General features: G+C 38.7%; 1 protein-coding gene and 1 pseudogene across 1 annotated transcript; one reads left to right on the top strand and one right to left on the bottom strand.

Moving 5' to 3' along the window:
• Window positions 1-45,600: 45,600 nt before the first annotated feature.
• PHF3 (PHD finger protein 3) lies at window positions 45,601-122,520 on the top strand. Its single transcript, XM_068983370.1, has 15 exons — window positions 45,601-45,844; window positions 89,391-89,552; window positions 93,286-95,038; window positions 101,164-101,473; window positions 103,582-103,765; window positions 106,728-106,875; window positions 106,958-107,114; window positions 108,298-108,414; window positions 110,350-110,481; window positions 111,066-111,201; window positions 113,594-113,789; window positions 114,902-115,049; window positions 117,175-117,264; window positions 119,284-119,479; window positions 119,692-122,520. Exons 1-15 carry the CDS (start codon window positions 45,601-45,603, stop codon window positions 121,803-121,805), a joined length of 6,087 nt encoding a protein of 2,028 aa, XP_068839471.1. The 3' UTR covers window positions 121,806-122,520.
• LOC138088689 (HAUS augmin-like complex subunit 3) lies at window positions 72,089-89,238 on the bottom strand (annotated as a pseudogene).
• Window positions 122,521-144,179: the final 21,659 nt, after the last annotated feature.

Genomic DNA, 144,179 nt, shown 5'->3' with positions numbered 1-144,179 from the left:
TGTATGCAGGTCAAAAAGCTACTGTTAGATCTGGACATGAAACAATGGACTGGTTAAAAATTGGAAAAGGAATACACCAAGGCTGTCTCTGTTACCCTGCTTATTTAACTTTTATGCAGAGCACATCATGTGAAATGCTGCACTGGATGAAGCAGAAGCTGCAATCAAGATTGTGGGGAGAAATAACTTCAGATATGCAGATGGCACCATACTTACAGCAGAAAGTGGAGAGGAAAAAAAGAGTCTCTTGATGAAGGCGAAAGAGGAGAGTGAAAAAGCCGACTTAAAACCCAACATTCAAAAACACTAAGATCCCACTTCATGGCAAATAGATGGGGAAACAATGGAAACAGTGTCAGACTTTATTTTCTTGGGCTCCAAAATCACGGCAGATGGTGTCTGCAGCCATGAAATTAAAATAAAATTAAAAGTTCCTTGGAAGACAAGCTATGACCAACCTAGACAGCATATTAAAAAGCAATGACATCACTTTGCCAACAAAGAACAAAAGTCTGTGTAGTCAGAACTATGGTTTTTCCAGTAGTCAGGTATGGATGTGAGAGTTGGACCATAAACAAAGCTGAGCACTGAAGAATTGATGCTTTTGAACTGTGGTGTTGGAGAAGACTCTTGAGAGTCCCTTGGACTGAAAGGAGATCAAACCAGTCAATCCTAAATAAAATCAACCCTGAATACTCATTGGAAGGACTGATGCTGAAGCTGAAGCTCCAGTACTTTGGCCACCTGATGCAAAGAGCCTACCCATTGGAAAACACCTTGTAGCTGGGATAGAGGGAAGGTAGGTGGAGTAGGGGATGACAGAAGACAGATGGTTGGAGGATATCACTGACTGAATGGACATGATCTTGAGCAAGCTCCTAGAGATGGTGAGGTACAGGAAGCCTGGCGTGCTGCAGTCCATGGTGTCATAAAGAGTCAGGTGTGACTTCTTGAATGAGCAACAACAACAACAAAACGGAGTGCCTGAAGAACTATGGAAAGTGGTCCATAATATCGTACACGAAGCAGTGAACAAGACCATCCCAAAGAAAAAGAGATGCAAGAGGGCAAAGTGGTTGTCTGGGGAGGCTTTATAAGTAGCTGAGGCAATAAGGGAAGCAAAAGGCAAAGGAGAAAGGGAAAGGTACACCCAACTAAATGCAGAGTTATAGAGAATAGCAAGGAGAGACAAGAAACGCTTTTCAATGAACAATGCAAAGAAATAGAGGAAAACAAAAGAAAGCGTAAGACTATCGATTTCTTCACGAAAATTGTAAATATTGAAAGAATATTTCATTCATAGATGGGCACAATGAAGGACACAAATAATAAAGACCAAATAGAAGCAGAAAAGATCAAAAAGAGATGGAAAGGATACACAGAAGAACTGTGCAAAAAGAATTTTTATGACTCTGATAACCACGATGGTGTAGTTTCTCACTCAGAGCCACACATTCTGGAGTGTGAAGTCAAGCAGGCCTAGGGAAGCACTGTTGCCAATAAAGCTAGTAGAGGTGATGGAATTCCAGCACAGCTATTTAAAATCCCAAAGGATGATGCTATTAAAGTGCTGCACTCAGTATGTCAGCAAATTTGGAAAACCCAGCAGTGGTCACAGGACTGCTGCTGCTGCTGCTGCTAAGTTGCGTCAGTCGTGTCCGACTCTGTGCGACCCCATAGACAGAAGCCCTCCAGGCTCCTCTGTCCCTGGGATTCTCCAGGCAAGAATACTGGAGTGGGTTGCCATTTCCTTCTCCAATGCATGAAAGTGAAAAGTGAAAGTGAAGTTGCTCGGTCGTGTCTGACTCTTAGTGACCCCATGGACTGTAGTAGCCTACCAGGCTCCTCCATCCATGGGATTTCCCAGGCAAGAGTACTGGAGTGGGGTGCCATTGCCTTCTCCGGGCACAGGACTAGAAAGCATCAATCTTCATTCCAGTTCCCAAGAAGGGCAGTGCTAAAGCATGTTCAAACCACTGGACAATTACATTCATCTCCAATGTTAGTAAGATTTCGCTCAAAATTTGTCAAGCTAGGCTTCAGCATTATGTGAACTGAGAACTTTCAGATGGTGAAGCTGGGTTTAGAAAAGGCAGAGGAACCAAAGATCAAATTGCTAACATTTGCTAGATCATAGAGAAAGCAAGGAAATTCCAGAAAAATATCTCTCTCTGTTTCATTGACTACGCTAAAGCCTTTTACTGTGTGGATCATAAGAAACTGTAGAAAACTCTCACCTAGATGGGAACACCAGATCATCTTATCTGTCTCCTGAGAAACCTGTATGTGGGTTAAGGAGCAAACGTTAGAACCCTGTATGTAACAACAGCCTGGTTCATGATTAAGAAAGGAGTATGACAAAGCTGTTTATTGTCACCTTGTTTATTTAACTTATATGCAAGGTACATTATGTGAAATGCCAGGTTGGATAAGTTATAAGCTGAAATCAAGATTGCTGGGAGAAACATCAATAACCTCAGATATGTGGATGGTACCACATACCACCCAATGTGGAAGCAGTGACAGATTTCCTCTTCATGGGCTCTAAAATCATTGCAGATGGTGACTGCAGCCATAAAATTAGAAGACAATTGCTTCTTGGCAGGAAAGCTATGACAAACCTAGACAGTATATTAAAAAGAAAAGACATCACTTTGGCCACAAAGGTCTGTATCGTCAAGGCTATGGTCTTTCCAGCAGTCATGTATCTATGTGAAAGCTGAGCAATAAAGAAGGCAGAGCACCAAAGAATTGGTGCTTTCAAACTGTGTTACTGGAGAAGACTTTTGAGAGTCCCTTGGAAAGCAAGGAGATAAAATCCGTCAATCTTAAAGGAGATTAACTTTGAATACTCATTGGAAAGACTGATGCTGAAGCTGGAGCTCCAATACTTTGGCCACCTAATGTGAAGAGCTGACTCATTGGAAAAGTCCCTGGTGTTGGGAGAGATTGAAGGCAGAAAGAGAAGAGAATGACAGAGTTTGAGACAGTTGGGTGGCATCACCGATTCAATGGACATGAATTTGGGAAAACTCCAGGAGATGGTGAGGGATGGTGAAAGATAAAAACCATATGATAATTTCAATAGATGTGGGAAAACTTTTGAAAAAGTTCAGCACCCATTTATGATTTAAAAAAACACAACTCTTCAAAAAGTAGGCATTGAAGGAAACTACCTCAACATGCGACAGGCCATATTTGATAAACCCACAGCAAACATTATTCTCAATGGTGAAAAACGGAAAGTGTTCCCTCTAAAATCAGGAACAAGACAAGCGTGCCCACTCTCACCACTATTATTCAGCATAGTTTTGGAAGTCCTAGCTATGGCAATCAGAGAAAAAATAAATAAATAAAAAGAATACAGATTGGAGTAGAAGAAGTAAAACTCACTGTTTGCAGATGACATGGTACTATACATAGAAAACCCCAAAGATACTACCAGAAAATTACTAGAGCTATACAAAATCAATACACAGAAATCACTTGCATTCCTATACACTAGCAATGAAAAATAAGAAAGAGAAATTGAGGAATAAACCCCACTTACCATTACAACAAAAAGAATACAATATGTAGGAATAAACCTGGATAAGGAGACAAAAGACATGTATACAGAAAACCAGGAGACACTGATAAAAGAAATCAAAGATGACATAAGGAGATAGAGAGATATTCCATGTTCCTGGCTTGGAAGAATCAATATTATGAAAATGACTATATGGCCAAGTGGAGTCTCCAGATTCAATGTGATCCTGTTCAAAAAACCAATGGCATTTCTCACAGAACAAGGAAAAAAAAAAAACAAAAAAACCCTCACCATTCAAATGGAAACACATAAGACCCCAAATAGCCAAAACAATCTTGAGAAAGAAGAATGGAGGTGAAGGAAACAACCTTCTGGACTTCAGACTATACTACAAAGCTATAGTCATCAAGAGAGTATGGTACTGGCATAAAAACAAAAATATAGACCAATGGAACAAGGTAGAAAGACCAGAGATGAAGCCATGCATCTATGGCAATGATAAGCTCTTCAATAAGTGGGGCTGAGAAAAAACTGGACAGCTATGTGTCAAAAGGTGAAATTAGAACACTTTCTAACACCATACATTAAGGGTGGGGAGGGCAGTGGGAGGGGGATTCAAGATGGGGGGGATACATGTATACCTGTGGCCAATTCAAGTTGATGTATGGCAAAAACCATCACAATATTGTAATTATCCTTCAATTAAAAATAAATTTTAAAAAAGAAAGAGAGAGAGAGAAAGAATCCACCTGCCAATGTGGGGGTTCAATCCCTGGTCCAGGAAGATTCTACATGCTATGGAGCAAATAAGTCTATACACCACAACTATTCAGTCTGTGCTCTAGAGCCCATGCTCCACAATAAGAGAAGCCATCGCAATGAGAAGCCCATGCACCACAACAAAGAATGGACCCTGATCTCCTCAACTAGAGAAAGCCCACATAGCAACAAAGACACAGCACAGCCAAGCAAACATATAAATACATTCATTTTTTAATAAAAGCAGTCACAGACTGAAAAAAGATTCTTACAGAGCATAGAATTTATAGAACATTAGTGTCCAGGATATGAAGAGAGTTCCTACAAATCAGTAGTAATGAAAAACAAAATGCCCCAGTATGAATTGGTTGATGTATTTAAACAGTTATATATCACATGCGCAGATATACCATTATATCCACTACTGTGGGCAAAATCCCTTAGAAGAAATGGAGCAGCCCTCAGAGTTCACAAGAGTCTGAAATGAAGTACTTCAGTGCAGTCTCATAAATGACAGAATGATCTTGGTTTATTTCCAAGGCAAACCATTCACCACCTCAGTAAACCAAGTCTATGATCTAACCACTAATGTCAAAGAAGCTGAAGTTGAATGATTCTATGAAGACCTACAAGACTTTCTAGAACTACCACCAAAAAATACGTCCTTTTCATCATAGGGAACTGGAATGCAAAGTAGAAAGTTGAGAGATATCTGGAGTAACAGGCAAGTTTGGCCTTGGAGTACAAAATCAAGCAGAGAAAAGGCTAACAGAGTTTTGCCAAGAGAACTCACTGGTCATGGCAAAAACCCTTTTTCAACAACACAAGAGACAACTTTACACATGGACATTGCCAGATGGTTAATACTGAAATCAGATTGATTGTATCTTTGCAGTCAAAGATGGAAAAGCTCTATACAGTCAGCAAAAACAAGACTAGGAGCTGACTGTGGCTCAAATCATGACCTCCTTATTGCAAAATTTAGACTTAAACTGAAGAAAGTAGGGAAAACCACTAGGCCATTCAGGTATGACCTAAATAAAATCCCTTACGATTATATAGTGAAAGTGACAAGTAGATTCAAGGGATTAGATCTGACAGAGTGAAGAACTATGGACAGAAGTTCATAACATTATACAGAAAAGACAGTGAAAGTAAAAGCTGCTCAGTCATATCTGACTCTTTGCGACCCTATGGACTATACAGTTCATGGAATTCTCTGGGCCAGAATACTGGAATGGGCAGTCTTTCCCTTCTCCAGGGGATCTTCCCGACCCAGGTCTCCCAGATTGCAGGTGAATTCTTTACCAGCTGAGCCACAAGGGAAGCCCAAGAATATTGGAGTGGGTAGCTTATTCTTTTTCCAGGGGATCTTCCCAACCCAGGAATCAAATTGGGGTCTCCTGTATTGCAGCTGAATTCTTTACCAACTGAGTGAGCTACAAGGGAAGCCCAAAGCAGTGATCAAAACCATCCCCCAAAAAAGGAAATGCAAAAAGGCAAAAGGAGGAGGAGGCCTTACAAATAGCTGAGAAAAGAAGAGAAGCAAAAAACAAAAGAGAAAAGAAAAGATATACCCATTTGAATGCAGAGTTCCAAAGAATAGCAAGCAGAGATAAGAAAGCCTTTCTAAGTGAACAATGAAAAGAAATAGAGGAAAACAATAGAATGGAAAAGACTAGAGATCTTTTCAAGAAAATCAAAGATACCAAGGGAACATTTCATGCAAAGATGGGCACGATAAAGGACAGAAATGGTATGGATCTAACAGAAGCAAAAGATATTAAGAAGAGGTGTGTAGAATACACAGAACTATATAAAAAAGATCTTAATGACCTGGATAACCATGATGATGTGATCACTCATCTATAGTCAGACATCCTGGAATGTGAAGTCAAGTGGGCCTTAGGAAGCATCACTACAAACAAAGCTAGTGGAGATGATGGAATTGCAGCTGACCTACTTCAAATCCTTAAAGATGATGTTGTTAAAGTGCTGCACTCAATATGTCAGCAAATTTGGAAAACTCAGCAGTGGCCACAGGACTGGAAAAGGTCAGTTTCATTACACTCCCAAAAAAGGGCAATGCCAAAGAATGTTCAAACTACTGCACAACTGCACTCATTTCACATGTTAATAAGGTCATGCTCAAAATCCTTCAAGCTAGGGTTTGACAGTATGTGAACTGAGAACTTCCAGATGTACAAGCTGGATTTAGAAAAGGCAGAGGAACCAGGGATCAAATTGACAACATTTATTGGATCATAGAGAAAGGAAGGGAATTCTGGAAAAATATCTACTTCTGCTTCATTGCAGAAGCCTGGCATGCTTCAGTCTAGGAGGTCCCAAAGAGCAGGACACAACTCAGAGACTGAACAGTAACACTATGAGCCAAATATTGTGCCAGGTGCTAGAGATAAAGGTTTGAGCAGCATATGCTTACTGCTATTTTGAAGCCTGGAATCTGGGACAGAGGAAGAACATTAACCAATTAATGTACACTTGCTTCCAGAGTTAGGACAAAGCTGAGGGGTGCCCCAAAGAATATAATGGGAGACCTGTGGTGTAGAGAGCTAGGGACCATGCCCTATCAGAAGTGATTTTTGAGTTGAAGCCAGAAAAACAGATAGTTTTATGAGTACATTTATATGAAAGATCCAGCATGGGCGAAACTAGAAAGACCGATAGTATACTAGTGAAAGTGACTACTGGTTGCTTAGGGATGGTGGATGGGGGACTGGGGTTGGTAATGACTAAGAGATATGAGATTTCTTTTTTAAATGATTAAAATTTCTAAAATTGACTCTGGTGATGGTGTGAAACTCTGTGATTGTACTAAAAATCATTCAATTGTATACTTAAATAGACAAATTGTATGATATATAAATTATGTTTCAACAAAGCTGTAAAAAGTTCTGCTAAAAATTTTGCTTAGAAAGAGCCTCCAAAATAGTGGGCAAAATAACTAAACAGACATTTCACTAAAGAAGACGTACAGGTGGCTAACAAACACATGAAAAGTGCTCAGCATCACTCATTATTAGAGAAATGCAAATCAAAACCACAATGAGGTATCATCTCACCCCAATCAGAATGGCTGTCATCAAAAAGTCTACAACAATAATGCTGGAGAGGGTGTGGAGAAAAGGGAACCCTCTTACACTGTTGGTGGGAATGCAAACTTGTATAGCCACTGTGGAGAATAGTGTGGAGATTCCTTTAAAAACTGGAAATAGGACTGCCACATGACCCAGCAATCCCACTGCTGGGCACACATCCTGAGGAAACCAGAATCTAAGGACACACATGTAGCCCAGTGTGCACTACAGCAATATTTACAGTAGCTAGGACTTGGATGTCGGAGAAGGCAATGGCACCCCACTGCAGTACTCTTGCCTGGAAAATTCCATGGACAGAGGAGCCTGGTAGGCTGTAGTCCATGGGGTCGCTAAGAGTCGGACACGACTGAGCAACTTCACTTTCACTTTTCACTTTCATGCATTGGAGGAGGAAATGGCAACCCACTCCAGTGTTCTTGCCTGGAGAATTCCAGGGATGGGGGAGCCTGATGGGCTGCCGTCTATGGGGTCGCACAGAGTCGGACATGACTGAAGCGACTTAGCAGCAGCAGCAGCAGGACATGGATGCAACCTAGATGTTCATCAGCAGACGAATGGATAAGGAAGTTGTGGGTACATATACACGATGGAATACTACTCAGCTATAAAATGGAATGCATTTGAGTCAGTTCTAATGAGGTGGATAAAACTGAAGCCTATTATACAGAGTGAAATAAGTCACAAAGAGAAACACAAATACTATTAATGCATATATATGGAATTTTGAAAGGTGGTAATGATGATCCTAAATGCAGGGCAGCAAAAGAGACACAGGTGTAAAGAACAGACTTATGGACTCTGTGGGAGAGGATGAGGGTGGGATGATTCGACAGAAGAGCACTGAAACATGTATATTACCATATGTAAAATAGATGACCAGTTCAAGTCTGACGTATGAAGCAGGGCACCCAAGGCTGATGCTCTGGGACAACTCAGAGGGATGGGGTGGGGAGGGAGGTGAGAGGGGTTCAGGATGGGGTGACACTGTGTATCCGTGGCTGATACATGTTGATATATGGCAAAAGCCATCACAATATTATAAACCAATTGTCCTCCAATTAAAATTAATTAATTAATTTTTAAAGGTCCTCCAATGCTTCCAACTGTGCTTGTAATAGACTCCAATGAGCCCACCAGGCTCTTGCCAATCTCTCAGCTTTCAGTCTGGCACCCTTATGCTCCAGTCACACTAGATTTTTTCTGTTTCTAGTACATCCCAGATTTGTCACCACCAAAGAGTTTTGGATTTAGTGTTTCTTCCCTGGAACTTCACATCTCCACAACCTCTTTAGTTATTAGTGAATAACCAGACAGCCTCGTCCCCTTACTTCCCAGGTGCTCTAGGCCAGTGAAATCTTCTTCCCTGGCCTCCCTTCCTACCCTTCCAATAAGTACTCTGACTTCCAATTTGGGATTAGCAACACTTTCTAAATATTCCTATTGTTAAGACCACCCGAGAGAGCTTTTATTGTAGGGCCTGGGTCCTCCTGGCAAATGCTGCATTTGCCTGAGGCTTTCTCTCTGTAGATGCTAACTTGCACACAGGATCCTGTAACTTTTTCTTCAGCAATAGTTTGAATTTAAACTCAGATAATAAACAAGTTCTTAGCTTTTAGTGATATAATTAGGGAGAGTTATGAATGGGCAACCTAGCCCAGGAATGCTAGGACTCGTACCTTTGAGAAAAGTCATGACTACAAAAGTCCCATGAAAAGAAGCCCCTTAACCCCCATCCTGGAGCAGACTTGTCCATGGACAGGCCTTTGGCTGTTGCTCGAACTTGTTGAATTTCTTCATGGTGTTCCTTCTCCATCTTGGGACTGGATGGCATAGACTCACTGTGTCTCATGAAGCTGCAAGCTGCAGGAGTGACAACTGCCTGTACTTTGTAGTCTGCCTAGCATGTACGGTGTCAGGGTGGGCTGCAACCCTCTTGGTGCCTTTTGCCTTCCCACATAAGACTTCCTTTTATTATAATTATTAATAGATCTGGTGAATCTGGCTCTCTGTGTCCTCAAAGTACAAATAACAGCTCTCACAACTGGAAGATCAGTCTTGAAGCAGTGGAAAGTTTATTTACCTGCCTTTCGGCAGGTGCCCTTCATCTCCTTGACTTCGCTGACTTCTGACTACTCCCTGAGGACCTTATTTGTTTTTTAACCCTCTCAAGTGGAGGCTACATGTTTCTCACACCGCTCTTACATTGGGCTAGGTTTTACGTTTCTCTATGGAAGCTACTTTTCCACTATTTCTTTCTCTCCGTTTGGGGGAAAAAATTAAAAACTGCTCCTTTGACATTCATGCTCCTTAGGTGTACAGGTATCCATGTCTTTGTCACAGTCATCTGCCTTTTCCTAGTCCTCCCACTTCCATGATGACTATCGCTTCTAGCTCAGCCTTCTGCACCCTGTTCCTACCATCATGCTCCAGGGATGACTTATTTAATATGATGAACCTCAGGTCCTTGACATTAACCTCCACTTTACCTTAACTACACATTCTTGAAATCATATGTGAGAACTTGACATCACCTGAGATTACAGAGTCTCCAATTGTCCTGATTTCAAACACCTTATGGTTGAGTCACCAGCCGGGCCTTCACCACACTTGCTTTACTGTCCACAGTCCTATAATTTTATCATTCAGATATCAACCTATTGGACCACACCCTTTTCTTGGTTTCCATCATCTCCTTCCTGTCTTTACTTTCTGCGTTACCAGGTTATTATTATTATTACTTCCTAAAAAGTATCTTTGATTCATTTCTTCTCTTCTTCCACTACACTTGTCTGGCAAAATCAACTCTAATTGAATCGAATTACCCACATCGTCAGTGCCTATGCCTATGCTTTGTTTATTGGGTTGGCCAAAATATTCACTTGGGTGTTTCCATAACATCTTATGAAAAAACCCGAACAGCTTTGGTGGCCCACCCAGTATCAACACAGACCTTAAACAGGCGCCCAGCATTACCCAGAACGTCTTCCGCATTTCCCTTGGTAAGTTTGCTTTCCATTCCTAGACACGAGTTTCACAGCTTCTCCTTCTTTTCCCATGTGCCAACATGCAACCTCTGTTTCCACTTCGTGTTTAGGAAAGAACTGCCTCCATCATCTCACAGCAGCAAATCAATAGCTTTAATGACAGCTTTAGCCATTTTTCCCTGCTGATAAAAAGGTGAGAGTATCCTAACATCTATGTAAGGCCAGCCTACAGTGGCTTATCGTTAGCGCTCTAACAGACTAACTGAACCCTCACACACATGCTACTCCGCTTTGAGCAGGTCTCTGTTCCTCCTGTCATTACTCCATTTATATGTCTCCTTTAACAAAACTTCTGAGAACAGCTGCTATACATGCTGCCTCTGTTTTTTTTTTTTTTCTTATCAATATCCACTGTGGTTTCTTCTATTTCCACAGAGGAAGCTTTAGCTGCAAATCAGCTTGTCTCTCAGTATCAAGCTTGATACTATTCCTCTGTTTCTTATGTGACAAAACTATCACAAATTGCATATCTTTTGTCAAACACTATGAATCAAAAACTGTTCTCAAAACCCTAAAATAAACTACAGAAAGAAAATTCCAACAAAGTCAACCACACCTTTTGCAGAGCATAATTATGAGAAAAGCACCAGAACCCACAGTACTTCAGAGACTGTTTAGTGTGACTTGTGCTGCAGCACGTTGACTGAGGGTTTACGGTCTCGTCTGTCCAGGGTTAACTGTCAGTGCCTTACTCTAAGTCCAAGGGCACTTTTAAAATATATCAGAACCAAGTACCATTATAGAAAATTAATGCTGACCGAGGCCAGGGCGGCTGGGGTGGGAGGTGGGCAGGACAGTGCTGCCTACTCCTCCTGCCCATTCCTGGAATGCTGCTGGGGTTGAGCTGGGGCTCTGGCCTCAGTGATGATCAACTGCCCCATTGCAGAAACTGCAAGCATTATTTTGGACTGCTACCTGCTACTGAATGCCAAGAGGGTGAAACTTAAGGTCTTCATTCAGAAGAAGTAAGGCAAGAAAAACCCAAGGCTCACGTGCTCCTGAGCTGCTGTGAATGGCCTCAGTGTTCCTTACCACTGTTTTGTGTAGGATGTCACTGAGATCTCTGAAATGGAGCCTCCTGCTGCCGTCACTCCTGAGTTTCCCAGATGTGGTACCTCACTCTGCCCTACTGCAATGTGATAAAACAGGTGAACTGGACATACTTCTATGAGTAAGAGCCCATTTACAGATAAGACTGCTGCTTCACACTTTGAGAGTATTCAGACTGCTCTCATTAAAACCCATTTCTTGTCATCCTGGTGACCTCACACCCCTCAGATGTGAAGGCTAGGAAGGCCATTAGACTTATGAGGTTCTTACATTTTTCTTTTTAGGCCAACAGACTGAAAGGAAGACAAAGTGTTAGCATTATTCTTAGAGGATGAGCACTTCCTTTATGTGGACATAATAAGACAAGGTAAAGCTCCAGTACTTTGGCCACCTGATGTGAAGAGCTGACTCAATGGAAAACACCCTGATACTGAGGGCAGGAGGAGAAGGGAGTGACAGAGGATGAGATGGTTGGATGGCATCACCAACTCAATGGACATGAGTTTGAGCAAACTCCAAGAGATAGTGAAGGACAAGGAAGACTGACGTTGCACTTGACCTGTGGTTTATTTTAACAGCAATCAAGTTAAGCCTTTTGAAGACGATAGTCAGTGAAATTAAATATCTTATTAAGGAATGGGATGTTTTTGTTAATAAAACTAATAGGACCAAACAGTTTGGATATGTTATTCTATAGACTAGAGCTTCTAAAATGGATTTCACTGAGTTATAAGCTCATTTGTCTATAACAACAAAACAATGTGGAGTATTATTCATTGAGTAATCTAGGCAGTTCAAAATTTTGTATATATCTTACGTGATTACGAGTTTAAAAAAATATTTAGTTCTGTTTAGAAAAAAATGAAGTTACACCAAGCAAAATTTCATCTGCTATTGGTCATTTGGAAGGTATTTCAAGATGCTGCAGTACTAAAGAATTAACAATTATTATTTAGTATTACTTAAAATTTTGCACTTCATGGGTGTTTGAATGTTTTGGTTGTTTCAATACTGTATAAATAGTATAAAATTTTTCCAGTTACAAAAAGAATTAGTGTTGAGGGAAGGAAGGAGGGGCAAATGGGGTAGTGGATTAAAAGGTACATATTATGTATAAAATAAATAAACTACAAGGATATATGGTACAACACAAGTAACATGGTCAATTTTTGCAATAACTATAAATGGAATATAACCTTGTAAATTGTAGATCACTATTTCATATGGCTGAAACTTACTTGATAATGTACATCCGCTATACCTCAACAAAGGCAAAAAAAAGAACCTGGGAAAAACTATTGGTATATGGAACAAAATTAACTAAATAAGCCAGGCAATGTGCTTACTACTAGGGATGTAGAAATGAAATGACACTCCAGTTTCCTAAGAGCTCAAATTCTCAATGGGAAAGACAGCAGACTAATAAGACAACAGACTGGTTCCAAATAGGAAAAGAGAGTACGTCAAGGCTGTGTATTGTCACCCTGCTTATTTAACTTATATGCAGAGTACATCATGAGAAATGCTGGGCTGGATGAAGCCCAAGCTGGAATCAAGATTGCTGGGAGAAGTATCAATAACCTCTTTGCAAGGATATATTCTTCATATCTCTTGTTTATATACCTAGGAGTGGAATTACTGGGTCATATGGTAACACTGTGTTTAACAGTTTAAGAACTGCACATTGTGTTCCAAAGCAGCTATGCCGTTTTGCAGTCCCACCAGCAGTGCCCAAGTATTCTGATTTTCCACATCGTCATCAATAATTGTTATCATCTATTTTTTTAATTATAGAAATCCTAGTGTATGTAAAGTAGTATCTCACTGTCAGTTTTTTATTTTTAAATTATAATACTAGCTTCAGGTCAACAGCAATGACTCAAGATTTTTGCAGATTATACTCCATTAAAAGTTATCACAAGATAATTGCTCTATTCTCCTGTGATGTACAATATCCTGGTTTCTTGTCTATTTTATGCATAGTAGTTAGTATCTCTTAATCTTCTCCCTCTAATTTATCCCTCCCCATCCCCCCTCCATTTTGATTACCACTAGTTTATTTTCTGTGTCAGTAAGTCTGTTTCTGTTTTGTATACATTTGTTTGCATTATTGTTTAGATTCTATGTATAGGTGATATCATACAATATTTGTCTTTCTCTGACTGATTTATTTCACTACGCATAATATTCTCTAGGTCCATCTTCAGTGTGGTTTTGATTTACATTTCCCTAAAGACTAATGTTGAGCATTTTTTGGTATGTTTATTGGCTATTTGTATATTTCCTTGAGAAGTGCATTAATAGATCCTTTGCCCCCTTTGAATTGGGTTATTCATCTTTTATTGTTCAGTTGTAAAAGTTCTTTGTATATTTTGGATGCAAGGCTATCACCAGTTATATGATTTGCAAATATTTTATCCAATTATGAGTGGTCTTTTCACTTTCTTGATAGTGTCTCTTGAAGTACAACAGTTTTAAATTTTGATGAAATCTAAGTTACCTATTTTTCTTGCTGATGTTGCTCGTGCTTAGGTGTTATGCTTAGGAAACTATCACCAAATACAGAATCATGAAGATTTACCTTCATGATTTCTTCTAAGAGTTTTATAATTTTTGCCCTTCACTTAGTCCATTTTTAAAAACTTTTAATTTTGTTTTGGGGTATAGCTGATTAACAATGTTGTGGTAGTTTCAGGTAAACAGTGAAGGGACTCAGCCATACATATATATCTATTCATTCTCTCCCAAACTCCTCTCCCATCCAGACTGCCACATAACATTGAGCAGAGTTCCATGTGCTATATAATAGGTCTTGTTGGTTGTCCATTTTAAATATAACTGTGTGTATGTCCATCCCAAACTCCCTAACTATCCCTTCCCCCATCCTTTCCCCCTAGCAACCATAAATTCCTTCTCTAAGTCTGTGGGTCTGTTTCTGTTTTGCAAGTTTTGTAAGTAACTTCATTTGTTTTATTTCTTTTTAGACTCAACATATAAGGGATGTCATACAATATTTCTCTGTCTGACTTACTTCAAGCAGTATGACACTCTCTAGGTCCAACCATGTTGCTATAAAGGGCATTATTTCACTCTTTTTAATGGCTAGTAATATTCCATTGTGTATGCATATACCACATTTTCTTTATCCATTCCTCTGTTGATGGACGTTTAAGTTGCTTCCATGTCTTGCTATTGTAAACAGTGCTGCAATGAACACTGTTGAGTGTGTGTATATATGTGTATATATATATATATATATATTTATATAGTTTTGGATCATGTTTTTCTCTGGATGGATGGGCTTCCCCTGTGGCTTAGCTGGTAAAGAATCCTCCTGAAATGGCAATGCAGGAGACCTGGGTTCAATCCCTGGGTTTGGAAGATCCCCTGTAGGCGGGAAAGGCTACCCACTCCAGTATTCTGGCCTGGAGAATTCCATGGACTGTATAGTCCATGGGGTCGCAAAGAGTCAGACACCACTGAGTGACTTTCACTTTCTCTGGATAAAGTGAAATCCCAGGGTAGGATTGTAGGATCATATGGTAACTCTATTTTTAGTTTTTAAAGAAACCTCCATACTATTCTCTATATGCAAATAACTATCATTGTGTCTTTCCCCATATCTTTGTATTCTTTCTTTTCTGCCCATTTTATATTGGGCAATATTGAATAACGGTGGTTGTAGTAGGAGCCTTACTCAACCCTGGCCTGAGTGAGGATGTTTCTAATGCTTTATCATTAAGTGTTGTGGATTTAGACAATCATCACTGAACTAAATCTTAAAAGGATGCAAGAGAGGCGGTCCTAAGATGGTGGAGGAATAGGACGGGGAAACCACTTTCTCCCTCACAAATTCATCAAAAGAACATTTCAACACTGAGCAAACTCCACAAAACAACTTCTGAATGCTGGCAGAGGACATCAGGCACCCAGAAAAGCAGATCATTGTCTTCAAAAACAGGTAGGAAAAAATATAAAAGACGAAAAAAGAGACAAAGGAGGTGGGGAGGGAGCTCCGACCCAGGAAGGGAATCCCGTCCCGGGAAGGGAAACTTAAGAAGAGAGGTTTCCAAACACCAGGAAACACTCTCCCTGCTGAGTCTGTGGCGAGCCTTGGAAGCACAGAGGGCAACATAACAGGAAGGAAAAATAAATAAATGATTAAAACCAACAGATTACAAGCCCAACAGTAACTCCCCCAGCGGAAAAGCAGCACAGACGCCTGCATCCGCCACTAGCAAGTCAGGGCAGGGCAGGGAGGCACGGGAGGCGTGGGCTGTAGTGCTTTTTAAGAATCGGGCAGGACCGCCCCGCGCATAACCAAAATGAACTAACTTGGGCTAGCAAACCAGACTGTGGGATAGCTACCACGCGAAAAACTCGAACATAAGGCACCGCCAGGACCATGCACAGAACAAAGGACGGAACGGAAATAGCTGGCTGCAGACCATCCCGCCCCCCCACCCCCCACCCCCGACCCCGGGACAGGCAGCCAGAGCCGTAAGGGCTGGAAGGGGGCAATCGCAGCCCTGGAGAGACTTTACCTGCCAAATTGCAAGCAGGCTTCTTTTCTAAGACTTCTGGGGGTTCTGGACAGTCACCATCTGCCTCACAAGGGGCTCCAGTGGTACACCCAGAAAACTGAGCAGCAGAGATGGGAAAGGCGGTAAGTCGCAGCAACCGTGCTCGCCAAACACCTGAGCTACTCGGACCTGGGAAGGGCACAAAACACAGTCCCAGCCAAATCTGTGCCTCTGAGGGCTACCTGAGTGCTGAACCTGAGCGGCTTAGACAGGGGAGGTGCACGCAGCCTAGGGCCGACCTCAGACGGTTCCCGGTGGAGCAACGTAGAGCCTGAGTGGTTTGTGTGCCACTAGCAGGGGCAGGCCCAGCGGGGCTGAGACACTGCGTGCACACGACAGTGTTATCTGTTTTCAGCATCCCTCCCTCCCCACAGTGCGACTGAACAAGCGAGCCCGAAAAAAAAAGTGTCCACCATTGCTCCCCCTGTGTCAGGACGGAAATCAGACACTGAAGAGACCAGCAAACAGAAGAAGTTAAACAGAGAGAATCGCCTTGGAAGTGACCCCACACTGCCCACAACACCAGAAAAAGGGCCAGATATATCTTTACTATTTTTACGATCATTCTTTTTTTTTCTTTTTTTTTTTTTTGTTGTTTTTTGTTGATGTTGTTGTGTGGTTGTTTTCTCTTCTTTTTTTTCTGACTTTTTAAAATTGTTAAGTCCTCTATTTCTCCTTTAATTTTTATTTCTATAACCTATAATTACTTTTCAAAAAAAAAAAAGACCCTATTTTTTAAAGCAAATGCCATATATAGTCTATGTGTGGATGTTGTTGTTTTTTAATAACTCTTGTGGCTTTTATTTCTTTTTTCTTCTTCTTCTTTTCTTTAATATTGTATTTTTGAAAATCCAACCTCTACTCTAAATTTTTAATCTTTGCTTTTTGGTTTTTGTTGTCAATTTTGTACATTTAAAAACCCAAACTTCACTACCCAATTTTACCTGGAAGCGAGATTACTACCTTGACCACTCTCTCCTCCTTTGGACTCTCCTTTTTCTCCACCAGGTGGCCTCTGTCTCTTCTCTCCCCCTTCTCTTCTCTACCCAACTCTGGGGATCTCTGTGTGTTCCAGACAGTGGAGAACACCTAAGGAACTGGTTACTGGCTAGATCTGTCTCTCTCCTTTTCATTTCCCTCTTTTATCCTCCTGGCCACCTCTGTCTACTTCCTCCCTCTCCTCTTCCCTGTATAACTCTGTGAATACCTCTGAGCAGTCCAGACTGTGGAGTGCACATAAGGAAGTGATTACTGGCTAGCTTGCTCTCACCTCTTTTGATTCCACCTCATCTCATTCCAGTCACCTCTAACTACCCCCTCCCTCTTCTCTTCTCCATGTAACTCAGTGAACCTCTCTGGGTGTTCCTCAATGTGGAGAAACTTTTCATCTTTAACCTAGATGTTTTATCATTGGTGCTGTATAGATGGAGAAGTCTTGAGGTTACTGTAAAAATAAAACTGAAGACCAGAAGCAGGAGGCTTAAGTCCAAATCCTGAGAACATCAGAGAACTCCTGAATCCAGGGAACATTAATCAATAGGAGCTCATCAAACACCTCCATACCTACACTGAAACCAAGCACCACCCAAGGGCCAACAAGTTCCAGAGCAAGACATACCATGCAAATTCTCCAGCAACACAGGAACACACCCCTGAGCTTCAATATACAGGCAGCTCAAAGTTACTCCAAACCATTGATGTCTCATAACCCATTACTGGTCACTCCATTGCACTCCAGACAGAAGAAATCCAGCTCCATCCACTAGAACTCCAACACAAGCCTCCCTAACCAGGAAACCTTGACAAGCCACGGATACAACCCCACCCACAGTGAGGAAGCTCCATAATAAAGAGAACTCCACAAATTCCCAGAATATAGAAAGGCCACCCCAAACGCAGCAATATAACCAAGATGAAAAGACAGAGGAATACTCAGCAGGTAAAGGAACAGGATAAATGCCCACCAAACCAAACAAAAGAGGAAGAGCTAGGGAATCTACCTGAGAAAGAATTCTGAATTTTGATAGTGAAAATGATCCAAAATCTTGAAATAAAAATGGAATCACAGATAAATAGCCTGGAGACAAGGATTGAGAAGATGCAAGAAAGGTTTAACAAGGACCTAGAAGAAATAAAAAAGAGTCAATATATAATGAATAACGCAATAAACGAGATCAGAAACACTCTGGAGGCAACAAATAGAATAACGGAGGCAGAAGATAGGATTAGTGAAATAGAAGATAGAATGGTAGAAATAAATGAATCAGAGAGGAAAAAAGAAAAACGAATTAAAAGAAATGAGGACTATCTCAGAGACCTCCAGGACAATATGAAACACTCCAACATTCGAATTATAGGAGTCCCAGAAGAAGAAGACAAAAAGAAAGACCATGAGAAAATCCTTGAGGAGATAATAGTTGAAAAATTCCTTAAAATGGGGAAGGAAATAATCACCCAAGTCCAAGAAACCCAGAGAGTTCCAAACAGGATAAACCCAAGGTGAAACACCCCAAGACACATATTAATCAAATTAACAAAGATCAAACACAAAGAACAAATATTAAAAGCAGCAAGGGAAAAACAACAAATAACACACAAGGGGATTCCCATAAGGATAACAGCTGATCTTTCAATGGAAACTCTTCAGGCCAGGAGGGAATGGCAAGACATACTTAAAGTGATGAAAGAAAATAACCTACAGCCCAGACTACTGTACCCAGCAAGGATCTCATTCAAATACGAAGGAGAAATCAAAAGCTTTACAGACAAGCAAAAGCTGAGAGAATTCAGCACCACCAAACCAGCTCTCCAACAAATGCTAAAGGATCTTCTCTAGACAGGAAACACAAAAAGGGTGTATAAACCCGAACCCAAAACAATAAAGTAAATGGCAACGGGATCATACTTATCAATAATTACCTTAAATGTAAATGGGTTGAATGCCCCAACCAAAAGACAAAGACTGGCTGAATGGATACAAAAACAAGACCACTATATATGCTGCCTACAAGAGACCCACCTCAAAACAAGGGACACATACAGACTGAAAGTGAAGGGCTGGTAAAAGATATATCACGCAAATAGAGACCAAAAGAAAGCAGGCGTGGCAATACTCATATCCGATAAAATGGACTTTAAAACAAAGGCTGTGAAAAGAGACAAAGAAGGCCACTGTATAAGGATCAAAGGATTAATCCAAGAAGAAGATATAACAATTATAAGTATATATGCACCTATATATAGGAGCACCTATATATATATGCACCTATATATAGAAGCACCACAATATGTAAGACAAATGCTAACAAGTATGAAAGGGGAAATTAACAATAACACAAGAATAGTGGGAGACTTTAATACCCCACTCACACCTATGGACAGATCAACTAAACAGAAAATTAACAAAGAAACGCAAACTTTAAATGATACAATAGACCAGTTAGACCTAATTGATATCTATAGGACATTTCACCCCAAAACAATGAATTTCACCTTTTTCTCAAGTGCTCATGGAACCTTCTCCAGGATAGATCACATCCTGGGCCATAAATCTAACCTTGATAAATTCAAAAAAAATCGAAATCATTCCAAGCATCTTTTCTGACTATAATGCATTAAGATTAGATCTCAATTACAGGAGAAAAACTATTAAAAATTCCAACATATGGAGGCTGAACAACACGCTTCTGAATAACCAACAAATCACAGAAGAAATCAAAAAAGAAATCAAAATATGCATAGAAACAAATGAAAACACAACAACCCAAAACCTGTGGGACACTATAAAAGCAGTGCTAAGAGGAAAGTTCATAGCAACAGAGGCATACCTCAAGGAACAAGAAAAAAGCCAAATAACCTAACTCTACACCTAAAGCAACTAGAAAAGGAGGAAATGGAGAACCCCAGAGCTAGTAGAAGGAAAGAAACCTTAAAAATTAGGGCAGAAATAAATGCAAAAGAAACAAAAGAGACCACAGCAAAAATCAACAAAGCCAAAAGCTGGTTCTTTGAAAGGATAAATAAAATTGACAAACCATTAGCCAGACTCATCAAGAAACAAAGGGAGAAAAATCAAGTCAATAAAATTAGAAATGAAAATGGGGAGAACACAACAGACAACACAGAGATACAAAGGATCATGAGACTACTATCAGCAATTATATGCCAATAGAATGGACAACGTGGAAGAAATGGACAAATGCTTAGAAAAGTACAACTTTCCAAAACTGAACCAGGAAGAAATAGAAAATCTTAACAGACCCATTACAAGAACAGAAATTGAAACTGTAATCAGAAATCTTCCAGCAAACAAAAGCCCAGGTCCAGATGGCTTCACAGCTGAATTCTACCAAAAATTTCGAGAAGAGCTAACACCTATCCTACTCAAACTCTTCCAGAAAATTTCAGAGGAAGGTAAACTTCCAAACTCATTCTATGAGGCCACCATCACCCTAATAGTAAAACCTGACAAAGATGCTACAAAAAAGAAAACTACAAGCCAATATCACTGATGAACATAGATGCAAAAATCCTCAACAAAATTCTAGCAATCAGAATCCAACAACACATTAAAAAGATCATACACCATGACCAAGTGGGCTTTATCCCAGGGATGCAAGGATTCTTCAATATCCACAAATCAATCAATGTAATTCACCACATTAACAAATTGAAAAATAAAAGCCATATGATTATCTCAATAGATGTAGAGAAGGCCTTTGAGAAAATTCAACATCCATTTATGATAAAAACTCTCCAGAATGCAGGAATAGAAGGAACATACCTCAACATAATAAAAGCTATATATGACAAACCCACAGCAAACATTATCCTCAATGGTGAAAAACTGAAAGCATTTCCCCTAAAGTCAGGAACAAGACAAGGGTGCCCACTTTCACCGCTACTATTCAACATAGTTCTGAAAGTTTTGGCCACAGCAATCAGAGCAGAAAAATAAATAAAAGGAATCCAAATTGGAAAAGAAGAAGTAAAACTCTCACTGTTTGCAGATGACATGATCCTCTACGTAGAAAACCCTAAAGACTCCACCAGAAAGTTACGAGAGCTAATCAATGAATATAGTAAAGTTGCAGGATACAAAATCAACGCTCAGAAATCCCTTGCATTCCTATACACTAATAATAAGAAAGTAGAAAAAGAAATTAAGGAAACAATTCCATTCACCATTGCAGTGAAAAGAATAAAATACTTAGGAATATATCTACCTAAAGAAACTAAAGACCTATATACAGAAAATTATAAAGCACTGGTGAAAGAAATCAAAGAGGACACTAATAGATGGAGAAATATACCATGTTCATGGATCAGAAGAATCAATATAGTGAAAATGAGTATACTACCCAAAGCAATCTACAGACTCAATGCAATCCCTATCAAGCTACCAGCGGTATTTTTCACAGAACTAGAACAAATAATTTCAAGATTTGTGTGGAAATACAAAAAACCTCGAATAGCCAAAGCAATCTTGAGAAAGAAGAATGGAACTGGAGAAATCAACTTGCCTGACTTCAGGCTCTACTACAAAGCCACAGTCATCAAGACAGTATGGTACCCGCACAAAGACAGAAATATAGATCAATGGAACAAAATAGGAAGCCCAGAGATAAATCCACACACCTATGGACACCTTATCTTTGACAAAGGAGGCAAGAATATACAATGGAGGAGAGACAATCTCTTTAACAAGTGGTGCCGGGAAAACTGGTCAACCACGTGTAAAAGAATGAAACTAGATCACTTTCTAACACCACACACAAAAATAAACTCAAAAAGGATTAAAGATCTAAATGTAAGACCAGAAACTATAAAACTCCTAGAGGAGAACATAGGCAAAACACTCTCCGACATAAATCACAGCAGGATCCTCTATGATCCACCTCCCAGAATTCTGGAAATAAAAGCAAAAATAAACAAATGGTATCTAATTAAAATTAAAAGCTTCTGCACAACAAAGAAAACTATAAGCAAGGTGAAAAAACAGCCTTCTGAATGGGAGAAAATGATAGCAAATGAAGCAACTGACAAACAACTAATCTCAAAAATATACAAGCAACTCCTGCAGCTCAATTCCAGAAAAATGAATGACCCAATCAAAAAATGGGCCAAAGAACTAAATAGACATTTCTCCAAAGAAGACATACGGATGGCTAACAAACACATGAAAAGATGCTCAACATCACTCATTATTAGAGAAATGCAAATGAAGACCACAATGAGGTACCACTTCACACCAGTCAGAATGGCTGCGATCCAAAAATCTGCAAGCAATAAATGCTGGAGAGGGTGTGGAGAAAAGGGAACCCTCTTGCACTGTTGGTGGGAATGCAAACTAGTACAGCCACTATGGAGAACAGTGTGGAGATTCCTTAAAAAATTGCAAACAGAACTGCCTTATGACCCAGCAATCCCACTGCTGGGCATACACACCGAGGAAACCAGAATTGAAAGAGACACGTGTACCACAATGTTCATCGCAGTACTGTTTATAATAGCCAGGACATGGAAACAACCTAGATGTCCATCAGCAGATGAATGGATAAGAAAGCTGTGGTACATATACACAATGGAGTATTACTCAGCCATTAAAAAGAATAAATTTGAATCAGTTCTAATGAGATGGATGAAACTGGAGCCGATTATACAGAGTGAAGTAAGCCAGAAAGAAAAACACCAATACGGTATACTAACACATATACATGGAATTTAGAAAGATGGTAGTGATGACCCTGTATGTGAGATAGCAAAAGAGACACAGATGTGTAGAGCAGACTTTTGGACTCTGAGGGCGAGGGTGGGATGATTTGGAAGAATGGCATTGAAACATGTATACTATCATGTAAGAAACGAATTGCCAGTCTATGTTCGAGGCAGGATACAGGATGCTTGGGGCTGGTGCACAGGGATGATCCAGAGAGATGACATGGGGTGGGAGGTGGGAGGGGGGTTCATGTTTGGAAACTCATGTACACCTGTGGTGGATTCATGTCAATGTATGGGAAAAACCAATACAGTATTGTAAAGTAAAATAAAGTAAAAAAAAAAAAAAAGGATGCAAGAGCAATCCAGAGAAAGTAGTGGAAGGAATTGTGGGGGCGTTTGTATCAGTGGAGAGGAGGACATTCTTGTCAGGGGTAATAGCATGAACAAAGACTTCATGTTGAGGGACAGTAAGGATATGTGTAAAAAACAGCAAGAAATTTTATGTTGTGTAGCATAAATTTTAAAAGTAGAGAATAGGGAGAGAAGAGACTGAGGACCTAGGGAAGGATCAATCCTACAGGATCATAATGGCCATATTGAGAAATTTGAATTTTATTCTTTTTACTTTGGAAAGCCATGGAAAGATTTCAAGTAGGGTGTTGACACTGTCTCTGAGGGTCTTTATCATACCTTCTTTGTTAAAAGATGTTTAATTATTTTCATGGTTACAGTATGTCTGACTAAGTAATGAATCAATAGGAATTCCAGAAACACAGCAAGATTCTCTCGTACTTTCTTACCGTTGAAAGCATCTCCTCAGTCAGAAAGGCCTTCTGTCCACTCTAAGTCAGGTGAGGCATGACTACATGTCCCCTGTACCAACTGCTGTCAGTGCATTTACCAAGTTGCTTGGTAAATGTACAAGCAATTACAAGTTAGTGTAATTGTCCACTGGCTCGTCTTTCTTACTCTTCTGAGTTCCTTGACGCCAGGAGGAATGCTTTTTTTTCTGAAACCCATTGGGGGTATATAATGGAGAAGATTTAATAAAGGAGCAAATAAATGTAGTTGTGGGTTGGCAGGGAGAGAATTATAGAGGAGTTGGGAGAGGTAACGTCATACAGATCATTAAGGACAGAATTGGTTAGAAGACTGTGTCTCAGGTCTCACTTTGCTCCCTCCCTGTACCTTAAAGTTGCTGAAGTGGGTAAAGGTGCTTCTATACCTTGTGCAGTCCTGGTGCATGGAAAAGCTTTATGGCATTATTGGACTCACACTCTCTAGCTCTCCCTGAACTCTGTTATGCTGTGCAAATTGGATGGGGCATGCAGTTCCTCTCTATCCCTTGTTTGCTGCTGAAAGCCTGGGTGGTTGGGAGCCATCTCTCTGAATAAAATAGTCAGACTATGGAGGGAAAGGGAGTGAGCCCATGAGTAATGAAGTGCACAGAGTTCTGGACAAGCCTCTAAATTTCATGATGAGCTCAATAAAATGACTTCAGGATATTTTAATCCCACAGTTTTGATCCCATGTTTAGGAATAAAAACATTTACATCTCTGAAACTAACTTGAAAGTGTATCTAAAAAGTTTTTTCCAGAGAAAGCCTCATTAAATAAATTTAATATTTTTATCAATTTTCTGCACCTTACAGTTAATTGTTTCAATTATTCCCCATCTTTACTCTGATACAGTGTTGTTGCTGTTGTTCAGTCACTACGTCATGTCCAACTCTTTGTGACCCCATGGACTATAGAGTGCCAGGCTTCCCTGTCCTTTATTATCTCTCAGAGCTTGCCAAACTCTTGTCCAATGATGCCACCCAACCATCTCATTCTCTGTCACCTCCTTCTCCTCCTGCCCTCAATCTTTCCCAGAATCAGGGTCTTTTCCAATGAGTCAGCTCTTCCTGTCAGATGGTCAAAGTACTGGAGTTTCAGCTTCAGCATCAGTCATTCCAATGACCATTCAGAGTTGATTTCCTTTAGGGTTGACTGGTTTGATCTCCTTGCAGACCAAGGGACTCTCAAGAGTCTTCTCAACACCACAGTTTGAAAGCATCCATTCTTCAGCAGTCAGTCTTCTTTATGCTTCAACTCTTACATTTGTACATGACTACTAGAAAAGCCATAGCTTTGACTACATGGATCTTTGTTGACAAGGTGATGTTTCTGCTTTTTAACACCCTGCCTAGGTTTGTCATAGCTTTCCTTCCAAGGAGCAAGTGTCTTTTAATTTCACGGCTGCAGTCACTGTCCATAGTGATTTTGAAGCCCAAGAAAATAAAATCTATCACTTTCCCACTATTCTCCCATCTATTTGCCATGAAGTAAAGGAACCGGATGCCATGATCTTCATTTTTTGAATGCTGAGTTTTAAGTCAGCTTTTTCACTCTGCTCTTCACCTTCATCAGGAGACTCTTCACTTCGTCTTTGCTTTCTGCCATTAGAGTGGTATCATCTGCATATCTGGGCTTGTTGATATTAGTCCCAGGAATCTTGATTTCAGCATGTAAATCATCCACTCTGGTGTTTCCCATGGTGTTCTGTGCATGTAAGTTAAGTAAGTGGAGTGACAATATGCAACCTTGATGTACTCCTTTCCCAATTTTGAACCAGTCCATTGTTCCATGTCTGGTTCTAACTGTTGCTCCTTGACCTGCAAATGGGATTCTCAGGAGACAGGTAAGGTGGTCTGGCATTCCCATCTCTTCCAGAATTTTCTACAGTTTGTTGTGATCCACACAGTCAAAGGCTTTAGCATAGGCAATGAAGCAGAAGTTTTTCTGAAATTCCCTTGCTTTCTCTATGATCCAGTGAATGTTGGTAATTTGATTTATGGTTCCTCTTCCTTTCCTAAATCCAGCTTGTATATCTGGAAGTTTTCAGTTCATGTACTGTTGAGGTCTAGGTTGAAGGATTTTGAACATTACCTTGCTAGCATGTGAAATGAGCACATTTTGCATGGTAGTTTGAACATTCTTCGGCATTGCCTTTCTTTGGAATTGAAATGGAAAATGACCTTTTCCAGTTCTGGAAAACACTGCTGAGTTTTCCAAATTTGCTGGCATATTGAATGCAGCACTTTAACAGCATCATCTTTTAGGATTTCAAATAGCTCAGCTGAAATTCCATCACCTCCATTAGCTATGTTTGTTGTAATGATTACTGAGGCCCACTTGACTTCATAGTCTAGGCTGTCTGGCTCTAGGTGAATGATCACACCATTGTGGTTATCCAGGTCATTGAGACCTTTTTTGTATAGCTCTTCTGTGTTTTTGCACCTCTTCTTAATCTTTTCAATTTTTAATGATGACAAGCATTTTTTTTTACATGAAAATCAATCTTTTTATCTGCATCATGAACTGTCTTTCATGACCACTTTTCCTGCCAGGCTCAATTTTACAGGATACAAATTTTGTCAATTTTCATTCTATCATATTTTTCTTTATAGTCAATTAGTTAAATCTATGATTTTTCTAGTAGTCATGTATAGATGTAAAAGTTGGACCATAAGGACGACTGACTGCTAAAGAAGTGGTGCTTTTGAATTGTGGTGCTAAAGAAGACTCTTGAGAGTCCCTTGGACTGCAAGGAAATCAAACCAGTCAATTCTAAAGGAAATCAACCCTGAATGGTTATTGGAAGCACTGGTGCTGAAGCTGAAGCTCCAATACTTTGGCCACCTGATGCAAAGAGTTGACTCATTGAAAAAGACCCTGATTCTGGAAGAGATTGAGGGCAGCAGGAGAAGGAAGTGACAGAGGATAAGATGGTTGGATGGCATCATTGAGTCAATGAACATGAGTTTAAGCAGACTCAGGTCACTGAAGGACAGGGAAGCCTGGCTTGCTGTAGTCCATGGGATTACAGAGAGTTGAACACAACCTAGCAATTAAACAATAATTGTACTGTCAATTTGCACTACTTTTAGTTGTCTTGTCTTGTTTTCTGTCATATTTAATTTTCCTAAGTTAATTGGGAGTTTTCAATGTTACCAATTGTTCTGTTGCTCAGTTGTGTCCAACTCTTTGTAATATTACCAGTACAATCTGATTGTTTTCAAAAGATTGTTTAACTAAAACAGTGTCATGCATGAAATTAGAGCTTTCCTAGTATTATTATGTGTGAACTGGATAAGAATCACATAGTTTGTGTTTACATCTGGAAGCAAAAAGCAGGACAAATGAGAATCTGGCTTTTCAGATGGTTCAAAGTAATAAAGTTCAAAGAACATGCTTTGTGACAAATATGCTGGCTTTTTAAAGTTAGAAATCTTTGTTTTGTATTGTGCTAAGTTGTTTCAGTCTTGTCTGACTCCTTGCGACACTATGGACCATAAGCCCACTAGGTTCCTCTGTCTATGGGATTCTCCAGGCAAGAATACTGGATTGGGTTGCTGTGTCCTCCTCCAAGGGATCTTCCCAACCCAGGGGTTGAACCACAACTCTTACATCTCCTCCATTGGCAGGCGGGCTCTTCACCACTGATGCAACCTGGGAAGCCCCACCAGTATTGAGTTGGCCAAAAATTTCCTTCCGGTTTTTAAGTTAAAATGAAAGATGCATTTTTCATTTTCATCAAGAACCATTTTGTTCCACTACCTTCTGCCATTTTTTCAGACAATGATGGAATTCCATCCTCCCCAGACTTTTTGTCTCCTTGAGCAAAGAGCTATTCCAGGTGCCTTTTACAGTCTTCCAGGGAAGTGTAAAATTTTTCCATTAAGGGAATTTTGTAAAGACTGAAGTAATTGGACATCCAAAGGTACACTGTCTGGTGAATACAATGAATGAATCAGAACTTTCCACCCAAGCTGTAATAGCTTTTGCTTGGTCATCAAAGAAACATGTGGTCTTGCATTGTCCTGATGAAAGATTATGCCTGTTTTGTTGACTAATTCTGGATGCTATTCATCGACTGCTGCCTTCAGTTGGTCTCTTTTGTAGCAGTACTTGTTGGAATTAATCTTTTGGTTTTCCAGCAGGAGCTCGTAATAGAGAACTCCCTTCCAATCCTACCCTATATACAATATCACCTTCTTTGGATGAAGATGGGCCTTTGGTATGGTTGTTGGTGGTTCATTTCCCTTGCCCCACTATCTCTTTCATTCCACATTGTTGTACAGTATCCACTTTGCATTGCCAATAACAATTTGTTTTAAGAACACAATGCTTTTTATATCTAAGTAGAGAATTGCATGTGGAAATATGGTCAAGAATTTTTTGTTTTCGTTTAACTTATGTGAAACTCAAACATTAAAGTAATTAACATAACCAAGCTGGTGCAAATGATTTTCAATGCTTTATTTGGATATTTTGAGTATGGCAGCTCTCTCCCACATGGTATAACATTGTTTGATCACAATTAATGTCTTGATTTGATTGTTGCCAACTTCAACTGTTCTACCAGATAGTGGAGCATTGTCCAGCAAGAGATTTTCAGCAGAAAACTTTGCAAACCACTTTTGATATGTTCAATCATGGCATCTTGTCCATACACTTCACAATGTTTTTTTTACATTTCAATTGTATATTTACCTTTCTTAAAACAATAAAGCATAATATGCCAAAAATGTTGCTTTTCCCTTCCACCTTCAATATTAAAATAGCTACACCAATTTTAATAATTTTTTTAAAATGCATGTGACAGCACAGGTGTCACAATATAATGGAGCAAAATTGTTTCAAATAAAGTTAAAGACAAGGAAGTGCTACTAGAACCATCTTACACAGAAGAGCTACTAGAGTCATTTTACACAGAAGAAATGTACAAAAAAGCTCTTAATGACCCAGGTAACTGCGATAGTGTGGTCACTCACTTAGTCAGACATCCTGGAGTGTGAAGTCAAGTGGGTCTTAGGAAGCATTGCTACGAACAAAGCTAGTGGAGGTGATGGAAATCCTAAAAGATGATGCTGTTAAAGTGCTGGACTCAATATGCCAGCAAACTTGGAAAAGTCAGGAGTACATGAACAGAGAACTTCCATATGTACAAACTGGATTTAGAAAAGGCAGAGGAACCAGAGTCAAATTGCCAACATCTGCTGGATCATAGGGAAAGCAAGGGAATTCTGGGAAACATCTACTTCTGCTTCATTGCCTATGCTAAAGACTTTGACTGTGTGGATCACAACAAACTGTGCAATATTCTTGAAGTGATGGGAATACCAGACCATCTTTCATGCTTCCTGAGAAACCTGTATGCAGGTCAAGAAGCAACAGTTAGAACTGAAGATGGAACAATGGACTGGTTCAAAATTGGGAAAGGAGTAAGAAAAGGCTGTATATTGTCAGGCTTCCCTTGTAGCTCTGTTGGTAAACACTCTGTCTGCAATGCAGGAGACCCAGGTTCGATCCCTATGTTGGAAAGATCCCCTGGAGAAGGAAATGGAAACCCAGTCCAGTATTCTTGCCTGGAGAATCCTGTGGACAGAAGAGCTTGGCAGGCTACATACAGTCCATGGGTCAATATATTGTCACTCTGCTTATTTAACTTATATGCAGAGTACATCAAGTGAAATGCTAGGCTGGATGACTCAAAAGCTAGAATCAAGATTGCTGGGAGAAATATCAACAACCTCAAATATGTAGATGATAAAGGCATAAAGTGAATAGGAACTAAAGAGCATCTTGATGAAGGTGAAAGAGGAGAGTGGATTAAAAGTCAACATTCAAGAAACTGGAAGATCATGGCATCTGGTCCCATCACCTCATGGCAAATAGATGGGGAAAAAGTGGGAACAGTGTCAGACTTGTTTTTCTTGGGCTCCAAAATCACTGTGGACTGCGGCTGTAGCCACAAAATTAAAAGATGCTTGCTTCTTGGGGAAAAAGCTATGACAAACCTAGACATTGTATTAGAAAGCAGAGATGTCACTTTGCCAACAAAGATGCATATAGTCAAAGCTATGGTTTTTCCAGTAGTCATGTATGGATATGAGAGTTGGACCATAGAGAAGGCTGAGCACTCAAGAATGAATGCTTTCGAACTGTGATGTTGGAGAAGACTCTTGAGAGTTCCTTGGACTGTAAGGAGATCAAACCAGTCAACCCTAAGGGAAATCAACCCTGAATATTCATTGGAATGACTGGTGTTGAAGCTGAAGCTCCAATAAGAAGAACTGATTCCTTGGAAAAGATCTGATGCTGGGAAAGATTGAGGGCAAGACGAGAAGGGGACAACAGAGGATGAGATGGTTGGATGGCATCACTGACTCAATGGATATGAGTTTCAACAAACTCTGGAGATAGTGAAGGACAGGGAAGCCTTGCACGCTTCTGTTCATGGAGTTGTAGAGTCAGACATGTCTTAGAAAAAAGAGCTATCTTATGGAAAAAACCGAATGAACATTTTCATCAGCCCAATAAATGTGAAAGACTTATGGTTTCTATACTTTCTTGTTATTCCATTTTATCTTTTCATAAATATATGAAAATTTCTCTAACAAGGTAAAATTTCCCCCAGTTCTTCTAAGGGGATTTTCTATCTAATGCTCTTCCAATCAAGGTCTCCTGCATAAATTTCTTTATGGTGGAATTTGGGCTTTTCTCATAGCTCAATTGGTAAAGAATCCGCCTGCAATGCAGCAGACCCTGGGCCAGGAAGATCCCCTGGAGAAGCGATATGCTACTTATTCCTGTATTCTTGGGTTTCCCTTGTGGCTCAGCTGGTAAAGAATCTGACTGCAATGTGGGAAACATGGGTTCAATGCCTGGGTTCAGAAGATCCCCTGGAGAAGGGAGAGGCTACCCACTCCAGTATTCTGGCCTGGAGAATTCCATGGACTGTATAGTCCACGGTGTTGCAAAGAGTCGGCCATGACTGAGTGACTTTAACCACCACTATGGTGGAATTTTGTTCATGAAAATAATCTTTTTTAAAAACTTAATTAATTAATGACTGCGTTGAATCTTCATTTCTACTCAAGGGCTATTCCTTAGTTGTGTGTGCACTTCTCATTGTAGTGGCTTCTCTTGTTGTGGCCAGGCACTTGTAGGCTGAATAGTTGTGGCACACGGGCTTAGTTGCCCCCAACATGTGGAATCTTCCCCGACCAGGGATGGAAACCATCACTGGACTACCAGAGAAGTCCTATGACAATAATCTTCTAAGGCCTTTTTCAAATTTCACATTGAGGTCCAGGAGAAGAGTAAAGTGAGATTTATTTTTGCAGTTGATTCCAGATACTGGAAGTGAAACAAACAAACAAAAAACCAACAAAAAACTTGACTATTCATTTCTATTTACCTTTCTCAAAGGGGCGGGGGGGAAACCTTTAAAAAAGAGAGATTATAAAACAAAGTTCTGAGGAACTGATGAATCAAGACAGGGCTTGAACTCTAGGATTCCAGAATTAGAACCATCTAAACTTCCATTCTGGAAGAGCATTTGGTTTGGGGAGCGCTCAAAATACCGTAACAACTGATAGAGTAGAGCACAGATCTTCACCACCTGTCTATGAGCTATTGCTCTATTAATGCTTCACACTACATCCTCCAATGTGGCCATCCTGCTGTTGCCTTGAGGCTTAACTAAACAAGTAAAGGTTTTAAAAGCGATCATTTTTTAGTGGGTAATTGCAATGGTTCCTCCAGTTAGGAGACATTCCTGGTAGGGTTGAGATAGGGGTTAGTCTAACCTGCTGTGGAAGCACGTAAATTAAACCAGCGTTTTTCAGACTTTTTGGTCTCAGAACCCACCCCTATATGCTCTTAAAAATTACTGAGGGAGTTCGTAGACTTTTTGTTTATGTGGGTTAGTTTCATGTATTGATATTTACTGCCTTAGAAATTAAACAAAAGGACAATAAAGAACATTTAAAAAATAACGAAATACATTGTTAACATATTTATTATGAAAAATACATTCTCCAACAAAACACAATGAAAGAGTGGCATTATTTTAAATTTTTGCAAATATCCGCAATGTCTGCCTTAGTACACAATGGCTGAATTCTCATATCTGCTTCAGCATTAAACTGCTACATGCTGCTTCGGTTGAAGGAGACGAAGAAAATTTAGTCTTTGATAGTTGCAAGAACTGGAGACCCTCTGAAACGTCTTGGGGCCCTGCAGGAAACCTATGGCCACCGTTGAAAGCTGCTGAGTTAGATCAGGGGCACTTGGAGGAGAAGGAGGCCTCTCGAGTCCTGAAAGCAGAGAGGATAGCTAACATGCGCAAGCTGAGGGCGAGGCGGTTCACGAACGGACTGTGGTGCAGGGCCAGCAGGGATCCCCCGGCTCGGGGTCGATCGGTTCCGCCCTCGCCCGCCATTCTGGGACCCAAGCCCCGTTCATAAAGAGCAGCGGAGGGGGAGAGACGTGCCCGTCAGTATCACTCTGAGCGGGCGGTCACCGAGCCGCGGAGGAGAGAGCGCGCGCAGCTCCGGCAGGCCCGCGGGCGGGCCGCGCCCTCGGAGGCCCGAGGCCTGCAGCGCGCAGGCGCGGCGCTGCCCCGGAACGGTAAACAGTGTGGTCACGTGACGCGGCCGCGCTCCAGCCGCCGGGCCGCCGCCGCACGCAGATGGCCTCGGGGTCTCGCGCCGCTGTACCGTCCCCACGAGGCGCGCTCTGCTGGGGCGCTGAGCGGCGGCGGCGGCTGCACGAAGGCTGAGGAGGGCGGCGCGGAAGCCGGGGCGCCGGGGTCCGCGGCGGCCAGCCGGCCGTGAGGAGGAAGAAGCCTCGGCAGCGACGCCTGCGTCCCGCGCGTACCCCCTCTCGGCTCGCCGGCCCCCTCCTCCGCGCGGCGCGGCCACCATCTTCCCTCGCTGCCTGAGGTAGCGCTTGTCGGCGGAGCTGGTGAGTGGCGGCGCGGCGGCGGCCGGCGACGCGCGGCCCTCCCCCTCTGCCCCGCACCCCGCGGCCTCCCGCCCTCCGCCGGCCGGGCTCCGCGCCTCCCTCCCGCGCAGACCGGGGCGCCCCCCGGCCTCTTGCGCAACGCCTCGGCCTGCCCGCGCCGCCTCGGCCGCCCGGGACCGTTTGGGCCGCGGTGGCGGGGCCGCCCGGCTAGGGTCGGGCCGCGGCCTCCCCGTCGGCTCCGCGCCCCCGCCTCGGGTGAGTCCCGGCGCCGCGCAGGCGCTCGGGCGGGGAGGCGCGGCGGCGCGGCCCGGAGGCCCAGCCCGCAGGCCTCGCCCCGGCACTGCAGCGTCGAGCCCGGGGCCCGGGTCGGGCCGCGGAGCCGAGCTGGGTCCCCGCCGCCGGAACGCGGGGCCGGCGCTCCATCCTCCCTCCCGCGGCCGCACGCTTTTGTGGTCGGGCCCCAAACTGTCTCCTCCTTTTGCATAGTTTGAAGTGAGGAGCCCGGAACCTGGCCTTCCACAATACGTGTAATTTAATGAACCACTTGTCGACCCGTGGGTGTTAATGGTGCTAAATAGTTGGTCACCTGACCGGGGGCGGGGAGGACGGAGAAAGAGGGAGAATGCTGGTGCTGCACAGCGCCCCTGCTTCTCCCCAGCCGTGTATCGCGGGGTCCGAGGGTTCGTTCCCATCTTTGAGTTTTTAAATGCTGTTTTTCAAGACTCTGATTCTAAGAAGAGTGTGTGATTATTGGTGCTGTTCAGGAATTATTTGCATGATTATGAATAGTGATTACTGTAGGCGGCAAGAACGCTTTAATATCTTCCCAGTCCTAATTTTCATTGCGTTTATTGACACAATTTAAAATGAAACGGAGGTAATTGAGCCTTCGCAAATGCTATCTTTACCAAGTTATTTTAAGCTGGTTGGGGGGGGGTATTTAAATACTACATTGTTTCTATTTAGTTACTATTTTGGATTCGAACTTGTCTTCCCTCTTCTAAGCTGGTTGAGATCTTCCAAAACTGTGTTTCCATTCATTAGCTACCATTTTTTGACTCTTGAATGAAGTGTTTGGGATTGAGAAAATGTTTGTAGATGTGTTTTTCTGGTAGGCGAGAGAGGAGTCAAAGAACCAGGAAATTTTTGCAGCATTCTTATGTTATTGAACTTGTATCTTCATTCCAGAGCACACATGGTGTGTTGTGAATATTATTGTTTGAAATAGTGATTTCTTTATCATGATTACCACTTAGACCTTTCCTTTATTATTTCTATCCAGTTCTGTTTACTGGACGTATATAACGATAATGAACTTTCCCTCCATCAGCAGCATCGTCATCACTATTTTAAAATATATGCTCCATTTCCCCATGATAGTAACAGAATTGAAGGAGGTGCTTTTAACAGTTCTTACTGAGCTGATGAAACCAGTAACAGTTCAGTCAGTTCCTTAGCAGCAGAAAGACATCCACTCAACCGAGGTGAGCCTCTTGTTAAGTATGCAGAACTACAACCTTAGAGTGTAAGCTTTATTTGGTAGCTGTACCGGAGATTTGTGAGGAGTTAGTGATGGACAGAGGAGCCTGGTAGGCTGCAGTCCATGGGGTCGCGAAGAATCGGACACGACTAAGCGACTTCACTTTCACTCTTCACTTTGATGCGTTGGATAAGGAAATGGCAACCCACTCCAGAGTTCTTGCCTGGAGAATCCCAGGGACGGTGGAGGCTGGTGGGCTGCCGTCTATGGGTCGCACAGAGTCGGACACGACTGAAGCGACTTAGCAGCAGCAGCAGTAGCAGTGATGGGACAAGTTTCCCGGTTTCATGCATGATTTGTAGGTCCATTTGTTGAAGAACATGGAAATGTAAATAATACTGCTTTTGCATCCATTGGGAGGATAGTGAACTTCCTTAACGATCACACTGAATTAGTTACGCTTTCAGTGCTCTTGGGATAGACGTCAGATAAGTGTCTAGCTGATCCTGTGACATATTCATCTGTTGCATACTCAAGATAAGTCAAATCTATGAGAAGTGGTCTGTGTAAATGTAGGTGAAAAATCACATTGGTTCAAAGCACCGTTCAGGATGGACATATGGAAAGGAAGTTGTCTTTATTTAAAACCGTAATGTTAAAATGACTATTTTGAGTACTAGAATCGGGAAGGGTTGATAATTTTTGACTTTATAATAGCAGTTAATAAAACTTTTTAAAATTAATTTTTCACTGAAGGATAATTGCTTTACAGAATTTTGCTGTTTTCTGTCAAACCTCAACATGAATCAGCCATAGATATACATATATCCCATCCTTTTTGAAACTCCCTCCCATCTCCCTCACCATCCCACCCCTATAGGTTGATACAGCTCCTGTTTGAGGCAGTTAAAAAAATTATTTTTGATGAAAGTTACTTTTGGGTACTAAAATATAAATAATGGTTATCTTTCTTGACATGGTAACTTTTTACCTTTTTGATATGTTTTGGTTTCTTAAAGGTGGTTTTATTTTATCTTTACACAGATATCTCATGAAATCTTTTTTAGTTAATTTTTAAGGATAATAATCTGGAGGTAAGATCTTTATTATTTTTTTAATGATTAGCCTCTCAGGTTTGTGGATCACCACCAAAGTGTCAGGGAGTGCAAGGTTCTTGAAGTGCTGACTTCTAAATGTTTTTATTCATCTACATTTCATCAATTCTTTTGGACTTGTGGTTGCTGGCTTTCTTTCTTGGAACAGTACATCTTAGGCTCTGCTGCTTTCATTTTTTAGAGCACCCTGTGAGAATCCTGTAATATCTTTTCAGAAGTGTAGATATCTTATTTTTTAACTACAAAAATAACTTGGCAAATTTTTACATATTTCTAGCCCTTGCATTTTTAAGAACAGTAAAAAAAAATTCCCCTTGAATGTTTCTCTTTAATTACATAGGGAATGATATTGACAGTGTTGATTTGATTCAAAATATTTGAGACTCAGGTACTATTTGTATTCTCATGAAATGTATTCTAGGTTGAGAAACCAGATTCAGATGGGTGCTATTAAATCATTGAATTAGAGTTAAAAGAGGAAGATACTTCAAGAGTTACAAAACACATTGTATGAGGAATTGTCAAATGTATAGACTGGACAGTTATTGCCATGGATTGTGTATTTAATCTAGATCATTTTTAATGATCAAGATTTAAATATTTAGGATTATTTGTATAATGGAGTGAGGGTGAAGAGAAACAGTTAAGCAAAAACTTAAATAGTATCCTGACATTTTATCTTTTGTCGCAGTCTAACTTTATTAGACAGAATTTTGAATGGCATAGTGGATTGTACACAAAGGCTTAAGTTTTAATTCACTCATAATTTGTGTGAGATGGTCACATGAAAACATTCTAAAATTGTAGACTTTGAAAATAAATTGTGAAGTTTGTGGTTCATCACTTCCACAATGATGATGTACACACTAAAGATATCTATTTTATTTTTTATATGTAGGGAGTGGCTAAGTGCATATTTCCCAATTTATTTTGGAAGTGGGCATGTCACTTTGTTTTCAATATTTTAATGATTTCATTAATGATATAAAGATTGATATATGTTATGCATGTAGACTTCATAAAGTATAGTAGGTTAAAAGTGCAGGCTCGGGAATCTTGCTGCCTGGATTCCAGTTTGGGTATAGAGACATACCTCTTTTATTGTGCTTTGCAGATACTGCAGGGTTTTTTTTTTTTTTTTAAACAAATTGAAGGTTGTGGCAATCATGTATGGAGCGAGTCTTGCTGCCAGTTTTTTTTAAACAGCATTTGCTCACTTTGAGTCTTCTATATCACGGTTTGTTAATTCTCACAATATTTTAAACTTTTTGTCATTATTGTGTTATTGCTTTGTGATTGGTGTTGATGTTAATGTTGTCATTTTGGGTTACCTCAAACCACAACCCTAATAAGATGGTGAAGTTAATTGTAAATGTGTGTGTTCTGACACCTCCACCGACTGGCTGTTCCTATCTTTCTCCCTCTCCTTGGGCCTCCCTAGTCATTGAGATGCTATAATATTGAAAGTAGGCCAATTAATAACCCTGCTATGACCTCTTAACTTTTTGAGTAAAGAGTCCATGTCTCTCAGTTGAAATCGAAAGTTAGAAATGACTGAGGTTAATGAGGAAGGCATGTTGAAAGCCAAGATATCTCCCAAAGTAGGCCTCTTGTGCCAAACCGTTAGCTGAGTTGTGGATGCAAAGAAAAAGTTCTTGAAGAAAGTTAAACGTGCAGCTCCAGTGAACATATGAATGAAGAAAGTGAAACGACCTTATTGCTGATACAGAGAAGGTTTTAGTGGTGTGGATAATCAAACCAAACACAACATCCTCTTAAGCCAAAGTCTAATCTAGAGCAAGGCCTTGCTGCTGCTAAGTCGCTTCAGTCGTGTCCGACTCTGTGCAACCCCATAGACGGCAGCCCACCAAGCTCCCCCATCCCTGTGATTCTCTAGGCAAGAATACTGGAGTGGGTTGCCATTTCCTTCTCCAATGCATGAAAGTGAAAAGTCAAAGTGAAGTCGCTCAGTCGTGACCCCGTGGACTGCAGCCTACCAGGGCTCCTCCGTCCATGGGATTTTCCAGGCAACAGTACTGGAGTGGGGTGCCATTGCCTTAACTCTCTTCTATTCTTTGAAGGCTGAGAGATGTGGGGAAACACAGAAGAAAACTTGGAGCTAGGAGAGGTTGGTTCATGAGGTTTGAGGAAAGAAACTGTCTCCATAACATTAAAGTACAAACGTGTGAAGTAGTGCATGCTGATGTGAAAGCTGCAGCAAGTTATCCAAAGGATCTAGCTAAGATAATTCACGAAGGTGGCTACCCTGAACAACAGATTTTCAGTCTAGTCAAAATAGCCCTCTGTTGGAAGAAGATGCTGTCCTGGATGTTCATAGCTGGAGAGGAGAAATCAGTGCCTGATTTTAAAGGACAGGCTGGTTCTCTAGTTAGAGACTAATGCAGCTGGTGACTTCAAGTTGAAGCCAGTGCTCATTCTAAAAGTCTTAGGGTCCTTAAAAATTACGTTAAATCTACTCTGCCTGTGCTCTGTAAATGGAGCAACAAAGCCTGGATGACAGCACATCTGTTTACAGGATGGTTTACTGAATATTTTAAGCCCACTGTTATTCTGTTGCTTAGAAAAAGGTTCCCAAGTGTCATTGCTCATCGACCTGGTCTGCACCTTGTAATGCCTGCTCACAACAACATCCGTTCTGCATCGCATGGATCATGGAGTCACTTCGACTTTCAGGTTTTATTTTTAAGAAATACCTTTTGTAAGGCTATAGCTACCATAGATACTGATTCCTCTAAAGGATCTGGGCAAAGTCAGATCAACATTCAGAGGAGTTTGGAAGAAGCTGATTCCAATCCTCATGGATGGCTTGGAGGGTTTCAGAATTTCAGTGGAGGAAGTAACTGCAGATGTGGTGGCAATAGCAAGAGAACTAAAATCAGAAGTGGAGCCTGAAAATGAGACTGAATTGCTGCAACCCTGTAATAAAATTTAAATGGAGAAGGTGTTGCTTCATCCATTGTTCCTTATGAATGAGCAAAGTCAGTGGATTCTTGAGAAGAAATCTACTCTTGGTGAAGATGCTATATAGATTGAAATGACAATACAGGATTTAGATATTACATTAACTTAATTGATAAAGCAGCTGCAGGGTTTGAGAAAACTGACTCCAAATTTGGAAGAAGTTCTATGGTGTGTAATGTGCATTCAATAAGCATGTCATGTTACAGAGAAATTGTGGGAGGAAGAGCCAATCGGTGTATCAGACTTCATTGTTGTCTTGTAAGAAATTGCTGCAGCCACCCCAACCTTCAGCAGCCACTAGCATCGAGGAAGGACCCTCCATTTGCAAAACGATTACAGCTTGCTGAAGTTTCAGATGATGCATTTCTTAGCAATAAATTATTTTTAATTAAGGTTTGTATCTTGTATTTTTAGACATCATGCTATTGTATACTTAGTAGACTAGACTATAAACATAACTTTTATATGCATTGAGAAACCAGAAAATTGGTGTGACTTACTTCATTGTGTACAATACTCACTTTATTGTGGTGGTTTGGGAATTACACTGCAGTATCTTTGAGGAACACCTGTCCTGGGTATGTGACCAGGACAATTTTTATATTTTATCGTTGTTTTGGTAGTGGTACTTTTATTTTCTCTTACTGCTACTATTACCACCTGTTAGAAATTTGCTAATAGTGAGCATGCTTGGTGAATTGACAGCTTACTTGACCTACATAATGGTCTGGGCCTCAGATTGCTCATTAGCAAAACAGAGTAATCGCATCTACTCTGTTTCTCAGAGTTGTGAGAAACTAGTGAGATACGCACGCAGTACAGTTAGCATAGGGCCTCACCCATAGTACACGTGAAGTATGTGTTAACTTGGACTGCCATAGTTTTGATGACTAGCTGCTTGTACTGTTTCTGTGGTTAATCCAAAGTACTGATGCTTCTGATAATGACAATAGGGCATCATAGTTGTAAATTTTAAAGGTAACTTTTTCACTGAGGGCTAATTAATTCTGCTTTTGCCAGTTTCAGCTTGAGGGTTCTTTTTCTAGGTTGTTAGGTCTTCTCTGATCTTAGTATGGCAGTCATCTTGGATTCTTAAATATTCTTTTTACCTGATAAATTCAGTGACAAAGTTATGATCCTTCTTTTTTTTTGTTAGGTAGTCTTGCGCATAGATTCTAACTAAACTGGACCTGAATTTGAAATGGGCTTGTAGAGCAGGTGATGAGGTTGCATTGGTTTGTAGAAATATGCTTTTTAGAATTATGTCATACCATACATATTAACCATTTAGTAATTTTTCTTGACTCTGTCCCGAAAGGATAATTTATTCTTCTTTAACTTTGTTGTATTAATGGTGGTGAAAAACTGACCTGTGTGTCAGAGGCGGTTTTGAGTTCTGTTACTTACTTATTCTGTAATATTGGGTGTAACTTGGCTCAGCTTTAGCTCACCAAATTGTGTGGCTGTGAAGTTTAAAGACATTATATATTTAAGTTAGCTTGTTGCCTGGCATGTAATAGTCAATGAATTTAACTGTGAAGAGATAATACTAGGTAGTGGTTAAGTGTATTGACTCTTGAATGAAACATTTGGGATTCAAATTTCAGCTCCACCACTGACTACAGCAAGTAATTTAATCTCTCTGATCCCAATTTTATTTATTTCTGTACAATCAGGATTATAGCATTGTCGAGAGGATTAAATTAATAAGTGTAGAGCAGGATTTCTTAACCTCAGCACTGTGTTTTCGCTGGCTAGTTCTTTATAATGGGGCTTTCCTAAATGCAGTGTAGTATGTTTACTAGCTGCCAGTATCATGCGTGCCCTCCAGTTTTGTTGACCAAAAATGTCTCCATACGTGGCCAAATGCCCTCTGGAGAGGCGTAATTTCCTCCGCTGGAGAACTGCTGATGTGGAGCACTGTCGACCAGAGCACATTTTTACATTTTATCATTGTTTTAGTAGTGGTACTTTTATTTTTTCTTTTTACTGCTACTACTACCGCCTGTTAGAATTTGCTAATAGTGAGCATGCTTGGTGAATTGACAGCTTAATTTAAACTGTGGTGTAGTGGTTGGAAGGAACCCAGGGCCTTTGCATTTAGGTCTTTACTTGAATTGTTGTTCCTCATTTATGTGTGGATCACTGCCTCATTTCAGGTTTTGGCTCACATGTTGCGCTTGTTAACAAGGCCTTCATTTACTGTTATACATGGAAGGCCTTTCTCTTCTCACCACTATTACAGTGTTTAATTATTCTTCATAGATTTTGTAATGTCCTGATATATGTTTGTCCCCTCTACATTCTTATGTGCACACGCACACACATGACTTTAATAGCTTTAATGATTTATTGTTAAGCTTACTATGTGTGTGTGTATGATTTTTTTAAAAAGAAAATGTGATAAAATACATAGGATATTTCTGAGAGTTTGGGGTAGTTTTAATTCACTCTTAATTTAAAGGGGATTTTGGTAGAAGTGTAATTTTTTTCCATTGATGCTTTTAAAATCTTTTTGCATTTTGTGCATGCAGGAAACACTTAGAAAACAATATATGTTGGTTTTATCTGTGTAAACAAAATTTGGCTGCACTGTAATTCTCTGTTACAGATGAAACAAGTGGGAAATATCTTTGGACTCAGATTCAGCATGTTAGTACTAATACTTATTTTTGGTTGTATTCTGAGTCTTTCTAAATCTTCCAATAGGCCCAAACTCTACCTTTCATAGTCAGCACGTGCTGTTCATCTGTTTGAAGTAGTCCCTGGACCGTTAGGGCCCAGCTCACATCACCTACTTAGCCTTTCTTGGCCCCATGGATTCTGCCTTGCTCTGTGGTGCCATTTGAGCCCTTGAGTTTGACCCTTTCGTATTTTGTTGTGATGTTTGCCTGTTTTCAAATTTGCTTATATGTCTGTACTTTGTTTTGCATCATAAGTTCCTTGAATTTGATAATAGGGTTTGTTTCACTGGTATACTTCTGATAGTGCTTTATAGTAGATGCTTGATAAATACATGCATAGAGGAATAATTTTGAATTACTTATGCATCTTATTGTCATGTTGAGGTGTGACTGTGAACCCCCAGAAGTAGTTTCTGATTTTAATATATATGTATTCCCTAGTTAATATTATCAATTTAATGGCATAAATACATTTCATTAGCATCTTAAAATATATCCTGGATAGGTTTGTTATGTTTTAATTATTAACTTTATAATGCCAAATATAAAGATGCATATAAGTACAATTTCAGTGTAAGAAACAGGAATTTGTCTATTTATTTATTTTTTTGGCTGCACTGCGTGGCTTGTGGGATCTTAGTTCCTCTACCAGGGATCAAACCCCAGGCCTTCAGCAGTGAACCTTCAGAGTCTAAAAACTCTGGTCTGGTGTGTATCTGCTCAGTTGCGTCTGACTCTTTGCGACCCCACAGACTGTAGCCTCCCAGGCTTCTCTGTTCATGGGATTTTCCTGGTGAAATAATGGAGTGGGTTGCCAATTCCTTCTCCAGGGGATCTTCCCCACCCAGGAATTGCACTTAAGTCTCCTGCATTACAGGTGGAGTCTTTACCACTGAGCCTCTGGGGAAAAAAAGGAATTCCCAGAAATTTGTTTAAATCAGGCAATTTGTTTAATTATAATAAAAGGGACACCGAATCATTTCTTAAATTTCTCCTTTATTGGATCAGTTATCTTTGTCTATCTGCATGGCTAGGTATTTCAGGACACTGTATTTTAGGTTAGTGTTTTGTTTTTTCTTTAACCTTATTTTGAAGTAGTTTTAGATTTATAGAAAAATTGCAAACATGGTGTAGAATCGAGTTTTCTTGATTGTTACACCCGACATAATGCTAGTGTCCTTTTTTTTTTTCCTTTAGTGTTTGTTTGACTGCGTTGGGTCTTAGTTGCAGTGCTCCAGTTTTCCTGTGGCTCTTCGGCTCAGTAGTTGCAGCCTGGAGCTTTGTTGTCCTGAGGCCTGTGACATCTGAGTTCCCTGAGCAGGGATCAAACCCTGTCCCCTGCATTGAAAGGTGGATTCTTAACCGTTGGACCACTTGGGAAGTCCTAATGCTAATTTTTTTTTTAAATCAGAACTAGAGATTAACATTACTATTACCTGAACTCCAGATTTTATTCTGATTTCACCAGTTTTTCCACTACTCTCTTTTTTCTGTTCCATGATCCAGATCAGGATATCACATTGCATTTAGTAGATTAGGGTATTTGTGTTAAGTAAGTTAATATTTCTATAGTTGGCTAACATTTGTTTTACAATTTAGCATGGAGAGTTTTTATTTTTGATACTGAGTACTTGATACATAAAACTGATTAAAAAAAAAAGATTTATACTTCCAATCAGTGTTACTTTCAAGACAATCTTGCCGTATGGCTGTATACTGTGATTTTTTGGCATTGTTTGGAATTGGCTCCAAAGCCTGTTGGAACAACTTATGAAAATTCAGTCTTATCAGTTTATAACAATTGTACAAAACACTTCTGTTGAAATTGTCTTGTTTGGACCCATAAGTTTGGGGTGCTTTATACCATATATTGTCTTGTAGGATCCCCAGTTACCTTGGCACATTCTGTGTGTCTTGGTAACTGCTTAGTGATCACTTGCTGGATAAATTAAAGATATTAAAGAAATGTAACTTTGCTATACTGGTCTTTCTTGACTTTTTACACTGTTTTCCTAATCTGCTTATTTAATCCAGGGCAACATACTTTATAAGTCATACTAGTTTTGTCCAAAAAAAAAAAAAAAATTTGGAGAATTAGGTTCACCCATCTTATATACAGTGTGCTTTACTTTTTTTAAAAAATTGATCTTTAAAGATTAAATATTGTCTGCTGTTGAAACTACCATGTATACAATAGCTAGCTAGTGGGAACCTGCTCCGTAGTGCCGGGAGCTCAGCGCTGCAGTGACCTAGAGGGATGGGATGGGGGCTGGGATCCGGGTCCAGGAGGGAGGGGATATATATGTATATATGGCTGATTTGCTTCATTGTACAACAGAAGCTAATACAACACTGTAAGGCAGCCATGTCTCAATTTAAAAAAAAAGCGGCTATGCCAGAGGTTCTGAAGGGACTTTTTAGTTTAAGAGTTTGGGATGGTTCAGTAGTAGTATCACTGAAAAAAAATATTGCTCGTTTAGAATGGGCTGGTCTTCGGTGTAGCTCGGTGATTTCAAGCCGTATAATACCGTACCTTCTGAACGTCTTGAATGTCCCCAAAATGCACATGATCAGAAGTTGGTGCAACAAAGACTGACCTTGGGTGAAATTTGTAGAATTTCCCAAACTTGTGTTGCTGTAGGAATGAGTGCATAGTTAGTAGATTCAACATACAAATTTATAAGGAAAGATAACTGTTTCTTGAATTGGAATTGCCTTTTTTTCTCTGTTTCACCTGGAATGCAACTCTGAAGAGGAATTTGTTTTGGCTTGTGATTAACTTTGGATTCTAGCATATTCAGATAAACAAATTTGTTGGTAGTTCTAGCTAATTTGTAAACAGTTAGTAACATTTTTGTAAATTACTTTTAATTACCAGAAATTTATTATACTAAAATTTCTTTGGAATCTAAAAATATATTAGTGGAAGTATTGAGGATGTATGATAATTGAACCTTTCTTAGGTACTGAGATCAGATAGCTTCAAGAAATTAAAACTTTTCATCACTATTGTAGCTCAATTTTCTCTAAATGTTGTAATTAGAGAATGCATGTAAGATAATCGGTTTATTTTGGTGCTTTGTTAATATTTCAGTGTAAATAATTTGCAAAATTTGAGAATAGATACCAAAATCTTATATTTAGAAGAGGATCAACTTTTGTAAGAGGCCATTTTTTTCCTTTTCTTTAAATTTTAAATTGAGTTGCAGTGAAACTGCATCCATTTAAAATGAACAGATTGGTGAACTTTCGTGGGTATATGTACTCAGTCAAATTTCAGGGTATATGTACGGTCAAATTTCAGGACATTTTCATCATCCTTCAGAATACATTCCTGTTATTTGCAGTCAGTCCCTCTCTTATCCAAGGCCCCAGGCAACTACTGATTTGTTGGAAAATGTTTTTAAAAGAAGAACCTTTAAGGAGTCAAATCTAGTTAGTTTCTACCTGCCTTTCTACCAGTATCAAAGGGTTAGAGTTACAGCAGTGGGCCATATAGCCTTAAAACCTAGGTTTGGATGTTTAGCTCTGCCTTCAGGGAACATGTTTAAATGCCTTTTGTTTACAAAACTAGGATATTAATAGAGTCTGTTATTATTATCACTGGGAATAAGTGAATTAAAAATGTAGGCAAAATGTTTAGCAGCATATAATATACATCCAGTAAGTTTGTAGAGTGTTTTTGAACTTCCTTTTCTCATTTTTATAGGATAAAGAATTCAAGGACAGTTTGAGGAAAGTTTGGTAGAATTGGAGCTAATGTTTGGAATTTTGAAATCCAAGATGTTGTAGGTTAATTAGTGGAATTTTCTAGCTAATTAAATATTACTAGGTCTTATTTAGTTGACTCTTCCCTGTAACCCAAAATACATTATTAGTTCATTATTCTCTGAAACCAGTAATAATTCAGCTTTTGATAATTAAGGCTCCTCTAGAGCTTGAAATGACCTTTGTTGAGCAATGCCTAGGTACAGTTTGAATAGGGGATTAGCTTGATATCTGTATAAACCCCACATAGCTCACTAAGACAAATATAAATCTCTGATACATTCTTTTCTTGACATTTATTTTATCTTCAAAGAGATGCTCCCTCTAAGTGTGTGTGTGTGCACATCTGTGCCTGCGTGTCTGTAGTTTTTTTGAGTTTTGATTTGTTGGGTTTAATTAATAGTTTCTTTCCATTTTTTTCTTGTTGTCCCACAAAAAAATTTTTGTGTTTCTTTACATAATTTAAATGCGTTGTAAATAAAGCAAGGGTGTTTACAGTTTTAATAAATATGGGACAGTACTTTAAATGATTTGATTCTAGTTCTTTTACATGACCTTTACTAATATGCAGTGTCTGAGTCTTAAATTTATGAAGAGAGTGTGGTTAAAAACATATGGTTTTTATGATTTAAACCATGGAATTCTTTCAAATGTGTCAAGTTAATGGACTATATATACATAGTTTTTTTCTCTAAAATTAAGTGAACCTTTAATAGGATCTCTGTTAAAATGAAATTCTACATGCATGATGGAGAAACATTGTTTACCAAAGATTCGTTCTACATGTCCAAATGTATATTCTAAAAGCAGTGAGGATTTTTTTAAAACAATTTAGAAATAACCTAAGTGTGTTCATAGACTCAAAACTATTAAAATAATTTGGTTTTAGGTGATTATCAGTTGATAGCTTTATTTCTTATGGTATTTTTTTTGTCTTTCTATAGGGCTGAAAGACACACAGAAGTCTTCATGGATATAGTTGATACATTTAATCATTTAATTCCTACTGAACACTTAGATGATGCCCTATTTCTAGGATCCAACCTGGAGAATGAAGTCTGTGAGGATTTTAGTACAAGTCAAAATGTCTTAGAGGACTCGCTGAAGAACATGCTCAGCGATAAGGATCCTATGCTAGGATCTGCAAGTAACCAGTTCTGTTTGCCTGTTTTGGATAGCAATGATCCCAATTTCCAGATGCCTTGTTCAACAGGTAATTCTTACTTTTTTTTTTTAGTCTGCAATTTAAAATAACAGGAATTTTCAGCAGTTTTTTTTTTTTTTTTTTTGATGAGGGTAGTACATTTAGGATTCTTTCCTTTGAATTTAGAGCTCATTTTCGAGTCATCAGAATTAGAATTTAAATTTTCTTCCAAAGAATGTGGAGTTATCTTTGAGGATGTTGTGGATATAGATAGGGTAACTGTGTAATTTATCATCCAGAATGGGATGCCTTTTTTGAGAATCATAGGGGGTGCTGTTCATAATTACATCATGACAACAGGTATAAATTGGGACTCCTAGCAGATAGTGATTGCCTCATCAATTGCGATGTGATGTAATCCTACATCTGTTGGAATCAAGGGAAATGGCTGAATTGACCTTTCCCAGTGCCCATCCTAGCTCTTACTGTGTGTTCTCATTTCAAGTCTTTTAGTATTTTGTACTTGTGTAATAGCTCAAAAATCAGAGAAAGAGCTCTAGGCCTGTGCTGTCCAGCATAGCAACCACTATCCACTTAACTGTTAACCACCTGAAATGAGTCTCTCTTAGTTGAGATGTGCTGTAAATTGCACATTTTATTTTAAACATTCATTGTGAATAAAAAGATTGTAAAATGTTTCATTAAGTTTTAAAAATGTAGATTACATGTTGAGGTGATATTTTGGGTATTTTTGGTTAAATAAAACATTAAAATTAATTTCACCTGTTTTTAGTGTTTTTTTTAAGTGGTTCCTTGAAAATTTAAAATTACTTATGTGGCTTGCGTTATATTTCCACTGGACAGATGACACTTCTTTTGGATCTATAGTTGAAGTAACTGAAAGTAACTTTCAGAGGATAATTTTCTGTACTGCTAGTCAGATTCTTAATAAGAGATTACTTCAGAGATCATATTAATATGTGGAAAAATATGTAGGTTTTTTTTTTTAATAAAGCAGAGAAAATATTGCAACAAACTTTGGAGCAGTTAGCTGTTCTGTACGCTAAAATCAGACAGACAAAGGAAAAGCAGCTTCACATGGAGAAGTTAGGCTTTTAGTTCAGGTGTATGTGGTAGTGTTCTGTTTTTCAATGACTCAAGACTTATGCACTATAGTTTTTCAGTAATTTTCATTACCTTTTAAAAATTTCCTACCTAATGTTTTGATATAAATACTTAAAAGTTTGGATTAGGTGGCCTGCTATTCATTTGTAAATTTTTCAGATTACTCTGACTCAACACTTTTGCTTCTAAGGATCTTTCATTTTAACAACTCTTTAATACTGAAGTCTTTTTAATTGCTTGCTAATAATGGTGTATCTCTGAATTATATACATTGTATTGTGTTATTGCATAGGTTTACATTGTTTTTTGTTGTCATTGTATTCTTAAATGTTTTAAGCTTTTAAAGTTTTGTTTTATGTATGCATTGTTCCTGTGTCAGTACAGTATATCTAATTATTGTCAAGCACTTTTGACACTGTTTGGTTATATGCACAAAGTTTCACAGCTTAGTCTGATTTCAGGAAGAATGATTATTGAATACTTATATGCTTATTACTAGAAGTACAGTTACCCTTAAGGATGTTCTGTTAGGCCTGGAACTGGCAAATTTATCTTTTAGTCCCTGAGTAATACTGGTGTTCTTACTTACAGTCTTTTTTAAAAATTTCTGTTGATGTGAAAAGTTTTTTTTCATGTGAAAAGTCTCTTTGGTTGAATATTTCTTATGTTAATAGAAGACTTAGAACTCTATATTGAAATACTTAAATTTTTTGAGTTCTGGTTAATACTTGTTTACAATTTCATTGTAAACTTTTAACTTTTTTATTAAGAATCTACAAATAGAAATATTTTCTTAATTTTTCTGTTTTGTTTGCTACAATTATCTTGGTTTTAAAGCAAAACTGTGTTAATAGTATGCATCCATGCACTTTGAAGATATATAAGGAAATATGTATGGGAAATTTTTAAAGCTCCTTGTAGGATTGCCTAGATTTCATTGTGCCATAAAGCAGTGGATTTATCTTGGATTATTTCAAAATTTCTTTGGTCCTTTGGGATATTTGGTTCAGTAAAAGGCCAACATATTTTCTAATGATAGCAAAGTGGAAACATTAAAAAAGTTTTTTTTGTAAACTAGTGAAACCCTATTGTAACTTTAAGCTGTTCACAGACTGCTTCAGCTTTTTGATATAAACTAAAGGGTAAGCTTCTTACCCAGATGTTTGTACTTGGCTCTCTCAGTTCAGTTCGGTCGCTAAGTCGTGTCCGACTCTTTGCGACCCCATGAATCACAGCACACCAGGCCTCCCTCTCCATCACCAACTCCCAGAGTTCGCTCAGACTCATGTCCATCGAGTCAGTGGTGCCATCCAGCCATCTCATCCTCAGGCGTCCCCTTCTCCTCCTGCCCCCAATCCCTCCCAGCGTCTTTTCCAGTGAGTCTAGTCAAGGCTGTGGTTTTTCCAGTGGTCATGTATGGATGTGAGAGTTGGACTGTGAAGAAAGCTGAGCACCGAAGAATTGATGCTTTTGAACTGTGATGTTGGAGAAGACTCTTGAGAGTCCCTTGGACTGCAAGGAGATCCAACCAGTCTATTCTGAAGGAGATCAGCCCTGGGATTTCTTTGGAAGGAATGATGCTAAAGCTGAAACTCCAGTACTTTGGCCACCTCATGTGAGGAGTGGACTCTCTAGGTTTTTACTAATTGTCTTGACTAAAGCTTTGCAGGATAATGGCTGTTTGGTATTTCTCAGGCCATGGAAAGTTACAGATTATCGTTATTTTGTATCTTTGGTTTTAACAGTGCAAAAGATAGCAAACAATAACTGCTGTTTTGTTCTCCTGTGCTGACATAGGTTGGTTGCTGTGGTTGTTAAAGAGCTATTGTTGAATGTCTTCCATTATATTTCTTATATAAATTTTTCATTATATTTCATCGTCTCCAGAAATCCTAGAGAAGCTTTAACAGTTTTAAAAATAGGAAAGACACATGGAGGATCACCTTTAGTGCTGTCAGATGCCCAGAGTCAGGATGCTCACTGTTTAATCTTGAGAGATAAGCAGTAGATTTCTGATCCTCTTTTGGATGCTTTTGACTCTAAAAGTATTTATGTAAATGTAGTGTTTGTGTATGGTTTTTAGATTTGCCTGGTAATAAATTAAAAAAATATTCTAATAATTGAGGAAACCCTTTAAATTTGGAAAGTGTTTGATCTTGATGATGAAACCAATTATTTGTATTCTTAAAAATTCCTGTTATCTTTAAAATAAAAATAATACTTTCCCAAGTAATAGGTTCAGGATATTGACTATATTGGTTAAATATACTACATTAGGAATGTATTAAAAATCATTGAAGTGCTGTTTGAAAAACTGACATTGTCAGTGTAATAAAGAAATGTTAATAATTTTATCTCTTAACAACCATGATTCATAAGTGTGAAACAAATCTTGTATTTATGAAACCATTTCTTTATGTGGTAGAAGAGAAATGTTCAGTGGCTGTAATTTGATTTATTTCCTTGAGACCAGGAGGAGGAGGGATGCGCTATAGATAATATGGATATGCAGAGGAGCCTTTCATTTAGGTGGTGCTTGTAGCTGTTGCATCCTTGAGTGAAACCAGGATGTCCTTTCCAGGCTATATCATTGCTTAAAAAACCATCATTGACTGAATTAAAAAAAAAAGTCCCTAATTTAGCATGGTTTTGGAGATTAAAAGTATCAAACAGTCATTGAATTCAGTAGCTTACATATTTGCCAAGAGTTGATTCATATCGTGTGGGTTAGGTGTTTTTTCAGTTGTAAAGAAGTTCATATTGTATAGTTTTTTCAGTTGTAAATTTCTGCTACCATGTATATGTGATAGTTGTTTCCTATCAAGAATGCCACTGGTAATTTATGACATCAAGTAGAGTTGTTTAATAAGAATTTTAGCTTGTGCTGCTTTTCTTCTGAGCAAAGTATTGTTAATACATGTTAAAACTAGTTTTACAAGCTTCTCAGCAGTAGTGTGATTTGGGCTTTTTTTTTTTTTTTAGTACACAGATTTTTAACTTTTAAACATAGTTCTGTAGTTTGGGGCTCCTTCATCGTTAAAGGCAAAATTCATCTGTGTAATATTAAAAAATTATGGTACTTGTTCTGAAAAGATGATTGTTCTTTTTGCCTCACTGAGATTTGTTTAAAAGGTATTTACAGCTTTTTATGGCTTCATGCTACTCTTGGACAACATTTCCAGTCAGTACGTTGAACTAAACACAGTGGACCCTTGGTTCAGTAAGATTCAGTTGGCAGATAGTAGTTTTTGTTTTCCTTATTTGTATGTTGTATCGGCAGCAGACGGTGCCCATTTATTACATTTGTAGATCCAACTTCACATATGCATTCATTACATATTTGTACTGGGGTCTTTTTTCCACTAATATTATTTTTCTGAATAGTAGTGTTCACTGATTTTTTTTTTTAAACTTCTGTGCTTTAGTGAACATCTCTTTGCCATTGATCTTATTTTTGAGTTACACTTGAATAATAAAATGCAAATTTAGTACATGTAAAGTAGCTATGCAAATGAAATGACAGTATATTGGTTAAGACAAAATGTATACCCTTTAGTTGAATGTTAGTAAAGAGTAACTGATCAACCTTGTAAGAACATTCATAGCTTTTAAGGATAGAGATTTTTTTCTGTTGAGATTGATGATTAATATTATATGTTTTGAGTTAGAGGGGTTTCAGTGAAATTTGGGTGTGTATGCATGTTGAGTCATGCCTGACTCTTTGGACCCTATGGGCTGTAGCCCGCCAGGATCCTCTGTCCATAGGATTCTCCAGGCAAGGATACTGGAGTGGGCTGCCCGTGCCCTCCTCCAGGGGATCTTCCCAACTCAGGGATTGAACGCATGTCTCTCTATATCTACCTGCATTGACAGGGGGTGGTTCTTTACCACTAACGCTATCGGGAGAACAAACAAGAGAGAGGCAAACGCTTTGTACAATCAGTGGAGAAGAGAAAATACTGGAAAGTGGAAACAGAGGACAAAACAGCAGTCATAGATTTTTGAAAGTTTGTCACTTGGATGAGATTTGACTCTTTTATGAATAATAGGAAAGAGAGGGGGCAGAGTTTGATTGGCTGAAAGGGAGAACTTGGGATTCCCTCAAGATAGAATGATAGGTTCCCTGGGGTTATGGGATTTATGCCTTTGCTGGGTGTGACCCCTTGGCCCAGATTTTTCATTGGGGAATTTTGTCCCACAGAGTTTCTGTCAGGTGACCTTTCATGGCCAGTGTCCTCCCAGAGTCCTCTGTCATTGTCTGTCCCAACATAAAGTGCCTGTTATTTCTTATTAAAAATTAAATTATGTTTACTTTAATATAAACCTTGTTTGTAGACTTAATGTATTTCATTGCTTCTTTAAATTATTTGAAATACAACTTGAAAAGCATAGTGATAACTACTTTTATGCAAGCAACTTTCATTGCTCTTAATTCACTGTTTCTTTCCATCTTATTTCTTATTCCCTCACTGTATTCAATTTAGACATTTTAAATAGATAGTCAATTCTTCACACACATGTATTTTTCATTAATCATTGCCACAAGTCATCCTTAACTACCAAAATAACAAAATTGAACTCAGAGATAAAACAAATAAGCCCTTTAACACAAACATTAAAATGCCAGTTTCTAAATTCAGAAAATGAAGAGAGGAAATTTTTGGCCCAACCAGAGTTCTCCAGTTTATGGTTTTAGTTGGTATATTTTGTGGCCTTTCTGTTTTACCTCTATTTGATTCAGTTGACTTTTGCTTTTCTTAGTTTGATGTAGTATAAAGCAGAACATATTTTAATTTTACTTTACATTGACTGAGCATTTAATTTTCTGTCTTGTAAGTTTAAAATGTGGAATAAAATTAATCATGTGTTCGTCACTATATTCCTAATATCTTTCGGTTTCTTCCTTTCCCCTGTTACTTAAAATTTGCTCTGTGTTGTTATTATTTTTAGTTTCTGGCTGTCCTGGGTCTTCAGTGCTGCACACAGGCTTTCTCTGGTTGTGGTGAGTGGGAGCCACAGCCGTGCGCAGGCTGCCCTTTGCTGTGGCTTCTCTGGTGTGGAGCGTGGGCTCCCGGGCGGGGACTTCAGTCAGGGCTCTCAGGCTCAGTAGTTGTAGCTTGCAGAATCTAGGACGGGGGCTCAGCAGTTGGGGTGTGCTGGCTTAGTTGCCCTGAGGCGTGTGGAATCTTTTAAGACCAGGGATTGGCAGGCGAATTCTTTAACAGTGGACCACCAGGGATGTTCCAGTGTTATATTTTAGCTTGCATTTCTGAACTGTTATAGAACAGACTTCTTTACCCACGGTCCTGGGGATACTTCTGAGTTTACTGAAACTACCTGCTCCCAGCGCCTTCTGTCACTGTCCTGTTATGTCTGCGTTTGCCGTGCTCCAGGCTTGTACACCTGTCATCCCTGAGTGTCTCTGCTCTCCTTGAGTGAAGCTGTTGTTTTCCTGGATGTCAGTTTCTTTAGCTATGCCCTCTTTACTTAATGACATCCTTAGTACATTTCTAATAGTATTACACTTGACTGATAATTTGCCTTTATAGAAACAAAATTGAATATCACTTTCCTTAAAATTTTGCAACTGGTATTCCTGATGGGTTGGCTGCTTGGGTTTGTATGAGGTTTGTTGCTTTGTTAGGTGGCCTTTTCTGTACCCTACCCTGCTTTCAGTTTAGTTGCTCCGTTGTGTGTGACTCTTTATGACCCCATAGACTGCAGCATGCCAAGCTTCTCTGTCCATCACCAACTCCTGGAGTTTATTCAAACTCATGTCCATTGAGTTCGTGATGCCATCCAACCATCTTATCCTCTGTCGTCCCCTTCTCCTCCCATCTTCAGTCTTTCCAAGCATTAGGGTCTTTTCCAATTAGTCAGTTCTAGCATCAAGTGGCCAAAGTATTGGAGTTTTGGCTTCAGCATCAGTCCTTCCAATGATTATTCAGGACTGATTTCCTTGACTGGTTGGATCTCCTTGCAGTCCAAGGGACTCCAATACCATATTACTAGCAAATCATTACTTTGCTAGTGTGTGAGATGAGTGCAATTGTATGGTAGTTTGAGCATTGTTTGTCATTGCCTTTCTTTCGGATTGGAATGAAAACTGACCTTTTCCAGTCCTGTGGCCACTGCTGAGTTTTCCAAATTTGCTGGCATATTGAGTGCAGTTTCTCCAATACCACAGTTCAGAAGTGCTCAACTCTTTTTAAGTCCAACTCTGACATCCAAACATGGCTACTGGGAAAACCATAGATTTGACTAGATGGACCTTTGTTGGCAAAGTAACGTCTCTGCTTTTTAATATGCTGTCTAGGTTGGTTGTAGCTTTTCTTCCAAGAAGCAAACGTCTTTTAATTTCATGGCTGCAGTCACCATCTGCAGTGATTTTGGAACCTAAAAAAATAAAGTCTGTCACTGTTTCCATTGTTTCCCCCATCTATTTGCCATGAAGTGATGGGACCAGCTCCTGGTCTTGTTTTTGCTGACTGTATAGAGCTTCTCCATCTTTGGCTGCAAAGAATATAATCAGTCTGATTTCGGTGTTGACCATCTGGTGATGTCCATGTGTAGTCTTCTCTTGTGTTGTTGGAAGAAGGTGTTTGCTATGACCAGTGTGTTCTCTTGGCAAAACTCTGTTAGCCTTTGCCATGCTTCATTCTGTACTACAAGGCCAGATTTGCCTGTTACTCCAGGTATCTCTTGGCTTCCTACTTCTGCATTCCAGTCCCATATAATGAGAAGGACATCTTTTTTGGGTGTTAGTTCTAGAAGTGGGTGGGCCTCATCAAATCAGTTGAAGGCCTAAAGAGAAAAAAAAGTAGAGGTTCCCCAAGTAGGAGGGAATTTTGTCTCCAAACTGCCTTCAGACTCAAGCTGCAACATCAGTTCTTCCCTGGGTTTCCAGTCTACCTTGAAGGTGTGGGTTCACTATCCTCTGCTGCTGCTGCTAAGTCACTTCAGTCGTGTCTGACTCTGTGTGACCTCATAGATGGCAGCCCACCAGGCTCTCCCGTCCCTGGGATTCTCCAGGCAAGAACACTAGAGTGGGTTGCCATTTCCTTCTCCAATGCGTGAAAGTGAAAAGTGAAAGTGAAGTCGCTCAGTCGTGTCCGACTCTTCGCGACCCCATGGACTGCACCCTACCAGGCTCCTCCACCCATGGGATTTTCCAGGCAAGAGTACTGGAGTGGGGGTGCCATTGCCTTCTCCGTCACTAGCCTCTATAATTATATAAAACTTTTTTCTTAAGATAAGTCTCAATCAGTCAAGCAAGCAATCTCATGTGCTCTCCATACACACACATTCCATTTTCTCTGTAAAATATGATGAGAGGTAGGAGAGATTTGCAAACTCTGAGAAGTCTGTTAATAGGTTTATTACTAACAAAACTAGCATTCTAACTTATAGGTTAAGAGATTTTGAACAGAAGGGAACAAATGCCAACTGACCACAAAAGAAACAAACAATAAGGTAAAATTCAACACTGACAAAAGCTAGAGAGCAATATACAGGATTCCAAAATCCATTAAGTAAGAATTACTGGGTGTCAGAAATTTTATATCCATTATGGAATGATAGAGGGTACTGACAGTGAGTTAGGCTAGAAATAAGGAATTAACTTAAGGACTAAATACTGAGAAGTCAACTTCACACCTTCCCTGACTTCAGCACCCAGTAAAGCCAATAGCCAAGCACTGAACTCCAATCAAGGAAGTATCTTCTTAACCCTAAACTGAAAGTGAATGAACAAGCTGCAGGAAACAAGACCACAACCTCGTAATAATAAGGAGCTTCTCTCCCTGACATTCAGAGATTCTTAAAATAACCATAGGATTATCCAGTTAAAGCCAACTTATCCCACAGCAAAATTTAACATTAATTTTCTATTTCCTCCCATTTTAAACAGCAAGCAACCAAAAAATAATCACTTAGGGGAAGTCTGCAACATTATGGGAAACATCAAAATAAACAAATAGAAAAAATAAATTCACACTATAAAGAAACTCTTACTATATACCTATTCCTCTTGATGAAAGTGAAAGTGGAGAGTGAAAAAGTTGGCTTAAAGCTCAACATTCAGAAAACGAAGATCATGGCATCTGGTCCCATCACTTCATGGGAAATAGATGGGGAAACAGTGTCAGACTTTATTTTTGGGGGCTCCAAAACACTCCAGATGGTGATTGCAGCCATGAAATTAAAAGACGCTTACTCCTTGGAAGAAAGGTTATGACCGACCTAGATAGCATATTGAAAAGCAGAGACATTACTTTGCCAACAAAGGTCTGTCTAGTCAAGGCTATGGTTTTTCCAGTGGTCATATATGGATGTGAGAGTTGGACTGTGAAGAAAGCTGAGTGCCGAAGAATTGATTCTTTTGAACTGTGGTGTTGGAGAAGACTCCTGAGAGTCCCTTGGACTGCAAGGAGATCCAACCAGTCTATTCTGAAGGAGATCAACCCTGGGATTTCTTTGGAAGGAATGATGCTGAAGCTGAAACTTCAGTACTTTGGCCACCTCATGCGAAGAGTTGACTCATTGGAAAAGACTTTGATGCTGGGAGGGATTGGGGGCAGAAGGAGAAGGGGTTGACAGAGAATGAGATGGCTGGATGGCATCACTGATTCGATGGACATGAATCTGAGTGAACTCCGGGAGTTGGTGATGGACAGGGAGGCCTAGTGTGCTGCGATTCATGGGGTCGCAAAGAGTCAGACACAACTGAGCGACTGAACTGAACTGATCGCTGGAGAAGGAAAGGGCAATCCACTCCAGTATTCTCACTTGGAGAATCCCATGGACAGAGGAGCCTACGGTCCATAGGGTCGCAAAGAGTCAGACACGACTGAGGTGGCTTATCACAGACACACGTGCTATACTCCTATGACAACAGAGCACTTTAAAAAAATGTTACAGATAAAGAGAACAGTTCTCAGAAACCATAACTGTCAAAATTACATATTTAAAGAGATGGAAAATATGTCAGTGAATCTTTAAAAAGACACAAAGCAAAACGATGGAAAAGATGCAAGAAAGAGATAAGAAAAATGGGCAATTAATCCAGAAGGGCCACCAGCTACTAGAGTTTGCAGAAAAAACATGAGAAAACTTCCCAGAACTAAAGGGATCACTCTTCAAATGAAAAGGCCCACCAAGTGCCAGCAAAAATAAATCAAAGACTAAACACCAAAAGATAAGAATGTCCTAAAGCTGGTACAGACTGTGGCTCAGATCATGAACTCCTTATTGCCAAATTCAGACTTAAATTGAAGAAAGTAGGGAAGTCCACTAGACCATTCAGTTAAGATCTAAATCAAATCCCTTATGACTATACAGTGGAAGTTAGAAATAGATTGAAGGGATTAGATCTGGTAGACAGAGTGCCTGATGGACTATGGAATGAGGTTCGTGATACTGTACAGGAGACAGGGATCAAGACCATCCCCAAGAAAAAGAAATGCAAAAAGGTAAAATGGCTATCTGAGGAGGCCTTAAAAACACCTATGAAAAGAAGAGAAGCAAAAGGCAAAGGAGAAAAGGAAAGATATACCCATTTGAATTCAGAGTTCCAAAGAATAGCAAGAGGAGATAAGAAAGCCTTCCTCAGTGATCACTGCAAAGAAATAGCAGAAAACAATAGAATGGGAAAAACTAGAGATCTCTTCAAGAAAATTAGAGATACCAAGGGAATTTTCATGCAAAGATGGGCACAATAAACAATAGAAATTTTATGGACATAACAGAAGCAGAAGATTTTAAGAAGAGGTGGCAAGAATACGCAAAAGAACTGTACATAAAAGATCTTCAAGACCCACATAATCATGATGGTGTGATCACTCAGCTAGAACCAGGCATACTGAAATGCACAGTCAAGTGGGCCTTAGGAAGCATCGCTACAAAGCTAGTAGAGGTGATGGAATTCCAGTTGTGCTATTTCAAATCCTAAATGATGATACTGTGAAAGTGCTGCAGTCAATATGCCAGCGCATTTGGAGACCTCAACAGTGGCCACAGGACTGGAAAAGGTCTGTTTTTGTTCCAATCCCAAAGAAGGGCAGTGCCAAGGAATGCTCAAAACTACTGCACAATTGTACTCATTTCACACACTAGCAAAATTCTTCAAGCCAGGCTTCAACGGTATGTGAACTGTGCACTTCCAGATGTTCAACCTAGATTTAGAAAAGGCAGAGGAACCAGCAATCAAATTGCCAACATCCGTTGGATCGTTGAAAAAGCAAGAGAGTTCCAGAAAAACTTCTACTTTCTCTTTATTGACTGACAAAGCCTTTGACTGTGTGGATCACAGTCAGCTGTGGAAAATGCTTAAAAGAGCTGGGAATACCAGACCACCTGACCTGCCTCCTGAGAAATCTGTATTCAGGTCAAGAAGCAACAGTTAGAACTGGACATGGAACAACAGACTGGTTCCAAATCAAGAAAGGAATACATCAAGGCTGTATATTGTCACCCTGCTTATTTAACTTACATGCAGAGTACATCATGAGAAATGCCGGGCTAGATGAAGCACATGCTGGAATCAAGATTGCCGAGAGAAATATCAATAATTTCATATGTGCAGATGACGCTAGAAAGCAAAGAACTAAAGAGCCTCTTAATGAAAGTGAAAGAGGCGAGTGAAAAAGTTGGCTTAAAGTTCAGCATTCAGAAAAGTAAGATCATGACATCTGGTCCCATCACTTCATGGCAAATAGATGTGGAAATGGTGAGAGATTTTATATTTTTAAGCTCCAAAATCACTGCAGATGGTGACTGCAGACATGAAATTAAAGGACACTTGCTTGGAAGAAAAGCTATGACCAACCTAGACAGCATATTAAAAAGCAGAGACATTACTTTGCCATCAAAGGTCTGTGTAGTCAAAGCTATGGTTTTTCCAGTGGTCATGTATGTATATGAGTGTTGGACTGGGAAGAAAGCTGAGCACCAAAGAATTGATGCTTTTGAACTGTGGTGTTGGAGAAGACTCTTGAGAGTCCCTTGAACAGCAAGGAGATCCATCTAGTACATCCTAAAGGAAATGAGTCCTGAATATTCATTGGAAGGGCTGATGCTGAAGCTGAACCTCCCAATACTTCAGCCATCTGATGCGAAGAACTGATTCATTTGAAAAGACCCTGCTGCCGGGAAAGATTGAGGGCAGGTGGAGAAGGGGATGACAGAGAATGAGATGGTTGGATGGCATCGCTGACTCTATATATATGGATTTGAGTAAACTGGCTGTTGGTGATGGACAGGGAGGCGTGGTGTGCTGTGGTTCATGGGGTCGGAAAGAGTCAGACACGACTGAGCAACTGAACTGAACCCACGTTATGTACAATAATCTGCTTCACTCAAACTCCGTTATTTTAAATCTCATGTGAAAATACCTTCACAGTCACATTTAGGCTGGCACTTCACTAAATATCTGAGTACTGTGGCATAATAAAGTTAATTCAGAACATGATATTCTTTCAGCTTTTATAATTAGTTTATATGTGTTGTCCTGAAACTAGTTTTAATCTCAGGATTTCGGGGAATGTCATTTCATAGGCAGTTTGTAGGCAGTCAGCTTATATGGTCCCCAGGTCTTTTCTCTCAGGGATTAGATATAAAGGAAGTTGATAAAATAGTTAATACCATGTGGATGTTAATATGCCAGATACCGTATAGAGGTACTTTGCCAATGTTATCTCTTTGCTATAGATAAGTAGAAATAATCCCATTTTATAGCTGCATAAACAGATTTTGAGGTAGTTAAGTAATTCCCAAAATTTATAATAAGTCATATTACTTGAACTGGAATAGATTTTCTTCCTGCTTCAAGTACATGAGTGCTCTTAAGATTAAGACTAGAAAAATTAGAAGATGTTTTCTTTTTTTTTTTACGGTTCTGTTAAAAGATCAAAGGAGGTGGTAGTAGATATTAAGTACATTTTTTAACTGGAAAAAGAAAAAAAGAAAAAGAGTACAAAGAAGGGAGAGAAGTAGGGCTCCGTCGTGGGACCAGAGATTAAAGTAGGAAATAAAGTACTGTCTGCAGGTGGGGCACTGCTTTGACTCTCAGATTTTTCAAAGTTGTTGAAGAGGAGAACAGTGTAGGTAGAAACAAATCCAATGCCCAGGGAAAGGGAAGCTATTTCTGATATTAAAATTAGATATTTCATTCACAGTTCGATTGTGATGTGATACAATAAAAGAAAATCCTTAACATATTTTCAATGAACATACGACCTTTTCTTGTGGTATCCCTCAATGTGTATCCCAGTAGAATTACAGGGACTAATGGAATGGTCTGACCTAGTCCTAGGTTCGATATTAGGTTATTTTTCAGACAGCTCATCTTGGATATCATTTTCAACATCAGATTTCTGAGTATATTGATAGTTCATCTTCTCTGTCTGAGAACTGTTGGCAGTGCAATTATCTCTCACCTTTCCCCTTCTCTTTTGCCAGCTACGTGCATAGAGAAGCTTTATTTAAAAATAAACTGGGCTGTGATGGGATATGAAATTTTAAAGGCACTGGCAGTGACATCTTTGTGAATAGTAGGAGGCTGCTCTGCCCTCCTGTGGAGAGGAGGACAGAGTCAGGATTTTTCTCAGAAAATGATTTTGGATTCTCTGACACGTAAATAGGAGAAGCCTAATTTCAGACCTAAGTGAAGATCACTTTATAGCCCATGGTTAAACTGGCAACTTGTTGAGTAAAATTCATAGTCTTCTAAACCCTTTAGTTCCAGTATATATATTATTCTTGAAGTTTTCTTCCAGTCAGGCAGGATTACAGAATCCTTTGTGGCCATTGTCACCATGAGCATTGCCTGGATTCTGTTGGAATTGCTTTAGCCCTGTACTTTGTACTTCTGCCACTTGTACTTTTTCATTCTTATTCTGTTTGCCTTAGTTGAGAATGTTCTGGAAAGATTTCTGGACTGGAGCTACTGTAGTTGGTACTGTCCTTTGTGATCTTTTCTTCCCTAAAATACTGTTTTTCCTTAATTTTGAATCTTTTATCATAAACTTTTGTCTATGTCTCTAGGTCATCTTGAATGATAATTGATTACTCAGTTTATATTTACATAGCAAAGAGGTAAATTGTCAGGGTATGATTATTTAGAAGTTTACTGAAATCAAGGAATCTAAAATGATGACATTATTCTAAACACAATTTTACTCCTTTTGCGTGGTAAAGCTGTTTTCCTGTAACTGGAGTTCAAGATTAGGATGAGAGCAATTTACTGGTTGGCTTGTACAGCTCCAGTGAGTACCAGTCAGAGAATACAGTGTGAATGATGCCCCTTTGAGTGGATAGCACCCTGGGGTAGTTAAAGGGAGTGAACATTAATTTCTGTTTAGATATTTTAACTTAAAATGATGTCTGATAATTATTTGATTGCAGTGTGGTAATTTAAATAGTTTTATGCTTTCTTTAACAGGAGAAAAGGTACAGCTGAGAAATCTCATTGTAAGACCACTGGTTTGGAAATGTAGTCTAAAATTTGATTTCAGTCTGTAATTATTGAACTACTACCTCCTGGTGGTGGTGTACAAAAAGAGAAAACTATCACTTGTATTTTAAGTCAGAAAGGCAAGGTATTTTTTTCTCTTGCCAGAGTAAAAATAGTTTAATAATTTTATCACTTTTGTCACAGTCTGGAAATTTTTTGTTGTTATTATTTAAAGATGTAGAATTCATAAAATATGGCTGGTACAATATTTTGAAGAGAATACTTGTCAGATTTTAAAGATATCTTAAATTGTATTTAAAATACAGGAAGAACATAACAGACATGAGTCAGTTTTGAAGATACATAAATTTGAAGTTTCTCTTTAACAAAGTTTAGAATGGTCATATTTTCAGATTGGCTTTTCATAAGTTTTTTAAGTCCGTAACTCTGTTGTTTTAGAGTACTAATGTAGTGAGCCTGACCTGTGAGTCCTAGTTTTGTGCAGAGGTATGAAAGAGAGGTGTTTTTAAATCCTTTATGCTACAGTATTTTGAAAATAATGTGTTACGCTTCTTGTTGACCATCTTTTATTTTCTGAATTCTCTTACCTCGCTACCTCTTCCTTTATTCTCAGCTGAATTCCTTTCAGCCTCATTCTTTATTTGCAGAATGTTTTCTTTTCCCTCCAGAATTAGTTGCTTATTTTATCTATAATGAAAATCAGTTTTTATACCTTATATGGATCATAGCTCAGAATTAAAGCATGTAAGCATATCACATTTGTATATAGCTATTTTTTCCCCTTTTTTCAATATTTATTTTTAATTGATTGACTATTGGTTTACAGTATTGTTTTGATTTCTGTCATACATCAACATGAATTAACCGTAGCTGCACATATGTCCCCTCCCTCTTAAATCTCCCTGCCACCTCCTACCTGTTCCCACCTCTCTAGGTTGTTACAGAGCCCCAGTGTGAGCTCCCTGAATCCTGCAGCAAACTCCCATTGGCTGTCTGTGTACATATGTTAGTGTATATGGGTCCATGCTGCTCTCCATTCATCTCACCCTCTCCCTGTTGTTCTCCACCCTTGTCCATAAGTCTGTCCTCTGTGTCTGCATCTCAATTGCTGCTCTGTTTACAAATTTGTCAGTACCGTGCTTCTAGTTGCCATAAGTATGTAGCTAATTTAAACAAAATCATTAACTCCTTAACAGTTCCACAATTATTTGCATGATTAAATTTTTTCTTTTGTAGGTGATTTTGCAAGTAATTATGTTGGTACATATTAACATAGTGGAATAAAAAAGTTTTATGGCACTGTGTGTGGGTAATGGGTAGTATTCTTTGGGCAGAAAGGCTAGTAGTCTATGATTTTGCAATTTGATAGACTAGCATTCTTAATTTGATAATTGTTTAATGTGGTACCAAAAGATAGAATGTATTTGTAATTATCAAATATTGTTCCATGCTAGATGAGTGAAAGTTGGTACTTAGCTTACTTATTAATCAACATGAATGGCTTATAAACAGCTTGTTAATGTTTAAAGTGGTGAATTATTCTGCTTCGTAGTTTGAAAATAATTTGGGTATAAAGAAACCTAAAGATCCTTGCTTTCTTCATCTTGGTTTTGATTTTCTGTTCCTTTATCTAATTACTCTGATACTTTTATTCTAATTTTTTTTCCCATCATGGAGAAAATTGAATTATGAAATCTCTAAACTCTTTACTTTGCTATCTTTTGCTAGTGAAAAAGGAATTCTGATAAAAGAGCTGTACCTGCAGTTCTTCTTATGAGATCTTGACAGGACTGTTTGACTGACTTTCATTGGTCAAAGAGAGAGATTAGCATGTTTTAGGGCCCTACCCCTGGCCTGCCCTCCTTGTCCTGGAGATGAGTGTACCTGCCAGCCAGGTGAGTTGAATTTCGTAATTCTGTGGCAGTGGCTGCTGCTGCTGCCACGTCACTTCAGTCGTGTCCGACTCTGCGCGACCCCATAGACAGCAGCCCACCAGGCTTCCCTGTCCCTGAGATTCTCCAGGCAAGAATACTGGAGTGGGTTGCCATTTCCTTCTCCAATGCATGAAAGTGAAAAGTGAAAGTGGCTATTAAAAAATTAGGAAAATCTGGTTACCTGGATTTTTCCATATCATAGATCTAGGCATCCTCGGTCTCCTGGCTGACCCTAGAAGTGCTTTATCTGTTCAAGGCTTTCTGTTCTTTTCCTGGTCTGTTGCTGTCATAGATTTGATTCTCATGGATTGTAACTCACTGGGTCATCTTGATGAAAAAGTTTTGGCCTTTTGGCCTTGGTTTAGGTTCAGCTGGGAGTGACAGGAAACTTCTAAGTAACAGTGGTAATAAAGGAATGCTGCCAGCAGAGAACCCACTTCAGTATTGCCTTTGTGATGGAGTTGCTTCACCCTGAGTCACCCACTCTTCCCAGGGCAGTCTGCATCCAGTGACTGGGTGCTATGGGGGTACAAAAGCTGGTGCCATCATCACAACTCCTGATGACTCACCTCAGGCGGTGATGACTGAACTCAGGAAGATCCCCTCAGCTTCTGAGCTCCCCCCAAGGCTGGCCGAGGCCTTTGTTCCTGCTATACCACATCCCAGCTTTTCCTTCGCTCCATCCCTGCTTCCTCCCTTCCCTTCTGCAGACATCTGGCTCAAGAGCACTCCCCAGTGAATCTTCTGCATGGCATGCTGATGCTCCCTCTGTCTGGCTTACTGGCATAGAGTTAAACTCCACCGCCACCTGTGTTAGCTAAGTGCATCTTGAAAAAAAATAATATATTTTTTCATGAAATAGCTCAGAAGAAAGTAGCCTAGAGCTGATGGGGCTCCACAGTGTCAGGGACTTCAGTTCCCTCTTCCTTGCACTATCAGGTGTGATCCTTGGCTCTAGAGTCACTTCATAGTTTGTGATGGCTCTTCCAGCTGTCAGGTTGGTGCCTGGCCAGTAAAAAGGGAAGGTAAAGGCATGCCCCCTTCCTTTAGATCACATCCTGAGAATTGCATGTACTTGGACAGTGGCCAGATCTGATAGTAGGGTAGATTGAAAGGTGTAGTCTTAATTTGGATGACCATGTGAAATAACAGGAATTCATGAATGAGGAAGGAAGGCTGAATGGACTTTGACCAGCTGCTAGCCAGCGGGCTCAGGCACAGTATCTTTAGTTCACTCTGTTCAGGCGCTGAGATCAGGACCTGTTTTTAATGATAGGTCTGTGCCAGCTCACAGATCTACCTGGGTTTAAATACTTGACCTGTTTTCAGAACTGAACCTGCTATACTCTTCAAAGATTTTTCTCGGGTGAGTGTATGTTTTTCACTCCTAACTAATAGAACATGGGTCTTAGTTTGTAAAACGACTTTCCAGATAGCTCAAATGGTTTAGAATTTGCCTGCAATGTGGAGACTCCTTGGGTCAGGAAGATCCCCTGGGGAAGGACATGGCAAACCACTCCAGTGTTCTTGCCTGGAGAATCCCATGGACAGAGGAGCCTGGTGGGCTACAGTCCATGGGATTGCAAGGAGTCAGACACAACTGAGTGACTAACACACTTAGTTTGTGAAGTTTAGGTCTTTGTTGATAAATCATCATATAAAAAGTTTTAGCCGGAGAATGATTCTTGTATTGTTGCACCCTGAAGAGGGGGTGGGTGTCAAAATTGTTGCTCCTGTACCGGAAGCTTCATTTCATTAAGGGATGATATCCAGACCTTCTGACTGTAAATGTTTATCAGTAAAACATTTTAAAGTGCTCATTCATCCTTATATGTGTGTTTATATACTTGTCTTACTTTGTTGTTTAGTCACTCAGTTGTGTCAGACTCTTGCGACCCCATGAACTGCAGCATGCCAGACTCCTCTGTCCTCCACTATCTCCCAGAGTTTGATCAGATTCATGTCCATTGAGCCAGTGATGCCATCCAGCCATCGAATCCTCTGCCCCTGCCTTCTCCTTCTGCCTTCAATCTTTCTTGGCATCAGGATCTTTTCCAGTGTGTCAGCCAGCTCTTCTCATCAAGTGGCCAAGTATTGGAGCTTCAGCTTCAGCAGCTGTCCTTCCAATGAATATTCAGGGTTGATTTTCTTTAGGATTGACTGGTTTGATCTCTTTGCCATCCAGGGGACTCTCAAGACTCTTGTCCAGCATCACAATTTGAAAGCATCAGTTCTTCAGCACTCAATCTTTATGGACAAACACTCACATCCATATATGACTACTGGAGAAACCATAGCCTTGATTATACAGACTTTTGTTGGCAAAGTATGTCTCTACTTTTTAATATGGGATCTAGGTTTGTCATAGCTTTCCTTCTAAGGAGCAAGCATCTTTTATTTCATTCCTGTAGTCACTACCTAGAGTGATTTTGGAGTTCAAGAAGATAAAATCTGTCATTGCTTCTGCCTTTTCCCCATCTATTTGCCAAAGTGATGGGACCAGATGCCATGATCTTCATTTTTTGAATGTTGAATTTTAAGCCCGCTTTTTCACTCTTCTCTTTTCACCCTCATCAAGAGGCTCTTTAGTTCCTCTTCACTTTCTGCCATTAGAGTGGTGTCATCTGTATATCTGAGGTTGTTGATATTTCTTCTGGCAATCTTGGTTCCAACTTGTGATTCATCCAGCCTGGCATTTCACATGATGTACTCTGCATATAAATTAAATAAGTGGGAACCTTGTCATACTCCTTACTCAGTTGTGAACCGGGCTGTTGTTCCATGTCCAGTTCTAACTGTTGTTTCTTGACTTGCATACACATTTCTCAGGTCAGATGGTCTGGTACTCCCATCTCTTTTAAGAATTTTCCACAGTTTGTTGTGATCCACACAGTCAGAGGCTTTAGTGTAGTCAGTGGAGCAGAAGTAGATGTTTTTTTCTGGAACTTCTTTGATTTCTCCACGATCCAATGGATGTTGGCAATTTGATCTCTGGGTCCTTTGCCTCTTTGGAAACCCAGCTTGTATGTCTGGAGTTTCTCGGCTCACACACTGCTGAAACTTAGCTTGAAGGGTTTTGAGCATGGAAATGAGCACAGTTTTATTTATTTTAAATTTATTTTTTAAATGCGGAAAATTGCTTTACAATGCTGTATTGGTTTCTGACATATAGCAACACTAATCAGCCTTAATTGCATATACATCCCTTTCTCCTTGAGCCTCCTCTCCCCTCATCCTAACCCTCTAGGTCATCACAGCATCAGGCTGGACTCCTCATGTTGTATAACAGCTTCCCATCAGCTGTCTATTTTACACATGATAGTGTACAATGTCAGTGCTACTTTCTCCTTTCAGTTCACTCTCCCCTTCCTCTGCTGTCCCCACATGTCCAGACTTCACATCTGTATTTCCATTCCTTCCATGCATGCATAAGTTCATCAGTACCATTTTTCTAGATTCCATGTGTATGTGTTAATATATGATATTTATTTTCCTCTTTCTGATTTAGTTCACTGTGTATAACAGGCTCTGTTTCATTCATCTCACTACCACCGACTCAATCAGTGGATACCTAGGTTGCTTCCATGTCCTGGCTGTTGTAAATAGGGCCGCAGTGAATTTGGAGGTACACGTGTCTTTTAGATTTGTGGTTTTCTTAGGGTATATGCCCAGTATTGGGATTTCTGGGTCATATGGTAGATTAAGTTCTAGTTTATTAAGAAATTTCTATACTGTTTTCTGTAATGGCTGTATCAATTTATGTTCACACCAACAGTGCAAGAAGGTTCCCTTTTCTCCTTATCCTATCCAGCATTTATTGTTTGTAGATTTTTGACGATTGCCATTCTGACTGATGTTGATTTGCATTTCTCTAATAGTGATATTGAGCATCTTTTCATGTGTTTATTGGCCATCTGTATGTCTTTGGAGAAATGTCTAAGTCTTCTGCCCATTTTTTGATTGGGCTGTTTGTTTTACTGATACTAAGCTGTATGAGCTGCTTATATATTTTGGAAAGTAATCCTTTGTCAGTTGCTTCCTTTGCAATTATTTTCTCCCATTCTGAGTGTTGTCTTGTGTATTGTTTCCTTTGCTGTGAAAAATGTCTATGTTTATTAGGTTATGTTGATTTTTTTTTTTTTCTCCATTTCTCTAGAAGTGGGTCACAAAGGGTCTTGCTGTGGTTGATGTCAAAGAGTGTACTGCCTGTGATTTCCTCTAAGAGCTGTATAGTTTGTGGTCTTATGTTTAATTCTTTAATCTATTTTGAGTGTATTTTTGTTTATGGTGTTAGGAAGTGTTCTCTTCATTTTTTTACATGTAGCTGTCTAGTTTTCCCGCAGTTCTTATTGAAGAGGTTTTCTTTTCTTCACTGTATATTCTTGCCTCCTTTTTCAAAGATAAGGTGCACATCGGTGTGTGGGTTTATCTCTGGGCTTTCTGTCTTGTTCCATTCTTCTGTATTTCTGTTTTTGTGCCAGTACCATACTGTCTTGATGACTGTAGCTTTGTCATATAGTGTAAAGTCAGGAAAGTTGATTCCTACAGCTCCATTTTTCTTTCTCAAGATTATTTTTGCTATTTGGGTTCTTTAGTGTTTCCATATGGGTCTCTTGGTGGCTCAGCTGCTAAAGAATCCACCTGCAATGCAGGAGACCTGGGTTTGGTCGCTGGGTTAGGAAGATCCCCTGGAGAAGGGAATAGCAACCCACTGCAGTATTTTTGCCTAGAGGATTCCATAGATAGAGGAGCCTGGTGGGCTACAGGCCATGGGTTTGTGAAGAGTTGGACACTGCAAAAATTTTAATAGTCATTTCCCATTTCATTAAAATTACTGCAAGCAGTCTGTTTAAAAGTTTTTAAAAATATATGTAAAAAGAGCTACATTGATAACATCCTTAAGTATTGCAGAATGCTGAAGGCAAACAAATGAGATTAAAGGTGTCAACTTTTTTCATTTTATGAAATTCTTTTCTCTCATGAAGCTAGCGAGGTATCATGTCAGTTTGATTTAATTTTGGTAAAGTTTAATTTCTTTTTAGTTTTTAGCTCACAATATACATAGTGATATTTTCTCTTTGGACATAGATTGATTTTGTATGTACCCCTTTAGGTCTTCTTAGGACACCACTGGCAAATGTATACTTAAGTCTAATGAAAGCTGTTATACAGGTGTCTGTTGAAAGAAATGGTAAAGCATTTTATTTAGAGGCAGTACTGTTTGAATATATAATGACTATTTCTTCATACCTTTCCCCTGAAGTGTTTTACCAAATGTTTTGTTAAGTGTTTTGTTTGCTTGACAAACTTTAAACTTCATTAAGAATCGAGGAACTCCTAGTAAAATGTCAATATTTGTAGCTCATTCAGTTTGTTGATATAATCCTTGACCTCACCTTGGTGTCTTACATGTATTTTTCTTTTGCTTAATTTTTCTTACCTTTTTTTCTTAAAGATATTACCTTATATTGTATTTCTTTTTAAAAGCCACTTTAAATCTGTTTTGAAAAAAGATGGACTATAAATCACTTAAATGCTGTTTAGATATCTAATTAAGGACATGCTTTTATCTTGGCCTTTTTTTGTCCTGAAACTTTGTAGTTTGAAAACTAAAGACATACTGAAGCTAAGAATAGTAGAATATACACACATTTACCCATCACCAAGATTCACCTCTTAATGTTTTGCTGTATTTTCTGCATCCATTTATCCGTTTACTTATTTATCCAGTTCTTCTGCCCAATTAGTTTAACTTCACCATGTATTTCCAGAAAAAGGATTTCTGCATAGCAGTGTCTACACTGAAAAAATAGTTTCCAAAAATCTCATACGTATCCATATTCAGATTTGCCATTTGTCCCCTAAATACCATTTTCACTTGATTTGCAGTCAAGGTCCTAGTCTTTAGTTTCATATCTGAGGCCTCCCACACACTTTTCCAGTGATACTGACTTTGAAGAGATAAGACCAAAAATGTCTATAAGGATTATGCCAAGTTTTGGAGTGTGTGTGTGTGTGTGTGTGTGTGTGTGTGTGTGTGTGTGTAAGTAATGTCAGTTGGCTTGTTCCTCTATTTCTTCAATTTCCTGTGAATTGTAAGTTAGGTTTTAAATAAACTTGATGAGATTCAGGTTAAATGTAATTTGGCAAGACTCATGGATGAAACTAGGTAGTTAATATTACATCACAGTAGAAGTTTTACACTGTTTAGTTTTGATGTTAAGTTTTGTTGCCCGGTTAAGGTGATGGCAGCCAAAGCTCTCCATCCTAAATATTTGAGTTATTAGCAAGTAATTTGTAGGGGTATAACTTTGCAGTATGGAAATATTTAGTTCCTCAAATAGCCTTTATGGTTTTGTGCATCTGTTGATGGTATTTGGTGGAATTAGTTATAGCAAATGATAATCAAGTTTGATACAAACAAGTCACAGGAAAATTGTCAAACAAATGACTGACTAATGGGCAAGAAATGTTGTCTTTAATTTGGAAATATTCATATGATATTTTAGGGAAATAGTTATTGCATGAAAAAAATTTCCAAAGGAGCAGATAGTTTTAAAGCCACTTTTTATTTTGACTACTTTGGATGGGTCATTTTCTAAAATAATTAGATAGCTCTTCCTTTTTAAAAGACAATATAATGAGCATAATTTAATTGTTGATTGCATTATCCTAGGAAATAAATTATTATATAATTCATTATTGAGGGCTTCCCAGGTGGCTCAAGTGGTAAAGAATCCACCTGCCCATGAAGTTTGATCCCTGGCTTGGGAAGATCCTCTGGAGAAAGAAATGGAAACCCACACCAGTATTCTTGCCTGTGAAATCCCATGGACAGAGGAGACTGGTGGGCTGCAGTTCATTGGGTCACAAAAGAGTCAGACACAGCTTAGTGGCTGAGCACACCATCACTTGTTATTAGTGTCATCCTGAGGCATTGTGTTAGTAGGTGGGGCTTTCGGTTCCTACATTAATTGAATCTGAGACAAGTACACCTGGAAAAATTTTTTTAATGGTTTACTTTTTTTTATATGATGTCTTTGGACCTCATGGTATATCTTTCTCGGACATGTGGTGTATTCTGTCCATCTAATTTGAGAGTCCAGGAAACAGATTACTAGAAATGTGTGAAATAAATGTAAGATTGTACATGCTTATGGATAAAGTTGTCTTATAAATGTTGTAACATGGCAGAAATAAACTTTAGTAGTTTTTCTCTAAGGACTTCTATTTACTTGATTTTCCTTAGAAAGGGTTCTAGACTTAGAATTTTAACTAAAATGAACTTGGTAAAGGATCTCTCAGTCCATTACTGCTCACAGGAGCCCAGAGGGGCTATTGAAGATAACAAAGTATTTACTGACTCAAACCTATATTGTAGAATGGAATGAGATGTTTTATGCTATATAGTTGCTTGAGGCTAAATATGTAAAATATTAATTCATTTTTTAAGCTCCTTAGGCCTTAACATTTTACAGCTGAAAGTTTGTACCCTTTTACCAATCTTAGTCTCATTATTTTCCCTGGGAAACTACCTTTTTACTCTTTTTGTCTAAGTTTGACCTTTTTTTAGATTCCACATGTAAGTGATAGCTGTGTAGTATTTGTGTTTTCTTTGCTGGCTTATTTCACTTAGCGCAATGACTTCAGGGTCCATTCGTGTCATCCCTAATGACAGGATTTCTTCTTTCTCATAATATTCTGCAGAGTATATATTCCACATCTTTACCTAGTCAGCCTTTGTTAGATGAGGTTGTTTCTGTATCTTGGCTGTTGTAACTAATGCTGCAATGGATGTGGGAGTGCAGATATCTCTCCAATATCTTGTTTTCATCCCCTTTGGATATATACCCGGGAGTGAAATTGCTTCATCATATGGTAGTTCTAAATGCATGTTCAGTCACGTCCTGCTCTTTGCGACCCCAAGGACTCTAGCTTGCCAGGCTCCTCTGTTCATGGGATTATCCCAGCAAGTATACTGGAGTGGGTTGTCATTTCCTCCTCTAGGATATCTTCCCAATCCAGGGATAGAACCCATGTCTCCTGCATTGTCAGGTAGATTCTTTACCGGCTCAGCGGTAAAGAATATGCCTGCAATGCAGGAATTGTGGCAGAAGCCGTGGATTCTATCCCTGAATTGGGAAGATCCTCTGGAGAAGGAAATGCAATCCACTTCAATATTCTTGCCTGGAAAATCCCACGGACAAAGGAGCCTGGCAAGCCCAGAGTCCATGGGGTTGCCAAAGAGTCAGGCAGGCCTTAGTGACTAAAATAACAACATGGTATTTCTATTTTTAGTATTTTGGGTAACTTCCATAGTGATTGTACAGTTTACATTCCTGCCAACAATACAAATGCAGTTTTTCTCCACATCCTTGACAACACTTGTATTTCTCTTGTTTTTCTTGAAGATAACCTTTCTGATGTATGAGGTGATATTTCATTGTGGTTTTTATTTGCATTTCTCAGACACCCCACTCCAGTACTCTTGCCTGGAAAATCCCATGGATGGAGGAGCCTGGTGGGCTGCAGTCCATGGGGTCGCTGAGGGTCGAACATGACTGAGCGACTTCACTTTCACTTTTCACTTTCATGCATTGGAGAAGGAAATGGCAACCCACTCCAGTGTCCTTTCCTGGAGAATCCCAGGGACGGGGGAGTCTGGTGGGCTGCCGTCTGTGGGGTCGCACAGAGTCGGACACGACTGAGGTGACTTAGCAGCAGTAGCAGCAGATGATTAGGGATTATTGGCACCTTTTCATGTATTTATTGGCCATTTATTTGTATGTCTCCTTTGGTAAAATATCTATTTAGTGCTTCATTCATTTTTTAATTGGATTATTTTCTTGCTGTTGAGTTGAATGAATTCTTCATATATTTTTGATATTAACCTCTTGTCAGCTGTAGGATATGCAAGTATTTGCTCCAGTTCTATAGGTTGCCTTTTCATTTTATTGATGGTTTCCTTTGTTGTGCAGAAGCTTTTTAGTTTGATGTAGTCACACTTGTTTATTTTTGCTTTTGTTGCTTTTGCTTTTGGTGTTAAATCCAAAAAATTACTGCCAAGACCAATATCAGGGAGCTTTTTCTCTTATGTTTTCTTCCAGGAGGTTGTATGGTTTCGTGTCTTATGTTCATGTCTTTAACTCATTTTGTGGTGATTTTTGTGTGTGATATAAGATAGTGGTCTAGTTTCATCCTTTACATGAGCTATTCAGTTTTCCCAACACCATTTATTGAAGAGACTACTGCTTTGTGTATTCTTGGCTCCGTTGTCATAAATTAATGACAGTGTATGTGTGAATTTGTTTCTGGGTTCTCAGTTCTGTTCTGTTGATCAGTGTGTTTGTTTTGATTGTTTTATGGTATGATTATATGGTATATATGATATATTTTGAAAATGTTATAGCTTGAAAACAGGAAGTATGATGTCTTCAGCTTTGTTCTTCTTAAGATTTCTTTGGCTTTTCAAGGTCTTGTAGTTCTATACAAATTTAGGATTGCCTATTCTATTTCTGTGAAAGAGCCATTGGAATTTTGTTAGGGACTGCATTGAATCTGTAGATTGTTTGGGGCATGTTATTAATAGATATTTTGTTGTTCAGTTGCTCAGTCGTGTCTGACTCTTTGTGACCCCCATGGATTGTAGCCCACCAGCCTCCTCTGTCCATGTAATTTCCCAGGCAAGAATACTGGAGTAGGTTGCCATTTTCTTTTCCATTATTAGCTATGTTCTTCTCCAAATATTTAAAACATTAAAATGTAGCACAGGCAATGAAGATCTCATTTTTGGCAAATTTCAGTCTGCAAAACCAATAGCTTTAATCTTTGGTTTTCTAAATTCTTGATGAAGATTCTTTAATCTTCATCTTTTAAAAAATATACATATAATTATCTTTCCACTTGATGCAGTTTACTAGATACCCAAATTTTTCTTTTAGTCTTCACATCAGCAAGAATATCAATAAGAAGATGAATTAGGTTGTTTAGTTAAATTCAACCTAGTGAAACTGTTCTATTAACTCTGTTCCAGCATCCACTTACAGGTATATATCCAAAAGGAATGAAAACAGGGGCTTGAATACTTGTACAACAATGTTGACAGCAGTATTGTGCCCAACAGCCAAAAGTTGTAAACAACTCAAGTGTCTGATCACTAAGCAAAGGCTGATTTCCTCCTTGATACAAAGCATCACAGAGCATGTCCACATCATTATTTAGTTTGGACAGAAAGAAAGAATATTCCTGAGGAGATTCTGCCAACTGTTGTTGTACCATAGAAACATCCTGTTTTAGTTTCTCGGCCACTTCTCTAGATTTACGTGGGTAATAATTCTTTTTTCCTATTTTCTCCTTCTAAAAGTCAGTAAAGCCTGTGAGTAGAATAATCCTTGGTATCAAAGGTATTCCTAGGATTTATCTGCTGAGATAATGATGGGTCTGTTAGCATTTTCAGTCACTGCTGGGGCATCAAATTACTTTGACTAAGTACTTGAACCAAGTTTTCAAGCAGACAGTTCATGTGCTAATGCTTTCTCAGTTCAGTTTCATGTGATAATTGTACATGTTCAAATGATGCCCTTTGTTTTATCAGCTGATTTAAAAATAACTTTTGTCTGGCTGTGTAATAGTTTTGTTTACTCTGCAGATCAAATCTCCCTTTCCAACTGGCATAGTCAATAACTGGACAATTTTTTTTTTTTTTACCATAGCAGGCAAAATTTTGTCTTTATGTGAATGATTTGTTTGTCAAGTACCAGAACTTCACTGTTCAAGCTAGAAATTTTAGCATCCAGATTATCTTTGCCAAGAGCCTTGCTAGTGAGGCTATGAAGATTCTTCTCTGCCCATTTTATACTTGATTTCAGGCTCAAATTATTTGCTTACAAGTGAATTAACTGATGTTGAGCAGAAATGTATGTCAGCTGCAGTCCATAGCAGCCCAGGAGATGACTTTTACTGATATTATACACAACATTAAGTAGAATGTAAACTCCATGAGGGCAGGAATTTGTCACTGTTTTCTGATATATCTGGAATTCCTGTAACAGCAGCCAAAACATACAGTGAATTTTCAGTCCTAAGCACAGCTTTGATAAACAGATACATGAATATATACAAAAATTCAAGGATTCCAAATTTTTATCTCAAGAGATTAGAACCACCTTGTAAATTTGACTCCAATCAGGAAGTTACCATGAGTAACAAAAGAAACAAAATAACAAACCTCTACTCCATATCACCATTCAGGTATGACCTAAATCAAGTCCTTTGATTATACAGTGGAAGTGAGAAATAGATTTAGATAGAGTGCCTGATGAACTATGGATGGAGGTTTGTGGCATTGTACAGGAGACAGGGATTAAGACCATCCCTGAGAAAAAGAAATGCAAAAAAGCAAAATGGCTGTCTGAGGAGGCCTTACAAATAACTGTGAAAAAAAGAAAAGTGAAAAGCAAAGGAGAAAAGGAAAGATACACCCATTTGAAAGCAGCGTTCCAAAGAATAGCAAGGAGAGACAAGAAACCCTTCCTCAGCGATCAGTGCAAAGAAATAGAGGAAAATAACAGAATGGGAAAGACTAGAGATCTCTTCAAGAAAATTAGAAGTACCAAGGAAACAGAGATGGGCACAATAAAGGACAGAAATGGTATGGACCTAACAGAAGCAGAAGATATTAAGAAGAGGTAGCAAGAATTCACAGAAGAACTGTACAGAAAAGATCTTCACGACACAGATAATCACAATGATGTGATCATTCACACTCACCTAGAGCCAGACATCCTGGAATGTGAAGTCAGGGGGGCCTTAGGAAGCATCACTATGAACAAAGCTAGTGGAGGTGATGGAATTCCAGTTGAGCTATTTCAAATCCTAAATGGTGATGCTTGAAAGTGATGCACTCAATATGCCAGCAAATTTGGAAAACTGAGCAGTGGCCACAGGACTGGAAAAGGTCAGTTTTCATTCCAATCCCTAAGAAAGGCAATGCCAAAGAAATGTTCAAACTATGACATAATTGCCCTCATCGCACACACTAGCAAAGTAATGCTCAAAATTCTCCAGGCCAGGCTTCAACAGTACATGAACCGTGAACTTCCAGATGTTCAAGCTGGATTTAGAAAAGGCAGAGGAACCAGAGATCAAATTGCCAACATCCGCTGGATCATGGAAAAAGCAAGAGAGTTCCAGAAAAACATCTATTTCTGCTTTATTGACTATGCCAAAGCCTTTGTGTGGATCACAGTAAACGGTGGGAAATTCTTGAAGAGATGGGAATCCTAGAACACCTGACCTGCCTCTGTTGAAACCTGTATGCACGTCAGGAAGCAACAGTTAGATCTAGACATGGAACAACAGACTGGTTCCAAATAGGAAAAGGAGTACGTCAAGGCTGTATATTGTCACCCTGCTTATTTACTTACATGCAGAGTACATCATGAGAAATGCTGGACTAGAAGAAACACAAGCTGGAAACAAGATTGCCGGGAGAAATATCAGTAACCTCACATATGCAGATGACACCACCCTTATGGCAGAAAGTGAAGAACTAAAGAGCCTCTTGATGAAAGTGAAAGAGGAGAGTGAAAAAGTTGGCTTAAAGCTCAACATTCAGAAGACTAAGATCATGGCATCCAGTCCCATCACTTCATGGGAAATAGATGGGGAAACAATGTAAACAGTGTCAGACTTTGTTTTGGGGGGCTCCAAAATCACTGCAGATGATGATTGCAGCCATGAAATTAAAAGACACTTACTCCTTGGAAGGAAAATTATGACCAACCTAGATAGCATGTTAGAAAGCAGAGATATTACTTTCCCAACAAAGGTCTGTCTAGTCAAGGCTATGGTTTTTCTAGTTGTCATGTATGGATGTGAAAGCTGGACTGTCAAGAAAGCTGAGCGCCGAAGAATTGATGCTTTTGAACTTTGGTGTTGGAGAAGACTGTTTGAGAGTCCTTTGGACTGCAAGGAGATCCAACCAGACCATCCTAAAGGAAATCAGTCCTGAATATTCATTAGAAAGACAGATGCTGAAGCTGAAATTCCAGTACTTTGGCCACTTGATGCAAAAAACTGAATCGTTTGAAAAGACCCTGATGCTGGGAAAGATTGAAGGCAGGAGGAAAAGGGGACGACAGAGAATGAGATGTTTGGATGGTATCACCAACTCAGTGGTCATGGATTTGAGTAAACTCCAGGAGTTGGTGATGGACAGGGAGGCCTGGCATCCTGCAGTCCATGGTGTCTCATTGAACTGGACACGACTGAGTAACTGAACTGAATGGAACTCCATATCACAGTAGCATTGGCTAACTCCTTCCAGAACTCAGAGTAAGAATGCTTATAGTTTTTAAACACCAGAGAGTAGAAGGAAGGATCCCAACATCAAACAGCCAAACAACAGAAAAGCTACCTGCTCAGAAAGATAGAATTAGTAATACATCGGAGCTAAAGCTGCATTACAAGAGATCAATGTTACTGTGTAAAAGAAACTTTGACATTAAATAGAGATTGAAAACAATCTTAATTGCACCAAAGAGAATAAAATACCCAGGAATTATATTTGAGTTTTGGTGCAGTTAGGTTATGTTTTCTATCTGCTGATGTTAATAGGAATTACATTAGTTGTTATAGGAGTTACAGACATATCAGAAAACAGTGTCAAATTTCTGCTCTCATGGAGTTTATATTCTATTTAGTTTTGTGTAAAATATCAGAGTCTTGTCACGGGGTGCTATGGATTAAGGATGTTAATCAGTCTTACATACTGAAAAATATGTAATCCTCTAAGAACTTTTTGCTTAGCCTCATTTGTCTCTGGTTTTCTTTTATGTTTGAATAGAAGCAAACAAAATATTATAGAACAAAGTGCATTGTTGGGATGTGGTTCATTGCAGTGTGAAAATAAATAAAGGTAAGATCCATATTATAGGAGAGTTAGTCATCTTCTTTTCACCCCGTTCCTGCTTTATGGTAACATTCTCATTAAAATGCATTCCAAGCACCAGCAGCATGTGATTCCACAGTTGTAAGGTGTAATGATTTGGCAAAAAGTGGTTGGAGCTCTTTATTCATTTAGGAAACAGTTGTTGGGTGCCCATCATGTGCTGGAGGATACAGTTGTGTTTGAGACAAACTCCCTGTCGTGGAGCTTCCAAGTAGAATGTAAGGTGATAGAGACTGTCTGGTTGGTTGTTTGGTGGCCAGTGCCATCTCAGAGAGTTGGGCTGGTCAGGGCAGGTCTGTGGGTAGAGGTGACCCAAGAGAAGCAGTGTGCTTGGACACATGTAGTGGCTAACCTTTTGAAGATCGTGGGTTCCTGGGCAAGGGAAGAACATTCCTAGTAGAGAAATAGCAAATGAAAAGTATACTTAATTTAACTGGTTGTTCAGTTCAGTTCAGTTCAGTCGCTCAGTCGTGTCCGACTCTTTGTGACCCCATGAATCGCAGCACGCAAGGCCTCCCTGTCCATCACCATCTACCGGAATTCACTCAGACCCATGTCCATCGAGTCCGTGATGCCATCCAGCCATCTCATCCTCTGTCGTCCCCTTCTCCTCCTGCCCCTAATCCCTCCCAGCATCAGAGTCTTTTCCAATGAGTCAACTCTTTGCATGAGGTGGCCAAAGTACTGGAGCTTCAGCTTTAGCATCATTCCTTCCAAAGAAATCCCAGGGTTGATCTCCTTCAGAATGGACTGGTTGGATCTCCTTGCAGTCCAAGGGACCCTCAAGAGTCTTCTCCAACACCACAGTTCAAAAGCATCAATTCTTCAGTGCTCAGCCTTCTTCACAGTCCAACTCTCACATCCATACATGACCACAGGAAAAACCATAGCCTTGACTAGACGGACCTTAGTCGGCAAAGTAATGTCTCTGCTTTTGAATATACTATCTAGGTTGGTCATAACTTTTCTTCAAAGGAGTAAGTGTCTTTTAATTTCATGGCTGCAGTCACCATCTGCAGTGATTTTGGAGCCCCTAAAAATAAAGTCTGACACTGTTTCCACTGTTTCCCCATCTATTTCCCATGAAGTGATGGGACCAGATGCCATCATCTTCGTTTTCTGAATGTTGAGCTTCAAGCCAACTTTTTCGCTCTCCTCTTTCACTTTTATCAAGAGGCTTTTTAGCTCCTCTTCACTTTCTGCCATAAGCGTGGTGTCATCTGCATATCTGAGGTTATTGATATTTCTCCCTGCAATGTTGATTCCAGCTTGTGTTTCTTCTAGTCCAGCGTTTCTCATGATGTACTCTGCATGTAAGTTAAATAAGCAGGGTGACAATATACAGCCTTGACGTACTCCTTTTCCTAACTGGTTGTTAGTTAATCCTTTTGTCAGATTAAAGTAATCCAATGTTAATAAGTAGTTTTACAGTTGACCCTTGAACACTGTGATTTAGGGATGTCAGCCTTCAGCACAGTCAAAAATCTTGAGTATAATGTACTGTCTGCCTTCCATATCAGAGGTTCCTTGCTGTCCACAGTTCCTCCGTATCTGTGGTTTCAAGTTCAGAGATTCAGCCAACCATGGGTCATGTGATACTGATTATTTATAGTTGAAAAAAAAGTTGTGAATAAGTGGACTCCTACAGTTCAAACCTATGTTATTCAAGGGTCAACTATAGTATCTCCTTGGGTTTTGCTTATAGGAATACCTTAATATTTAGTTTTCAGCCAAGTTGAGTCTGTAATTAGTGGATTATGTAAATCAGCTGTAAGACAATGATTTCCATACAACCAAGGAGCAGATTCTGAAGCAACTCAGTACTCCCCAGTACCCACTTAACACTCCAGTTTGTATTGATGAGGCTTACCTGGCTACTCTTAAGTTTTCTGGAGTTGGCTGTGTTGGTGGCCAAGTGCCTCTTCTCTGTGCTTCTTAGAATTATGGAGTGGAGCTAATTCAACTGAAAAATTGTTATGTACATTTTGATATTTTCCTTAATTTCATAATGTTGCTTGGTAGTTAAGAAAAGAAAGAAAAACCTTTGGTTTTTTTTTTGCCCTTATAGCCTATACTTAGGTACATATTTAGATATTCATGAAATCAGATACTTAGGTATTTGTGATATTAGGTTTTTGTGTTTTCTGATTAGGTTTCCTTTTTAATTAATTTGACTGTGCTGGGTCTTAGTTGTGGCACATGGAATCTATTTCCTTCACCAGGAAACAAACCTGGGCCCCCTACATTGGGAGCATGAGGTTTAGCCACTGGACCACGAGGAAAGTCCCCTCTGATTAGGTTTCTATTTTCTGTATTTCATGGATATGATATGTAATTAACATAATGGAATATCTCTTTTTCTCTGTGCTTGGTAGAAGTCTGAAAGTCTCTGTCGAGGTCCTTACAGTTGAATTTCAGTGTTAGCCACATATCATCTTTTATATTTATTCATCAGTATAGTTGTCTTGCCCTGTTCTTTTTGTCTGTTTACAACAGACTCCTGGAAAGGATTTTAGTGCTGTCATCCCCAGAATCTCTCCTCCACATTCTGATTTCACTCTCATCAGCTGCTCTGGGTTGCACGCAGTGTCAGTCTGCCAGCTGCGATCTTTGGGTCACCATTCCTGGTTATTCTCTCACCTTCCTGTCTTCCTCTCAGTTTCTTCTGATTCTCCTCTTCATCTTCTTTACCTCTAGGGACTGGAGTATTTCAGGTTCAGATTTTAAGCATCTCTATTTCTACTCACTTTTATGGTGGTGATGTATAATTTTATGAATTGAAAAGTGAAAGTGAAAGTAAAGGTCGCTCAGTCGTGTCCAACTCTTTGTGACCCCATGGACCCTGCCAGGCTACTCTGTCCGTGGAATTCTCCAGGCCAGAGTACTGGAGTGGGTAGCCATTCCCTTCTTCAGCGGATCTTCCCAACCCAGGGATTGAACCCCGGTCTCCCACATTGCAGGTGGATTCTTCACCCTCTGAGTTACTGGGGAAGCCCTAATTTTATGACTTAAAACATGCTTTATAATTCAGCTCTTAAATATATATACTCCAGACTCCTGTATTTACTTCTTTGGCTGTCTCTTGGGCATTTTAAGCTTAATGTCTTAACACTGAACTCGTGGTACCTGCTTCTCCAACTCCCAGTTCTGCTTGTACCACTTTATGCCTACAGTCTCCCTCATTTCTAGAAATGTTAACTTCTTTTGAGTTGCTTAACAAAAAACATTGAAGTCATTTTTAATTCTTTCATGTTCTGTATTCACTTGATCAGCAGATCCTGTTGACACCGTTTTCAGAATATATCCAGACTCTGGTATTTCATACAATCTCACTTTGTTCACTGCCACTGTGGTTTTAGTCATTACCATTTCTCATCTGGATTATTGCATTAGCCTGGAAGTGGTTTCCCTGCTTCTGCCTCTGGGGTTTCTGTCCCATATGTTCTCAGAACAGCATCTAGAGTAATCTTGGAGAGTTAGATCCTATCACACTTTCATTCACAGTGCTCTGGTCACTTTCCATTTCACACAAAGGAGAAAACTAAAGTTCTCCTGGCCTACGAGACTGAGCCTGGCTTGCCCCCTGTACCTTTCTATTTTTACCTGCTCTTCTCCCCCTTTTTGCTAATCAGGCTATGTAGACTTGCCCCATTTGTCTGTTCTTCCACTATGCTGGGCATGCTCCTGCCTCAGAGTCTAGGTACTTGATGTGCCTTCTAACTAGAAAGCTATTCCCTCAACTTGTTCTGCTTTTGCTGAAAATTCACCTCGGCATCGCCATCCCCAGGCTCTTTCTGGCCTGAGCAGTGAGCTTTCTCTTGCCCTGGAAGCTCTTGCGCAGGAGACAACTGGTACCAGTATCCCTGGCTCTCCCTGGCCTCTCAGTTTAAAATTATAGACTACTGTTTGTTCCCTTCTTTGCACTCCCTATTATTCTTCACTTTTGTTTGTACACTGTATATCTTTTTTATTTGTCTCATCCTAGTTAAAAGGAAACTTCATGGCAACAGTTTTTAAAATTTTTTCTGTTTTATGGAAAACATCAAAGCAGCGAAGTGAAGTGAAGTCGCTCAGTCGTGTTCGACTCTTTGCAACCCCATGGACTGAGGAGCCTGGTAGGATTTTCCAGGCAAGAATACTGGAGTGGGTTGCCGTTTCCTTCTCCATCAAAGTAGTGAGACTAGTATAATAAATGAATCTCCCTGTTACTTATATAGTTGGTTAATAGTTCTTCTTTTTCCATTTAAACCCCACTCACTTCTCCTTCACTGCAGTTCAGTCACTCAGTCGTGTCCAACTCTTTTCGACCCCATGGACCTCAGCATGCCAAACTTCAGTCCTCCTTACCTCCCCTCAGCCAAGATTACTTTGAAGAAGAGCTCAGAAATCATATAATTTCATCTGTAAATATTTTAGTATGTATCTCTAAAATAAAAGAATTATTTTAAAAAAATAGCATAAATATTATCCTGTCCAAAATAAAGATACTTTTTAATGTTTCCAAGTATGCAGTCAGTGTTCATTTATTTACCCAGTTCCCACACATTTTTATTTTTACAGTTTGAATTAGAATTGAAATAGGTCAGTGTGTTCATATGTTCATTTGGTTGCTGTGTGACTTTAGTATGTATCAGTCTATGTAAACACTTACCCGCCCCTTACTATTACTAAATGATCTCCCAGCTGAATCCTCCTGCCAGTGCAGGAGGTGCAGGAGAAATGGGTTCAATCCCTGGGTCAGGATGTTCCCCTAGAGAAGGAAATGCAACCCACTCCAGTGTTCTTGCCTGGGAAATCCTATGGACAGAGGAGCCTGGAGGGCTATCGCCCATAGGGTCTCAGTGAGTCAGACACACCTGAGCGACGGAGCATGCACACACGTTTCTATTTCTAACCCTTTACTTCTTCACACTTAGTGGAGAAACCAGGTTGTTTGTCTTGAGAATTCTGTGTCATTGGTATCTGGAATAATCTATGCCAGCATGTGACACATAGTAGGTGCTCAGTATTTTTGAATGAATTACTATAAAGGTACATAATTTATGGTATTTTAGGATGGAATTAAAATGCTCAAAAGTTAGGGAATGATTATCTCACTTTTATAATAATGTGATAGAATCATTTTGGCAATAAGAGAAATTATTTTGACAGTTGGGGAGGGGTCATAGTGAAGGGTACTTAGGGCTACAGAAAATGGTTTGAAAAATAATTAGTATCTGCTAAGATATAATGGCTACTGTCTTATGTTTTCAGTCAAGCATGCAGTCAGGCACTTGTTAGGATAGTTTTTACAGTAACCTTTCAGTGGAGGGAGATACTACCTACATTTTCCCAGTGAAGGGAGAAGCAGAAGGAAAGTGAGTGGGTGCTGAGCATTAGTGTAAGATTTGTAGTGAAAAAACTGTTTCAGCTTCATTTAGCCTAGTGTCTTTTAGATTTGTTTGATAGAAACTCTCTTTCTGGAAATATTAATCAGTTTTTCCCCAAAGTATGAATTGTTTGACAGAAGTCGAAATATTTGTGTAAATATTTAAATATTTGACAAAAGTCGAAATATATGTTTAAATATAAGACTTCAGAATGTGTTAAATTTCAACAGAAAGGATGGATAACTTAATCCTGTTGGAGTAACTGAAGACAGTATTCTGAAGAAAAATTAGATTATGAGATAATCGGAGAAGGTAATGGCACCCCACTCCAGTACTCTTGCCTGGAGAATCCCAGGGACAGGGTAGCCTGGTGGGCTGCCATCTATGGGGTCGCACAGAGTTGGACATGACTGAAGCAACTTAGCAGCAGCAGCATGAGATAATACTAAAATAAAGATAAACGAGGGAAAATACTTGCATTAAATAGGTAACGCAGATATTACACAAAGAGTTCGTATAAATTATTGAGAGAAAAATGCATTAAGACAAGCCTAGAAGAGAAGGCTGAGCTAAAAAAAACACAGAAAAGCAGTATGTATGTCAGGATTATAGTAACAGTGTTTCTTTTAAAAATCTGCAACTCAGTGCTAGTAAGTTCTTAACTGAGACTTAATATGAAACTTTTTGCACTGTAAATTATTTATACTCTTTATCAGAAGTCATGTGATGAGATTGAAAAATAGTAGAATATATTAATTTGCCTTCTTTGACTCAGTAAACTTGTGTTTTAAAATTTATTGTAAAGAAGTTTAAGAGGGAAAAAGGATAGTAGCATTATTTGTATTTTTAAAGTGAGAAATGTACCAATATTTAAAATGATAAATTCACTCCCAAATGACTCATTGTATATATAGCACACAAATTGATGATGTGTGTCATAACGTGGACTCTTTTTGGAAGGAGCGTGTGAATCATCCATAAAGGAAACACTTTCTGAAGGGAGGCCCTTAGAGGCTGAGTGGTGGTCTGCTGCTGTGTTAGAGGAGAAACCTGAGGGGGACTCTGTTAAGAGGATATATCTGTGGAAGTTTTTATTTTACTTCAGATCACAAACTCTGAAATAGATACGTAACCTTTATCGTTGTGACTTTGCAAAGAGACCATGCTCTTTAGGTTTTTCTCAAGTCTGATAATTAGGGCCAAGTTTCATAATAGAGGAGATAAGTTCCTAGAAGCAGTGGAGTTTGGCCTTTGTACTGCCAGCGTGAGTTGAATTAAGGCTTGTCAGATGTGAAGTCTCTGCAGTACTGTGGTTCTCCCTTCTGTATGGTGTAAAGTGACTTAAACTTATGCCAGTTGTGAGAAATTTAATAAATTTTACCTTAACAAGGGAACATTTCACCTAAAAATGGGCACAATAAGGGACAGAAACAGTAGAGACCTAGTAGATGCTGAAGATCAATAAGAGATGGAAGGAATACATAGAAGAACTGTACAAAAAAAGATCTTAATGAACCGGCTAACTATGGTGGTGTGATTCTGGAGTGTGAAGTCAAGTGAGCCTCAGGGATCACTGCTGTGAAGCTAGTGGATGCAGTGGAATTCTAGTTCAGCTCAGTCGCTTAGTCGTGTCCACCTCTTTGTGACCCTGTGGACTGCAGCATGCCAGGCCTCCCTCTCCATCACCAACTCCCGGAGCTTACTCAGACTCACGTCCATTGAGTCAGTGATGCCATCCAACCATCTCATCCTCTCTCGTCCCCTTCTTCTGCCCCTAAGCTTTCCCAACATCAGGGTCTTTTCCAATGAGTCAGTTCTTCTCATCAGCTCGCCTCTTCTCATCAGCTCGCCAAAGTATTGGAGTTTCAGCTTCAGCATCACTCCTTCCAATGAATATTCAGGACCAATTTCCTTTAGGATGGACTGGTTGGATCTCCTTGCAGTCTAAGGGACTCTCAAGAGTCTTCTCCAATACCACAATTCAAAAGCATCAATTCTTTGGTGCTCAGCTTTCTTTATAGTCCAACTCTCATATTCATACATGACTACTGGAAAAACTACAGCTTTGACTAGATGGACCTTTGTTGGCAAAGTAATGTCTCTGCTTTTTAATATGCTGTCTAGGTTGGTCATAACTTTCCTTCCAAGGAGTAAGCGTCTTTTAATTTCATGGCTGCAATCACCGTCTGCAGTGATTTTTGAGCCCCCCAAAATAAAGTCTGTCATTGTTTCAACTTTTTCCCCATCTGTTTGCCATGAAGTGATGGGACCAGATGCCATAATCTTAGTTTTCTGAATATTGAGTTTTAAGCCAACTTTTTCACCCTCCTCTTTCACTTTCATCAAGAGGCTCTTTAGTTCTTCTTTGCTTTCTGCCATAAGGGTGGTGTCATCTGCATATCTGAGGTTATTGATATTTCTCCCGGCAATCTTGATTCCAGCTTATGCTTTATCCAGCCCAGTATTTGCATGATACACTCTGCATATAAGTTAAATAGGCAGGGTGACAGTATACAGCCTTGACATACTCCTTCCCTGATTTGGAACCACTCTGTTGTTCCATGTCCAGTATTAACTGTTGCTTCTTGACCTCCATACAGATTTCTCAGGAGGCAGGTAAAGCGGTCTGGTATTCCTATCTCTTCAAAAATTTTCCACAGTTCGTTGTGATCCACACAGTCAAAGGTTTTGGGATAGTTAATAAAGGAGAAGTAGATGTTTTTCTGGAACTCTCTTGCTTTTTAGATGATCCAGATGTTGGCAATTTGATCTCTGGTTCCTCTGCCTTTTCTAAATCCAGCTTGAACATCTGGAAGTTCACGGTTCACGTATTGCTGAAGCCTGGCTTGGAGATTTTTGAGCATTACTTTGCTAGCGTGTGAGATGAGTGCAGTTGTGCGGTAGTTTGAACATTCTTTGGCATTGCCTTTCTTTGGGATTGGAATTAAAACTGAACTTTTCCAGTAGTAGGATTTCCAGTAGAGCTATTCAAAACCCTGAAGAATGATTCTGTCAAATTGTTGCACTCAACATGTCAGCAAATTTGGAAGAGCCAGCAGTGGCCACAGGACTGGAAAAAGTCAGGCCTCATCCCAGTTCCCAAGAAGAGTGATAAAAAATGTTCAGACCATCAGACAGTTGCACTCATCACCTGTGCTAGTAAGGTCATGCTTAAAATCTTGCATGCTAGGCTTCACCATTACCTGAATCAAGAAGTTCCAGACGTCTGAGCTGGGTTTAGAAAAGTCAGAGGATCCAGAGACAAGTTGCCAACATTCCCTGGATCATAGAGAAAGCAAAGGAATTCCAGAAAAACATCTACTTCTGTTTCATAGACCACGTTAAAGCCTTTTGACTGTGTGGATCATAGAAATTGTGGAAAGCTCTTAAAGAGATGGGAATACCAGACCATCTTAGTTGTCTCCTGAGTAACCTGTATTTGGGTGAAGAAACAGAACCATGTATGGAGCAACAGGTTGGTTCAGGATTGAGAAAGGAGTATGACAGAGCTGTCTGCTGTCACTCTATTTAACCTATATGCTGAGCACATCATGAGAAATGCTGGGCTGGATGAGTTACAAGCTGGAATCAAGGTAGGCGGGAGAAACATCAGCAACCTCAGATATGTGAATGATACCACTCTAATGGCAGAAAGCGAAGAAGAACTAAAGAGCCTCTTGATAAGGGTGAAGGAGGAGAGTGAAAGCTCCAGCTTAAAACTAAATATTAAGAAAACGAAGATCATGGCATCCAGTCCCATTACTTCATGGCAAATAGAAGGGGAAAAGGTGGAAGCAGTGACAGATGTCCTCTTCTTGGGTTCTGATATCACTGCAGATGGTGACTGTAGCCATGAAATCAGAAGATTATTGCCTCTTGGCAGGAAAGCTATAACAAACCTACAAAGTGTGTTGAGAAACTGAGACGTGACTGCCAACAAAGGTCTGTATGGTCACTGTGGTTTCCCCAGTGATCACTTATGGCTGTGAGAGCTGGACCATAAAGGAGGCAGAGTGTCAGAAGACTTGATGGCTTTTGAGCTGCAGAAGACTCCTGGATGTCGCTTATACTGCAAGGAGATCAAACCATCAATATTAAGGGAGATGAACTCTGAATACTGGTTGGAAGGACTGCCACTGAAGCCCGAAGCTCCAGTATTTTGGCCACCCAATGTGAAGAGCCGATTCATTGGAAAAGTCTCTGATGCTGGGAAAGATTGAGGGCTGAAGGAGAAGAGGGCATCAGAGGATGAGATGGCTGGATGGCACCGCTGACTGGATGGACATGAGTGTGAGTGAACTCTGGGAGTTGGTGATGGACAGGGAGGCCTAGCGTGCTGCGATTCATGGGGTCGCAAAGAGTTGGACACGACTGAGCGACTGAACTGAACTGAGAATAAACAGAAATTTGAAAAGAGCACAGATTCTACATCACTGCTTTCTATTCATTCTCTTAGTGGAAGTTGTTGGACTGAACTTTCCAAAACTTAAGTATCTAATTGGATGGGTTTTACAAGAGATTGTTCATTCTGTACTCTGATTTACTTTAATCAGACTAATGGATTAGAAGAAGGAAATTTCAGGTACATTTTTAATGGAAGATTTGTTCTCCGGGGAATTGAGGGGAAAAAGAATACATACATTGTGATGGTGGGGTCTGTGATAGGGGAGACTGTGAACCAAAGTCCACAGTTCTGATGTAATCATTACAGTGCGCCGCTGACCACTAGCATGATCTCTGCTTCATAGATAGAGCAGCTTGAGGCACAGCAAGGTTAAGCAGATGCATTGGTTTTGGGGGCGTACTGCTTGAGAGCCCTGGACATGTTGGAAACAACCTAGAGCTTGATTTTTTTTTTTTTTTGCTTCCCCGTGTTATGGAGAGACCAGTGTGACTGGAGCACTGTGAGTCAGTGGTCGAGAAGTCAGGAAAGTGGGTTGGGGCTGCTCTTCTCTGGATCCCGGAGGCCCTGGCTGGGATTTTGAAAATGTATCTGAAGTGTGTGAACATACATCTGTATTGGTAAGGTTTGTGGGATAGAAGAATGGTAACATGATATAACTTTATATTTTGGAAGAATCTAAGATATAGTTATGATGTCTGAAAAACAAACTGTGAGTATGAGTGTGTGTCTGTAGCGGGTGGCCGTGGAGGATCCTGGGACACTAGGGGGCTTGATGGGAGATGATGGTGGTGTGGGGAGAAGGTGAACTGTGGGAGTGGTCAGTGGTGATCAGACAGGTGATGTGTTTTGTAGATAGAGCCAGCAGGTTGAGCTGACCCTTGAATGTAGGATATGAGGAGGATCGTTCTGGGGATAGTTCTAGAGCTTTAGCATTGAGCAGCTGGGTTCCATGACCAGGACTGTCTTAGGAGGGCAGTTTTACTGAGGGGAGGGGAAATGGGTAGAATTGGTGTTTCTTTTCTATATTGATCTTGAGATACCTGTTTGACAACCTAGTGGACATGTCAGATCACACTCTTAGGAGGTCGTATGTGAGTTTGGAGCTGGGGAAGATAACTTTGGGAGTCAAGCGAGTATATATGGACTGGATAAAGTCGTTCGGGGAGAAGTGAGTGCACATAAAGGGGAGATGGGAAGACTGAACCTTTTAAGTCCTTTGGTGTGTGATACCTGCAAGAAGAGATCTATGAAGGGTGTTGAGAAGTAGCCAGTGAGGGAGGAGTGTGTGATGTTCAGAAATCAAGTGAGAAACAGGGTTCAGGATGGGGAGAGGGGTCAGCTGTAGCTGCCAGGAAAGGGAATAAGGTAAAACCTAGTAACTGACCTCCAGATTTGTCTTTGCTAAATCCTGTCAATCCTGCTGTGCAGTATAACCCTAAAATTCAGACTGCCCTTTTATAATCCTGCCAATGAACACTGTTAATCAGGTTTTAATCACTTTTCTCCTGGACTGTTTTTTGAATTATTACTTTCTCTCCTGATTACAATACAAAATGCATGTTTATTGTAGAAAATACACAGTGATTTAAACCCCGCTTCCCCAGTTCCTTACCCCACCTTACCACCAGATAGCCACAGATAACCTTCCTTCCCCCATCCATTTCTATCTCTTCATACATGTATGCATATAATGCTTAACTTTTGCTTTTTAAAGTAAACATGGTAGAACTAATTATCTAATGTTAGAGATTCTCTGAGAATGTGTTAGAATGTGTGGCAGCATCCATCATGGTGGAGTAACCTTCTAACGGAACTCCCTGCGTTTCCCCTAGTTTATATCTTAAATGAGTCCTGATGAATTTTCCTAAGATAAATTCTTCTCTAAGCCTTTAGTACATATAGCATAGTGATAAAAAACATGGACTCTGTTTTTGAGAGTAATCCATGCATATAGCAGGAAATGTGGAAAATAGCGAAAAAGTGTATTATTTTATAGAATAATTGTTGTTATAATTTTCATCCATTTCTTGCTGATCTTTTTTTTTTTCGTTTGTCTAAATGTGCATGCACACATTTTGTTTGTCTGTTACTAACAAGGATCACACTATGTTTTCTAGCCAGCATTTTTTTCATAATTTATTCTCTCTTCTATACTTATATAATACTTTGGTCAAAGTATGTAAGGAGTTTCATAATTCTGTTTGTTGTCAAATTGCTCTTCGAAAGGATTGTACCATTTGAAAGTATATTTATAAAGAATTTTGTTCTCTTTAAATTTTTAGGATAGACCACTTTCTTGTTGAACTCTTAAATGAAGTTCTACTTGGATACAAAGATGAGGACTAGATAACTTCTTGAGGTTCCTTCTAACCCCTAGGATGAAGATAATAACTAACATTTGTGTAGTGCTCTAAAGTTACAAAGTGAGTTCTCATACATCATCTCACTTGATCCTCACAACAGCCCTGTGAGGTAGGTAGGACAGGTATTGTTGTTCTCGTTTTAGAGATAAAAGAAACTGGTAGAGAGGTTAAGGATTTGGTCAGGTTTTATTTAAGTGTTTTAGCAGGGACTTGAATCCAGGTCATATGACTGCAATAATCACGTTCCTTTCACAAGATTTTATACAACTGCACATTTAGAATTGCGATATGTCAGCTAGTAAAATGACATCTGTTCAGTACAGAAATAAACCTGTTGATAATATAAATACAGTGTCTTGCATTCCTTTTCCATGCCTCCTCCCCTGCCATTAAATGAATGACTCTGTTTTGATTAGGGGAAGGTAACTTAATTATATAGTTATATTAAACATCTACTGTTTTCCCCAACTTGTGGGGGGAGGGGGAAGTTACATTGTGTTTTTCATTCTGTGTGTGTGTGTGTTTGCGTGCGCATGCACTTGATGTAACTCAAAAGTATATCTCCATTACTTAGTCTCACACATGTAGCATAAAAGTCTTCAAGGAATACAGTACAGTTAGAACTTGAATCTTTTGATTCTAGCATGATCCTAGAATTGCAAGCTTTTCAGGGTATTTACTCTTTTTTGTATTTCTTTAACCAAAATTGGGATTAAGTAAGTACTCCAGGTGTAGCTGCTTACGATGTTCACAGAGGTACAGTGAATGATAAGTGAGAGTGTGTGACAGTGGAGGGCAAACCAAGAAGAATCACAGCCAGTCTTCTCTTTGAGCAGTTGCCTCATACGGTAGAAGTTTGTAAACTGAATTGGGAGCTTGTTAGTGGCATTATCCCATTTTAGGAAACTGTCTCACAGTGTTTTCTGTACTGCCTTTAAACACTTAACATCACCAATATTTTTAAAAAAAAAATTGTTTTTTTTTTTTTTTCCCCTAGTTGTTGGTCTTGACGATATTATGGATGAAGGAGTTGTTAAAGAAAGTGGCAATGATACCATTGATGACGAAGAACTGATTTTACCTAACAGGAATTTGAGGGACAAAGTAGAAGAAAATTCAGTGAGATCACCAAGAAAATCACCTCGTTTAATGGCACAAGGTAACTACCAAAGAGAACTAGCTAGAAAATCAAACGTAGGGACAGATGTGATAGAGTGTAAACTTGTAATACTGATAGTATTTTCTTGGTGTTTGCTAACCTGAGGCATTTTGATCATCAGTTTTGAGATTGTATCAATCTGTTGGTATGATTTTTAAAAAATTTTCGTTGAAATTACACATGATGCAGAGAGTTGACTAGTCCTGAGTTTCCAGTATTTGCCATCCTACTACTTTTTTCCCTTTTCTCAGAGGAAACTTTGGTTTTATTAATTATTGTTACTTTTTTGGTATTCCATGTCTCTTAAGTAACACATGTATATTGCTACTTCTTGACTATTCTTATGATTGTATTTATTGATTTCCCATTCTGGATGGTGAATTTAGCACTCTTTTCTCCTCTTGTTCCCCCATGAAACAAAAGTATATTTTCTCGTTTTTCTAATAGATAATTTCACAAGATCAGTAGGAATTACTTACGTTATTATGAGTCAGTCTGCTGTTAGTGATGATCCTTTTAATAAACTGTTCTATACAACTTTGTCTTTCTGATTTAATAATTGATCATTTGCTTATTAGTTCACGTTTGCACACACAGCTTTTAATCAGTAATTACACCCTAACTACTCTGCCAGTGGTCTGAATCTTTTCTGAATGTATTTGTGCATATCAGGCATTCTGTTCATTTTCATCTTGCTGAGGAAAGTGTCTTTGGGGACCTTGTGATCTGCTGCTGCGTGCAGTGCTATGTTAGCCCTACGTAAGCTAGAGGAGTGGCTCTTGTCCACAGAGCTCCCTTTACTGGAGTTCTGAGGATTCTGTTCTGTATTGCAGTTCCTATTTACTTTGCTTTGGTTTAGTTCCTTCATTGTGGTGACACACCTCTTCTAGTAGTTTTGTGAGGAAAAGGAGTATATATATATATATATATATATATATTTAAACCTTGTATGTTTGCAAATATATTTATAATCTATTCTCACATTGGAATCATAGTCTGATTAAACATAGAATTCAAGGTTGCTAATTGTTTTTCCTCAGAAACTTGAAAGTGATACTCTATTTTCAGTCTGCGAAAATCTCTTGAATTATTTCACTGATTATTTTCCCCTTTATTTTCTTAGCTCTTGTTTCCTGGAACTCCTATCATTCAAGTATTAGATAGTAGGGACTGGCTCTTCTATTTTCTTCACTTATCCACCTCTATCTTCTTCCTCTTCTTACTGACTTTTTCTCATGTTTATCCATCAACTTTTTCATTAAATTCTGAGTGTTCCTTTTTGGTTTTTGGAATAATGCTTTTTGTAGCATTTTGGCCTTGTTTCACGCATGTGGTATCTTATGTTGTCTTTCATAAGGTACTTAACAGTGTTTAAAACTTTTTAAAATTTTTCTTCTTTTTCTTTTTTTTTTTTTTGCTTCTGTCTTTCATGTTAAGAGACTTTCCTAAAATGTCTGATCATTGGTAGTTTGCTCAGTGTTTAATGTTTTGTTGACTGAGCATTCTCTATGGTAATCTGGCTGTGTAACTTTTTGGAGGAATCCCTGATATTAGAATTTAGATTGTTAGATTGTTAGATTACAAGCATACATGGAAACCCTTTAGGGAAGCTGATGGGGGCATCTCAGCTTTCAGCACATAGAGATTCACATAATCTTAAAAATTTCAGTGTACTTTACTGCCACTCTTATTTGTACTTAATGTTCCTTAGTCTTAAAACTGTTTTTATACTCCTTAAAGAGTAAGCCTCCAGTCTTGGATAAGAAACTGGGAAGAGCAGTTGCCCAATAGATGGAACAGAGGAGAGGGAGCTTGGGGTCCAACTGCTTCTTAAATAGCTTGGCTTTCAACTCCTCTGGTGAACTGCCTGCCTTCCTCCCTGCTTTAGGATCATCTGGGGTCACCAGTTTCTAAACCTTTGGAGATGACAGTGGTATTGGTTTGGCCAGCACTGCCAGTTAGTGTTTACCTTGGAGGGATTTTCTGCATCAGTGTTTGATCATCTGTTGTTAGGCCTCCTAAATTGTCCGTGTTTTCTCTTATTCTTCCTTTCCTTTTAGATTTGTAGCTTTTGGGTAGTTTTGATGTGGGGTTTAAGAAGTAAAATTAACTGAAATGTATATATTTACTTATCTTTTCTTCACTTTTTAAAAAAATTGGTTATTTGGTGGATATTTGTGACTTTGAGAAATGAAAGAATGAACATTACAGACAAATAACGATAAATGTTTGGCCTATGTAGTCCAGCTTCAAACTAAGGCAGTTTATAGTTAGAGGAGATAGTTAAATTATCCTTTGGTAATTAATCAACTACTATTGGAAAATAGCTTTTTGTTTAAATACCTTCACAGTTGAATGTGCTATTCATTTATCAACCACTTAGATAATGGGTTTTAAAAGTTTTTCATTTATTTCAGGGCAGATAAATATAGTAGAGTTATAAATTATTACAGACTGCCTTCAAAACTTTAAAAATCATCAAAATATTGATAAACCATAAAAATTTTAGTGATTTAAAAATGTTAATGTGTCTGAGTTAGAGTGGTTCATAATCCAGTAAGTAATTTTTTTAAAGTTGTTGGGTCCCTACCTGAAGACTAGATATTGCACCAAGTCTTGGGAGGATTGGGAAGGGTTTCTAAGGTTAGGATGAGCATATAATTTATAATCCAAACGGGGACACTTGAGTGTCATGACTGCAGGCGTTTCCTAGGGAAGTTAGAGATGGAGGAGGATGTGTAGCGCCTTCTGTGAGACAGTCACAGCTCAGGGTCAGTGATACGTGACAGATTAGGAGAAAGTTCTAAATATCAGTGCATTGTAGGGTTTTGTGTTAAAAAGGAAAGAGGCTTTTTAAAATTGGTGACTTTTAGTTTTCATGCAGAGTTGATGCAGAGGTATTGATGGGCGTAGGCTTGGATATATAGGTCCTTATTTTTTATTTCAGTTTGTGGGTTGTTTTTCTGCTTAGTGAATTGTTACATTTTTTTCTTAGTGTATTATTTAGCTTTCTTTCCAATTTTTTTTTCACTTTGTGTTTCTGTTTTCTTTGGAGGATGTATCCAGTATTATTTTCATACTTTCCTCATTTTCCCTTCTGAAACATTTTCATGGTTTCAATCTTTTAAAATATAATATCTTTTTTGGTTGATCTGTGTCTAGTACTTCAGTGTATATTTGACTTCGTGGTATATTTAAACTAGTCAAGGAATAGATTGAGTGCTAAAATGGAGATACAATGGAAGTACACTTATAAGGGCATGAGAATTTCTTTGAGGCTGTAGTGAAACTCAAAACAGATCCTATTGTGGTAGATAGTTTGGTTCAGATTAAATTGGCACTTGAATTGTTTGGTTTTATATATTTAAAGGTATTTAATATTTAAAACTGTATGATAATCTTGTTTGAGATGGGTAGTAATATAAAGGATCTTAATTAATTTTAGTCTCAGCTTATTTTTATAAAAAGGAAACTTGATAAAAATATTTGTCTTATTGTGAAGTATAATATCAGTCTGAATTTTATAGAGGTTTTTTTCCTGCCTCAGATTGCTAGAACTTTGATAAGTATAAAATTTAACATATCTAAAATATGGTCCATCATGAGTAGATATTTAGTACATTTTCATTGAAATGGGAAAATAAATTTTATAGCTCAGAATAAATTGCACTGAAATAAAAATACGTGGCAACATAACTAAGTTATTTTTATTTATTTTTTTCCCTTGTGATAGAACAAGTAAGAAATTTGCGACAAAGCACTATTGCCAAGCGTTCAAATGCAGCACCTTTAAATAGCACAAAAAAGGCACCTGGGAAGACTGTGTCTGCCCCTAAAGTAGGCGTGAAACAACCAGAAAGGTGTCAGATTAAAGAAGAAGCTGGTACATCACCGAAATTGGAACACCAGAAAGAGAGCAGAAGGAGCAACCGACACAGTGGACAGGTTGAAGCAGCAGTTTCATCTTGTCTTGAAATGAAGGATGAAGCTGGATTAGATTCTGAGCAGAAGTGTAATAATCAGGGAGAAGCAAATGTGCCATCTCATGAGTTAAATTGTCCACTCCTTTCAGAGACTTGTATTAATATTGAAGAAAAGAAAAGTGAAACTTTGGAATGTAAAACCAAGTCTGTTAGCCCATTATTTAAGTTTTCAGATAAAGAAGAAAATGAACGGAACGATTCCATTTCAGGTAAAATGGATGAGACTATTGTTGAAGAAATGAAGGCAGAAGAAGTTGAACAAGAATCAAAGGAGACAGTTAAATTACCCCACAAAGATGACAATGTCATTAAGGAACCTGCATCTTCTGATGCTTTCTCTGGCAGTGCTGCTTGTACAAACCCAAACAAGACAGAAAAGAACTTTGTCAGTTTGTCTGGTTCTGTGGATAAAGTAAATGAATGTAGTTTGGAATTGCAAGATAGCATGGAAGTTGCTGATAAAGCTAAGAACTCCCCTCTATTTCAAAGAAATGAAATAGAAATGGCTTATTGTAAAGGTACAGAGTCTAATGATAAGCAATTGGAGGGCACCAGATTTAATAAATCAAACTTGGAGGTGGTTAATACTGGTGCTTTTGAACCAGAAAGGAATACTTTAGAAAATGCTATTTGTGATGCACCTGACCAAAATTCAGAACAGTTGAATATTGTTGAAGGTATTAAAATGGAGTTATATGAAACAGCAACCCTTCAGGATGATAGAGATAGCCAGTCAAGTAGTGTTTCTTCCTTAGAATCAAAAAACATAAAATCTAAACATAAAAAACCTGTAATTCATCCTAAGCAAACCTTGACAGCAGATATTCAGAAAAAAGTTGCTACAGCAAAGCATGGATTAATGCATAACAAAACTAAAGCTAATGTCAAAAGTGTGAAGCGGAATGCTGATGAATCAGAATCTAAGCAGAATTTTCAAAGGCCAGTCAAAGTGAGAAAAAAACAAGTTGATAAGGATTCGAAGATTCAGAGTTGCATTTCTGGGGTTAAATCTGTGAAAAATCAAGCTCATTCTATTTTCAAAAAAACATCACAGGATCAAAATTTAGGACAGATTTCCAAACCCTTAACTCATTCTATGAGTGATAAACCTCATGGTCACCCTAGTTGCTCTAAAGAACCTCACCATCCTGTACAAACTGGACATTCATTGCAGGCCAGTCAGAAACAGTGCCATAAGCCCCAGCAGCTGACTCTAGCTGCGAGAACCAATAGTCATGCGAAGGAAGAGCTGGAGCATGCAGGTGGTGGAGAACATTTAAAGGAAGAGGAAAAATTGAAATTAAAAAAACCTGAGAAGAACCTACAACCCCGCCAAAGAAGAAGCAGCAAAAGTTTTTCTTTGGATGAGCCACCGTTGTTCATTCCAGACAACATAGCTACTGTAAAAAGGGAAGGCTTAGATCATAGCTCTTCATTCGAATGCAAATATATCTGGACTCCCAGCAAGCAGTGTGGGTTTTGCAAAAAACCACATGGCAACAGGTGTGTGTGTGTGTGTGTGTGTGTGTGTGTGTATATGTATGTGATACGTACATTAAAGAGAAATTGCTGTTTTTTAGAGTGAGATTAGTGTGAGAACTTTTTATAGAAAGATTATTTATATGCAAAGACTTTTGCAAAAACAAAAACCCCTCCTCAGTCCTGGATGATAGAAAGATGGAGCCACTGAGTACATCAGTATTCTAGAACACTTTAAAATACATAGTCTGACCAAAAATTGATATATATGGAATTGTTTTGTCATTGTAATCAGTTAGAGACTGTAACTTAGTCATTGCATCTTAAAAAGAAAAAAAAAAATCGGAAAATTTTTATAGGGCTTTGGGCCTGTAAGTTATATGTTATTTTGTTTGGCTTGAGAAGAACTAGTAATAAAATGTGAAGGGCATAATGGAAGTTATATATATATATATATATATACATACACACACACATACACTTTTGTTTGTTTATTTTTAATGAAGCAGTACCTCTGACTTAATACTGCTACTTTATAACTATCAAACTTGACTTTAGAATGAAATTTTATAGCTAAAACAACTATTAAATTACCCAGGGGAATTTTGTATGTAACATGGGATGGAGTGAAACCTATATTTTGTTTTTTGCTATTTTAGTGATTTGGATTTCCTGTGAATTCTCCTCTTTTAAGAGGTGATTTTATAGCGCTGCCCTTGACATTCTTTCCACAGAACTCAGTGTTATCCTTAGTTTTATGACACTGCCATCCTCTGCTTCCCCTCTGCCCCTCTCTGTTTTTTATTTGCTAGCTTTTTCAGAAAAAGAGAACAAGAGATGAAGTGGAGTTTTCAGCTACAAGATTATCCTGTTCAAGTGTTGAGATTGCTGTTGGAACTTCTATCAACATTGATATAATAAAAGAACATTGTAACTTGCACATTGTAATATTATCTTTACTCATGAAAGTGAATGTTAGTATGAAAATGAAACTCTTTAGGGAGGGACAGTTTAGTGCAGTGTGCTGTAATACATGATTTGGTGTGGAAGATGGTAGTTGGGAGTTGCTGGGGCTGTTCTGTTAACTTTTATGTCAAGTTCCTTCATTTGTGATTCAGCCTGTAGCCTATTTTTAGTGTCAGTAGTTACTTTATAACAGCATTTTCCCAGTTTTTAAAACTGACTTATTTGAATATAGTACTACATTTGCCCTCACTTTTGTGCTGTTTATGCTTTTTTGTTTGCTTGTTTAAAATACCTTATTAAAATATTCTAAAGTGGGCTTAAGAGAATTAAGGGCTGGATGGGCCTTGTGTCTTTTAGAAGACCTTGTTTCTTTGCAAGCATCTTCTAAAAATGATCACACTGACGTGTTGTTAGAGTAATCAGAAGCCTTAAAGTGGATAAGTTTCTGAAATCAAACTTTGGCCTAGAGTTGGAAGCCATGATATAAAGTAGCTTTTTTGAGATAACTTCTGTTATGATGGTCTCAGGAGTTTGCTCAGGCTTTTGAATGAAGACTGTCACTTCACCAACATCAGTTATTTTCCTAAAATAAAGATTTAGTGTTAAGTCCCGTTGTTCTTTTACCTAAAGCTGCCTTTTGGGTCTACCCTATAAAACCTAGAGTATCTTTGCCTCCATCTGGAAAATGACTTAATATTCTAATATTAGATGTGTAGGGATTTTGAGTTTACTCTATGTAATTGAAATGAATATTATAATATTGGAAAATCAATTTTGGAAGCAACATTTCTCATTACTTCAGTTATGTGAATAAAGAAACTTAAGTTAATGATTGTTTTTTTCTTTACATGTTAATTAGTCTTCACTACTTCTTTGATGCTTTCTGCTTGTATACACTGAGGTTACTCAAAAAAATGCAACCGCCATGCAGCATGTAATTTTCCTAGTTTAATCCATGTGTAAGTATATGAATTTATTAGGAAGGACATATGTGGAAATAATTTTCATCCATTTCTTTGACCTCATGCACTAGCTACATTCAGTGAAAACTATTTGTTAATGTGACTTTTTTTTTAGCACTTGTGACATTTATTCCTATAAAAGTTATTTTATTACTTCAGCATTTGATATATAATGCAACTGAAGTTAGCTTCGTGTTTATGCTTCCATCTGGAAATAGTATTTTTAAATACAGATTTGTTCATGGTGTGGCCAAATACAATATTTGACCTTAAACTTCTGTACATGGCCTAAAGGCAGTAGACATCGACTGCCTTACGGTTTACGCTTCATCCTGTTTCGGCTTCCATTTATTTTCTGGATTCTCCTTACAGCTAAGGCATATTCATTACTGTAAAAACCAGACTATTTAATCCTTTTTTTAAAAGTTACCTTTGAACTTCTTTTAAAACATAAACTAGTTGGCATTTTGGAAGGAAGAAATCTTAGTCTTTTCATAATAACCTATGTTGTAGTTTCTAGTATTCCCTCCCTCTTCAGGTGACATTTGCATCTTCAGTTTGTATTACACTTTCTTGTCCAGTTTTAAAAGATTAGTTCATTGGATGAAATTTAGAAACAAAAAAGTCTACTTAGCATAATTGAGTCATAGCTTTAAGCAAGAAACCTTTTTCTTAAAAGGAAATTTTCTCTTAGTGATTCTGGTTTTTCTCAGGAGTTTACAAGTTTGATAGATAAATATTTTTCTCAGCAGATTAGATTGTTAGTGACAACAACAATGATTTAGTGTTTATGTGGAAGTCATTTTATCCTAGGGAAGAGTGAGTACATGTACATTCACAGTAATACAGTCTCAATTACTTTTATACTTAGAACTTGATGGCTCATCTTAAAATATCTCTTTGTTAGTGAGTTTGTGACTTTTTAAGAACAGGAATTCTCAATGTTGCCTTTGTGGTTTGCTCTGAAGAAACATGGAAATTTTCTAAGAATATGTTTTAATTTGTGCCAAAAAGATTAGAATTAGGGTTATATTTTAAATTGTTTAAATTATAGTAGGATTTAAAATTTTGTATATGAACATATAACAGTAGTAGAACACAACAGATAATTTCTGAAGTTTTCCATTTAATTGATTTCATGCTGACTTGGTCCAGTTAATTCAGAGCTAAACTTCACACGTTAATTGTTTTTGGTGAAATATTTAACACCCAGGTTATAGTCTTTTCTTTGAGTGATTTTGCCTGTTGGTGATGAGAATTTCGACAGAGCAGAAAGTAGGAGAGTATGTTCACTATTTGATCCATACTCCATTTGTAAGCCATGAGGAATATCTTGAAAAGGGAAGACAGTGTATCTTCTCTTTTTTAAAAAGCCATTTAAAAATACATATGTGGTTAATAAAGTTTGTAATACTGCTAATTATTTCCTCTTTTGAAATTCTCTAGTTTCATTTTCAAGTCAATTACATATTCCCCTAGGACACGGTAATAATAATCATCAGTGTAATTTTGTGGTTTTTCAGAATTATATTTAAGTGTATTTATTACTTAAAATATAAATCATTAAGATTACATCTGTGGTTGGCACTATAGTTTTGAGATTTGTTTTTCATAGCTTCTCAAGTTCGAGGAGATATTTCCAGAATAAACTTGGGGTATGGTGATATAGTGAATACATTCTACATCATAAAGTGACTGTTCCCTGGTCAAATAAAGATTTGAAATTTCCTAATATGTGCTTTATAGTTTGTTAGTTAGGTTTGGATTTGGGACAAAAGCATAGCCATGGTCATAGTTGAAACTATTCCAGGCTTGCTTTGAAGAAATTGTTAATATAGCTGTGATGGGGAACACATTAGCTTTCCTTCAGTATTTCTAAAGAATCAACCTAGATAGTTATTTTCAAGAAATGGGAGTTCTTACAACTTTGCAGTCTGAAATAGAAGAAGTTTTCTATTTTTTAAGCTTTGTATTTTTCTGTTGGCTATATGATCTGTGTCATTGAAACATGCAATAGTGAGTGAAGTCGCTCAGTCGTGTCCAACTCTTTGCGACCCCATGGACTGTAGCCTACCAAGCTCCTCTGTCCATGGGATTTTCCAGGCAATAGTACTGGAGTAGATTGCCATTTCCTTCTCCAGAGGATCTTCCTGACCCAGGGATCGAACCCGGGTTTCCTGCATTGTAGACAGACGCTTTACCGTCTGAGCCACCAGGGAAGTGGAACATGCAATAGACCTATCTAAAATCTTCCACACCTAGAAACCGTTTCTGTCTTGCAGACAAATACCGCATTGTTAGGAAGTTTTCTCACTAGGGCTATGAATCCAAAATATTCTGTATTTTTACTTAAGGCATGAGTTTTTTAATTTGTTTTTTTCAATGAATTTTTTTTTTTTTTTAATGAACCATGGAAGAAATGGTGACTTAACCCTGAAAAGCTAGCATAAATATCACCACTTCAAGAATGGTGAATTACAGACATGAAAAAACACAGTTTCCTTAGTGCACAGCAGTGGTTGGTCCACAATATAGACAAGAGCACACGAGACGGAAGAGTGGAGTGGTCTGCAGTCAGGGACTTGATTTCAAGATATCCTGCAACCTTTGAAACTCAGTGCTCTGAATTTTATAGTCTCTGTGTTAAAATAGGACCTCTGATTATATTTAGAGAGAGTCAGCTATATCACCCAGTATGTTACCTTTAGCATCTTACTGGACAATAGGTTTTTATTTTTTATTTTTTTAATTAATTAATTTATTTTTAATTTTAAAATCTTTAATTCTTACATGTGTTCCCAAACATGAACCCCCCTCCCACCTCCCTCCGCATAACATCTCTGTGGGTCATCCCCATGCACCAGCCCCAGGCATGCTGTATCCTGCGTCAGACATAGACTGGCGGACAATAGGTTTTTAAAAGGAGTTTTACACTGATGTCTGTCGCCACCAGCTGCTTTATTTTACCATTTCAGTTTTTACTCGTGGATTATGGTTTAATATGCAAGTCTACTGTGTTCCAAATGTCTGTAATTATATGTTTGTAGGGCTTTTGTAAATAGGCATTTGATCTAATACAACCTCTTCTATGGTTAATTAAGTATAGTAACAGAAAAAAAGTTTTGTCGTTGGTGGTGGCACTATTATCAAAATCAGCACAAAGTTTTTAGATCTTTAAAGAACATATTTAAATTCTCCTAAATCTTCCAGATATACCATGAATTACCTGAAGAAGAAAAAAAGAAAATGTTAAACATAATTAAGTGAGCTTTTGTCATTTTCTTAACAGTGGGTTGAAAAGTATGTGAAAAAGATAATTTCACCCTCAAATTGCTGTTTATGCATCTGTTTTGCTATTTTATTCTAAAGTAATTCCAGATATTCTAAGTTAAAAAAGCAAACTTTTTAGAGTGGTAAATATGCCCTTAGACTTTAATTGGCTAATGAAATAATTTGTTAGATAAAATGCAGTAAAGGGGAAATATAAGAAGATTGTTTGGAAATTAAAGAAAACTTAGCCTGAATAGTAATATCTTCATGTTGATACACTGTTGGTCATTATTTGGGAAAACAGGTTTATTATCTGAGGTACAAGGTCAAGTAGTAAGCTCACACTCAAAAGTATGTAAAAAATTCTTAAGCTAAATCAGTCTGATGTGATGAACCAGAATATTTTGAGCTCTAAGAATAGTTATATAGTTAAGGTGGTTAATAAGGAACAGTCAGTGAGGCTTAATTAAATTAGTTTTTGAGTTGCATTTTTGTTGCATCTGGTTTTTCTTTTTGTCACTTAAATTAGTTGGGTAACTGACTGCAATTTTATGTATAAATTCAGGTCTGTGTGGTAAATGTAACTTGGATAGGTTGAATGTCAAAGCTTATCACCCTTCTCAGTGGAGAAATACCCTTATTCTATATGTTAATTATTCCATACAGTATGCAGACAGACAGTTGCCGTTTGTTTTTATCTTTATGTGCTCCACCAACCCCCCGCCCCCAGTATTTTCTCACTTACATTAGAGGGGAAATACTGACTTCTTTAAAAAGTTTCATTTTCATACAATATTCTTTGCTTGGAAAACTTTGACAATGTTGAGCTGATAGAATGTGTAAGGACAGAAAACATGCACAATACCACAGTACAGAAAATTCAATTTAGGCTCACGTGGCATTGGTTTTTTAGAAAATGTATCAAATCAGAGTGTTCTTTTTTCTTTCCAGGTTTATGGTTGGCTGTGGGAGATGTGATGACTGGTTTCATGGTGATTGTGTTGGGTTAAGTCTTTCTCAAGCACAGCAAATGGGAGAGGAAGACAAAGAATATGTGTGTGTAAAATGTTGTGCTGAAGAAGATAAAAAGACTGAAATAGCCGATCCAGATATTTTGGGAAACCAGGCTAAAGCTGAAATCCATAGTGAAGATAAAACAATGGAACATGAAAAGCTTGGGTTACCAAAGCACGCTACAGCAAATGATAAAACTAAGTATGTAGATGATCCAGTGAAGCACAAGGTCAAAATTTTAAAACGGGTGAGCTTCTCATTATGCATTCTTTTTATTTAAGAACTTGTATGGACTGACTGAGAATTTGAAATTTTTTAGATTTCACTGTAGTGTACATTTTCACATTTATTTTTCCACAAAAATGAAGGTTTACTTAAAATGTTTTGTTAGTTTTGGTGAAACCAGTTAGTGACATCTTCGAAATATGCAGACTTACTCCTTAAGTCTTTGTGCTATGTCTAGTCTCTAGTTTGGTATTTGGATTTTCAGTGGTAGAATGTGTATGTAATCTTGCGGGGCGAGATATAAATTGTGCTTACTGAGAAGTTTTTCTAAAAAGCTTTTCAGTCCATAAATATCTGTGAATGTTCTCTCTGTAAGGAAATGTAATCTTAATTCTTTTGATTTTTGTTCCCAGTATTTGCTTGGAAGCCTTACTTCATAATTCCTCCCTTATACTGTGGTGTCTTAAAAAGTTAGTTTCCCCTCATCTTTCATTTTCAACTACTGTATTTTCTAAATAGAAATTTTAAGATATTTGGTCAATTACAGGAGAAGTGTACACAGCCTTTTATCTAATTAAGTTTTATTTTCATTTTCTACCTTTTTTATACTATGATTTTTTTTAATCATTGGTTATTCTTGTAGGTAGCTCTAGGGAGGAAACACTGGTAACAAACATATGGATGGTCAAATATAATAATTCCAAGATACAGAGAACACAAGTTATAGAGTTGGAAGGAGCCTTGGAAATTTTTTAGTCTGACCATTCAGATTGAAGAACATAAGCATGTTTTCTCTAAAACTTTCTCTTTTATTTACAAATGTAGTTCTTCCAGACATTCCTTATGTGACAAATCTGGATTAAATTCTAGTTTGCCAGATCCTTGTGGCATCCAACATTTTCTGTCTGCCAAGACTTTCTGAGAATTAGATTATGTCCTTCTAATATTTACTATTTTTCTGTTGATTTGATTAGCACCAAAGTAATCGATAATATAGAACTGAGAGTGCCATGGCAGACAGTTTATAGCAAGTCTTGGAAAGGTTCTTTTAACGTTTAATCATCATTCCTTGGGTACAATTTCTTGGCCACTCAGAAATACAGCTTATTGTTTTGTCATAGAAAACCTCCATCTTGTCTAAAAAAACATTATAAAGCATTAACACTGAGTGTTTTAAGAAACCCTCTAGCCAGTCTTACCAGATAAGGAACTGAGGTTAGTCTGATTTCATAAATAAATACATGAATGAAGTAATTACTGCTTCCTTTTCTTTTTCATGTTGAATTGTTAAATCTTCTTTGAACTACTCTGAATTTAGTTTATGGAATATGCTTTTTAAAGATCACTTCTTATGATTTTATGTTGAACCATTTATTGGGTTCCTATTGTGTGCCAAGCATGATACCAGACTTGAGTATGTATCACTGATTGAAATATGTTCCTGCTCTCAACTCTAGTTGGAGAGGTAGAAAATAAACACAAGTAAATAAAAAAGAGGATTCCCAGTCCAGAGAAAATCAGTTTTTTTTTTTGTATATACTGTCTTCCTAAAAACTATGATTTTATTTCTATACATAATGTTCTTATTAAATGATATTACTTGTTTCCAGGGGTCTCCAAATTCTGGTTTCATTTGTAGTTCTTTGTGGGTTATAATTATAGCTACACTGAACATTTGATACTTTTATAGGTAAATATGACTTTGTTCTAGATAGTAGTAAAGAAAAATATAGATAATTGATATCTTTACAATTTTTCCCTGCCCTTCTTTTTTTTCCATATCCACAGCTGACAAAGGGAAATCTTATATTTAATTTTCTTTCTAGTACAATTATTGGGAATATAATCTCAGTGTTTTTTAGTTCCCTTTATAGACTACTCTGTGTTCTGCAGAAAATAGGTGCTTAACAGGTGGGTTTTGGATGAAAGGAGGAAGGTCCTTTTTGCTGTTGAGAGTTATGTATATCTTCACAGAACAGTTACTGGGCCAAAGAATGGGGTATGATCTTAAAAAGTTGTCATACTAATTAGGTTTAATTTGTTTCATCTACATACTTATGAAGGTTGCTTTGTATTTTAAAGATATTTTAGTAGTTTTCATTCTAATGAATTAAATACCATTTTTCCTAGGAATCTGGTGAAGGTAAAAATTCATCAGACTGTAGGGATAGTGAGATTAAAAAATGGCAGCTAGCACCTTTTCGAAAGATGGGACAACCAGTGTTACCTCGGAGATCCTCAGAAGAAAAAAGTGAAAAAATGACAAAAGAGTCTACAACTGTTATTTGCACAGGAGAAAAAGCTTCAAAACCAGGTAGTAAGAACAGTAGAAATTATTGTATACTAATGTTTTTATATTTAAATGGCAAGAAAAATAGGTGATTGACTTTACTTGAAATAAGACATTATTGTTTGGAATTCTTGGGAAGTACTAACAACCTCAGTAAGATAAGACCCCTGCCCTCATGGCATTTAAATAATAATGTGAAATGACAGATAATAGGGAGACAAAAAAAATTAGAGAATTTAGGCAACTGAAGAAAAACTTGAATAATGGAACAGAGAGTCAAGGTCAAGGAGAATGGGAGGAATTTGTGTCAAAGAAAATGGAGGCGGTGGGATCTGAAGGAATGCAGAATTGTTTTGGAGGCAGGAATCCACAGAGGGCACAGTGGAGCTGAAGGCTTTGAAGTGGAAGCAGTCTGCATTTGAGGAGCAAGATGGTCCCTGTGGAATGGTTAGAATGTTACAGATACATGAGGGATAGAATGGTGGCAGAAGGTGAGTTGAGAGAAAATTATGTAGAAACTGAGGCATGGCAGGAGTTTATTGTTTATTCTGAATAGAGTGGGGAACCTTTAGAGGAATTTACATGAGGGAATACTGGCTTCTTTTATTTTGTGGAGACTGGACTGTCAGGGAATAGGAGAGAAGGAGAGTAGACTGGTTAGGAGTCTACCAGGATCTAGAAGAAAGGATGGTAGCCTGAAACAGCACAGTAAGGGTGGTGGAGGTGGTCAGGTTCAGATACGTTTTATAGTAGACTTGGTAGAACTTGCTGACAGGTTAGATGTAGGTAGGTGAAAGAAAAAAAGTCTTAGCAGATGATTAGATCAGTGTTGGTGTTCTTTGTGGAGATGAGAGAGATTTGGGGAGAAAAAATTGAAAAATTATGTTTTGGGAATTTTGAGATGCTTACTAAGAGATCCGCAAGGAGATGTTTAGAGTAAATCTTTGGCTGATGAGTCTGGACTTTGGGCCTTGGAGTATAAATTTGGGATTTAGTGTTGTGTAGTCGTTACTTTAAAGCATGCACTTAAAGGTGAAGAGCTACATAGCGAGTTTGAGGATGAAGGAATAGAAGCAGAGGCCTCGGGGCATGTCAGCATTTAGAACTTGGGCGGGAGAGAGGCTCCAGCAGAGGAGATCAAGAGATGGCCTTTGATGTAAGAGAACTGAGAGACCATGGCGACCTGGAGGCCAGGTTAAGTTCTGAGAAGAAGGTAATGATCAACTGTCAGATGCAGTCTAGATAGCTATTTGGGCTTCCCTCATACCTCAGTTGGTAAAGAGTCTGCCTGCAATGCAGGAGACCTGGGTTTGATTCCTGGGTTGGGAAGATCCCCTGTAGAAGAAAATGGCAACCCACTCCAGTATTCTTGCCTGGAGAATCCCATGGGTAGAGGAGCCTGGCAGTTCATGGGGTCTCAGGAGTCATATGACTTAGCAACTAAACCATCCAACCAACCAGTGGGGACAAAAGCCAGTTGTAGTGGTGGATGGAAGAATGGAGGGTGAGGAAGTGGAGATGGTGATTGTGCATAACTCTTCCTAGGAATTTTGCTGTTAAAGGAAATAGAAATGGTGTAATGACCTGAGTGACTTGAGGTGGATATGAGGTCAGGATTTCTCTTTAAGGAGATAACATATTTGTAAGGTTATTGGGAATGATCCAGTAGGGAGAGAATTTGATGAGATAGGAGAGAGATGATGGTTGAGGTTCAAAGTCCTTGAAGAGATCAGAGGAGATGGGATTCCCCCGGAGGGGTTGGTCCTAAGAAGGGACAGCTGATGCCCTGTAATGGTAGGAAGGCTGCATGCAGAAGGAGCAGGGACGCGTGAGTGATGTTAGTAGGTTTGGTGATGGGAAAATAGGTGACATTTTTATTTCCTTAATGAAATACGAAGTGAGAAAGTCAGACGAGGTTGAAGTTGGAGAGGCAGGTGTTGTTGGTTTGAGAAGCAAGAAGAAAAAGCCTAAAATATATGTTTTGGAAAGTGGGAAAGCAAATTTAAATTCTAGGACCTTTTAATAGGATTAGGGTAGTACATTGAGCTGTCCACTTGAGATTTTTGGTTCTAAATTTAAAGTGAGATCTGTTAGTACCAGTTCTTGCTTTCTCCAATTATCTTTACCTGTTTGTGGGCTATTTGGGTGAAGGATAAAAGTTAGCTTTCACCAGGTTATTGTTTTTGCCAATGTAGATGTTTAAAGGAGAGAGAATAAAGATGCAAAGGCTACAGGGGATGGGTACATTTTGGGCTATCTGATCACACTGTGTGGATATATATAAAAATAAAATGAACTTCCCTGGTGACTCACTTGTAGCAAATCTGTTTGCCACTGCAAGAGACATGGGTTTGATCCCTGTGTCAGGAAGATCCCCTGGAGAAGGAAACAGCAACCCACTCCAGTATTCTTGCCTGGAAAATCCCATGGACAGAGGAACCTGGTGGGCTGCGGTCCATAGGGTCGCAGAAAAGTCGGACATGACTGAGTGACTAAACAACAACATATATATTCCCTTCTCCAGGGGAACTTAGTTTCTAAGTAAAATTCATTTAGAACTTTTTTTTTTTTTTAGGTATAATTGCCATATAACATTAGTTTCAGTTGTACCATAAAATGTTTTGGGATATATGTGTATATTGCAAAATGGTCCACTGCAATAAGTTTAGTTAACATCTGTCATCATACATAGGTTAGAATTTCCTTGTCAAGAATATTTCAATGTGGGATATGGATTCTGATCTAATGATTTTAAAAAAGTGGTTTTTTTTTTCCTCATGGCACATGGGGTCTTGGTTTGCCAACCAGGGATCGAACCTGCACCCCCTGCAGTGGAAGCAGAGTCTTAACCCCTGGATCACCAGGGAAGTCCCTAAAAGTAGTGATATTTAATCAGTCAGCTCTGTTATAAACTTAGATTGTGCATTAAAAAGGAAAATTTTTTTTTTAAAGCAGCTTAGTGAGTTTTGATATTTATTTAAATTAGGTGCTCATGAGAAGCAGGAGATAAAGAAGAAGAAAACTGAAAAGGGACTGCCTGGTGTGCACCCTCCAGCTGTTCCTGCTTCCAAGCCTTCTGCAGACCAGATCCGACAGAGTGTCCGACATTCTCTAAAAGACATTCTTATGAAAAGGTAACACACGTTGATACTGTAGAAGATTGAATAATGTATACTTCATGTATTTGAAAAATAATTGAGTTATTCTAATTTTAAGGCTTACAGACTCAAATTTGAAGGTACCAGAGGAAAAGGCAGCAAAAGTTGCCACAAAAATTGAAAAAGAGCTTTTCTCTTTTTTTCGGGACACAGATGCTAAATATAAGAACAAATATAGAAGTTTGATGTTCAATTTGAAAGATCCTAAAAACAACGTAAGTATCTTTTGTTCATGTCTGGACATTTATGTTCCCAGCTTTCCTACTGAGCACATATACAATACGTAGGGGTTAATAATTTAACACAGTAGATCTATAATTTATTTCTTGAAGTGAGACCAGTAATTTTAATAAAGTCTTCTGCTACTGAATTGAGTTACAAATTCTGCACAGTGGTGACTAGTGTTATACAGTGTCTTTTAAAATATAAAATACTAAATATGTCTTAACCTGATTTATGTGAATTCTTTCCTTTATAGTTCTTTGTTTAATCCAGTTCATCAAAAAATTCATTCCTATGTAATCTTCAAAAATTTGTTAAGGCAAATTTTATAACACTATAATTAATACTTTCTGATTTAAATTTGATAAAAAGATAGCTTTTAAAATATTATTATTAATTTAAAAATGACTTTAAAAAATCTTTTAGCAATGCAGTAAACTTTAATTGAATACCTGATCTTTTCCTAGGGTTTTTTATTTGGGACTTAGAGGCTGTGGGTGTAGATTCAAACTCCTTAAATATTTGCTTAAGTTTTACAAGGTTTTCACAGGAGTGCAACAGTTTGTGTAATGATACTTGCTGTAAGTGTGATATGAGATATTTTCTTGAAGTCTTCTAACTACTACTTAAGAAAAATCTTCATGTAAATTCAGCTGTCATGGTCCAGGGGATCAGATACTTTTTGAATTATATAATCTGAAAACTTCTTCAAGTAAATGTTTATTTCCTTTAGATTTTTTTCTTTCAATTGGTTCTTTGCTTGGGAGTTCCTCCAAGCCTGTTAGGATTTAAAGATGTGAAGTTTTAAGAATATGAAAGACTGTGTTCAGTAAAGTTCCTTTAGGCAGTAGCTTTTATATAGTCATGGGTTGGCTGTTGTGATAGTGTGTGTCCCTGGGAAGACTTAATACAGTTTTGGATAGGTGTTGTAATAACTTCACCACCATACATGCTTCTCCATTATGTGTTGATTTTTATACAAAATGTTTATTTTGCTGCCTTATTTGATGTTTCTAGAACACAAGGCTGTCATTTATTCTCTTTGCAGTAGGTGATATGTGAATCATTAAACATTTATAAATCAGATTTCAAAATTGCATCTTTTTTATGTTTCTATACAGCAGCTTCTCCTTGTTTTAAAAATGTTTTTCTCTCCTTCCCATTTTTAAATTTTAGATATTATTTAAAAAAGTGCTGAAAGGAGAAGTAACCCCTGATCACCTTATAAGAATGAGTCCAGAAGAGCTTGCTTCTAAAGAGTTAGCTGCTTGGAGACGAAGAGAAAACAGACATGTAAGATTATCTGTGAATACGTGTTTGTCTATATTAAAACGTACATTTTTTAGCCACAGAGAAAAGGTAAATACACAGAGAAAACTAAACTCAAGAGTACACAGTTACAGACCTTTTGTTCTGTACTTCTCATTACTTATCCTCCATTGCTGCTGCTGCTGCTAAGTTGCTTCAGTCGTGTCTTACTCTGTGCGACCCCATAGACTGCAGCCCACCAGGCTCCTCCATCCATGGGATTCTCCAGGCAAGAGTACTGGAGTGGAGTGCCATTGCCTTCTCTGCATCTTCTGTTAGCCTAATCTTAAATTTTTTCTTTTTTCTTTTCTGTTCTGCTTTTTCCTCATTTTCTCCAGTTATCAGCTTACATAACCTTATATTTTGTAAATCAGAAGGATGGAAAAATTGGTGAATCTATTCTCACTCACATTTTCACATTTCAGAAACACACTTTGAAGATTATGAATTTTGGTAATTTGTGGAGCCAAATTAAGTCAGAATGAAAAAGTCTATGTTTATAACCCCATACTATTCAGTTTCAAATACCAAATGCTTTGAAAAATAAGGGCTTCTTTTTCCCCTGTTACAAATTTATTGATAAAACGTGATCCTGAAGTGTCATGTATGAAAGTTCACAGTCACAGAAATACTTCTTGTTAAGTGGCGATGTTCCAGACCTAACTAGTGTATTATATAACATATGTAGTATGTACACCATATTGCATTTTGTAACTGAAAAATCCTGAAAGTCACCATGCCAAGAGTTTTCAATTGGGGTTTGTGAACTTGATATACCTTTGAAGGTGAGGTGAATATGTATCTTTGAGTTACTGTGTCAGCAAGATAGCCACATTATCCCATGTTTTTTATTACAATAAACTTAGAGTAGTAGCCCTTTATTCTAGAAAATACTGATTCCTTATAGTTCATATTAATTGTCCATGATATACTTGATCTTAAGCCTCTAAATTGATTTTCTACCAAATCTGGTTCAAAGTGCAAGAGGCTTTAATTTGATAGATTGCATTCATTCACATCATTTATATATTTTTTCACTTTCACTTTGTGTAATTTCTCTTATTTTGCAAATAGTATCACCATTTCCTTTTTTCCCTCTGAATCCCAAATATGCACATGCCTTCCTTCTGCTTTGAATCTATGCCTACAAGTATCATCTGCATCCAGAGACTTCTTTCTTTGAAGGAAAATTTGCACTTAACAATGGCAAGACAAGTGACTGGACCTATCTTTCTGCTGTCAACTTCCTTTTCCTAGTTCTTTCTGTGCTTACTTGTTTATTATGTTTTATTGCTGAGCTTATTCACTGTAACCAAGTATGTTCCATCAATAGACCACTGTTGGAGGACTGCCTGTTTTTGTTATTTGAGTAAATTACTGTTCTGGGGAGTGTTAGAACATCAGGTTAAGAACCTAAGAGGAACTTGTTCTCATTTATTTCTCTTTGGCAGCTGCTAAAATAGTAGATCAGAAAGCAGGTTTTAAATGTAAATATTATGTTTCATCACTTTGTGAATAACGTTGCACTTCAGTTGCCTCCAGTTACTATACATTGACTTGAAGAAGGAAATGGCAAAGTCCATGGGGTTGCAAGAGTCGGACACGACTGAGCGACTGACACACACACACACACACACACACACACACACACACACACACACACACACACACACACACACACACACACACACACACACACTACATTGAAACCTTTCTGGGCTGAGAAATGAGGTCTCATTCTTACATTGAAATCTTTCTAGGCTGAGATATGAGGTCTCATTCTTAAAACCCTAGCACTTAAAACAGTCTCTGACATTTGCAAGTACTCAGTATATATTTGTTTTTTGACAGACAAACTAAAGGTTAAAAATCATCTATTATTTTAATTGTAAAGTATTTCTTTAAAATATTTCCTGTTAGACCATAGAGATGATTGAGAAAGAGCAGAGAGAAGTGGAAAGACGACCTATCACAAAAATAACACATAAAGGTGAGATAGAAATTGAGAGTGATGCTCCAATGAAAGAACAGGAAGCAGCCATGGAGATTCAGGTAAATGATGATGATAAAAATAGCATGTTTTATAGTGCCCAAAACATGAGGATTCAGAAAAGGTATATTTGCCTAATATTCTTAAAGCAGAAAAAAATAATTTTTTAACCTGTGTGTTTATTAGAGTAGTTTGGTGGTTTCTTTGAGAGTGTTAAAGTATTGTTTCTCTCTATGAAGCGTACAGACCACCTGCATCACAGACAAAGACAGTTAAACACTTGATAATGTAGATTCCTAGGGTCTTTATGACTTAGAAATTTTCTTAGTAGGCCTTAAACTCTGTAGGTGCTTCTCAGGTAGACTGTACTTTGAGATCTGGTGTGACTTTTCTTATTTTCAAGTATCAGTGAGATAATAATATGAAATCTTATTTAAGGCCTTGGAGAATGGGAATGTTTGAGTTTTTACTCCATTTTATGTCATAATTAACATCTAGCATTTATTTTTTAAAGAAATAGTGGGAAACAACATATGAATGGGACAGTTTCATTTTGGGGAAAAAATAGCAGTATGAAATACAAGTTCATAAATAACCGAGGCCAACTATTTTCTGTTAACCTAATTTTTACTTTCACTTTTGTTAGGAACCTACAGCTAATAAGTCAATGGAGAAGACAGAAGGATCTGAAAAACAAAAAGGAGAGGTTGACTCGATGTCTAAAGATACCACTAGTCAACACAGACAGCATCTTTTTGATCTTAACTGCAAGATTTGCATAGGTAATTGGAATTATTTCTTCCTAAAATGTTGCTTTCATTTTGAAATGTGGACACTTGTGATTTAAGTTGGTTTTTGTTTCCCCAGTGTTGATGTGAGTCAGTCTATGACTTAAAGGGTAGTAGTGAAACCAGTTTAGTGAGTAGTGACTAGCATTTCAGAACAAACAAAAACAGAAGATGGGAAACATCGCAGTGAATTGCACTGATAAAGATAAGTGCAATTTTGAGAGACTATGTTGTTCAGTCGCTCTGTTGTGTCTAACTTTCTGCGACCCCATGAACTGCAGCATGCCAGGCTTCCCTGTCCTTCACCATCTCCCGGAGCTTGCTCAAACTCATGTCCATCGAGTAGGTGATGCCATCCAACCATCTCATCCTCTGTCGTCCCCTTCTCCTCCTGCTTTCAATCTTTCCCAGAATCAGGGTCTTTTCTAATGAGTCAGCTCTTCGCATCAGGTGGCCAAAGTATTGGAGTTTCAGCTTCAGCGTCAGTCCTTCCAGTGAATATTCAGGACTGACCTCCTTTAGGATAGACTGGTTGGATCTCCTTGCAGTCCAAGGGACTCTCAAGAATCTTCCCCAACACCACAGTTCAAAAGCATCAATTCTTCGGCTCTTGGCCTTTATGGTCCAACTCTCACATCCATACAGGACTACTGAAAAATACTGTAGCTTTGACTATATAGACCTTTGCTGGCAAAGTTATGCCTCTGCTTTTTAATATGCTGTGTTGGTTTGTCATGGTTTATCTTCCAGGGAGCAAGTGTCTTAATTTCATGGCTGTAGTCACCATCTGCATTGATTTTGGAGCCCAAGAAAATAAACTCTGTCACTGTTTCCATTGTTTCCCCATCTATTTGCCATATTATAAAAAACTCCACACATGCATACATACATGTATTACACACATCACAAACACACAGGGGTATATGGAGTGTGTATGTATGTGAGTTACGGATCATGATAAAAAATATACTTTACAAATTACAATGAAAACTACTGAAAACCTGCTTTGGTAGGCCATATTAAAGATTTTAGTCTTTTATCTAGGAGCAGTGGATAGTGATTGAAGGGTGTTTAGCAGGGGAATGACATGATCAGATTGGCATTTTGAAGATTTCTTTGACTTTGAGTAGAGATTATGGTGAAGGAACCTAAGTGGTAGACCTTTATGCACTGGTGCAAGATGCAGATGAAATGGTTGTATTTAAAGTGGAAGCATTGGAGGTGGAGGTGAGTAAGCTTTGATATACTCAGGTAATACTGATAGAATGTTAGAGACTGACTGGATTTAGGGTGTAGGAAATGGGGATGTGAAGAAAATGGAATGTGTTGAGAAAGTTTATATTCAGTCTGTTGGGAGAGATGGAGGATTAAGAGTTTTTTAAATTAACTCTAGAGTTGTTGCTCTCAGTTTTAATTTTTTTACTGTGGTATGCTAAAGGAATACTGAACATACTTTGTTCAGTAAGATGAAAGATTCTTTAATCAGTATGCTATCCTCCATCACTGTATTAGAGACTGACTGAAATGTATTATAAATTTGGTAACTTTCTGATAATACAAATCACGTGTCTTCTCAGAATGGTGTGTTCATATTTTTACAATGTATATAATGGTAAAGACTTAAAGACAGGGTGCTTTTAGATATTGTTATCCCTGAAGAAAGCTATCTTATAGTGTCATAGTATTTTTAGTATACTCATTAGTTTGTTTTGTTTGGGAAAAATCTTAGTAATTTTTCTATTATTTTGGATCTATTAGTTTCTATTAATTTTAATGATTAGCATTGTAACATTTATAATTAATATATTGTTTAATATTGTAATAGCTCAGATTTAATGGTAGCCCACAATACATTTGTTAAACACTACTAAGACTTGACCTATTTTTAGAAAGGTGGAATGATTTTTTCTTGTGGTTCTATAGGTAAAACTAGTGTCATTTTCTAAACTTTACTAGTGTTTTTCATTCTTAGTAAATAACTAAGTCACTTTGCAGTATGCATATGTCATGAATTGCTGTTGTATGTAATACGATGTAGTATACAGATTTGTTTTACTTGGTCTTCACATTACCTCTCAAGACTGTTGGAATTTGGTGTAGTTTAGTTCGAAAAATGTTTGCTAGGGGATCAGACTACCTGTTTTAGGGTATGGTTATCATGTTTCCTTTTCAAAAGCTTGTCTGAGTTGTTTAAAGTTCTCTTTTCCCACATCAGTAAGAGAGGTGTGTTCCATAAATCATTGTGAGAAATGATGATAATTAAAAACTACCCCAGGTATGCAGCAGTGCAGTCAGGGAAAGTGAATAACTCTAGAAGTGAAAATGGATAAAGTTACAGAAATTTCGGTTTACAAAAGTGGTCTATTTTGGTGTTTTCTGGCTTTAGGTAGAATGGCACCACCTGTAGATGATCTTTCTCCAAAAAAAGTGAAAGTTGTTGTTGGCGTGTCTCGTAAACATTCAGACAATGAAGCAGAAAGTATAGCAGATGCTTTGTCTTCAACCTCAAATATTTTGGCCTCTGAATTCTTTGAAGAGGAGAAACAAGAATCTCCAAAGTCAACATTCTCTCCTGCTCCACGGTAATTTCCCCTTAGTTATAAATTCTAATCTTTATACCTCTTTGCTAGATTGTACTTGGAAGTCTTCAGAAACAGAAAAGTGACATGTTTCTTAAGAAAGGAATCTTTCTTTTGAGATGGTAACTGTACTTTCCTTTATTTTCAACTAATTGAGATTTTTAAAGACTCTAAAAGTTAGAATTGAGTATGTGCAGACTTGACTTTTGGAGAAGGCAATGGCACCCCACTCCAGTACTCTTGCCTGGAGAATCCCATGGACGGAGGAGCCTGGTAAGCTACAGTCCATGGGGTCGCTAAGAGTCGGACACGACTGAGCAACTTCACTTTCACTTTTCACTTTCATGCATTGGAGAAGGAAATGGCAACCCACTCCAGTGTTCTTGCCTGGCGAATCCCAGGGACGGGGAGCCTAGTGGGCTGCCATCTTTGGGGTCGCACAGAGTCGAACACGACTGACGCGACTTAGCAGCAGCAGCAGACTTGACTTTAAAGCTCTCTTTCATTATATTAGTCCTAAGAGGCAAGAAATAAGTCTAAGAAATAAGTCTTTCCTAAGAGGCAAGAATTAAAGAAAAATTGCTTGCGTTTCTCTGGACCCCATTAGTCCACCTAAGCCAGTCTAGAAGAAAATCATGTAAAACATGACTATGTTAATATGAGTATGTTTTATGAAGTGAAAATAAAAACTCTAATCATAGCTTTATGTACTTCAGCCTTTTGGTTCATTTCTTTACTTTTGGCTCTGCTGGGTCTTTGTTGCTGCATGTAGGCCTTTTCTAGTTGCGATGCATGGGCTTCTCATTGTGGGAACTTCTCTTTGTTGGGGAGCATGGGCTCTAGGCATGCAGGCTTCAGTAATTGTAGAGTGCTGGCTTAGTATTTGTGGTGCACAGTCTTAGTTGCTCTGTGGCATGTGGCATCGTCCCAGACCAGGGATCAAACGTGTGTCTCCTGCATTGGCAGATGGATTCCCAACCACTGGACCACCAGAGAAGTCCTGCTTTGGCCTTCTTGACATGCTAAAGTAGAAATAATTGATGAGCAAGTAGAATATACATTTATCATGAGCAGATCTTCAGGGTGAAAATTTCTTAATGTCATTTTTTTTTTAGCCCAGAGATGCCTGGAACTGTCGAAGTTGAGTGTACCTTCCTAGCTCGATTGAACTTCATCTGGAAAGGTTTTATCAACATGCCGTCTGTAGCAAAATTTGTTACCAAAGCCTACCCAGTATCTGGTTCCCCTGAATACTTGACAGAGGTACTGTAAACTTTTCTGCTCTTCTATGACTGGTTTGACATATATGTTTCTGAAGGCAAAGGGCAAGGAAACAGCATAATAAAATAATAAAAATATTTATTTTCATTCATGGTAAAAGTATTTATTGACAGTGACTGTTAAACATTGAATTAATGTAATTATAAGTTCACAAATGGAGTTTCAGAACTATAGAAAATTGTTCTCTGAAAATTTTAAATCCATGTCTTGTACTCTTTCCAATATCAATTGTACTCTTTCACTATATCAATTAAAAATTAATGGATATTTTGCATGGATATCTAAGTTTTTCTTGAAATACAGACTTACATGAAAGATTAACATGTTTATGGCCTCCAGTGCTAGTCTCTTGGGAAGACTTTTCATTGTTAACAAGTCTTCTGATTCCCCTATTGCTTGTATTTCCACAACTTCACAACTATGGTTCTTACCTGCCCATTTCTGTGAATGAGGTAAAGACCACAGTTGAGCCTTGAGTAACATGAGTTTGGACTACTTGGGTCTACTTATACGTGAATTTTTTTCAATAGTGAATACCATAGTACCACATGACCTTCAGTTGGTTGAATCCTCAGGTGTGGAACTGTGAATACAGAGGGCCGACTATGTGTTACACTGAGATTATCTACTGCACAGAGGATAGGCACCCTTAATCCTCGTGTTGTTCAAGGGTCAGCTGCCTAGTTGAATCTTTCCAGCTAGTTGACAGTCCTGAGGTCAGTGACCATGGTTGCTGCAGTGGTGCTCTTGGTTGATTTTATACCTGAGACAATAGGAAAGGACTATTAAGCAGCATTTGTGGGAAATAAGCAGCTGTAGTACTACAGTATATACAATATTATATCAGGAATATGATAAATGAGAAAGTACGACTTTTAAAAATTCTTTTGAATAGTTTGTGCTTTTCTGTGTTTATGCAAAAAGGAAAATAAATCAGTATATGTGTACTATATTTTTGTTGAGATTATGTTTTGCTATTATGCTATTTAACATTAAATTTTCTATCCATTCTCAGTCTGCTGACCATAAAGGCAAAGTTTTCAGTATTATATAAGACATAAATCTTACGTATGCCTGTTTTTTAAGACTAAGATAAACTCTTCTTTGTATTAGAATGAAATTAATTTGTCAGTGTAATATTGCTTATCTATCAGCTTATTTGTCTAGTTGTGTTTTTGATTAATAAACAACTTAGTTATTACTTTTGCATATAGTTTGCTTGGGAAGTAATATTTCAGACACATTGATTTTATAAGAAAAAAATTCAATAGACCCATTATGCTTTTCTTATAGCATAATTAGTCTTCTAAATTTCTAGATCAGTCCACAGTGAAAATAATACTTCTTTTAAATGAATAATTAAGTCCTAAACTATGGAACCCTTTTGATTTTAAACAAAACTATTGTTATTTTTTCTGAGCCAGTTTATTTGTGGTTGTTTTTCAGAACTCCACCTCTGCTTCCTACTTATTTCTAGTTTGATTTGGACTAAAATTCCAAATAAACTATTTAAAGCAATTAATTATTTAAATTTAATTGAATTAATATTGATTATGATTTTTCTGTCTTCATCAGAAAACAAATATACTGATTAAAGTTTCAAATATTCTTAACTATACCCCTCATAATTGATTTTATGTATAGTCATCTTTTCTCAGAAAGATTGGGCCTTTAAAAAAGAAATGAACTTTGCATTATTACAATATTATCCTCTTCTGTGCAAAATTATATTGTATAGTTAAACTTGATAACTTCTGAAATCCAGCTGTTAGTGATTAAGGCATACTCCAGTTTACTATCACCAAAAAAAAAAAAAGGATGGGGAAAACAGTGCCCCCTAATATTCTGAAGTCTGCTGTAGTCTTCTGGGTTATCAGAATGGGATGCTGGTGCTGCTGCTTTTTCTTGACCTGAGATTCTTTCTTAATTGTATTTGAGCATCCACCTCAGTCACCTCTCCCTATATTTTCTTATAGTCATTGATGTATTTTATAATCTTTTTTTAAATCACTTTTTCAAATTAGTCTTAGAGTTAAATTTGTATGAAATATAGATATTATAATGAAGATAAACTGTATACATTGATCACCTTCATTTTTTACCACAGGACCTACCAGATAGTATTCAAGTAGGTGGTAGGATATCACCTCAGACAGTTTGGGATTATGTGGAAAAAATTAAAGCTTCAGGAACCAAGGTGAGGAGAACTATTTTTTCTCTACCAATATGTGAAAATATTTGAAAAGTAAACCACTGAGATTTCTTATGCAAGGTCCCCTAGGGAGGACCTGTATTGACATAATATGCTATTGGCTAAGGTTCAAACCCATTATTCCTTTAGTTTTTTTTTTTTTTTTTTTTCTTTTCCCACTTTTGGTATGCTGTCTCAGTGATTTCTATCATTGTTTTGAAAGGAATGCTTTAGAATAAGTATTGAGATTCATTCTGGAATGTTGCCTTGCTTTGATTATAGACATTTGTTTTGGTTGGGGCACAGGCTAAGCTGTTGGGACAGAGATCCTAAAATACAGTGGCTCAAAAAATAAACTTTTCTTGTTATGATAGGTAGGTCCATAATTCAGAGTCTTTCAGTTGTTAGATCATTCATGGATTGGGCTCTTCTGTCTTATTGTTTTTAAGACTGTGGCCCTTAGCAATCAAGCAAAATCAAAGCTGATTTATCAGCTCCAAGTGGGGGAAAAAAGAAGAATGGCTGTTGAGTTGTTTTAAAAGCAAGACCTGGAATGTGCAGTTTTCTTTTCACTTCCTCTAACTGCCATTGGCAAGAGCTTATATGCTATTCAGAGGCTGGGAAGTGTGATCTCTGTTGGATGGCCAGGTGCCCAACCGAAGGTTAAGAGGGCTCTCTAGTAGGAAATGAGGAGGATAGATATTGGGATATAGTTAATAACCTTTACAGCAATATTTCTCTTTTTCTTTTCTCTCTATATCTTCTATCATTTCTTTAACTCATAGAACACTGCTACACAGGAATATTTAATCATTAGAAGAAATCATTTTTCTCTCCAAGGATGTTAATACTCAGCATGTTACAGACATTCAAAAAATAAATCTTGAATAAATGAACATTAATTTTTTTCTCTTATGATCAGAAGTCTTTAGTAAGGTTAGTAATAATTCAAAATGGATGCTCTTCAGCTGAAAATAATTTTTTTTTCCAATATAGATTGTAGAATTTAAACTGATACAGTGTTAGAGTACAGATAAAACTTTGAAGCACTATAAGAAAAGTTTTATTTATTTGCTTTCACTTTCTTATGATAGTGGAAGTCAGGAAAGTGTTGGGAAGTGTTACTCTTGGACATTTGGGGAATTGCTCTTCATCTGCCCCTTTATTATCGCAAATACGGCATAGTGTGCCTCCGTCTAGAACTGACCAAGACACTGTCACGGTTGTTGCCTCCAGATGCGGGCATTTGAGGTGACAGATCTAAGAGCTGGAGCCTTAGTCCAGCTCACGTGCTCTCCTCCTGCGGTCTTGCATCAGTTTAGGCTTTGTGGTTGACCTGACTCTCCACTTTTTGATTGTATACTTTCATGAAAAAAGATCAGTTTTTCATTCTACCAAATTAATACCAAATTGGGACTATTTTTTTATTTTTTAAATCTGAAACAAAGCCAAGAACTCAGAGTCAAGCAAATAAGTTTCTGAGTAAGCCAAATGATTTTATAAAATTTATGGCCTATGTGTATTTGAGGTCATTTCACTCAGCCCCCTTTACTCCTACATTCAGTTCCTCTAAGTTGGAATATCAGTGGACTTGTGCATTTCTCTGTGTTTGTACATAGTGGGGCAGTGGTGGTGGCTGCTATTAATTTGCAGTGTGCTGAGAAATAGACAGCCCTCTGTAGAAGTTATAACATTGGAAATAGGACATAGTATAGATATCAAGACATGTGGCTTTAAATCTCTTCTTTGCCACTGATAAGTGTGTCACCTTGAACAAATTAATTACTTTAGGACTGAGTTTCTGTGAAACACTTTCAGATAAAACAGATCCACCTCTGGATCAGCAAAGATCTTTTCCTAAAAGTTGTTTCCTTATAGTATTCATATCTGCATTTAAGTTGGTAAACCATGTTATTACTTGGTAAATGTCAGAAAACGCAATAGATTATTATAATTGAGAATGGTATTTAAAACCAAGCTATTGTTTAGGTTATTATTTTTATTATTTGTTATTTTCTTGAATAGGAAATTTGTGTGGTTCGCTTCACACCTGTGACTGAAGAAGATCAAATTTCTTATACTTTGCTGTTTGCATACTTCAGTAGCAGGAAGCGCTATGGAGTGGCTGCTAACAACATGAAGCAGGTCAAAGACATGTACCTCATCCCTCTGGGCGCCACGGATAAAATCCCACACCCTCTCGTGCCCTTTGATGGACCTGGTAGGTATCTGTTTAATTAGTAGAATATGAGTGAAATGGGGTGAGAGGGCCCAAGTGGGAAAGCTGAGCCTGCTTTCCTTCTTGGGACTTGGCCCTCAGGATCTGCCCAGATAGGAACAGGCACCTGTTTAGGAGACTGTAGTAAGCAGAATTTTACTCTTTATTGTAATGACTGGAAATGACTCTTGATTGATGTTTTTGATTCTGTACAGGCCTTGAGTTGCATAGACCTAATCTGTTGCTGGGCTTGATTATTCGTCAGAGGCTGAAGCGGCAGCACAGTGCTAGTGCTGGTGCTGGTGCTGGTCGCACAGCTGAGACATCTGACAGCGCACCGGTGACAGTACCGCCTGACAAGAAAAGTAAGACAGAAGTGTCCACAGAGAGGGCAGCAGAGGAAGAAAGTGACTTTTTTAATTCTTTTACAACCGTATTGCACAAACAGAGAAATAAGCCTCAGCAAACTCTTCAGGAAGACCTTCCAACAGTCATTGAACCTTTATTGGAAGTCACCAAACAGGAACCACCAAAACCTTTAAGATTCCTTCCTGGGGTCTTGATTGGCTGGGAAAATCAACCTTCTACTCTGGAATTGGCAAATAAACCTCTTCCTGTGGATGATATCCTTCAGAGCCTCTTGGGCACCACTGGTCAAACATACGAACAAGCTCAGTTAGGGACAGAACAAAACACTCTTAAGGAAATTCCATTTATAAATGAGCAAGCTAATCCAAAAGCAGGGACGATAGATACAGGAGAAGCAACTGGTGGTGAAGCCAAGGAAGTGAAAGTTAAAGGAGATAACCCTTCAGAATTGACAGATAATGCAGTAGGAGGAGAAGAGACTTCTGCACTGGGGGTCTCTTCAGTTTCTGCTGGGCCTTTGACAGGGCTTAGTCTCAGAGGTAAACCACCAGATGTTTCTACAGAAGCATTCCTAACAAATTTATCAATTCAGTCAAAACAAGAGGACACTGTGGAGAGTAAAGAGAGAGTGTTAAAACAGCTGCTGCAAGATCAAGAGAATAATTTGCAAGATAACAGGACTTCAAATACTAGTCCTCCCTGTAGGTCTAATGTAGGGAGAGGAAACGTAGATGGTAACGTGAGTTGCAGTGAAAATGCTGTTACTAACACGACAAGGGCCCCACAGTTTATCAACCTGAAAAGGGATCCTCGGCAAGCAGCTGGAAGAAGTCAGCAGGTGACTGCTCCTGAAAACAGAGAAGGAGAAGGCTGCCGTCAGGGAGAGAAGCCGCCGCTGCCTGGCCCATCGCACTTAACTGAGCAGAGCAGTGTGGAGGAGAAGATGCCTTCTGTAGAGAAAAGCCCCTGTGTTCAGCAGAGTGACGATTCAGGGGCTGTACAAGACTCACCGTCGGTAGAAAACATACAGTCTAATCAAGTGGAACAAGCAAAACCCTTACAGGAAATTTTAATGCAAAATATTGAAACTGTGCACCCATTTCGAAGAGGATCAGCAGCAACAGCATCTCATTTTGAGGTTGGAAGTACATCCCAATCCGAATTTCCTTCTAAAAGCATCAGTTTCACTTCCAGAAGCACCAGCCCCAGAACAAGTGCAAACTTTTCACCCATAAGGCCGCAGCAGCCCAGCCTTCAGCATCTCAAGTCTTGCCCACCTGGGTTTCCATTTCCAGGACCTCCTAATTTCCCCCCACAAAGCATGTTTGGATTTCCTCCACATTTGCCACCCCCATTACTTCCCCCTCCAGGCTTTGGCTTTGCCCCAAATCCCTTGGTTCCCTGGCCACCTGTTGTCCATCTGACCGGCCAGCCGCAGCGTATGATGGGTCCCCTCTCACAAGCGTCAAGGTATTTGGGCCCACAGAATTTTTACCAAGTTAAAGACATTCGGAGGCCGGAACGGCGCCATAGTGACCCTTGGGGTAGGCAAGACCAGCAGCAACTGGACAGACCATTTAACAGGGGTAAGGGGGATCGTCAGAGGTTTTACAGTGACTCACACCACCTGAGAAGAGAGCGCCATGAGAAGGAGTGGGAGCAGGAACCCGAAAGGCACAGGCGCAGAGACAGAGCCCAGGACAAGGACAGAGACAGGAAGGGCAGGGACGAGGGGCATAAGGATAAAGAGCGGGCGCGGCTGCCTCATGGGGAGCGCGGGGTGGACGGCAGGGCGAGCAGGGAGAGCAGGAGTGCAGACAGGAAGCCCGACAAGCCGAAGGGCGAGGACCAGGAGAAGGACAAGGAGCGGGAGAAGAGTAAGCATAGAGAGGGAGAGAAGGACAGAGACAGGTACCACAAAGACAGGGACCATGCTGAGAGAGCTAAGAGCAAGAGGTAAAGCCGGCTGGCGGCTGCAGGGGTGCATTTAATAACTGTTCGATGTCGTGTCTTTGAAACTTTATGACTGCCTGCTAGGATCGTGCCATCTTTTGAATTTTTAATATTGGTGGTTTGCAGAAGAATAAATTGTGTGTGTTGGTGCAGAGTGCTCTGTGCCAGTTGCTCATCATCCCTTTTTCATACCAACAGCCCTAGTTACAGGAATTTAATATTTTTAAAAATTTACATCGCTGTATATTCAAAGATTTGTTTTATTAATATGCAATAAAGGCTTAGAAATTTTAGTTTTATTCCTTAATTGGTAAATATGGTTAACTGTGGAATATATTTACCACCTCTAGTGAATGTCCTTTCTATAATGACTAATTTGAGAGTAATGTGTACTCTGTAACTTTGTTTTAAATTGCACTGTTTTTAAAGAAACTCTAAAGGAGCAACAAAAAGCCAAGCAACTTCGTAATCAGATTATATTAATCATTTCATTTGGCAGTTTTTGACCAAGAATCAGAAGCCCAAGGAGTACATGTATTGCTTTTAATCTGCACTCACTGAAGGCGTTTATTATTGTGCTACAGCTTTGTGGTAGTCCATTATTTTCCTTTTCTTTTTGGCTTTTCAGAAACTTGAATACTTAAGCTTGTACATGATCTTGTGTTTTGCTATCCTTTTTACTGTAAAATGTAAATATTTTAAGGGATATTTTGATTCTAAATATGATAAAAGAATTTCTCACCTATTTTGTGTTGTGATTTGAAATTCAGTAGTAAAAGAGTTTCTTCTTTGAGGCTTTAAATACCTTTAGACATTGTTTTTCTCTTACTCAACCAAGAGCATATAGGTTGAGTAAGATGAGGGGAAAAATGATTTCTTTATCTTAGATTATAGGCTGTTGAGATAAATCATGTAGTTCTGATGAGACTAGAATTTAGAGTTACTGTTGAAAAACTGCAGCTGTAATCCAGTTTATAGGTATGTTTCTGAAAACTGGTACACCATCAAAATTTGATACACTGACTAATCATTGTAAGACCATAGAACTTTAATTTAAGAGAAACGTGTGAATTTCTTTGTAAAATGTGTAATTAACCCTAGCTTGTTTGGGGAGTAAATATAATGTTGGATGCTCATTTTTCTTGAAAGCACAGGTAGGCTATTGTTAATCCAAACCTAAGTTTATTTCCACCCTAAATTGCATAATACTATGTTGATTGCTTTAAAGTAGTAGCTACCAAATGATGCTAATCCTTGAGACTAAAAGGAGAGAAAGAAAAGCCAGTCTTTTTATTTACCTGTATTAGTGAAGAAAAATACACACGACTTCACAAAATTAGGAAGATGTTTGTTTTCCTAAAAAGTTTACAGATAGTGGGTTTTGAAACTGAATCAGCCTTGCTGTTTTTAACTGGAGAGAAAATGAGTGGAAATTCAAAACCAAATCATTTTGTCTAATTTGCAGCAACTTGAAATCCCTTTTTTTTGTCATCCTTATCCTCTGAAATTTATCATCACGTGGAGTCTGAAACAGGCTTCCCTGGTGACTCAGATGGTGAAGAATCCGCCTGCAGTGCAGGAGACCTGGGTTCATTCCCTGGGTCAGAAAGATACCCTGGGGAAGGATATGGCAACCCACTCCAGTGTTTTTGCTTGGAGAATCCCCATGGACCGAGGAGCCTGGCGGGCTACAGTCCATGGGGTCGCAAAGAGTCGGACACAACTGAGGGGCTAATCAAAGCATACAGCACAGGTTCTGAAACAGGAGGATTTGTATTTAAATAAAAGTGTGTGGGTTTTTTTTTTTTTTTTTTTGATTTGCACTTTTTCTTTTGGAAACTAGCTTGTTAGAAAACAAATTAGTGCAGATTAAAAAAAACTAAGGTCAGTCAGCTTTTGCATCATTATGAAGAAATTGTTACTAAGGTTTTACCAAAAAAAAAGCCCCTGAATCAAAGAAACCTTAGGTTTTTTATTTCACATATAATTATCCCTTGGTGATCAGTGGGGAACTGGTTCCTGGACCACCCCCCACCCCCCACCGATACCAAAATGCATGGATGCTCAAGTCCCTTATATAAAAGGGCATAAGTTTGCATATATCCTATGTACTTATATACTTCAAATCATGTCTATCTAGATTACTTACAATTTTGTAAGTCTAATACAATGTAAATACTATTTAAATAGTTGTAAATATGAGGCAAATGCTATGTAAATAGTTTCCAATGTACAGTAAACTCAGGTTTTAGTTTTTGGAATTTTCTGGCATTCCCCGCCCCCCCCCATCTAATGTTGAATTCAAAGATGAAAATCAAAAAAAAAAGAAAATCCACAGATGTGGAAAATCAACTATTTGTATCTCAGTAAATGTGCTTTCACTGATCCAACTGATCAGACAACAGGTTTCTTCTGCAAAATACAAGTAAAGAAGAATGGGTTAACCAACTGAGGAAAGCCTTTAAGTCAGTTTTTGATTACTCTTAGCAAATAGTTTTTATACATATAGCTGGGAAATGTACAATTCTTTGTTCATTTCTAGCAGAATCATGGTAGATTCCATATAGCTCTTTGTTAGTAATGACCATCCTCTGGGATTACAGGGCTACTGAATGCTGGAACCAGGTCTCTTAACCCCAGGGACTGACTACTGTGGAGAGTAAGTATGGGTATATTGAGTATTTTGAGGGTTTTGTGAGAAAAGAAAGGGAAAATGAGAAAAGTTTTCAGTGAGGAGCAGTAGCTCCAAAGCCATTCTCATGCTTCGTCTCACCTACCAACCTCCTTGCACAAACTAGTGAAAGTCATCTCTCTGTTTCTCCTGTTTTAAGAAAAGCTTGCTCTTTAAAAAGTTTGATGCTTTAAAAAATTTAGAACAATCTTATGATTAAACGTTTAAACACTTGTTAAGTAAAATGTACCAGGATGTCTCAGTGCTTACCAAGTCCACTCCTTGTAATCCTTGTGTTTGTAAGAAAGCCTCCATGTACCCTCTGTGGGTCAGACCTCATGCTGAGTGCTTTATGTGAACCTTGGTCAGCTTGCCAGGTGAAGACTTGCCTTAGAGCGGAGGAAACTGGTGCTCAGAAACCGGTACTGCCCCGAGGTTATATTGATGTTGTCAGAACTGGAATCCTAGCTCAGTTCTACTTTTTCTCCGAAGTCCAGTGGTGTGGTTGTGCTCTGAGGCTGGAGAATGGAAGAGGGACAGAAGCCTCATGAGTGCACTTGCCTTTCACAGCCCTTTTTCCTGCTGTCTCATCTACCCATGGACCACCCATGCCTCAGAGTGAGCAAGAAGACATGGCCAAAAGTCTGTGGGTTCTGTACAGATGTGCAAAGTTTGTATTCATTTCAAACCCTCATTTGCCAGTCCTCTTTTATTAGTTTCCTTTTGCTGCTCTGACAAATTATTACAAGCTTAGTGGCTTGAAATCATACAGATTTATCTTACACTTCTATGTAAAGTCTGATGGGTATCTCTGGTGTTAGAGAGTGCATTCCTTATCTGGAGGCTTTGAAAGTAACTCATTCCCTTTCGTTTTCCATCTTCTGGAGGCCACCCGCCTGCTTTGCCGTATAGCACCTCTCTCCATCTTCCAAGTCAGCGACATGAGTTTTACTCTCTGCCATGTCTGACCCTTCGTATTTCTTGTTCCACTTTTAATGACCCTTGTGAGCACAGTGGGTCTATAGTCCAGACAGTCCATTTAGTCCAGGGCAATCCTACTTTATGATCCAGTGATTGGCAACTTGAATTCCATCTGTGACCTTAATTCTTTCCCTGTGTAACCTAGCATATTTACACGTTCCAGGGATGGAGATTTACAACTTTGAGGGCCATTGTTTACATTATTAATTTGCTTAAATTATAGTGAATGAGATCTTAATTACAAGTCTTCTGGAGTTATAAAACATCTCAGTTCAGTCACTCAGTCGTGTCCGACTCTTTGCAACCCCATGAATTGCAGCATGCCAGGCCTCCCTGTCCATCACCAACTCCCAGAGTTCACTCAAACTCAGGTCCATTGAGTCAGTAATGCCATCCAGCCATGTCATCCTCTGTCGTCCTCTTTTCCTCCTGCCCCCAATCCCTCTTTTCCAGTGAGTCAACTCTTCACATGAGGTGGCCAAAGTACTGGAGTTTCAGCTTTAGCATCATTCCTTCCAAAGAACACCCAGGACTGATCTCCTTTGGAATGGACTGGTTGGATCTCCTTGCAGTCCAAGGGACTCTCAAGAGTCTTCTCCAACACTGCTGTTCTAAAGCATCAATTCTTTCGCACTCAGCTTTCTTCACAGTCCAACTCTCACATCCATATATGACTGCTGGAAAAACCATAGCCTTGACTAGATGGACCTTTGTTGGCAAAGTAATGTCTCTGCTTTTGAATAAAACATCTAAAGCCATGTAAATGCTTAAAAATTAAGGAAAAATACAAACAGAGAAGAAAATGGAGTGACAAGCTTCTTGAATATTAACATGTTTTTGTATGTGTGGTAACATAAAAGTCAAGTGTTGATTATGTTTATTGCACTTTGTGGTCATAAGTGGCAACCTGACCTAAAGTTTTCGAGGGATCTGAGGAGATGAATATAATGCAACTGATGTGTTCATACATTGAACTATTTGCTTTAATAAGACCTGGTTCTTCATCAGCAAGGTGCTAGAATGCACAGAACTTGATTTATGCCCAGTCACTGTTAAAAATACTGAAAACCGCTATATGTAACTTCACCAGTTAACAAGTAGTTTGTTTCCCAAAGCAAATCATGAGTAAAATTGGTTACTGCTATTATGAAGGTGCCAAACACCCTGATGTTTTGATTTGTTTCATAAAGAATTTCAATAATGTGTAGAGCAAGAGGGTACATGAATTTGTGAGTTGAAACAAAAATTATGTAAATAGAAGTGCAATTTCTTGGCTAAGGTGTTTCAGCTTACTTTAAAAAATGTTCTCATGTTTATATTCAACGCTTTTGTTACAAAAGCATCATGCCATTTGTAGTAAAATTATCTGAAAAGAATTATTTTTATTTTGTGCTGGAAAAGCATGTCACACAGGAAATCATCCTCAACACCGTCATCACTTTAGGATAGCAAAAACAAATAATGTTGATAATTTACCACAGGAAAATTTGGATTTTAAGATGAAAAAGTATTAACCATTTTGACATGAATTTTACCTACAGACTCTAGGTTGCAATTTTCAGTCTGTCTTGTGCCTATTCTTCAGGCATTTGCTCAGTTCTTGGAATTCTGTGGTGAGTAGTACCCTATTCAGTGCTTGCAGTGAGGTGTAGAAGGCATCTGAATGTAAGAAGCCAGCTGTGAGAAGCAGCTTTGAAGCAGCAGTTCTCAAAGATAACTAGTTTCAAGACCCCTTTACACTCTTAACAATTATTGAAACCTCTAAAGAGCTTTTGTTTTTATAAATTGTCATACTTAGCATATTAGAAATCAAAATTTTATTATGAGCACTTTTTTATTTTTTAAATTATTAATCTTAATTGGAGGCTAATCACTTTACAATGTTGTGGTGGTTTTTGCCATACATTGACATGAATCAGCCACGGGTGTACAGGTGTCCCCGATCCTGAACCCCCCTCCCCCATCCCTCCCCATCCCATCCCATCCCTCTGGATTGTCCCAGACAACCAGCTTTGAGTGCCCTAATTGTAAAAATAAATACTTGACAGTAATCTCATTCTGTGTTAATAACATTTTATATAAAATCCAAGGTAAGTCAATTTAGTTAACAGGTGGTTTTCATATTTGTATATCTCTAATATCTGATGACTGCTGGACTCTCTTCTGCATTTAATGTTTAGTAGTAATGTCATTTTGTTCGAAATATGAAGGAAATTTGACTTCCCACCAATTTTTGTTGAGAAAGGAATCTCTCTCTTTGTGGATCCCCTGAAAATATCTAGGGGTCCTCAGGGGTCCTTCAGCTATACTTTGGGAAGTGACTCTTTAAAGAAAAACCGAATGTGAAGGGTGTGTGGTTTAGGCGGAGCCTTCATAACCTTCCTAGAACAACTTTCTTGCCTTTATGCATAAAATGTGTACCTTTAAAAGTCAGCTATCAAAAAGAATTTATTTAGAGCATTTGTGATCTCAATAATTCCAAAGTTAAATGGTATGGATTAAGCAAATTTATGGCAGTTTTTCAGCATATGTTGGAGTTGTGTGGTTTCTGTTACAAAACCTTTGAATCAATGCATAGACATTCTGCAGTTTTGCCTTACATTATATTTTGCTCACACACTTTCGAATGTTGATGGTAATAGTATGTATGGGGGCATTTGTATCTTACCAAATGACACGAAAGTTCTTAGCTTTGGTTCTGGAGCCTTTCTAAACTAGCTTTCTGATGGCAGTACAGGGGCAAAAGTAAGTAAAAAAACATCTCAGATTCTGCAGTGATGTTCACCTAGCTTCTTTGTATAGACTGGAATCTGAACAGGCAGATTTTGCTTTTTAATAGCACTCGGAAGTTAAATGTGCATCAATCTTAGGTGTGTAAAATCTTTTCTCCATTTAATAGATAATTACAGAGTTTTTCTTTTCAATTTTACACATGCTCCTTATTACTAAGATTTTTTTCCTCCTCACTGTCCTGTTCTACCTGGTAGTACTTTCTGTCAGTCGTGTTGTCAGGTGGTTTTTTCGGTGGCAAAATTGTTGTAAATCCCAAACTGAAAATGTTAAGTAACAACAGCAATGATAACTACCTCCCGGTCTAAGTGGGGGGGGGTGGTGGTGCAAATGTTGTTCACAATTATGTTAGTAACAGATATATGGGCAAAATGGACTTCCTCAGTTATGCTTTTAAAGGTACAGATACCAGGACAAAAATTTTCAATAACATTAGTCAGAACCTGTTTTAAGCTCAATTTGGAGACCTGTAGAATTGAATAGTTAAACGTAAATGTTTAACTTAAAAATTTGAACAGTTATATAAGTACATGGCTTAAAATGTCAAGAAATTCTACAAGGTTTATAAACAAAACCCAAAGTAACTGCTTTCAAATCTGTTACACGTTTCTTAGGATATTTGCCTTTATATTTGTGAGTGACATGTATGTGCCTTTTTTTTTTTTTTTTTTTTTTTTACTTAACGAATATCTTTTGATAACTTGCTGTGGAAGACAAGGATTTAACCTTTACAAGCCAACTCTCCTTTCCCCCATTTTCCACCTCCCCACAATCACTCTGGTTTTTGGCTTAGGTCCATATTCAAATTTCACATTACTTCAATTGCAACTATTCATAGCTGAGCCGTGTAGTAGACTATGATATTTCCTTTCTTAATAATTTAAATTTTTCCTTTGGTTAATTACCTTTTACCTTTTTCTTATTTTTCTTTGTATCACTAATTTATTCTCATCTAAATTTCATTTAAAAACAATTTACAGATGAATAAACACCAATGGAGTGAAAACCAGGACTCAGATAAATTGGATGTTGGATAAAATGACCAAAGTCTTCAGCTATATTTTATAAGCTTATATAAAAAGAACTGTTAACATTTAAACTATTTTAGGTAATAGTAAACAGTTGATTCGAGTAAACGGTATGCCAGAGAAATAACTATCAATACATATATATATATAATATTTAAATTACTAATTTGTTAACCTAATCTTGTTCATCAGCATTACAAACATTGTATCCTGATTTAATTAACTCGATTTTTTTTTGTATCCTGAAAAAAATACATCTTTAATTTTGCCAGCAGAATTTCTTTAAAAAATCTCTTGAGTACCTTTTGGCCATATTCAAAGCCTCCTAGATAACAAATACCTTCATAGTTTAGAGCAGCACATTTTTTGTTTGTATCAGTATCCTCAGAATTAGGTTGTCATCTAGGTAGGCTTTAATAAGTGTCTGATTTTGAATTATGATTAAATGGTGCTATTTATTACAACAGAATGTCCCATTGTTATAAATCATAGATACAGAGATACTTTCTCCTAAGTTAACTGCTATTTTCAAGGTCTCATTGTGGAGGCCAATTGCCAGAAAACCATTTTCTTCATTTTGAGCTTTTCCTATCCATACAATTAAAACTTCAGTTTTAGTAGTACCAAAGTTTAAGGATATAGTAGTGAACTGAAGATTTCTCAGTCTGTAATCTGGATCAATGTATTTAATGTAAGGATTAGTCATGAATTTTGCAGTTGAAAAGGAAGTATTGTTTTCATAATACCTTCCCACCCAACCCAGAGCACAAACAACTGTAAGAAAATAATTGTTCAGGTATACATAGAGATTGGTGGAGGCAAAGATTATTCAAACAGTACAGACTGGTCACGTGTTTCCAGCCCAATGTGGCAAGCAGCTGCAAGAAAAAGTAGTGCCATTTACTGTACATTTACCCCTATTTTTGCACACATCATATCCAAAGGCTGTCCCATCACTGTCACCTACATTTGAGCCACCTTTTGCTCTAATTCAGGTAATTGTAATTCTTGATTATTTATAATAACTTCCCAGACACAACCTTGAAAACCTATGGGTTCATTTGCTGTTGCCATGGGATTTACAAAATTTAAGGATGATGTTTCTTCAATGTAAAAATCAGTATTTATGTCCAGGGAAGCTCATTTTAGTCTTGATGTTTTCTGTTACATTTATCCCATCCATATCCAGGTAGCTTTCTGCACCATCTCTTCCTGCTTTAATCACATGCCAAGTACTTCTATTAATAGTACTTTTTGGAGAGTTTCTAGAAGGATGGTTCTGTCACCAGGATTGTAGCTGATTTGAACAGAACCATTTACTAAAGATATATGTAAAAAATCACTTCCCTCACTTCATTAGAGCAGTTCTTCAGAGTGATTTCAGAGTCCTGGCTCCTACGTTTGAAGTCCTCAGAAAATCCATCAAATAAAAGTGGAGAAAGAAAAAACATTAAGATAGTTACTCACATATCCTGTATTCTTTTGTTCTGGAGTTGGCCACATATATTATCCCTATTTGTAAATGTTTCACAGTGAAGGAGTTTATTGTACCAAGTTAAAATGAGGTTTTTCTTTTAACTAGTTAAGGGTGAATGTGTAAAGCAATAAATTGGAGACTTTATTCCAAGGCACTGATGCTTTTTTTGATAAACTGGTGGGTGAGGGGGGATAAGTGACTGGAAAAAAATGCACAAACTAAAAGGTGAGAATTCTGTTTTATTTGATGAATTTTCTGAAGACTTGAAACCTGGGAGCCAGGACTGTGAAATCACTCTGAAGGACTGATAGAGTGAGAGGGCCAACCCGGATGTAATCAACGAAGACCAGGTAGTCAGAACATCAGAAGAGTACTGTTAAAGAAAACCCGACATCTCAAGGAAATAAGTGCTTTTCTATGTATGGGAGGATGCAAGAGTCTGGGCTCACTGAAATCATTCCTTTGATACGCTTGTCAGCGGTCTGGGGCCAGTATCCTGGTATCTTGTCCTCATCCTGAGTCTTTAGTGTGCACTGTTGGTTCAGGGACGAGGGGTGCAGTGGTGGTGGTGGTGGTGGTGGTGGCAGCTGCATCAACTGATGGCTAGACGGTGGGCATCCTGTACAGAGCTCGCCTAGGGAGGCTGTCGTGTGATGGCTGGATGGTTGCACCATCCTGTTTACTGATAAGGTAGCAGCATTTCTCCACATAACTGAGCCGTTAGTGGTGGTGCTCTGAAAATCCTGTATCTTGGGCTTTCCCAAAGTTTCAACCATGCTCTTGGCATCAAGTTCTATCTACAAGTACACAAACCTCTAGTTGAACTCTGCTTGAGTTATTTTAAAGGTACCTCAAGCTCCAAAGTTTCTCTCAATTTGTGAACTTCCTTCCATACACCTGGCCTTTCCAAACTCAGTCACTCAAGCCACCCAATTTTCAAATTTAAGTGTGATCATGGCCAACCTAGATAGCATATTCAAAAGCAGAGACATTACTTTGCCGACTAAGATCCTTCTAGTCAAGGCTATGGTTTTTCCTGTGGTATTGTGTGGATGTGAGTTGGACTGTGAAGAAAGCTGAGCGCTGAAGAATTGATGCTTTTGAACTATGGTGTTGGAGAAGACTCTTGAGAGTCCCTTGGACTGCAAGGAGATCCAACCAGTCCATTCTGAAGGAGATCAGCCCTGGGATTTCTTTGGAAGGAATGATGCTAAAGCTGAAACTCCAGTACTTTGGCCACCTCATGCAAAGAGTTGACTCATTGGAAAAGACTCTGATGCTGGGAGGGGTTGGGGGCAGGAGGACAAGGGGACAACAAAGGATGAGATGGCTGGATGGCATCACCGACTCGATGGATGTGGGTTTGGGTGAACTGAGGGAGTTGGTGATGGACAGGGAGGCCTGGTGTGCTGCAATTCAAGGGGTCGTGAAGAGTTGGACACGACTGGTTGGACACGACTGAGCGACTGAACGGAACTGATGGGTGTATATAATCAAATGGATTTTACTAACATTTTGTTCATTGTAAACATGTTTTTTCTGTCCGCTTCTCTCCTGCCACTTTAAATTTACTATCCTCTCTAGCTTAATTTTTTGTATTTTATTGTTCAGTTTGCTCATTTCAAAGTATTAAATCTTAAGCAGAAACAAAACAAGGTTTATCTTTTAAAAACTTTTTTCCAAAATTAGAGATCTAAAATCAACTAGGGTAATTTTTATCTTGTTTTAACATTGTGTACTATTTGAAATTGTTCAAGTCATTAAACTCTAAAGAGAAACAGAAACCTTGTTAAAAGTTAAGAGTTTGTTTTTCACCATATGAAAACTTAACTAGCTGCTGCTGTCTAATGTGGGTTTTGACATTGTGTATTAAGTGTTTGGGCATTTTTACTAATAGATCTTAGCAGAGGATTAACTAGAAGCCTTGGTTAATGTTTACAGCAGACAACTCTTAGAGAAGGTCGAAGTACGGGGCAGTCACCTGTATTTTATACAACTTAAAGCAATGAAACATACTTTGCTGCTGCTGCTGCTTAGTCACTTCAGTCGTGTCCGATTCTATGTGACCCTATGGACTGCAGTATGCCAGGCTCCTCTGTCCATGGGATTCTCTCGGCAAGAGTACTAGAATGGGTTGCCATACCCTCCTCCAGGGGATCTTCCTGACCCAGGGATCGAACCTGGGTCTCCTGCATTGCAGGCAGATTCTTTACTGCTGAGCCACCAGGGAAGCCTGTAACATCTTATCACCTGATTATTAATAAGTTTATGTTTTTCATCTGATAATTACCTTCAAGTTAATCCAAGCCTGAGAATGTAGATATAGATTTAATATTTTAAGCTTTTCGTGAATTCCTTACATGAGTGTCAAATGCAGCACCAATTATGACATGAAACTGATAAATCTCTTCATCTTTGTAAATAGTGTCTAATGGACTGAACAAGGAAAATCTTGACTGTTATGAACTGAAATGCAAAGCCATTTAATAACAGATGTAAGAAGATGTGCTTTTTTTCTGTGTGTGTTAATGTAAATGAGCTTGTTATTTTATATACATAAACATAATGATGTATCTATCTCCCGGGGTTTGCTCAAACTCCTGTCCGTGGAATCAGTGATGCCATCCAACCACCTCATCTTCTGTCGTCCCCTTCTCCTGTCTTCAGTATTTCCCAGCATCAGAGTCTTTTCCAGTGAGTCAACTCTTCGCATCAGGTGGCCAAAGTATTGGCGCTTCAGGCTTGGTATCAGTCCTTCCAATGAATAGTCAGGGTGGATGTCCTTTGGGATTGACTGGTTTCATCTCCTTTCTGTCGAAGGGACTCTCAAGAATCTTCTCAAACACCACAATGCAAAAGCCATCAATTCTTTGGTGCTCAGCCTTCTTTATGGTCCAACTCTCACATCCATACATGAAAAACCATACTGGAAAAACCATAGCTTTGACTAGACAGACCTTTGATGGCAAAGAAATGTCTCTGCTTTTTAATATGCTCTCTAGGTTGGCCATAGCTTTTCTTCCAAGGAGCAAGCGACTTTTAATTTCATGGCTGTACTCACCACGTTTAGTGTTAAGTAATTAATCTAGTTTTTTTCCTCTTCTCCCTCTGGGTCAGGCCTGTGCTAACTTGTCTTTTAGACTGATAGCTATCATAAGTATTCATCCCAGAGGCATTTGCTGATTTTTAAGCAAATACATTCATTTTGGCTTACTGAAATTTAGAATGACAGAGGTTAAGATCACCCAGTGTGGTTGCTAAGGATGCAAAGACCTGTACCTCATGGCTAGAATATCTGATTTACTAAAACTGAGATGAGGTCTCAGAAGTATATTTTAATAAACACCAGTATTTCTGACTTAAACGCGGCATCAATTGTATTCAGTATTTTCACAGATACTGAGTTAAAGTTTAAGAATACAGAGGAGGTTTATAAAGTGTATGTCCTTTTGAAATTATTACTAAAGCAATACAAAATTCATTGTAAGACGTTTAAACAATATAGAAGAGTGTAAAGTAAAAGGGTGAATTTCACTGTTCTTTCTCTTAATTCCCAGGAATCATTATTAACAATTTGTTTCAATGCACATACAGTTAATATATACTAGTATAAGTATACATATTTAATATATGTATATATCTAGATATATACATATATTAATGTATATATCATATAAATGAAACCATAGCTATAAACTATACATAGTATACTTATTTTTTTTTACTCCACATGAAAGTTTGATGTTAATGAGTTTTGCCTATTGCTTCTTTTAAATACTTGCAAAATATTTTTAAAAATAGACCTGGTTAAAAATAGTCCATGGTTTACATGGGACGACAGAGGATGACATGGTTGGATGGCATCACTGACTCAATGGACGTGAGTTTGAGTGAACTCCAGGAGTTGGTGATGGACAGGGAGGCCTGGCGTGGTGCAGTTCATGGAGTCACAAAAGAGTCGGACATGACTGAGCAACTGAACTGAACTGAACTTACATTAGGGTTCACTTAGTGTACATTCTGAGGATTTTGACAAATATATAATGACATATATTTGCCATTATAGTATGCAGAATAGTTTTACTGTCCTAAAAATTCTCTTTGCTTGGACACCTCCCTCCCCTTCTATTGGTAATTACTGATATTTTTATTGTCCTCATACTTTTGTTTTTCCAGCATGCCATAGAATTGGAATCACACAGTATGTAGCCTTTTCAGGTTGGCTTTTCTCAGTTCAGTTCAGTCCACTCGCTCAGTTGTTTCCAACTCTTTGTGACTCTGTGAACCGCAGCACGCCAGGCCTCCCTGTCCATCACCAACTCCCTCAGTTCACCCAGACCCATGTCCATTGAGTCAGTGATGCCATCCAACCATCTCATCCTCTGTCATCCCCTTCTCCTCCTGCCCTCAAAGTTTCCCAGCATCAGGGTCTTTTCAAATGAGTCAGCTCTTTGCATCAGGTGGCCAAAGTATTGGAGTGAAACATCAGTCCTTCCAATAAACATCCAGGACTGATCTCCTTTAGGATGCACTGGTTGGATCTCCTTGCAGTCCAAGGGACTCTCAAGAGTCTTCTCCAAAACCACAGTTCAAAAGCATCAATTCTTCAGTGCTCAGCTTCCTTTATAGTCCAACTCTCACATCCATACATGACCACTGGAAAAACCATAAGATGAAGTCGCTCAGTTGTGTCTGACTCTTTGTGACCCTGTGGACTGTAACCTACTAGGCTTCTCCGTCTGTGGGATTCTCCAGGCAAGAATACTGGAGTGGATTGCCATTTCCTTCTCCAGGGGATCTTCCCGACCCAGGGATCGAACCCAGGTCTCCCGCATTGGAGGCAGACGCTTTAACCTCTGAGCCACCAGGGAAGGCTATAGCCTTGACTAAACAGACCTTTGTTGACAAGTAATGTCTCTGCTTTTTAATATGCTATCTAGGTTGATCATAACTTTCCTTCCAAGGAGTAAGCATCTTTTAATTTCATGGCTGCAGTCACCATCTGCAGTGATTTTGGAGCCCAGAAAAATAAAGTCAACCACTGTTTGCACTATTTCCCCATCTATTTTCAATGAAGTGATGGGACTGGATGCTATGGTCTTAGTCTTCTGAATGTTGAGCTTTACGCCAACGTTTTCACTCTCCTGTTTCACTTTCATCAAGAGACTCTTTAGTTCTTCAATTTCTGCCATAAGGGTGGTGTCATCTGCATATCTGAGGTGATTGATATTTCTCCCAGCAATCTTGATTCCAGCTTGTGCTTCTTCCAGCCCAGCATTTCTCATGATGTACTCTGCATATAAGTTAAATAAGCAGGGTGACAGTATACAGCCTTGATGTACTCCTTTTCCTATTTGGAACCTGTCTGATGTTCCATGTCCAGTTCTAACTGTTACTTCCTGACCTGCATACAGGTTTCTCAAGAGGCAGGTCAGGTGGTCTGGTATTCCCAACTCTCAGAATTTTCCAGTTTATTGTGATCCACATAGTCAAAGGCTTTGTTACAGTCAATAGAGCAGAAATAGAAGTTTTTTCTGGAACTCTTTTGCTTTTTCCATGATCCAGCGGATGCTGGCAATTTGATCTCTGCTTCCTCTGCCTTTTCTAAAACCAGCTTGAACATCTGGACGTTCACGGTTCATGTATTGCTGAAGCCTGGCTTGGAGAATTTTAAGCATCACTTTACTAGCGTGTGAGATGAGTGCAACTGTGCAGTAGTTTGAGCATTCTTTGGCATTGCCTTTCTTTGGGATTGGAATGAAAACTGACCTTTTCCAGTCCTTTGGCCACTACTGAGTTTTACAGATTTGCTGCCATATTCACAGAGCATCATCGTTTAGGATTTGAAACAGGTCAGCTGGAGTTCCATCACTTCCACTAGCTTTGTTTGTAGTGATGGTTCCTAAGGCCCACTTGACTTCACATTCCAGGATGTCTGGCTCTAAGTGAGTGATCACACCATCGTGATTATTTTGGTTGTGAAGATCTTTTTGTACAGTTCTGTGTATTCTTGCCATCTCTTCTTAAATCTTCTTCTGTTATGTCCCTACCATTTCTGTCCTTATTGAGCCCATCTTTGCATGAAATGTTCCCTTGGTGTATCTAATTTTCTTGAAGAGATCTCTAGTCTTTCCCATTCTATTGTTTTCCTCTACTTCTTTGCATTGATTGCTGAGAAAGTTTTCTTATCTCTCCTTGCTCTTCTTTGGAACTCTGCATTCAAATCGGCATATCTTTCCTTTTCTCCTTTGCTTTTCGCTTCCCTGTTTTCACAGCTATTTATACGGCCCCCTCAGACAGCCATTTTGCTTTTTGCATTTCTTTTTCTTGGGGATGTTCTTGATCCCTGTCTCCTGTAAAATGTCATGAACTTCCGTCCATAGTTCATCAGGCACTCTATCAGATCTAGTCCCTGTCATGATAGTTCATTTTCAACGATGAAAAATATGTAATTATCTGGATGAATCACTACTTATTTATCCATTTACTGGCTTAAGGACATCCTAACTACTTCCAAGTTTGGGCAGTTTTGAATAAAGTTTCTAGAAACATCTGTGCACAGGTGTGTGTGTGTGTGTGTGTGTGTGTGTGTGTGTGTGTGTGTGTGTATACAAGTTTTTAACTCATTTGGTTAAATACCAAGGAGTGTTCTTGCTGGATCAACTTAAGAGCATGTTTAGCTTTGTAAGAATCGCCCACTGTAAAGTAGCTGCAGCATTTTGCATTCCTGGTAGCAGTGAATGATCATTCCTGTTGTTCTACACCTCTGCCAGCATTTGGTGTAATTTGCAGTTCCTTTATGTTAGAGAAGACTCTTGAGAGTCCCTTGGACTGCAAGGAGATCCAACCAGTCCATTCCAAAGGAGATCAGTCCTGGGTGTTCTTTGGAAGGAATGATGCTAAAGCTGAAATTCCAGTCATTTGGCCACCTCATGCGAAGAGTTGACTCATTGGAAAAGACTGATGCTGGGAGGGATTGCAGGTAGGAGGAGAACGGGACAACAGAGGATGAGATGGCTGGATGGGATCACCGACTCGATGGATGTAAGTCTGAGTGAACTCTGGAAGATGGTGATGGACAGGGAGGCCTGGCGTGCTGCGATTCATGGGATCACAAAGAGTTGGACACGACTGAGTGACTGAACTGAACTGAATGACATATGATGCGGAACATTTTCCTCTGCATGTTTTCCATCTCTATGTCTTTAGTGAAGCGTATGTTCACATCCTTTGCCATTTTTAAATTGGGCTTTTCATTTTCTTGTAGGTGAGTTTTACAAGTTCTTTGCATATTTTGTATAACAGTCCTCTCTCAGATATCTTTTTGCAGATATTTTCTCCACAGTCTTGTGGCTTATCTTCTCACTATTTTGAAAGTGCCCTTTGCAGAGCAGACGTTTTTAATGATCCAACTTAATTCTTTCTCTCATGAATCCTGCCTGTGGTGGTGTATCTAAAGTCAGTACCAAACTCAATGTTATTTAGATTTTTCTCATATCTAATAGGAGTTTTACAGTTTTGCATTTTATATTTAGCTCTGTAATCCATTGTGAGTTAATTTTTGGGAAGATAATATCTGTCTAGACTTTTTTGCATATGCACATCTAGTTTTTCAGCACCATTGTTTGAAAGACTATCCTTTATTCCATTGTATTCCTTTTGCTTTTTGTCAAAATTAATTGACTATATTTGTGTGGGCATACAATTTTATATGGCTTTCCCAGGTGGTGCTAGTGGTAAAGAACCCAGAACCCACCTGCCAGTGGAGGAGATAAAAGAGACGTGGGTTCAATTGCTGGGTCGGGAATATCCCTTGGAGAAAGAAATGGCAATCTGCTCCTGTATTCTTGCCTGGGAAATTCCATGGACAGAGGAGCCTGTTAGGCTGTAGTTCATAGGGTTGCAAAGAGTCAGACATGACTGAGTGCACACACACACACACACACACACACACACAATTTTATTCAGTTCAGTTCAGTCGCTCAGTCGTGTCCGAATCTTTGCGACCCCATGAATCGCAGCACGCCAGGCCTCCCTGTCCATCACCATCCCGGAGTTCACTCAGACTCACGTCCATCGAGTCCCTGATGCCATCCAGCCATCTCATCCTCGGTCGTCCCGTTCTCCTCCTGCCCCCAATCCCTCCCAGCATCAGAGTCTTTTCCAATGAGTCAACTCTTCACATGAGGTGGCCAAAGTACTGGAGTTTCAGCTTTCGCATCATTTCTTCCAAAGAAATCCCAGGGTTGATCTCCTTCAGAATGGACTGGTTGGATCTCCTTGCAGTCCAAGGGACTCTCAAGAGTCTTCTCCAACACCACAGTTCAAAAGCATCGATTCTTTGGCGCTCAGCCTTCTCTCACATCCATACATGATCACAGGAAAAACCATAGCCTTGACTAGACGGACCTTAGTCGGCAAAGTAATGTCTCTGCTTTTGAATATACTCTCTAGGTTGGTCATAACTTTTCTTCCAAGGAGTAAGCGTCTTTAATTTCATGGCTGCAGTCACCATCTACCGTGACTTTGGAGCCCCCCAAAATAAAGTCTGACACGGTTTCCACTGTTTCTCCCATTTCCCATGAAGTGATGGGACCAGATGCCATCATCTTCTTTTTCTGAATGCTGAGCTTTAAGCCAACTTTTTCACTCTCCTCTTTCACTTTCATCAAGAGGCTTTTTAGCTCCTCTTCACTTTCTGCCATAAGGGTGGTGTCATCTGCATATCTGAAGTTATTGATATTTTTCCCAGCAATCTTGATTCCAGCTTGTGCTTCTTCCAGTCCAGCGTTTCTCATGATGTACTCTGCATAGAAGTTAAATAAGCAGGGTGACAGTATACAGCCTTGAAATACTCCTTTTCCTATTTGGAACCAGTCTGTTGTTCCATGTCCAGTTCTAACTGTTGCTTCCTGACCTGCATACAGATTTCTCAAGAGGCAGGTCAGGTGGTCTGGTATTCCCATCTCTTTCAGAATTTTCCACAGTTTACTGTGATCCACACAGTCAAAGGCGTTGGCATAGTCAATAAAGCAGAAATAGATGTTTTTCTGGAACTCTCTTGCTTTTTTGATGATCCAGTGGATGTTGGCAATTTGATCTCTGGTTCCTCTGCCTTTTCTAAAACCAGCTTGAACATCAGGGAGTTCACAGGTCACGTATTGCTGAAGCCTGGCTTGGAGAATTTTGAGCATTACTTTACTAGCGTGTGAGATGAGTGCAATTGTGTGGTAGTTTGAGCATTCTTTGGCATTGCCTTTCTTTGGGATTGGAATGAAAACTGACCTTTTCCAGTCCTGTGGCCACTGCTGAGTTTTCCAAACTTGCTGGCATATTGAGTGCAGCACTTTCACAGCATCATCTTTCAGGATTTGAAACAGCTCCACTGGAATTCCATCACCTCCACTAGCTTTGTTCATAGTGATGATTTCTAAGGCCCACTTGACTTCACATTCCAGGATGTCTGACTCTAGATTAGTGATCACATCATCATCATTATCTGGGTCATGAAGATCTTTTTTGTGCAGTTCTTCCATGTATTCTTGCCACCTCTTCTTAATATCTTTTGCTTCTGTTAGGTGCATACCATTTCTGTCGTCTATCGAGCCCATCTTTGCATGAAATGTTCCCTTGGTATCTCTAACTTTCTTGAAGAGATCTCTGGTTTTTCCCATTCTATTGTTTTCCTCTATTTCTTTGCATTGATTGCCAAAGAAGGCTTTCTTATCTCTTCGTGCTTTTTTTGAAACTCTGCATTCTGATGCTTATATCTTTCCTTTTCTCCTTTGCTTTTCGCCTGTCTTCTTTTCATAGCTATTTGTAAGGCCTCCCCAGACAGCCATTCTGCATTTTTGCATTTCTTTTCCATGGGGATGGTCTTGATCCCTGTCTCCTATACAGTGTCACGAACCTCATTCCATAGTTCATCAGGCACTCTATCTATCAGATCTAGGCCCTTAAATCTATTTCTCACTTCCACTGTATAATCATAAGGGATTTGATTTAGGTCATACCTGAATGGTCTAGTGGTTTTCCCTACTTTCTTCAATTTGAGTCTGAGTTTGGTAATAAGGAGTTCATGATCTGAGCCACAGCCAGCTCCTGGTCTTGTTTTTGTTGACTGTATAGAGCTTCTCCATCTTTGGCTGCAAAGAATATAATCAGTCTGATTTTGATGTTGACCATCTGGTGATGTCCACGTGTAGAGTCTTCTCTTGTGTTGTTGGAAGAGGGTGTTTGCTATGACCAGTGCATTTTCTTGGCAAAACTCTATTAGTCTTTGCCCTGCTTCATTCCACATTCCAAGGACAAATTTGTCTGTTACTCCAGGTATTTCTTCACTTCCTACTTTTGCATTCCAGTCCCCTATAATGAAAAGGACATCTTTTTTGGGTGTTAGTTCTAAAAGGTCTTGCAGGTCTTCATAAAACTGTTCAACTTCAGCTTCTTCAGCATTACTGGTTGGGGCATAGACTTGGATAACTGTGATATTGAATGGTTTGCCTTGGAGATGAACAGAGATCATTCTGTCATATTTGCCTTGATTCATGGACCTGACATTCCAGGTTCCTATGCAATATTGCTCTTTACAGCATTGGATCTTGCTTCTATCGCCACTCACATCCGCACCTGGGTATTGTTTTTACTTTGGCTCCATCCCTTCATTCTTTCTGGAGTTATGTCTCCGCTGATTTCCAGTAGCATATTGGGCACCTAATGACCTGGGGAATTCCTCTTTTGGTATCCTATCATTTTGCCTTTTCATACTGTTCATGGAGTTCTCAAGGCAAGAATACTGAAGTGACTTGCCATTCCCTTGAAGAGATACCCCACGCCCAAGGTAAGAGAAACCCAAGTAAGATGGTAGGTGTTGCAAGAGGGCATCAGAGGGCAGACACACTGAAACCATACTCACAGAAAACTAGTCAGTCTAATCACACTAGGACCATAGCCTTGTCTAACTCAATGAAACCAAGCCGTGCCTGCAAGGCAACCCAAGACAGGCGGGTCATTGTGGAGAGGTCTGACAGAATGCGGTCCACTGGAGAAGGGAATGGCAAGACACTTCAGTATTCTTGCCTTGAGAACCCCGTCAACACTATTTTATAGGATGGGTATAAATTAATTTCCTTAGCAGTTCCCTCACTGAAGGACATCTCAGCCATTTCATCTGGCTTCTTATTCTATCTCTAGCTGCATGTGCCTCTGTCTTCTAAATTTTATAATTCCTCAGTGCTTTCCTGGCTTCTTCCCTCTTTTTTCTTTCTATTGGTGATCTCTCATCTAGTTCTGTGGACTCAAAAACCACATCACAGCTCCTGGAAAATTTGTGTCCATCTAAACCTTTTCTCTGAGCTCAATCTCATGCAGCCATCTTTATCACTGATAAATTGTCCTGGATATCTCAGTCATATCAAACTTAGCATGTTTTAAGTTGTACTGCTCAGAAATATTCCTCCCCCAGATTTCCTAAGGTAAGTAAATAGATCCATCATCTTCTGACAGCTTCATGCAGAAAACAAGTCACCCTAATTGCACATCCAATTGCATCCAGTTTCCTCTCCATTTGACAGTATAATGCATCAGCAGATCTTGGAGATCCTATCTAGAATATGTTTGTCCAAAACTTTCCATTGCCATTCTTCAGATTGAGGTCACTGTTATCTCTTGATTCAGTTCAGTTCAGTCGCTCAGTCGTGTCCGACTCGTTGCGACCCTATGAATCCCAGTACGCCAGGCTTCCCTGTCCATCACCAACTCCCGGAGTTCACTCAAACTCACATCCATCGAGTTAGTGATGCCATCCAGCCATATCATCCTCTGTCGTCCCGTTCTCCTCCTACCCCCTATCCCTCCCAGCATCAGAGTCTTTTCGAATGAGTTAACTCTTCACATGAGGTGGCCAAAGTACTGGAATTTCAGCTTTAGCATCATTCCTTCCAAAGAACACCCATGACTGATCTTTAGAATGGGCTGGTTGGATCTCCTTGCAGTCCAAGGGACTCTCAAGAGTCTTCTCCAACACCACAGTTCAAAAGCATCAATTCTTCAGTGCTCAGCTTTCTTCACAGTTCAACTGTCACATCCATACATGACTACTGGAAAAACCAAGCATGGACCTTTGTTGGCAAAGTAAGGTCTCTGCTTTTGAATATGCTATCTAGGTTGGCCATAACTTTCCTTCCAAGGAGTAAGCATCTTTTAATTTTATGGCTGCACGCACCATCTGCAATGATTTTGGAGCCCCCCTAAATAAGTCTGACACTGTTTCCACTGTTTCCCCATCTATTTCCCATGAAGTGGTGGGACCAGATGCCATGATCTTCGTTTTCTGAATGTTGAGCTTTAAGCCAACTTTTTCACTCTCCTCTTTCACTTTCAAGAGGCTTTTTAGTTCCTCTTCACTTTCTGCCGTAAGGGTGGTGTCATCTGCATATCTGAGGTTATAGATATTTTTCCCAGCAATCTTGATTCCAGCTTGTGCTTCTTCCAGCCCAGCGTTTCTCATGATATAGTCTGCATAGAAGTTAAATAAGCAGGGTGACAGTATACAGCCTTGAAATACTCCTTTTCCTGTTGGAACCAGTCTGTTGTTCCATGTCCAGTTCTAACTGTTGCTTCCTGATGTGCATATAGGTTTCTCAAGAGGCAGGTCAGATGGTCTGGTATTCCCATCTCTTTCAGAATTTTCCACAGTTTATTGTGATCCACACAGTCAAAGGCTTTGGCATAGTCAATAAAGCAGAAATAGATGTTTTTCTGGAACTCTCTTGCTTTTTCCATGATCCAGCGGATGTTGGCAATTTGATCTCTGGTTCCTCTGCCTTTTCTAAAACCAGCTTGAACATCTGGAAGTTTACAGTTCACATATTGCTGAAATCTTGTTTAGAGAATTTTGAGCATTACTTTCCTAGTGTGTGAGATGAGTGCAATTGTGCGGTAGTTTGAGCATTCTTTGGCTTTGCCTTTCTTTAGAATTGGAATGAAAACGGACCTTTTCCAGTCCTGTGGCCACTGCTGAGTTTTCCAAATTTGCTGGCATATTGAGTGTAGCACTTTCACAGCGTCATATTCCAGGATTTGAAATAGCTCAACTGGAATTCCATCACCTCCATTAGCTTTGTTCGCAGTGATGCTTTCTAAGGCCCACTTGACTTAACATTCCAGAATGTCTGGCTCTAGGTGAATGATCACACCATCGTGTTTATCTTGGTCATGAAGATCTTTTTTTGCACAGTTCTTTTGTGTATTCTTGCCACCTCTTCTTAATATCTCTGCTTCTGTTAGGTCCATACCATTTCTGTCCTTTATCAAGCCCATCTTTGCATGAAATATTCCCTTTGTATCTCTAATTTTCTTGAAGAGATTTCTCGTCTTTCCCATTCTGTTGTATTCTGAGGGGAAAACAAAGCCATTTTGCTCTTTTGCATTTCT

This window comes from Capricornis sumatraensis, chromosome 11 (assembly GCF_032405125.1).
Source record: "Capricornis sumatraensis isolate serow.1 chromosome 11, serow.2, whole genome shotgun sequence".
Classification (NCBI taxonomy): Eukaryota; Metazoa; Chordata; class Mammalia; order Artiodactyla; family Bovidae; genus Capricornis; species Capricornis sumatraensis.
Note: the sequence above shows the minus strand (reverse complement) of the source record. Positions and strands in the feature narration are given on the sequence as shown.

Excerpts from the sequence above, each read along its gene's own strand:
- PHF3 (XM_068983370.1), top strand. The coding sequence starts at position 45,601 with ATGGATATAGTTGATACATTTAATCATTTAATTCCTACTGAACACTTA. Across the intron at positions 103,766-106,727 it reads AGAAAAAGCTTCAAAACCAG|GTGCTCATGAGAAGCAGGAG; the intron begins GTAGTAAGAACA and ends TATTTAAATTAG. Across the intron at positions 119,480-119,691 it reads CGTGCCCTTTGATGGACCTG|GCCTTGAGTTGCATAGACCT; the intron begins GTAGGTATCTGT and ends GATTCTGTACAG.